A 135,589-nucleotide genomic window follows, 5' to 3' on the forward strand; every position below is an offset into this window, starting at 1 on the left:
AACCTAGGAATTGAACCTGCATCTTCTGTGTATCCTGCATTGGCGGGTGAGTTCTTTACCATTTGAGCCACCAGGAAAGTCCCTAAGAAGCCCAGAAGATTTTGTCTTCTTGATCCTGTATGTATTTATATAGAGGGGACTTAACTAAAGGCAAGACCTCTTGATGAATTTCTTCTTTTGTTTAATTGTTTTATTTATTTACTTTTGGCCTAGATATATACAAAAATGAAAGACCCCTCCCACTGACCCCCACAAGGTAATATTACTTTTATTTGCATTTATTTATATTTCAATTTGCATCAGATTTCTGCTTTTTCAGTTAGAATTCTAGTTTTTTTGAGGAAATGTTTCTTTTGGCATTTGTCAAGCCTTTCCAAGTCTGAGCTGCTTACTTGGTAATTCTAAAGCATCTTCACATCCTTCTGTTACCCAGGTAGCTATTCATTAGAGACCTAGGGCCAGATGAATTCTTGAGCTAATTCATCATGTCATGTGTTGGCCTTTTAGCATGCTCCTATTTTTTAAAATAATATTTACTACCCTTGCAAATTCAAAATAGCTTTTAGTGCTTCAATACTGAAAACTCAACAAGTGTGTAGGTAATAGATCGTATGGAAAATGTGGCAAAACAATATGATGAACCCATTTAAGTCAATTCTAACTGGGAAAAGCCTCCAGCATAGTGCTCACGTGACAGTGGTCCAGTTGCACCATCTTGTTTTGTGGGTAGGCATGTGTTATTTATAGATAGATACAGATTAAACGGCTCAATCGTAAAGGATCTGCCTGCCAATGCAGGAGACATAAGGGATGCAGCTTCCATCCCTGGGTCGGGAAGATCTCCTGGAGGAGGAAATGGCAACTCATTTCAGATTCTTGCCTGGGAAATCCCATGGACGAACCTGGCAGGCTGCAGTCCATGGGGTCACAGAGTCGGGCATGACGACTGAGCAACTGAACTCTCAGATATAGACTAAAATCTATTAGATTTTACTTCTAAAACTTAATCCTATAGTCTTTGCCTCTATTTTCTGTGAAAATGAGAAAGTTGATTATGTCTTTGATGTTTCAAGTGAGTTATTAAGCTGCTCTTTGCTATTTTAAACCGGGAAGCTCCACTCTTTCTAGACTTCCCCTTTCAGTTATAGCCTAGGGCACACTCTGTACAATTCTATCTTCCTCTGGGGTTTCCTCTTCCTTTGACCAAGTTGCCTGAAATTTTGCCCCAAGACCTATCGTGCATGTAGACAGGGCTGCATATTTTTGGTATCTGAGGAGGAAGATGAGTTCTGCTTCCTAAGAAGCTCTTTACCTAAGAAGGAGGTGTCCCATTTCTATCCTAGAGGTCTGGGTCTGCAGAAGGTTTTGAATATGATTTTTCAATGGGGAAAAGAAGATGAGGTGAGGGGGATAGGGAGGTGATGGTGAGGAAAGGCACAGACAGTTGTGAAGGAGCAGGCAGGAGAGTTTGAACAGGCAGAGAGTTTAGAACCTGGAACAACAACTTGACTTTTAGGGCAGGTGATGCTGGTAGAGGTGGGGTTAGAGAGTAGGGGTGGCTGATTAGGAGAAAGTGGGGCAGGTGCTAACAAGCTCAAAAGTGGAGGCAGTGGCTTAGTTGGTCAATGACGTACCTTGGGTTGAACAGAAATTGCAGCAGCTGTTGCCAGGAGGTATTAACATGTTTTAAAGAATGAGAAAAAGTAGCTGTAGTGGAAAAGGAGGGCTGACTGAGATATAGAAGATCCCTTAGGGAAAAAAGACTTGAAGGAAAAGGACCAGTTCACTCTGCAAGAAGACCTGAAGAGGCCTGGGCTTGGATGGTGTCTTTCCAAGTTCGTGGAGCTTGTGTCCTGGGCCTGACCCACTAATCGCTGCTCCCAACCACAGAGGCACCCTGTCATGTAATGGTAACTGTATTCTGGAAAGGACCTGCATCTGAGGCAGAAACTCCTGGCCCCTCTAATCAGATGTTGAATCAGAATAAGTGGATTGGGGAGGGCACCTGGCCAACACAACTCTGCACTTGAATCCCAAATTCCCTTTCCAATCAAACCAGAATTAGGAGTGGCTTCTTGTTGCCAGTGATCCTTTAATTGGTGTCCACTTACCCCAGCACAGCTGTGGCCACATCTCCATCCCTGGAGTGCCAGAGTGGCCAGCTCGTCCCAGAGCAGCAGGGCTAGTCTCCACCCTCAGAATTAGGGACTCAGCTGCCTTGAACATGGGCCTGTGGAGCTCTTGGAAGGAGGTCAGATAAAAAGTCCAGAGCACCACAGATTGGCTGGCAGGAAGGGCAGCTTGATTGCAGCAGAAGCCAGAAGTTTCCCAGAAGAAGGCAGGGTCAGCAGAAATCTAGGGCTTTTGTTGAGCTCAGGGCTGAGAACTTTAAAATGCGTGGAATCAAGGGAATGAAAAATAAGAAACTGGAGGTGGTGGGGGTGGGTTCAGATAGACATATGTTTGATTAACTTACAGTGATACTAATGTTTTGCACTGAGATGGGTTGCACGTCTAGGGAGCTTTGAAAATGCCTGGGAAGTTTGCTACAGGTCTGGGAAGCTAATGATACTTCATAAGGTAGGTGTCCCTTGGACTGCAAGGAGATCAAAGCAGTCAATCCTAAAGGAAATCAACTCTGAATATTCACTGGAAGGACTCATACTGAAGCTCCAATACTTTGGCCACCTGATGCGAAGAACCAACTCATTGGAAGAGACCCTGAAGCTGGGAAAGATTGATGGCAGAAGGGGACAACAGAGAATGAGATGGTTGGATGGCATCACTGACTCAATGGACTTGAGGTTGAGCAAACTGAGGGAGATAGTAAAGGACAGGGAAGCCTGGCTGCAGTCCTTGGGGCCGCAAAGAGTCAGACACCACTTAGTGCCCGAACAACTACAAGGATAATAATTAACAGTAGCCCAAGATTTTCCTACCACAGGCACCCAGTTTACTTGGGGGCCCCAGAAAGTTCAAAACAATTGGGAGAGTGGATCCTGGCACCAGTACCAGCTCCTACCACACTTCATCAGTGCTTGTATTTAATAGCAAACACTGACTGCCTTGTATCATGGTTATTTCCAAACACAGAGCCACAGCATGTGCTCTTCTGTGCAATCCTCTGTCAGAGGATTGATGGCGATTCTATTTTAATTTTCTGTCTTTCTTTCAGGCTTGAGAAATTCTCAAGGATAGAGACTATAACACTCTCAATACCTGCCATAATGCCTGGCGTGTTGTAGTCAGCTGTGACTTAATAAATCCTTATTGGATCAACAGCTATGACCTTCAGGATCATAAAGGATCATGACCTCACTCCTTTTAACAAAGGAGAGAGATAAAGTTCAGAAATGGTGAGCCACCTGCCCAAGGACACACAACACTCAGTGGAAAGGCCGAACTATAACCCGAGTCTTTGGACATTTGGCCTAGTTCTTGTTAAACACCAATTTATATATCCTCTTTCTCCTGCTAGACTATAAATCCAGGAAAGAGAGTGTGCCTTTTCCATCTCTCCATCCTTGAATGCCTTGACCTTCCTTACTCAGCTGTGCCCTGATCATCATTAAATTGGCAGATAGCAAGAAGCTGAGAAGAGCAGATTGTACACTGGATGGCAGGAGCAGAATTCAGAAAGACTCAGGTAAGAAGGAAAGGGAATGTGAGATTAGGAAGGCGAGATTTAACAACAACAACAACAAAAGTGGAAGTTGACACTTAGGATAAAAAAAGACTTTACAAGTAGGTAAAGTAGGAGTGGACTTAGATGAACAGAGGTTTGTGTTGAAAATTTACAGGCTTTGAAATAATTTGGAATAATTTGACTGCCAAAAAAGTTGTTGCTAATTGTGTGATGCCTAGACCCAGAAAGGTGCTAATTCAGTTGTGGGCTGCTCTGGTTTGACCTCTGTGGGGATGTGTGTGTGTAACATTTTCAAAAGGAAATGGATAAACTGGAGAGTCACTGGGGTAACTAGTGGCACCATATTCCATTGTCGGAAGAGAAATGGCCTGAAAGGTAAGTCCAGGTTCCTCACTGGACTAGGCAAGGCCTTTACAATGAGGGTTGCTGCCTAAATCACTTCTCTATTTTTTCAGTTTTTTAAAATGTGTATTTATTTTTTTGCCACACCACAAGGCATACAGAACTTCCCTGCCCAGGGATTGAACCCATGACCCCTGCACTGGAATCATAAATTTGTAACCACTGTAACCCCTGGACCACCAGGGATGTCCCCACCTCTCTATTTGCCCAAATCCTTTACACTTAAGTGATGTGAATACTGAGCTGTTTCATACCTCCTTATCTGAGTGCATACTAGTCTCTCCATCTAGAATATTCTACCCTACCCTCCACCCACAACAGTCTATTTGTGAACACCTATTGCCATTTCCAAAATCTTTCTTCAGCTTTACTTTATTCTTTGCAAACTATCCTAACCAAATCCCCAGGCAGAGCCAACTACTCTTTCTTCTATACTTTATGCTTTTCTATACATAGCTTTATAATTGCACATTTCACCTTGCAGTGTATTTTCCTTCTATTCCTCTCACCCTGTTAGACCATAAGATTCTTGAAGGCACAGATCCTGTGACCCTTGACTCTAGCACATGTGCTCCAGCCTGATACATGGGTACACACTTAGTCACTTCAGTTGTGCCTGACTCTTTGCGACCCCATGGACTGTAGCCTGCCAGGCTCCTCTATCCATAGGGTTCTCCAGGCGAGAATACTGGAGTGGGTTGTCATGTGCTTCTCCAGGGGATCTTTCCAACCAAGGGATTGAACCCGAGTCTCTTGGGTCTCCTGCATTGGCAGACAGGTTCTTTACCACTAGTGCCATCTGGGAAGCCCCATTGGTACTCTAAACTTAAACAAATGAACCAAAACTCCAAGCAGACTTTCAAATATGTGAAGGACTGTCCTGGAGACAACTGAAGAGACTTTAATATGCCCACCTCCAGGAAACCAGAAACACGTATATGTGGGTGTGTGTGGGCAAATTTGGCAAGTTCAGGCTCATTAGAAGAAAAGTCTTCAGTATTGGCTAAAACTCTTAGACTTCACTAATAGAAGCCTAACTTGAATCAGCTTGAGCAAAGTGAGAGAATTTTTGGATACAGTTTCCAGGAAATGGGTGAACTGCCAACCTGCAGGAAGGCACAGATAAAGCTGGGTTCTCAGGAACACTTGCAACAAGGCACCTGGAAGCCAGCAGGACTCTGTGCCCCTTGCCTTTGCTTCTCTCTGTGTCAGCTTCCTTCTTCCTCACTGCAGACTGGCTTCTCCACACAGCAAGAAACATCGCTACTAAAAGCTGGGACCTTGCAGCTTACAGCTAACCACGGAGGTCCAGGTTTTCTTTCCCAATTCCAGTTGAAAACATTTTGGTAAAGAACCTTGGTTGGCACAGCTTGGGTCTGATGCTTACTTCTGTGGTCAAGGAGATACGTGCATGCTCAGTCTCTACGCCCACTGTATTTCAGTCCTAAGTCATGTCTGATTCTTTGAGACCCCATGGATTGCAGCACGCTTGACTTCCCTGTCCACTCCTAGAGTTTGCTCAAATTCACATCCACTGAGTCAGTGATGCCATCCAACCATCTCATCCTCTGTCACCCCCTTCTCCTCTTGCCCTCAATCTTTCCCAGCATCAGGGCCCCTGGGTACCATGAATAGACTGGCTTGAGTCTGAGGGAGGTTTCAGGGAGTTGGGGAGGGAGCGTGTAGGATCAAAACAGTTGCCACTGGAAGCACACAGTGAAAGAGCCATTTCCAAAAGGAGTAAGGATGTGAGTGCAGCTTATAGAACAGAGGGTTCTACTCCTTTGTTCAATTTTCTAGGCTATAACCATCCAGCTCAGATACTTCCTGGATGCTTTCAATGGGGTAGGAGAAGGATGGGTAAACAGGGCTTCCTGATGGTTCAAATGGTAAGGAATTTGCCTGCAATGCAGGAGACCCAGGTCTGATCCCTGGGGTGGGAAGAGCCCTTGAGGGAGGGGTATTCTCCATGTCAGTATTCTTGCCTGGAGAATCCCTTGGACCCAGGAGCCTGGTGGGCTACAGTTGAGTAGACCATGGGGTCACAGAGTCAGACACGACTGAGTGACTTAACAAACACACACAGACTGTGATCATTTCCACTTTTACAACCAGAATTAGACAGTACTTAGGATTTTGATCTAAGAAGGTGTCGAGTGATTATATTGTTTTTCTGGGCATTAGGACTCAGCCCACTTCCCCCTGGGGTGCTGGGAAATGGAGGCTGAACAGGGTAGAGAAGGAGGTTCAGTAATTCTAGAGATGTTTACTGAACCCCTAATCCACCCTAGATAATGGAGAGGTACGTTCTGAGGAGCTCTGGCCTCCTCGGAACTGAGGTTACTTACGTAGGTACGTGGGTGTGGGTCTACGTGTTGGGCCAACAGCCACTGGCAAGGCCAGGGTCAGTTAGGGCTGCCGCCAGGAAGAGGGATGGGTCTGGGCTCCCGCTGGATTCAGTCCAGGTTCCGAGCCTCCCTCCCCTCCCCGTCACTGTCTCTTCCGGCCCCCACCCCGGCCATCTTTGGTCTTTCAGGGCTTTGCCCCTACACCCGATGCAGCTCCTCTGGTGTTTCCGCACCTTCCACTAGGCAAAGGCCGCAGAGCCCGACCTTCCACATCTGCAAAACGGGGGGCGAGTGGGGAAGGAAGGCTGGCGGGAAGCCTGGGTCCCAGAGACCCGGTGAGGAAGGTGAGGGGCATACGCTCCATCTGGTTCTAGAACCGCACCCCGCCCCCTTTCCGCTCTTGCTCCCCGAGGCCTCTCTGACCCCTGACCCCGACGCCCGGGGTGGCTGCGGACGCCAAGAGGGCGCTCCACACACGTCGGGCGGTTGGCTGAGGGAAGGAGCCGACGCCCCCGAGTGGGCCCCTCAGGCGGGGCCTGGCGGGGCCCCTCGCGGCCCGGCGCCCTCCCGCGCCTCGGAGGCCGCGGTGGCCGGCCCGGGCCGGGGGAGGGACAGCAGCAGGTGATGACGGCCGGGCCCGGGTCTATAAATAGGGGCGCGCGTCAGCCGCGGGCGAGAGAGGCGGCCGGCGGCGCGGGCCTGACGGGCAGGGGCCGGGAGCGCGGGCAGGGGCCGGAGACGGGCAGGGCCGGCAGCAGCATGGGGTCGCGGAGGGCCCCCGGCCGCGGCTGGGGCTCGGGCGGACGGTCTGAGGCGGGGGGCGACGGCGAGGACGACGGGCCCGTGTGGATCCCCAGCCCCGCCAGCCGCAGCTACCTGCTCAGCGTGCGGCCCGAGACCAGGTGAGTCGCGCCCTGGGGGCCGGGCCGGCGGCCCGTCGTGCTGGCGGGCGAGCGGAGGCCGCCAGCGAGGCCTCAGGAGGGGCCCCGCCCGGCCTGTGGAGATCATGGTGCCGCCGGGCCGGCCCTGAGGGCCCTTCAGGGTCCCCCTGGCCTCTGCCGGCTCCGTGGGCCTCAGGCCTCAGGCCATGCGAGGCCCTGGGGACGAGGAAGGCCTACTTTGGGGTGATTTCCCAGGGTCCCGAGTGGCTCCTTATCTCCCCACCTCACTCCCGCCCCTCCTTACCCTCGCCCCACGCTCAGCTACTCCCTGGCCTCGGATTCCACAGCCGAGATAAGGAAAGCCAGACGGGCTGACATTCCTGCTGGCTTGGGGGGAGGGGGTGGCGGGGGATGCCAGAGGCACTGCCCTGAGGGGATCTGCTTAGTTCAGGAGTCACTGGGAAGAAATAAACGGTGCAAAGAAGGTGCTTCCTCTGTGCCCTGGTCTTTCCTGGGATCTTGGTGGGGGCTGGTGTGGTGAAGGGGTGGCCTGAAATGCTGGTCAGTCTGCCTGAGGATTCAGAGCTCCATGTCTGAGGCTGCCAGTTGCCCTGCCCAGTTTGGGGGGATGGGTGCCATCCCCAGGATGCCAAGGGAAGGAGCCCGAATGATCCTCTTCCAAGAGCTGAAGAGGTATGGTTGCTTTGTTTTAGGAGCTAGGCTACCCACAGGTGGAAAGACTCGCAAGACAATAGACTGGCATTTTGGCCCTCGGGGGCTTCCCTGGTGGCTCAGACCGGAAAGCATCTGCCTGCAATGCTGGAGACAGGGGTCCTATCCCTGGGTTGGGAAGATCTTCTGGAGTAGGAAATGGCAACCTACTGCAAGATTCTTGCCTGGAAAATCCTGGAAAGAGGAGCCTGGCGGGCTACATAGGGTCGCAAAGAGTCGGACTTTACTGAGCTAGTCTCTTGGCCCTCAAAGGCACACAGACACACAGAGATATGTGCATTACCATGAAGATGGACACTTCCTGTCTCCTCTGGGCAGCTTAGTTTCCCTCCAACTGTGGAGTCTATTCCAGAGGGAATTGTGATGGATGGCTAGTGGGTGAGTGGTTGTGTCGCTGCCCCAGAACTTGGCTAATCATAGGTTATATACGGAAAACAGCCCCTCCTCTGAGAAGCTGCCTGGGGACCTCTTGTCCTCCATTCTTAAAATGGCACAAAACAGACATCAAGGACATTCAGGAAAAGTCCCAGGCACTTCCTCGTGGATTGGCTGAGTTCTGTTGACCTTGGAGTTGGAAAAGTTCAAATGAAACCAGAACCGGTTTCTGCATAAAACTCGTCAAATGGTGTCACATGTCTGGGGCAGGGCGGAGGGCTGATGTTAGTGACTGAGTCAGACTCGCCAAGGCCCCTGGCTGCCAAGAAAGCATGCCCCTTCCTCCAACCACTGGATCTATGGAAAAACTGGAATGAAATGTGTGTATTTATCCAGTCCGTGGTGAAGCTGACTGCCCTGTGGGAGCCTCAACAATTGTCTCACACTTGTAACTGAGATTGTGTCTGGGCTTTGCCTCCTCCTCCTGTGTCTGGCCTTTGTCTGTACCAGTGGTACAGCAGAAGAGGGATGCAGGGCCCTTCTCGGAGACAACATTGGGGTGGCTTGCAAACCAGACATAACTGGGAGGTCAGGGGAATGGGGCTGTTAGGAAAAAGGGTGAGCAGTTAAATGGTAGATACAATTACACATCTGATGAGCAGTGTGTCAGCCTGAGAACTGCAGGTGGGTTAGAAGTGTCTGGTTTAGGTCCCTTTGGGCCTAAGTGAGAATGGTCTTAAATGGAGATTCTTTTCATCAAGTCCTTGGAGAGGCAGGGCTGGGACATTGGGAGAGAGGGTTTTCTAGCCCAAGACTGTGGCCTGTGGGCTTGCCCCTTCCAGGTAGCCACAGACCAGCAAGGTCCTGAGGCACCAGGAAGGCCAGGTTTCTCTCACCTCTGGAAAAGCCTCTGGCCAAGGAGGGGAGACTATGACAGTGAATGGGGCTGTTGGGGACTTGAGGTGGGGCAGGGGCCAGTTCATAGTTCTCTGTCAAGACCTGACTCTTGTGTTAGAGCAGGTAACCATACAGCCTTCTGTCTCTCAGAGCAATCTGAATGCTTGTGGGGGTGGGAAGAGGGGCCAAGAGATGAAGAAAGAGGGTCCCTTGAGGGCTTTGTCAGCTAACTCTGGCTCCTGAGCCCTGACTCTGCCAGAATTCTGACTGAGAGGCAAATTCTAGCCCACTCACTCCTGACTTCAACCTTTCCTGGGTCTACTTCCATACATATCTATCATGGAGCTTGTGAGTCATCATTCTGTGAGCCTTGGGAGGGTGGGCTGCCCTTGTGAGCTGATGGACAGCTGCACTGGGAGCCAGGTACCGGAAGCTATGGCCCAAGTCTAGAACTTGTCTTCCCGTGCATTCCTTTCCTTTCTCCAACCCTGGGGGGATTTCCAGTCCATAGTTAGCTCAGGAGTGAGAGGTCCAACATGCACGTAACCCCCCCAAACTGTTGCCCCAGCTTCCTATAGATCCAGCCTCACTTTTATGGGAAGATGGAGCCTGGATGAGCTAGAAAAGGTTAAGGAACCACAGTCAGGTGTTTGCAGTTATAACTGGATTTTGAGGGACATTGAGACATTCCAGAAATCTGCCTCATTTCTTGGACACCCTGGCCCAAGTGGGCCCAGGGGAGCAGTAGAGCCGGTGATATTTGCTGTAGTTTTGTGGTATCTCTTCTGTTCAGCTTGGGTAAAGGAGATTATCTAGGGCTTTTAGGAAAACTGAGGCATCAAGCCAGGACTTTCTGAAGGCCTTTTGTGTCCAAAATATATGAAAGCCAGGAGGAATGGGAGGGCCCAGCTTCCAGGAACAGTCCTGGTTCCTGCCACTGACCCCGTGCACTCTCCCTCCCCCACCTCCCAGGCCTACTTTTCTCCTTTATGAAGAGACTTTTCCTTTATGGGCCCCGAATTTCTATTCTATAAAATGAAAGTATCGCTAAGAACGTTTTTAGGCCTATTTATCCCATCACTGAGCTTCCCTAGTGGCTCAGTGGTAGAGAATCCACCTGCCAGTGCAAGAGATGCAGGTTCCATCCCTGGATTGGGAAGTTCCCCTGGAGTAGGAAATGGCAACCCATTCCAGTATTGTTGCCTGGGAAATCCTGTGGATAGAAGTACCTGGTAGGCTACAGTCCATGAGGTTGCAAAAGTCGGACGTGACTGAGCGACTAAACAACAACATGCCAACATTTGATGCCTCTGATTCAGACCCTCTCACAGTCAGTAATTGGGGAGTTCCTGGGTAAGAGCCCTGAGTCAACCTCTGGCCCAGCCAGCAGGTCGCAGGCACCTTTTGAAGACAAGGTGCCTTCACTGCCTGGGACTCCTCCTGACATGGCTGATTAACTAAGGGTGAGGCCCGGAGAAAGCAGGATGAGGCCGGGGAACTGTAGCCCTGGAGAGAGCCAGGGAGGGGTCACTGTCACAGCTCAGTCCCTTGCCTACTTGCGAGTGGAAGCTATTATTTCCTGTGAATTAGAGAGCTGATTCTCCCCGTCCCCTTCCCAGGGAAGAAATCCAGACCCAGCAAAGGAGAAATCTCTCCATTCTAAGGAGAAAGGCAAAGGAAGTCCATCATAAGGAAAGGATGGAGTTGGCCAGTGCCTTGAAACCATGGGAGGTCTGCCCTCATGGCCTCCAGAGGATTTTTAAAGCTCTGAATAAAGGCAGCTGCATTCTGGAGCAGCAGCTTCTCTGGGGGTAGGGCTCTTTGGGTCTGAAGGATGTGCTTCCCTAGTGGTATCCATAAATCCAGGCACACAGAAGTGGAAGCCATGTTTGGGGGCAGAATGTGAATTTGGTTTTTTTTTGTTGGTTTGTTATACAGATACAGGCTGTCAGTGGTTAGGGATGCAGACTGACAGTTCTGTTGAGCAGATGGGCTGTTGATAATGAAGGGAGAACTGTTCTCACTGTGGGGCCAGCTGAAGGGAGTGAGTGTAGTTGGGAGGGGTGGGGGCCTGAGATCTCCCAGAGAACTGTGTCCCTAGACCCCTCTGGAGATACTTATGTTGGAAGGAATGGAGGCAGAGGTGAAAGTTGACTCATACCCACTGGATCTCCACTGAGGGGCAGCTCTGTGTGATCCTCACCCTGCAGTGGCCTACCCAGCCTCACAGCTGGTTTCGGCTCTCAGCTGTCCTGGGGCAGGAGGGGTGATCAGCGTCATGGGCCTTGTGCTGGTCTGACCCAACTGGGTGCCTCCTGGCTCCTGCTGAATTAACTGCTTTGTTTTCCTTCTCTTCTTGACTCTCCCAGCTGGTTTGCCTTGCGTGGCCTCTTTAACTGTACTTTAACATATTAATGGGTGTTCTCCAAGCCACCTGTCTCCTTCCCAGCCTCTGAGGGGATTTCCAGGAACTGGGGGCTCTTCTCCCCCAAAAGGCCAAGGGTTGAAGCAGGAGTTGCCCGGCTCCCCCACCCCCCCAAGCTGGTGTGCTGCAGAGGCGGGGAGATGTCCCAGGCAGCTATGAGTGACTCAAGGACCCAGGACACACCTTTCTTCAAGCTCAGCCCCGAGGGGCCTCCCTCCTGCCTAACCATTTCCCTGGACCCTGCTACACTTAACAAGTTCTTGGTTTCAGATACATGGGTGTCCGGTGGTGAGGCTGCTTGCTAACTGGAGCCGGCCAAGTAAGACAGCTGGTCCCTTTTAATAGAAAGGCCCTTGGGCCCCAGATGGTGGCCGATTAATACTTTGCCTACTGTTGTTGATTTCACCTCCTCCTGTCTTTGCTTTTTTGGCCTAATGATTCCATTTGCTGTTTTTGCTTAGCTTATCAAGCAACCGGTTGTCTCACCCCAGCTCTGGAAGGTAAACGCACTATTGCATTACATTTCTCTGACTGCATTTTTTTTTTTCTTGGGTCTGGGCACTGAGGGGGCTCTGGGTGACTGCTTGTGCACTAATAACCAAGCTGCATGGGGTGAGAGGAGTGGAGAGGGTGGTTGGGGAGGGTGTGAGCGGGCACTCAGTGAGCATGGATCTCACGAAGGCCAGAGTTGATGCTTGCATGGACCATTTGAAGGGGGTGCTGGGACCCAGAGATAGGCAGGGGTTCCCAAGATGCCTGCAACTCTATCTCTGTGCCCCTGGGATAGGCACCATGGGACCAGAGCCGAGAGCCTCCAGTCACGTGACCTGTTTCCCCCTCAGCCTAGGTTTTCATGGTTTTTGTAACCACATATCTAGGTTTGATAGCTTATTGTCTGTCTTCTAACCGTGGCTGCTTCCTTAAAAAAAATTTTTTTTCCCTCAGTCCCTTAAGTTCTCCTTCTGTTATCTCCTCTGAATTTCCCTCTCTTTTGATTTCTCTCCACCCTGCAGACTGTGAACTCTGTGAGGTCAGGGCTATCATGTGAGTGTCTTTCTGTGTTAACTTGTTCTCTGAATCCTCTTCAGAGACAGAGCAGGGCCCCAGCAGGCCCGCAGTCAGAGTTTGCCTGTTGAACGACTATCCTCTTGCCTCCTTAACTGGAGACAGCTCTCCACCCCTGGCTGAACTGACAATTGTGATCAAAACGGGAACGTTTCCTGGCTACTTTTCACCACTTGGGCCTCCTCCCAGACTCTGGTAGATCTAGGGAAGAGTTGACCATAGTTTCTTCACACAGAGAAAGATTTTTGCATAGCTAACTGGTTTCTGAATAGCTAATAACGTCTAGAGGGATGGTCAGTAGCTACTATGTGCGTTTCCTGTGATGGAGTGGATACTGAAGGGGCAGAAGACCAGGGTATCCAGCTCACTCAAAGCGGAGTGTGTTAAGTGCTAAAAGAGAGTTTAGAAGTTTATTTAAAGCAAGGTAAATACCAAGCCTTTGGGCAGGATTAGGTTCCTTTGAAGATGTTGAAAACCAGTGATGATTCTGGAGTTCTGTAGAGACACATGATTAGGCTGTGATATCCTTATGAATTCACGGAGTTGGAACGGCTTGGAGGTGTCAGGGTAGGACTAGACCACTTCCAGGTGGGTGGACTTCCTGGCTTCCCAGGAGACTGGAAGCAGGAGACTTGGAATTCATCTCACGTCTGAGTGGTTTGGAAAATAGGAGCAGAAAGCTGGTGACAGTTTATTAGAATATGATAGTATATGCAGTGACTCTGTCCCCACCAAATGCACCCTGGATCCACTTTCCTAGAGGGTGTTATCCTAGCTATACTTTTCAGCAGTTACTTAGGATTTTCCATTATAAGAATGTTATAATACAGTTAGGACCTAGTCTGGAAATTTGAAAAGATAAGCATTCTTTCTTATAAAACAAAAATAATGAGATAACTACCTTGTTAAATATCTAGCATGAGCACTTGTCTCTGCAAATTTTCCTGAAGCCTGATTTCCCTGTTTTCCTCACTTACCCAGTTGCTTATTTTCTTAGACTTGTCCAAGCAGCTTTATCCCTAAGAGCCTAGGCTGAGTATGAGAGACAGGTTCATATTCATGAGTAGGTTAGGATTCAAATTAGGTAGGGAGGACATAATTAGGGATGTTTCGAATTAGTTGCAAAATCATAGAAGTCCAATGACTTTTGGCAGGGCAGTTTCCTCTAGAAACTGCTGGTTGGGAGTTGGTATTCCCCGAAGTCAGGAATTGCTGGCAGTATGAGAGCAGTGAGAAATGTTTTCAGATGTTCTAACTCCCAAGTGTCAGAGCGTTGACTGTCTAGATCCTGAAGGACCCTCTATTTTTGAGTGGATTAAAAGAGAAATGAAAGGACAGTAGTTTCTTCCAACAGTAAGCTACAAGAAGACAGTTCTTACAACTGGCTAGTAAGTTACTTAGGTTCCAGGTGGGAGCGTGGCAGGGAGTGTTCTGGCAGCCTTCACCTCAGTCCCTAGTTGGGATCCTCTTTCTGGGTGGTCTTTCTGGGGGAGGACTCCTGTCAGCTCCCCAGAGGCCCAGGCATCTGCGATCCTGTGCAGAGACGGCTGGACCCCTCTCAGTCCAGAAGTCTTACTTGATTCCAGGCCTTCTTCCTGGGATGCAAGCTTTCTCCTCAAACTCAAGTCCAGAATGACATCCACAGGATGGTCAGCTGAATGGGGATGTCCTCCTAACAAAGTAGGGCTGTAGCTCCTGTCTGCTTGTGTTCCCACAGACTCTTACCTGCCCCTGTGGAGAGGTCACAGGCAGACACACACTGCCCATGGGCAACTGCCCCTTCTTCCAAGGCACAGAGCAAAGCAGCACTGATCTGTCTGCCCCCCAACAGTTCTTCCTGGGTGTGTGGGTTGGGGGCGGGAAGAGGAGGGCTGGGCACGGCTTGTGCACCGCACAACCTGGCTATGTGGTTACTCGTCACGCCTAGGGATGCATTGTGTCTCTGCTGGCCCATGAAGGGTTTGGCATGGTGGTTTGCTGCGTGTGGGCAGGTAGGAGAGGACTGTCAATGCTGAGCAGTGCTGGTGAGTCTGTGATCAACTCAGTGAGCCCACAAATGCCTCTGAGTTCTGGGAGATGGACTTTCACAAGGGAACCAAAAGCCCTGACTCTTGCACGGGTGGATCTGTTTGTGATTGGCAGTCTTGCTGGTAGGTCCTGGAGCTGCCAGTATTCACTTGAACATGTGGTACCCACCGGGGAGCAAGGGAGCCATGGCTGGCTTTCCACTGGAGGTCCATAGCCCTGTGTAGGGTCAGGATTCATTTGATTCTTTCTTTTCTGATACTCCTAGGAACTAGAGGCTACCACTGGGTCTAGACCCCTGGCGTTGGCCAGCTTGTTCTTGGTCTGCTATGGGTCTATCCTCACAAAGGCAGGGGCTTTTCTTCTGACCCCTGAGCTCTTGGGACCTGTTATCCTTGGGGTCAGCCGGCTTTCCCTCCATGGCATTAATGGAGGCTCTGCTGTGCTGGGCCCTCCATCTCTGAAGCTGGGCCTGTCCATGTGTGTGTCTCTACCATGCACGAGCTCACCTGAACATGAAAGGTGGAGTGTGAAGCAAGGCCCCCCAATAAGGATGGAATGGGAATGCCAGGGATAGTGGTCTGGCATGCACAGGAGCCTGGTCCCTGGTCAGAAGGGACCCATTTTAACAGGTCTGGGTCAGGATTCCATTCAGCCCCTGATCACTTCCCTGCCCCCATCCTGGCCATGAGACCTAGCTTTCTTGAAGAAAGACTTTCCCAGGTGCTGGAGCCATGGCTACAGGATGCTGGATGGACATGGTAAGATATAAGCCACCTTGGACCACTCCAGGCCATGGCATCGTGCAGTGGAGATAGGAGAAACGCTGCTCTGAATGGTTCTTTGCCTTTCCTAGGAGCACCTTCTGCTCCATCATTGCTCAGCTAACAGAGGAGACCCAGCCGCTATTTGAGACCACACTCAAGTCCCGGGCTGTGTCTGAGGACAGCGACGTCAGATTCACCTGCATCGTCACAGGTAATGAGGCTGTCTGTATGATCCGTGCCAGAGCTGCTGCACAGGTCAGGGTCCAAGGGGTCTATGGGCACAGGCATGGAGAGGGGTTGGCTGTGCAAGTTGACATTGGTCTTCTTAGCTATCTCTCCAGTTTAACTTCTCCATGTGGGCAGGGGTCCCTTTCTCCTCCCACTCTGAAGCCACACATACACCCTGCTGTTCTTCAAAACCTGTCTTCCATATAGATTCCTCACACTCAGACATGCATATGCGACTGATGAATCTTATTCCAAGGAAAGAAGCTCTCTAGCTGAAAGAGGTTTTCAAGGCCATCTTCTCAAATATTCCCATTTTACAGCTGAGTAGTTTGAGACTTTGGAGTCTCAAGCCTGATAGACAGTAATATATAGTGATTCTGAATGCAGACCCTGACTGGAGTCAGGCTGCCTGGCTTAGGATGCTGGCTTGTCCCCTTTCCAGTTATGTGATATTGAGTACTTCATCTGCAAAGTGGAGATTGTAATGGTATGAATGCAAAGCATTTGGAATACTACCTGGCGTATAGTAAGTACCATATAAGTGTTAGCAATTAGCTGTCATTATGTGCATTTCACCAAATTCCATGGTGGAATTTGAAGCAACAGGTTGGCAGAATAGGAAGAGAGAGATACTCCTTGGAAGGGGAGAGTAAAGGGGTGAGGCCTGGGAAGCTGGCTCTGGGCACTGCCCCTCCCCCACACGTCCCAGCACTGGCTCCCATGGCACTGACGCCACCAGGGCTGTAGGACTCACCTGGGGGCCCTACCTCTTCCAGCCCCGCAGCCATCAGGTCAAGGTTCTCTCCGAGAGCACCTCCCCCCTTTCTTTCCAGTAAATTAAGAACACTGATGCCCTTGATGACATGCCAGCAGTGACAAGCCCTGATTCTAGGGAGCATGTCTGCCCCAGCCAGCTGAACAGCTTCTCTAGGATTGGGTTCCCTGGGCAGTTTTCACCTTGCCCAGAACCTTCTGAGCTCCCAGCTGAGAACACTTCCCAGGGATACAGAGGTACGCTACAGAGGTACGCTTGCATCCCTCACCTTTGTATAGCACAGCACATTTTGCAAAATTTATCTGGTTCCATTGTTGTTGAATTCTTACAAAACCCGGTGAAGTCAGTGCTATTATTAGTCAGATTTTACAGAGAAGGATACTAGAATAGGTTAGGTGACTTGCCAAAGCCCACGAAGTTGGCAAAGAGGAGATGCTGCTGTTGCCCTCTGCAGCATCTGATGCGGCTTGCTTATGCCTGCATCTGCTGCTTTACTCTGGCAGTAGCCATTTTCTAGGAAAACTCAACTCTTTCACGATGCCATGCTGTTGCACCTGTTATTTTCTCCATATAGAACATCCTTAATCTTTTTTAATGAAACCTAATTTTTATTTCATCAAATTAATATATTACAAATTGTTTAAGATTTCTAATTGAACTAAAAATGTAGTTATCAAAATACAGCCATTTACCCCTCTCCTCAGTTTGCCTTCCCAGAAGCAACTGTGTTCAGCCGTTAGCACTTTCTTACGGTGTGTACACATTTCTGTAATGCTGGTATAGTATGTGAATACTGCTAACTTTTGAGTCTTCAAGTTTAGTTGCTACCCAGTCTTCCTGTTATAGTAGAGAGGAAATTAGCTCTTTTTGCAGTTATTTTCTCTGCTTCATCTCACTTATCTTCTAAAATCAGTTATATCATAATTTTGTTTAATCAATATTTACTGTTTATTATGCCTCTGAAATATTAGTCATAACTGAACATTGTAGTATACTATGATTATATTTCTTTCTTCTTTTTTTATAAGGTTAGTCCTTTCTTTAATTTTTCTTTTAATTAGCTATTTGGTATCTATGACTAATTTTTCTTATACTTTCTAAAAGCCTTTTAAAGCAGCTTTCCACAAGATTGATACCATCAGTCCTCTGTCAGCTTCTTTCCTTAGAGACATCCCTATTCTATTTGAACTGGTGGCGTTTTAGGCCTAATACACACCTGTTATATTGGGTGTATATGTCATGTCTTATATGTCATATCTCACGTCTTCCTTGTTCTTGGTTTACTCTATGGCTTTATTGAGCTACATCTAGTGGCTTCTTCAGGTCCCAAAGATGGTACAACAGTGGGAGGCATTATGATGACAAGCTCTCAGTCTCTCTTCTTTGGGTCATCCTTGTTCCAGTGTGACTTGGTTGCTCTGTGTGTCTGGTACACAGATGTCATCGTAGGATCTCCCTTCATCATCATCCGGCAGGTTCCCTTTACCTCTCCTGTAATGGACTTCCTGCTTATCTGTATTCTACATTTCTTTCTTGACTTACATTCTTATTTTGGTAGCTTCCTAGGAAGAGTATATGGTAAATAAATGTTAGACAATTTATGTCTGAAAATGTCTTTATTTTATTTATTTGCTTTACTCTTGATGGAAAGTTTGGCTAGGTATAGAACTCTAAGTTGAAAATAATTTTCCTTCAGAATTTTGAAAACTTTGCTGCAGGTTGCCGTCTTGCTTCCAGTGTTACTGTTTAGAGCAGGAGGGCAGTTTGATTCCTGATTCCATATAGGAGGCTGGTTTTCCTCTCTGGAATCTTTTAAGAGTGTTTTGATATTTCATAATGGTGTATCTTGATACAAGTGTCTTCATCCAGGGGCATGCTTGGATGCTTTTAGTATGGAAACTTGACAGCCTTTAGTTCTGAGAAATTTGAGATTATTTTGATCTTGATTTCTTCCTCCTGCTTTCTCTGTCCTTCCTTTCTGGAACACCTGTGCATATCTCCTCCCTGGACTCATTTTCTTACCTTTTCTTCCCTTTCACCTATTTGTCTTTTTGTTCTTCCTGAGAGATTTCCTCAGTATTATCTTTCAGCTCTTTTGTTGGGTTTTTAATTTCTAAGAGTTTTTTAAAAATTGTTTTCTAAAGCATTCTGTTCTCATGAATGTAATATTTTCTCTAAACTCTCTGAGACTAGTAATAGTAGTTTTGTAAAAGTTTCCTGTGTAGTTATGTTTCTTCCAGTTTGCTTTTTTTCTATTTAATTGTTCTGGTTCTTCATCTCCTATTTATAGGGTTTCCTCAGATATCTAGGAATCTTTGGTTATAGGATAATGATTACGAATAGGAGACGAAAAAGCTGATTGGAAGTTCTGAGCAAGTAGTAGGAGCCTGAAACCTTGGGTCTTCACTCTAGGATGACCTGGCCACCACTAGTGTTGGGAACTGACCAAATGAGTTTCTTTAGTTACTTTCTCTTGTACTAGCTAGATTTCATACTGAGTTACTCGTCTTGTGTCTTGCTGAGTTTTCTGGAAGCTCTGCAGATTAGAGGGTTGGGTGGGCTTCCAGGATAGAGTATTTATTTCATAGATATATCTTTCCATAGAAAATTCATGCCCTCAACAGTGCTGACTTACTCTCAGGGCAAAGTTTTACTTTCCCAGATACTAAACCTCATCTTTGGACATGTTGGGGAAGGAACAGTTGGTTACCCAGTGGTATGGAGTGGGTGAGGAGATCCAGAGACCTAATTGTTTTCCATACCCTTTTTAACTTCTCCTTCTTTCCCTTTATACCCAGTCCCAGAGGTATCTGGTGGCCAGTTCCTGTGCCCTTTGAGGATTTTCTGGTGTTCAAAGGATAGTTCTCAGTTTCTCATCTTAGGGTTAAGCTGCCTTGAGTCTGTTAAGTCAGTTTCTGAAACTTGTCCATCTGCTTTCCAGCTTTCAAAATATTGTTGTTCCTGTTGTTTTCATTTCTATTATCCCATTTATTTTGGTGGATATATATGTATATATGCTTTCCTGGTGGCTCAAATGGTAAAGAGTCTGCCTTCAATGCAGGAGACATGGGTTCAAGTCCCTGGGTTGGGAAGATCCCCTGGAGAAGGGAATGACAACCCACCCAGGATTTTTGCCTGGAGAATTCCATGGACAGAGGAACCTGTCAGGGCTACAATCCATGGGGTTGCAAAGAGTCAGACATGACTGAGCAACTAACACACATACACACATATATTTTTAATAAAAAACTCATTAGTGTGATTTAGTGGGTTTGGATGAGAGAATGAAAGTAGATGGTATGCTGATGCTGCTTTTAACCTGGAAGCCTGGCAAATTTCTTCTCATCTTTCAAGGCCCAGCTCAACCAACTTATCCTCTAGGAGGTCATCTCCAGCATTTCCACAGAGAGCTCTTGCTGTGCCTTTCACAGTGCAGCTTCTTGGTTCTTACTTCTCTCTCCCCATAAGACCATGAGACAGAGCATACCCCTAACACCTCATGCAGCAGGCACGAAGAAGGTGCTCAGTACATGTTTGCAAGTATGACCACAGTGACCCTGACTCTGCTGACAACACCTTCCACATTGCCTGTTCACTGCAGCTGCGGCTTCAGTGCCTTGACAACAGCAGCTGCTTCAGGAGCCTCCCTCCTCTCCTTCTTCCATTCTGTCGTTTGTAGCCATGGACTCTGAGAGCAACGTGCTGAAGCTGACCCAAGTCTGACTTACAGAGTCTTAGCATATTTTACTGAATACCCCCAGTGTCATCATAGAAGTAAGCTTTTCCATGCCTCAAGCCCAACTCAAAGGAACAAGCTTTTCTCCCTTCAGTTGCCATAATCTTATCTCATGATGACCCACCAGGGTGGTGGGCTTCTGCTCAGGAGCACCTTCCATGATGGGATCTACAGCTCTACCAGGTAAGGCTGTGAGGTTCCCAGGCACTCACTGTCTCTACCATCCATACCTTAGTCCACTGTTATACCTAGTTCCTCCTTCCCACTCCTCACCCCAACCTGTGTCAGAGATCTTAGGTTACCTGAATTTCATGTAGCAGATTAGCGGCGAAGACTCTGTGATTACCATAGTGCACTATAGATAAGCCTTTCCCAATTATATTAACAGGGAGAAAAGGTAGACTGTAAGAGGGGCCAGGGAAAGGGAAAAGGTTATACAGAAAGATCAGAGAACAGAGAAGACAGAGCTAGAAAGTGGGTCTCCCCTCCACTCCCCTCCACCCCGCCCCACCCCCAACTGGAGTGGAGGATGGTGGGTGGCCGTAAACCTGACTGGCCTTCGCATGAGACTGGCGTGGTAATCCTGGCTTGTTCCTTGGAGATAGAGTGACCACATTTGACTCTTCCTCCCACCCTGCTGGTAGCATTCCCTAGATGAGTTTGTGATGAGTCAGGCTAAGCAGGGCCCTGCCAGGAGGAGGTGATGCTTTTGTGGTGGGTGAAACACTGGTTCAGTTGAGGAAGAATAGTCTGTGGCAGAGCCCCTGCTGGCTGACTCTGCAGAAAGTCCTTTGGGACTTTAAGAAGTGGCGTACGACCCTGGAGTTCTTCTCTGTCGGAGTGGGCATATGGGGGACAGTGGGCCTTGGCAGAGCCTCCTGGCTCCTGTCTCCCCCAGGGACCCCCTGGCCAGGGCTACTGTCCTTCTCGAGGTGCCCACCTCTGTCTAGCTTGGTGATCCCCTTCCCCTACTCTCCTTACCTCTGTTGTCAATTCTCTGTTAGCTTGTGCATGTGTGCGGCCAGGGAGTTAGACTTTAGACTTAGAACCAAGTTCCTGAAGATACTCTTTTTAGAGAAATAAATCTAAGATGATGACTGCTGGGGGCAGAAACTTACATATTATCTCCAGAATTCCTAGTGAGAAGAACAGAGGAATAAGGGAAAGGAAGCCAGGAACTTGTCATGTGCCAGCCATGTGACCCTGAGTAAGTTACTTGATTTCTGTGAATCTCATGTTCCTTTTGTGTAAGAGATTCAGAGACCCACCTTGCCTATTTTGTAGAAGAGGGGGGTCTGGATTTTGGGATTTGGATTTTGGTTCTTCCACGTACCAGCTGGACACCTTTGGACAGAAGCCTTTGTTTCCTCTCCTTTAAGTCGAGGATGTATAACAGCACCTTTATCATAGGACTCATGAGAGGAGCAGATGAGGTAATACAGGAAAAATGTCCAGCTCAGTATCTGGCTTATAGTAAGTCTTCAATAAATGTTCACAATTGTCTTCACAGGGTTATTATGAGGACCAAATAAAATTCTATCTTTGAAAGCTCTTTGAAAACTCTAAATATATACATTCATCAGTATTATTCTCCTGAATCTGAGCTTTTCCAAACTGGGAGTGGTTAGGATGAAGCTGTAAGTCTCCAAACTAGATTTCTTCTAGACTGAGGCATGCTGGCTGTGGAGCAGAGGTGTCAGGGTAGGAAGGGGAAGAGGGAAGGCCACAGGCGTCAGTATCACTGTGGGGTTTCCTGGCTAGGGCTGTGTGTGTGTGTGTGTGTGTGTGTATGCCAGCCTGTGGGCATGCACATGGGCACGTGTGTGTGCAGCTGGGAGTAATGGACCTCCCTTTTGTGTGTTTCAAAATACAGTTCATATTACCCAGGGGACAAAGGAATGTTTTCTGCTCAACTAAAGTTGTTTCCAGAACCCACTGTTGCCAGAGAGCCCAAGCTTTCAGGTTGGCCCCCACCTAGTGAAGAGACACCAAAAGGTAGCGTGGGGGCTGGAGTCCCCCAGCATTGTGGCTGTTGGGTCCACTCAACATCCCCTTCTTGCCCTGTCCCTGCCCTCTTGCTGCAGCCTGACTGGACTCAGATGCCCTGGAGGCTGAGGCCCAACTAGGCAGATCATGGGGCAAGGAGGCTCTGAGCTGGGCTCTTGGAGGGATGAGCTCACTGCTCGAGATGGTGAGGACACGCACGGTGATGTAACCAGGGACTTTAGCTCACAGTGGAAACATGGGGCTCGCTTTACAGTCAGGGCTGCCCAGAGTCTGTTCTGGCTGACGCGGCCACAGCCTCGCCTCCTTTGCTCCCTGTTCTTGTCACGGTTCCCCAGTGTGCCCTCTGCTTTCCACTCCACACTCTGGTGTCATGGTTCTTCGTCAGCATGCCCTCCCCACCCACCTCTTGTTTGTTCGCTCACTCGTCCCCTTACTCACTCATCCAGCAGATTTTTATGAAGTTGCTACTATGTGCCAGGTGCTGTCTTAGGTGGCAGAGATACAGAAGTGAAGGAGAGATGATGACGCACATGGGGCATAAGTAGAGGAGGGGAGACAGAGAAGGGAACAGTTGGTTCCAGTATCGGCATTTGTGCTGTGGAAGGAAAGTGGACACTGAACCCACATTTTCTGAAATTCCACCCTCCTCACAGCCATTTCAAATGCCTCTCATGCCATAAAGCCTTCCCCGAATCCTCAGCCAGAGGTGCCTGTTCCCTTCTCTGTATCCTGAGCCCGTAGCACATTGCTTCATTCATTCACCTATAAATACTTAATGAGTGTTGACCCCATACCAGGCACTATTCTAGGAACTGAGGACAGCGAATAACACAGACAAGTCATGGAGCTGTTCTTTCCCCAGGGAGTTGGAGTAGATGGATGGAAACTCATCAGAGTATAATCGGTCAGGTAGCAATGCATTGTTCAGTTGCTCAGTCGTGTCTGACTCTGTGTGACCCTATGGACTGCAGCATGCCAGGCTTCCCTGTTCTTCACTATCTCCCAGAGTTTTCTCAGACTCTTAAGAGTCTTCTCCAGCACCACAATTCAAAAGCATCAGTTCTTTGGCGCTCAGCCTTCTTTATAGTTCAGCTCTCACACCATACATGACTACTGGAAAAACCATAGCATTGACTATACGGACCTTTGTTGGCAAAGTGATGTCTCCGCTTTTTAATCTGCTGTTTATGTTTGTCATAGCTTTTCTTCCAAGGAGCAAGCATCTTCAGTTTTGTGGCTGCAGTCACCATCTGCAGTGATTTTGGAGCCCAAGAAAATAAAATCTGTCACTGTTTCCACCTTTCCTCCATCTATTTGCCATGAAGTGATGGGACCGGATGCCATGATCTTAGTTTTTTGAATGTTGAGTTTTAAGCCAACTTTTTCACTCTCCTCTTTCTCCCTCATCAAGAGGATCTTTAGTTCCTCTTTGCTTTCTGTCATTAGAGTGGTGTCATCTGCATATCTGAAGTTGTTCATATTTCTCCCTGCAGTTCCGGCTTGTGATTCATTCTGCCCAGCATTTCACATGACACACTCTGCATGTAAGTTAAATAAGCAGGGTGGCCATATATAGCCTTGACATCCTTCTTTTCCAACTTTGAACCAGTCCATTGTTCCATGTCCGGTTCTAACTGTTGCTTCATGTCCTGCATACAGATTTCTCAGGAGACAAATAAGGTGGTCTGGTATTCCCATCTCTCTAAGAATTTCCCACTGTTGTGATCTACACCTCAGGCTTTAGTGTAGTCAGTGAAGCAGACATAGGGTTTTTTTTTTAATTCCCTTGCTTTTTCTATGATTCAGTGGATGTTGGCAATCTGATCTCTGGTTCCTCTGCCTTTTCTAAATCCAGCTTGAACATCTGGAAGTTTTTGGTTCATGTGCTGTTGAAGTCTACTTTGAAATATTTTGAGCATTACCTTGCTAGCATGTGAAATGAGTGCAATTGTGCGGTAGTTTGAACGTTCTTTGGCATTGCCTTTCTTTGGGATTGAAATGAAAACTGACCTTTTCCAATCCTGTGGCCACTATTCTATGAAGAATATAAAGAAAAAGAAACAGTAAGAGAGATAAGAATCACCAGGGAGAGAAACTTGTTATTGCATACAGGTGGTAGGGAAGGTCTCTCCATGGAGATAATGTGCGGACAGAGGCCAGAGGAATCAAGATGTGATGCTCATGTGATGCTTGAGGCCAGCCAGCAGGGGCATATGACTGGGGTACTGCAAGCAAGGTAGAGAGTGGGAGGAGGCGAGGCCAGTGGGCTGATATGGCCTAGATGATGAGGGCTTTCATGAGATGGGAGCTAGTGGAGTGTTTTGAGCAGAGAAGTGCTATCACCTGACCTTATTTACTTCCTCTGGCTGCTGTGCTGAGAATGGGCTGAAGAAAGGGCAGGGTGGAACTAGTGAGATAAGCAAGGAGGTTGTTGAGAAATTGAGGTGTGAGATGATGCTCATGGAGCAGGTTGGTGGCAGGGAGTGGCAGGAATTAATCAGATTCTGAATGTATTCTGGAGGGAGGGCCTGTGGAATCATCTGATGGAGTGGATGTGAGGAAAATAAAAGAATAAAGTATTACCTCCAGGTTTTTGGTTTGTGCCAAATTAGAAGGATAAAGTTGCCATTTACTGAGGTAAGTGGGACTTGGCTTGGTGAGGGGAATAAGGAGCTTGGCTTGGGACTAGTTAAGTCTGATACCCATGAGACCTCCAAGTGGAGATGTCAGGTTTGCAGTCAGAAATAAGAACCAGGAGTTCAGGGGAGGTCTGGGCTAGAGATACAAATTTGGGAGTTAGGAAGATATAGCTATTTAAAGGCTGCAGGACAGGATTAGATCCCCTAGGTTATATATAGAGAGAATGGAAGATGGTTCTGAGGCCTGAGCCCGGGCCCGTCTAACACTTACAGGTCTAGGCGGTGGGAGAGGGCAGATGGAAGAGATTAGAAACAGTGGCCAGTAGAGTAGTGCAGGCACTCAGAAGGGGGGGCATCCAGGAGCAAGCAAAGAGAAGGCTTCAGGAAGGGAAGGTCAGTGCTGAGAGATTTGGTGGTATGTGAGTCACGGGTGACCTTGATAGGAGCAATTCCTGTGCAGCGGTAGGTAAAAAAGCCTGATCGGAGGAGACAGGGTAAAGACAGCCAGTACAGAAAGCTCTTTCAAATAGTTTCTCTGTAAAGGAGAAAAGAGAGAAATGGGGGCAGGAGCCGGGGGAGGATGTGAGGTCAAAGAAAAGAAGGAAGGCAGTACAGAGGCTTGTATGCTGATGGGAACGATCTAAGAGAGGAAAAACCTGAAAATGCAGGAAAGGAGAAACAAGCTGGAGAGATGTCCTTGATGAGGCAGGAAGAGATGGGATCCAGTGAGGGTGTCTTAGATAGGCACTTCAGTTTATCGAGACAGGAGGGAAGGCAGAGCATATGGGTGCCCAGTTGCAGGTGCATCCCTGCCTTGTGTGGAGACCTGTCTTTTCTATTGTACAGTAGGTTCCCTGAGAGCAGAGAGCTGTCTAGCTTCTGTATCTTCATAACCCTTGCTTGGCAGTCAGCACACACCTAATATATGCATATATTTAAGGGACAAAGACCCTGATGCTGGAAAAGATTAAGGGCATGAGGAGAAGGGGGTGACAGAGGATGAGATGGTTGGATGCCATTACTGACTCAATGGACATGGGTTTGAGCAAGCTCTGGGAGATAATGAAGGACAGGAAAGCCTGGTGTGCTGCAATCCATGGGGTTGCAAAGAGTTGGACATAACTTAGTGACTGAATAGCAGCAATGTTAGGAGTCTCTAATTTCTAATAACCATTGCAAATTGATTGAAGTCAGCTTAAGAAATAGAAATCCTTGGTAAGGCTTAGGTGGACTTCTTATGGAATTCACAAGAGTGTGGCTGTGGCCAGGCAAGGAATGGAACCAGTATTTAGAAGGATATCAGGTCTACCCTCTCTGTCTCCTTTTTTTCATTCTAACCTGAACATCAACTTCATTTCCATCTCACTGTAGCTTTGTCTGCTTCTCAGGTCATGTGGCAGAATATGGTTGCACCCCTTCTTCCAAGTTATTTCCAGACCCAAGGATAGAGTGTCTCTTTGTTTCAGTTCCCAAATACTAGGTCAAAGAATTGAGTCAGATTAAGTGGTTATGTGTCCATTACTGGACCAATCAGCTAGGTGGCCAGGGAGGCAGGGACACATGGCCCTCACAGCTAGAAGCTCTCTTTGTGAGTAGGGCTGAAAGTTGAGAGAGGACGGGCTGGAAAAACACCTCAATCAGTTTCACAGCAGTGAATGGGTGAGAAGGTAGGTGTGGATGGGTGGATAGATGGATGACAGATGGATGGGTGGATGGATGGATGGATGTTTTAGCTGTGTCATCAAATAATACTAATAGCTCAGGAACCTGGAATGAAAGAAGGGTGCTTGGCATTGGTGCTGATGTTGGGTGTTGGGGAGAGACCTCTGAGAGTAGACCTGTTATTACAGATGAGGATGTACAACAGGCCACTGGAGAGTGGAAGCTTATTACTACCAGCTAAAGCTTTCTGGAAACTCCTTGCTTCCCTTCTAATCAGCAGCCAGGAAATTTCTCCTCTGTTTGCCTTCCAGTTGCTGAAGGGGAATGGTTTTTGGCCTTGATAGGGTCTAGCTTCTAAATATAAGCTGAGCCATAGGGTAGCCCTCTTCCTCCTGCCAACCCGGGGCAGGTGGACCAGTCCAGTCTCTTCAGGTGGTCTGGGGAAGCCATGGGATCCTCTTCTCTCTGCCCACTATTTTGGAACTGGTTTCCCTGCAACCCAATCTGCTGCTTCCTTCTTAGGGTACCCAGAGCCAGAGGTGACCTGGTACAAGGATGACACAGAGCTGGACCGCTACTGTGGCTTGCCCAAATATGAGATCATGCATCAGGGCAACCGCCACACCCTGCAGCTCTACAGGTGAGGAGGCGGGGCCTGTTCTGCTCTGTCGGCCCTCCTGCAGGTCCTGTGACCCAGGTCCGGGGTGGGGGCAGGGTTCTGCTGCAGAGTTGAACCACCCAGTGAAGCGTGTCTGGCTGCCAGTGTCTGGGATCTCCTAAGGCCAGGATGGGAGTATTTCTGACAGCCGGAGAGCTGAGCACAGCCAGAGGAGGTCCTGACCCATAGAGACATTTTCCATGAGGTCAGCTGCCAAAAAAAGCTCCCAAGTCATCCTTACCCCACACGGGCTGTGTGGGTCACCTGCTCATGCAGGGAGCCTCCTGGGCCCCAGGTCTAATCCCTCCTAGAACAGCGTGGCCTCGGGCAGCTCCTACCCTCTTGCTAGCCTCAGTGTCCTCAGCCATGGTGAGGAGTGGGGGCGGCACTTGAGGCAGGGCTGGCAGGGGCGGGACTCTGGCTGTGGGGATGAGGGGCTTTCACCTGCCACCTCATGCTCCTGCCTCTAGGTGTCGAGAGGAAGATGCCGCCATCTATCAAGCCTCTGCCCGGAACGCCAAGGGCATTGTGTCCTGCTCAGGGGTCTTGGAGGTGGGCACCATGACTGAATACAAGATCCACCAGCGCTGGTTTGCCAAGCTGAAGCGCAAGGCTGCAGCAAAGATGCGGGAAATCGAGCAGAGCTGGAAGCATGGGAAGGACGCTGTGGGCGAGGCTGATGCCCTGCGCAAACTCAGCCCTGACCGCTTCCAGCGAAAGCGGCGGCTGAGCGGGGCCGAGGTGCCCGTCCCCTCGGCCCCTGCCCGGGAAGTCGAGGACGGACCCCTCGTGGCTTGGCAGGAGGGAGAGACCGAGCCTGGTCAGCACCCAGGTTTGGGCCTGATCAACAGTCTTGCTTCTGGAGAGGTGACCACCAATGGGGAGGCTGCCCCTGAGAACGAGGAGGATGGAGAGCGTGGCCTGTTGACCTACATATGTGAGGCCATGGAGCTGGGGCCTCAGAGAGTTCCCAGAAAGGAGTCTGGGGCCAAGAAAAAGAAGAAAGACATGGAACCTAAGCAAGGAGTGCGGAAACCAGAGGTGGAGAAGGCAGCTCCAAGCCATCGTGCTTCGGAAAAGCGTTTCCCCAGTTTAGACAAACCTGACTCCCGTGGGACACAGGGGCCCCTGGACATGGAGCAGGTTCAGACACAGCCCAGAGGCAGAGCTGCCCGGGGGCCTGGATCCCCTGGAGCAGATGGCACCAGGAAGCCAGCCTCTGGTGCAGGCACTCCAGACCAGGCCCAGAAGACCCAGGCCCCAGCCCCTGTCCCAGGCCCAGAGCCGGAAGTGTATTTCTCCTTGAAGGACATGTACCTAGAGAGCACCCGAGTGGACCAGCCCCAGGTGGAAGCAGAGGCCCAGACCCCTCGGGGCAGGACACCTGGAGAGAGGCCCTCACGTCGGGAATCCAGCGAAGCCGGAGGTGAGATGGGGCCTACTGCTCCTGGCCAGCCTGTGCCCTCAGCCCCCCAGCCAACCAGGCCCTTCAACAGGAAGAGGTTTGCCCCTCCGAAGCTCAAAGGAGAGCCCACCGCCAGCAGCAAGCCTGATTCCTCCCCGAGTCAAGATTTGGAACCCGGGGCTCAGAGCTTGGGGCAGACTCCATCCCAGGCCTCTGTCCAAGTGCCCACACCCCCTGCGCGTCGGAGACACAGCACCCGGGACAGCCCCCTGCAGGGACGAGCAGGCCCCAGCGCTCCAGGCAAGGTACGTGTGGGTGTTGGGACCTGGAGGCCGCTTGGGGCGCTGACCTCATGGAAACTGTTGCTGTAACAGCTTGGCAGCCAGTGAGCAGTGGGATATTTATAGAAGGGGGTGGGGTGGGGTGCTAGCCAGGAACAGAGACCACAGGCCTGGCCCCCACCCCAGGCAGTCCCCAGCTGCCAGGCATGTGGGCAGCACAGCCTGACTGTGACCATCTCCTCCGATAGCAGGGATGTTCACTGCCAGGTGATGATGTCCCAGAGCGAGGTGGAGGAGGAGGATGTTCTTTGGGGAGGAAAAGAAGGGGGAGAACAAGGAGCGGTCTGTGGTAGACAGTGGGTCTCTACCTGGATGCTTATTAGAAGACTTAAAACATATCCAACGTCCAGAAAATTCTGGCTTAATTTGGGTTTTTATCTGAGATTTTGGAGTCAGGTGTTACCTGTGTGCAAATCTGACTATCCTCAATGTTGCGTGATCTTCAGCAAGTCACAAAACTGTAATAAAAATAATGCCTACTTCATGGGGCCATTGTGAGAATCAGAGTGCTTGGCACAGGGCTTGGTGCATATTAAGAACAAGACAAATGGCAATAGGTTTAAGACGTTCCTGTGGTGGGAGGTAGAGGCAAACTCCTGTTTTACTGAGAACAGGAGTGCTGGTGTTTTCCTGGGGATCTGGTAGCCAACTGAGGAAGGAGGTCTTGTGTGGAGATGGGGAAGGGACATGCACTCTAAGAGGCTGGTGGGTGGCAGCATAAGGAGTTTGATGAGGGGAGGAGCAAGACTGAGGGGGTCAACAGAAAGGAAACTCCTGTTTGGTCAGTGTTTCATGTTTCAGAGGGCAGAGGGCAGGCACTGTTTCCCAGGAGTTTGTAGAGAGAAAGGAGTGTTTTATAGAAGGGCAGAAAGAAGACAGTATTTCTTATGAGTGGCAGAAAGCAAAAGTGTTTCAAGACTGGAGGTGAGGGACTTTCTCCCTCACCTAGTGGCTAAGACTTCCACTGCAAGGGTGCAGGTTCAGTCCCCAGTCAGGTCGGTTAGGGAACTAAGATCTCACATGCTGTGTGGCCAAAAAAAGACGAAAGAGAATTTCCTAAACTGAATAAAAATGAAAACATATCAACTTGAAAAAAAAGAATGGAGGTGGGTTGGGTGAAACAGATGGGATACACTTACACTAAGAAATTTTTGGTTGGTTGTCTGAAATTCAGATGTAACTGGGTGTCCTATATTTCTCTTTGCTAAATCTGGCAACCCTAAGTAGAGACAGCATTTTGGGGGAGCTAAGATGAAATTGTTTCTTGTGTCACAGGAATGCATAGGTCTGGGGAAACGGAGAGCAGCTCAAAGCAGCATTTCACAGGGGTCGAGGCAGAAGATGGAAGGGTAAAGGGACAGATGTGAGGTACATGCTGCTGCAGGACCTCCGAGGGTGTAGTGGGGAAGGTAAGAACTGGGGCGAGCTGCCTCTCCCATTGAAAGGACTTTCAAAGAGGTAGGAAGGAGTGCCAGTTTCTAGGGTGATGAGGGGAGATCGTTTTATTTCAGTGGGTGCTGAGATTAGTCTGTGGCGACAGCAGTTCAGAGGTCTTTGGAGTGGGATGAACCTCAAACCAGACTCTGGAATCTGTTCATGACTCTCAGCGCTTCATGCCTAGTCTCATGAGGTCTCAGCAGCTGGAGTGGTGAGCTCCTGGTGGCCAGATGGGGCCCCTCCATGTGCCTGACAGCCCAGCGGCTGGACTGCAGGGCATGCTGTAGGGATGGCCCTCGCAGGCCCCTAGGGAGCACCTTTGGGAAGAGACCAGGCTGGTGGCCAAGTCTGTGAGTGAGTCTGGCTTCTCCACCCACAGCGGTGGAGAGTACCACAGCCTGACGGCTGCATCCTCCTGGCAAGGCCTTCTCCGAGCTGGGATGAATGGGCTAGGGCAGCGCAGGGCAGGAGAGGCTGTCTGCAGAGGTTCTGCTGTGGCTGCAAAGAGCTTTTGTGGCTTTTATTTTATTTTAATACTTAAAAAAAATTGTGGAATGTATCATCATACATGTAAAAAATGGATATAATGGCCATATGTATTCTGAAGATGTTGCTTTTTAGTAGCTGAATGTGATTGGTTTCTCATATTCTCATTCTACCAAATCATTTTAGTTTTTGATAATGAAAGGAAAACATGGCCATAGTAAAAAATGTGGGGGAAATTCTAAAAACTAAAAGGAAAAAGTAAAAACTCATCTATAAGTCTGCCATCCAGATATCTTGCTGTATCTACCAATCTTTTTGCATATGTATTTTATTATTTTAAAATTTACTTTACATTATTTTGATTAGTTTTATATTCTGCTTCTTTTACTTCTTATTTTATGAGCATTTTCTAATGGTTCCTTAAAGTTATCTGAAAAAGTTCACTTTTTGTGGTTATGTAAGATGCCACAATATACATATTTTAACCATTTCTTCAATAGTGTTTATGATTTTCTTCCTTATCCCAAGGTTATTTAAGCATGTATCTATATTTTTATAATTCTTATTGTTTGAATTCCTTTATTTGACTTTTAAATCAGTCTGGAATTGATTTAGGTATATAGCATAATATCAGTTTCTAGCTCAATAATAAGTAATTTCCCCTCATATCTACCTTAAATAGTCAACCTTTTCCTATTAGTATGTGATTCTTTCTTTATAAACTACCCTTACACCCATTAAAGTCTACTTTAGTTCCCATATATACATCTATCATAATCCATTAATCTATTTGTTGATTCTTAGAACAGAATGATCTCATTTAATTATTGTAGCTTTAATTTCTGACAGAGCAACCCTCTTATACTTCTTTTAAACATTTTTGAAGTTATTCTCTCTTATTTATTCCTCTAGGAAAACTTAGAATCATTGTTTGAATTTTTCCAAACTCCCAGGTATCATTGTTTTTTTTACCTTGTATCTTTATATTCACCACTAAAAAAAAACCCACACATTTTCAAAAAAATGATGAATTTTTAACAAGATCAAAAATATATTAAATCATTTTATGGAAGACTAGTCAGATTTTAATTTTGAATGGTCTTTTAGTAAAATTTGCTAGGCATATATTTTTAAAGAGCTTGATTGAGGTATGATTTTATACCAATAACAGTCATCTAGTTAAAGTGTACAGGTCAGTGTACACAATTCAGAGCTGTGCAGTCACTCACATAATCCAGTTTTAGAACATTCCATCACCCTAAAAAGATTCTTGTTCTTTTTTGCAGTTAATCGTTGTTCCCACCTGAGGTCCAGGCAACCACTAATCTGCTTTCTGTCTCTCTACCATTGGTATTCTGATTGAGATTGCATTAAATATAAAAATTAATTTGGAAAAATCAATATCTTAATATTTAGCTTTCTCATCTGGGAGCATGGTATTTCTTTCTGTCATTCAAGCCTTCTTTTTTACTTTTTTTTTTTCTTTTTTAAAACAAAATTTTTTTTGGTGACCCCCTCACAGCTTATGGGATATTAGTTCCCCTTTTAAAAGTGCCGTAACCTGAGATCTTTTCTGAGCCTGGCTCAGAACTCTGGAGCTGAGGTATAGGAGTGTGAGGATATAGTCAATACCGTCCTCTGAGGGGACGGTATTGACATGAGGAGGCTCTGCTGAGCCTCGAGACCTCGCAGTACCTTACACCCCGCACATCCTGAGGATGATCGTCGCAGTACGTGGAAACTCCACTCGCACCATCAGGGCGCTTTGGTTTTCAGAGCCTACATGAATATAAGTATTTTCTGAGAACTGTTGAAGGAAGGAGGGATTGGGGAGAGACATGATTGTTGCTTAAGAAATTATCTAATAACTCGAGGGGATTAGATTTGCTCCAAACTGTAAGCTCAAAGAGGTTGTGATGAGTGTTACTGCTGTAGGTTTCCAGGGACAAAGCGTGGGGCGGTATGTAGTCACGAGGGAAGGTATCTGGAAAGGGGCCAGACTGGTTGGCAGCATGTATAGGATTCATCACTAGAAATACCATAGTAGAAAAATACCAATACAATTTTTAAAATATAAAACAATGCCCATAATATCCTCAGATAAAAATAAAGTAATGGTGAAAGAGAGGAAGGAACCCATTCTGGGAAGGACACATAGCCTGAAACACAGGGAAGGTGGTAGGCTGAGCAAGGAACTCACACCTGCTTATCCTAATCTTAATGCCTTGGTGCATTTAAAGCCTCTCAACACTTTTTCTACCCACTCCAGTGTTCTTGCCTGGAGAATCCCAGGGACGGGGGAGCCTGGTGGGCTGCCGTCTCTGGGGTCGCACAGAGTCGGACACGACTGACGTGACTTAGCAGCAGCAACACTTTTTCTCTTCTGTGTCTTGTGTTCTGCTTTAGTTTGTTTAGCATTAACTGTAACATCCTTCAGGCTTGGGTGTGAGACAGAAAGGGGAGAGAACTAGCACTTACTGAATATTAGCTTCCAGTAATGCTGGGTTAGATAATCTAGACCACCTCTCCTACTGAGGGCAACTAGTAAAATAGAGCAGAATATAAAAATGTCTGCTTGAAGACACTGGAGAGCTGACAAAGTGAAGAATCGCTTTGCAGGATCTGGGAGAAGATGGAAATCCATAATGGTGAGCCCCAGCACTTGGCGTAGCTTTTGTCCTGGGGTTGTTTGTCACTCCAGAAGAGGTGAATGAGACCCTCAGCAGTGTTGCAGACATCCTCAAGGGACTTGAAAGACCACAGTTGGAGCCCACGGTCTCAAGAGTGGTAGCCCTGATGAACCCTCTGGACTTTGGGTGGGGAACCCTGAAGGTTTGTACCATAGGATTAAGGGAACCAGAAGCAAATTACCCTCGCAGGGATTGAGGCTTAACTCTGAGTTACCTGGGTGACCAAGAAATACCTCGGTCCCTGAAGTTAGGTTAAGGTGATTCAAGATACCTTGCCCCCCAGTGCCTGGGTGTGCATGCAGCACCTGGGGGAAACAAACAGAAATCACCTGGAGGATGATAGCATCATCTTTAGCCTCAAACTATTTCTAAAAAATGTTTCAAATGTAATATTCGGCACCTAAATGATACACAGGCACACAAAGAGAAAAACAAACACACAAACATGAAAATGGGGACTTCCCTGGCCAGTCCAATGGTTAGGACTTGGCGGTTTCACTGCCATGGCCCCAGGGGACTAACTAATCCCTGGTCAGGAAACTAAGATCCTGCAAGTTCAGTGGCATAGCCGAAACAAAACTCAGATGCAGAGCTTACTGGATCACCAGAACCGAGGGGCAGATAGATGTTCTGATGGGAACAGCCTTAAGGTGACACAGAAGGAAGCTGGACAGGGCTGGCCAGAGGCCCTGAAGTTGCCTCCTATGACACTTGCAGGTGTGAGGGGGCAGGAACTCAGCCTGGCTCAGCATTCTCTGGGGTGTGAGCCTCTCATAGTAGGATGCTTATTTACTGGGAAGTTAAAGGCCTGCTACCTAGTTTATGTTACCAATTGCCTGTGGTGCCACTGAAATGACAGAAATCTGAAACGACCTGGATATGAATCATATACTTTTGCTTTTTTCCTGATAGTGTGCCAACAAGATACAGTTATCATTTTCCTGAAGAAAATGACTTGATTTTCCCCTGATTCTTGTTAGGGAGGGCTGGGATGGAAACTTCCACATTCCGTTTGCCTGGGAGCAGCCAGACCTGGGTTCCCTCCTAGCTCAGGATCCAACACGGACAGGTCTGGAGAAAAGACTCTTCTCATAGAATCACTGAGAGCCAGGCCTGGGGAGGACCCAGCAGTCACCAGGTCCAGTGGCCTTTCATGGAACTCTGTTTTTGAATGAACTGCTCTGAAGGGGCCTGGAGTCACCTGCCTGGACTCTTAATGTATAAAAGTACTTTGTTTTTTGGTTTAAGTAAGGTTAAGCAATGTGCCCTGGACCGCATGACAAGGGATAGCAGTACTGAGTCCAGAACTCAGGCTGCCTGACTCGCAGTTGGGGAGTTCCTGTTCTGCTTCATAATGTCACTGCCTCTCACCTGCCTCCCAGCGGAGGAAAAAGAGCAGCATGAAGAGGCCAGAACCTCTGTGAAACACAGAATGACAGCAAGGAAGGTACAAGGAGATCCTCCTGCATCACATTCGGAGAGGAGGTGGTTCCCTCACACTGTCCCCAGCACACCAGGTGCCACATTCTGAAAACTTCCTGGAGCATTTGCCTATCTAACAGGACTGCGAAGGATAAAACCCACCATTCAGTTTATCCATCTGACCTTATAATTCTTCTCTTCCTGGAAGACTTCCTTTTTTAGCCACTCTTTCCTGGCTTGATATTACTCATCTTTAGGTCTCTGTTTTCATCTCATTTCCTGATTCCCCAATTTAAATGATATTTCCCTGTTATAATTCCTAATTAACCCTTTATTTTCCTTCCTATGCAATTAGCAATTACATAAAAACTTTTCAAATTATTTCTTCAATATCCATCTCTCCCATCAACAGTAAGTACCATGAGGCCAGGACTGTGTCCATCATTGCAAGGTCAAGCACAGAGGCTGGCAAACTACAGTTTGTGGGCCAAATCTGGTTTGCCGCCTGTTTTTGTATGAACCAAGAGCTGAGAATACTTTTTACACTTTTAAATAGTTGGGGAAAATATCAAAAGAAGTATATTTTGTGATGTGAAAATTATATGAACTTCAAATTTCAACGTTTATATATAAAGCTTTATTAGAACGCGCACACACACACAAAGAGCAAACAAGCAAACAAAAAAACAACATAAAAAAGAACCAGCAAAAACAGCCACATACCAACTTTTGGAATGATCAGACATGAACTAAAAAACTAAAAACTGTACATCCTATATTCTAAAAGATAAAAACTTAAGACTAAAAATTTCAGCAGAGAACTAGAAATTATAAAAAGTAGCAAAGACTTTAAAATGATGCAAACTAGAATTCCAGAACTAGAAAATACAATAACTAATGTTAAGTTAGCTATTGTGGTTATGGTAGTTCCAGTTCTGGACGAGACGGAGTGAACACCATCCACCCTGTATCCACCCTGTATCCCCTACTGAATGCAACTAAAAGCTTGGGCAAAACACCTGGTGCAGCTGTTTGATGACTTTGATAAACAAATAGTAGCGGACAGACTGAGGAATAAGACCAGGATTCAATAAGACCAGGAATAAGATCAGTACTATTGATTTGGCAATGTTGTTGTTTAGTCGCCAAGCCCTGTCCAACTTTCTGCGACTCCATGGACTGCAGCACACCACACTTCTCTGTCCTTCACTAGCTCTTGGAGTTTGCTCAAATTCATGTCCATTGAGTCAGTGATACTATCTAATCATCTCATCCTCTGCCACCCTCTTCTCCTTTTGTCTTCACTCTTTCCCAGCATCAGGGTTTTTTTTTCCCAATGAGTCAACTCTTTAGATCAGATGGCCAAAGTGTTGGAGCTTCAGCTTCAGCATCAATCCTTCCAATGAATATTCAGTGTTGACTTCCTTTAGGATTGACTGGTTTGATCCCCTTTCTGTCCAAGGGACTCTCAAGAGTCTTCTTCAACACCACAGTTGAAAGCATCAGTTCTTTCAGGTGCTCAGCCTTCTTTACGGTCCAGCTCTCGCACCCATATGTGACTGCTGGAAAAACCATAGCTTTGACTGTGTAGACATTTGTTGGCAAAGTGATTTCTCTGCTTTTTAATACTCTTTCTGGGTTTATCATAGCTTTTCTCCTAGGAGCAAGCATTTTTAAATTTCATGGCTATAGTCATTGTCCACAGTAATTTTGGAGCCCAAGAAGATAAAATCAGACAAATCTCCTACTATTCCCTGGCCTGGCCTATGCAGTCAGAAACTCAGAAGTAAGCACCAGTATAGAGAGAGATTCAGGAAAAGCCCTTCAAGACAGGTCTGAGAAATAGAAGAGGGAAGAGAATGGAGGAGAATCTTTCTCTCTGTTTGGAGGAGCTGTGGTCCCAAGAAGGTGGGATCAATTTCTGGTTTGTTTTTTTTTTCTCTTCTGGATTTCTTCCTCGGTCCAGGACAAGGCCTCATGTGTGAAAGTATATGACAGAGAAGGCTAAGTGAAGCCTAACTATCTGGACAGAGGAATGGAAAAGGTAATCCTAAGGACTCAGGAAGTAAAGGGTAGATCATGGAGAGGAAGTTTGGGGAAAGTTTGACTTTATAAGCTGTTTGTAAATTCCTGGGCTTATTTCCAAGCTATTCATGCATGGATCTGGTTCTGAACATTGTATCAAGAAGAACTAAGAGGGACTTTCCTCAAAGTTCAGTGGTTAAGACTTTGCACTTCCAATGGAGGGAACGTGGGTTCAATCCCTGTTCAGGGAACTAAGATCCCACTTGCCTCTGGGAGCAACCAAAAAAACCCACCAAGAGACCATCATCCAAGTCCCAGACTGGCCACTGGGTGGCACACACACAGATCTGAATAACACTGCAAAGACTTTGAAAATGGAACTGACATTGAAACTACAATCACAGAAGGTTGAATGGAACTTGGAGCCTGACCACAACCAAGTAGATTGTCTGCTGAGACAAAAGTATTAACATCCTTTATAGGATTTATTCAAGAAACCAGAATCTCATAATATTCAAAATGCCCAGGATATAATGAATATTACTTGGCATATGAGAAAGTAAGGAAAATCTCAACTTGCATGGGAAAAGGTAGTTAAAGAATGACAATGTCAAGATGGCAGATATGTTGGAATTATCTGACTTTAAAGCAATAACAAAAAGTAAGGGTGTGCACTCTGGAAATAAGTTGAAAAATAGAAAGTCTTGGCAAAGAAATACAAGATGTGAAGAACTAAATATTAATTTTAGAACTGAAAAAATAAAATAATTGAAATAAAATGACTTGCTGGTTAGGCACAACAGAAAAATGAGGATGATAGATAGTCCTGTACTTTGAAATAGTCAGTGTACTTTGAAAAAAGTCAAAATTATTCAATTTGAGTAAGAGAGAGAAAAAGACATGACTAGAACCTCAGGCATCTATGGTACAATAGCAAAATGTCTAAAATTCATGTCCTTGGATACCCCGAAAGAGAGAAGAGTGTGGTGCAGAAAAAATACATGAAGAAATAATGGCTGAAAACTTCCCAAATTTGGCAAAGAAATAAAAACAAAACCCCACGAACTTACAGATCAAGAAGTTCAGCAAACCTCAAATAAGAAACACCCATATAATTCCATGCCAAGGAACAGCATAATCAAATTGCTGAGAACTAAGGACAAAAAAACAATAAAATCTTGAATGTAGGAAAAAAAAATGATGCACTGTTTATAGGGGAACAGTAACTCAAGTGACTGCAATTTCTCATCAGAAACAGTAGAGGTTAAAAAGGAAGTGAAAAAATATTTTTTAACTGCTGAAATAAAAGACTTTTAAATTGATAATTCTATATTCAGCAAACATATCTGTAAGCATTGAAGGTGAAATAAAGACATTCCAAGATAAAAGGAAACTAAGGGGCTACATCACTAGCAGACCTGTTTTTAAAGAATTGCTAAAGTAAAATTTTCAGACAAAAGGAACATGATACTGGAAGGAAACTTTTAAATATCTGGGTAAATGTAATTATTTTTCTCCTCTTGAATTCTCTAAAATATGTTTGAAGGCAAAAAAATAACATTGATAGTTTTCAATGTATGTGAATGTAATATTAACATATAAAGAGGGAGAGGGTAAAGGGACCTATGTGGTGGTAAGATTGCTTCATTTCACTTGCCATGATAAAATGTTAACTTTGAGGAGACTGTGGGAAGTTAAGTGTATGTATTGTAAGCCCTAGAGCAATAATTAAAATACTATACAAAGAAATATAGTAAATATCACAACATGTAAATTTAAGTGGAATACTAAGAATTGTCAAATAATCTACAAGAAACCTGGACAGCGGAAACAGGAAGAAATAACTGAAGTAACAAATAATAAAATAATTGATGTTTAAGTCCAAACATCTAAATAATTATATTAAACTTAAGTGATCTAAATACATGAAGTAAGACATAAATTTTGAGACTGGATCAAAAACACATTCCCAACTCTAAAAATTGACTTCAAGTCCAATGGTAAAAATAACAGGGCTTCCCTGGTGGCTCAGTGGTAAAGAATCTGTCATGCCAGTGCAGGGGATGGGTTCAATCCCCAGTCCAGGAAGATCCCACGTGCTGTGGAGCAACTAAGTCTGTGCACCACAACTATTGTGCCTCTGCTCTAGAGCCCGGAAGCCACAACTACTGAGCCCACGTGCTGCAATGACTAGAGCCTGAGCTCCGCAACAAGAGAAGCCACCACGATGGGAAGCCTGCACATTGCAACTAGAGAGTAGCCCTAGGGCAGCAACATAGACCCAACATAGCCAAAAATGAATTAATAAGAAATTTTAAAGTAGAGTAATAGAAAATATATATAATGCAAACACTAATCAATGGAAATTTGGACTGGCTATGGCTCAGATGGTAAAGAATCTGCCTAAAATGTGGGAGACCCAGCCTGGATCCCTGGGTTGGGAAAATCCTCTGAAAAAGGGCGTGGCTACCCAAGGAGATCAGCCCTGGGATTTCTTTGGAGGGAATGATGCTGCAGCTGAAACTCCAGTACTTCGGCCACCTCATGTGAAGAGTCGACTCATTGGAAAAGACTCTGATGCTGGGAGGGATTGGGGGCAGGAGGAGAAGGGGACGACAGAGGATGAGATGGCTGGATGGCATCACTGACTCAATGGACGTGAGTCTGAGTGAACTCCAGGAGTTGGTGATGGACAGGGAGGCCTGGCGTGCTGCTATTCACGCGGTCGCAAAGAGTCGGACACGACTGAGCGACTAAACTGAACTGACCCACTTCAGTATTCTTGCCTGGAGAATTCCACGAACAGAGGAGCCTGGTGGAGTACAGTCCATGCAATGGCAAAGAGACACGACTGAGCAGCTAGCTAACACTTTGACTTTCACATATTAAAATCAGACAAAGCATGTATGTGCCTGTTTGCCTGGAATTCTCCAGGCAAGAATACTAGAGTGGTTGCCATGCCCTCCTCTAGGGGGTCTTCCCAACCCGGGATTGAACCTGCATCTTTTGCCTCTCCTGCATTGGCAGGCAGCTGCTTCTTTACCACTGTACCACTGGGAAGCCCCCAAACAAAGCCAACTTCAGAGCAAAGAAAATTACCAGGAAAAAGTAATGAATTGCATAATGATAAAAGAGTCAATTCAAGAAGATGAAAATGAGTTTGCCCCTAACAACAGAGCTTCAAAATACATGAAGTAAAGCTCGCAGAACTAAAGGGAGAAACAGACAAATCGACAGTTATAGTTGGAGACTATATTTTTAAACTCCTGTCAATAATCAACTGAACTAGCAAACAGTAAGAATAGAAAAGAACCAGAGGACTTCCCTGGTGGTACAGTGGTTAAGAATCTACCTGCCAGTGCAGGGGACACAGGTTCAATCCCTGGTCCGGGAAGATTTCACATGCCACGGAGCAACTAAGCCCATCTACCACAACTACTGAAGCCCATGTGCCTAGAGCCTGTACTTCACAAGAGAAGACACCACAGTGAGAAGCCCATGCACCTCAATGAAAAGTAGCCCACTCTCCTAAACTAGAGAAAACCCAGGAGCAACAATGAAGACCCAGCACAACATAAATAATTTTTTTTTTAAAGACTAGAGTTGAATAGCCTTATCAACCAACTGGATCTAATAGCCATATAGAATACTCTGTGTAACAACAGCAGAATACTTACTAGTTTCAGGTACATATAAGACCTTCACTATAATAGATCATATGATGGGTCATAAACGTTAACAAATGTAAAATGATTGAAATGATACAAAGCATGTTCTCTGACAAAAATGAAATAAAAGTAGAAATCAGTGATGGAAAGATAATAGGAAAGTCTCCAAACACTTTAAAATTAAACATCACTTTTATGGGTCAAATAGGAAGGACTTTAAATCAATTGGGAAATATTTTGAACTGAATAAAAGTGAAAATACAACATCTCAGAATTTTGCTGCTGCTAATTAGTGTACTGATGAACATTTATAGCATTAAATATTTATTTTAGAAACACCAAAGGTCTGAGGTCAAAACTCTGAGCTCTTATATTGAGTAACTAGAAAAGAAAGAACAAAATTAACCCACAGCAATCAAAAGAAAGGAAATAGTAATGAAAAGAGAAAAAACAGTGAAATTGAAAACTAAAACTATGGAAAAATAAACCAGAATCTTATTTGAGAAGATCGACAATATTGATAAACCTCTAACAAGTCCCACAAGGAAGAAAAAAAAAAGAGACAAGTTACCTGTATTCAGAATGAAAGAGGAGCTTGATTGTGGTAATTATTTCACAGTATATAGGTTAAGTCTTCCCCCTAAAATCTTTAGGGCTGCATGGTTTCCTGGGAAATTATATCAAAGATTTAAAGATGACGAACCCTCTATATGAGCCCTGGGTCTGGGTTTCATCAAGAAATAGATTCCAGGTCCTTGGCACTGCCCAGCTCCATCCCTGTTAAGCCCTTGGCTTTGAATCCTGCTTCCCAAAACCAGCGCTCCAGCACCACGCCCTCTCAGAGGGTGACAAGCCATAGTATTTGTCATTCAGTGGTTCATTTCTGTGAACCTCCTATGTGCCTTGGCCTATGAACATTGCAAAGGTAAATCAAACTGGTTCCTTAATCCCTGAGAATATACAGGGAAGACGGAAAGACAAGATAGCAAATTAAAACTACTAATGTTCTTCATAATGAAAAAGCTCCCATAGAACCAGCTAGTTTCACCCCAGCTCACACAAGTTTTATTTTTAAGAAGTACATGACATTCCTCCTCAGATCTCTACCCAGTTCCAGAGGCAGACACACACACCCCATAGTGTTTAGAGACATAAACCTTTATAGTTATTGTGCACCTAGTCTAACCCTGGACCTGAGCTGGGCCCTCTTCAGAAGGGAAGAGTTCAAAGATTAGCAGATGAAACATGTGCATGAAACAAATAACTGCCACAGAGAATGAGGGTATAATGATAGAATTAGGTACATTTGCCATGGATACATAAGACAGGAAGCCACTTAAATTTTGGGGGATGGAGGAGGGAGCTCAAGGGCTTCCTTGGTAGCTCAGCTGGTAAAGAATCCACCTACAATGCAGGAGACCCTGGTTTGATTCCTGGGTCAGGAGGGTCCCTGGAGAAGGGATAGGTGACCCTCTCCAGTATTCTTGGGCTTCCCCGGTAGCTCAGATGGTAAAGAATCTGCCTGCACTGCCAGAGACCTGGGTTCAATCCCTGGGTTGGAAGACCCCCTGGAGGAGGGCATGGCAACCCACTCCAGTATTCTTGCCTGGGGAATCCCCATGGACAGAGGAGCCTGGCAGGCTACAGTCCATGGGTTCACAAGGAGTCAGACCAAACCGAGCGACTAAGCACAGCACAAGGGAACTCAGAAGTCTTCAGAGAAGAGAAGAAACTTGAGGGAAGTCTTCAGGGAAAAGGAGTCCTACAGGTGAGCAATGAGAAGACTGAGAATGTCCAGCAGAGAAGAAACAAAGTGATTATAAAATAGCACAGTAGTCAGTATGGTGTCAGTGCTATAGGATGGAGGAACCCAAGAGATGAGCTTGGAGAGACAGACCTGGCTCTCCTGCTGAAAGGCCTCACTGATCGCACAAGGGCCTGTTTACTTATTCATTTTCATTCTTCATTAGCTTTTGTGGAATATGTGTCATAGGCACATGGTATAAAATTCGTGAAGTATGAGAAGTTTTTAGAGAATATTAAACCTTCACCCTTTCTCTACTGCCCCCACCCCATTCCTCTTCCTGAAGTCAGTTGCTGTAACTGGTATGTTGGGCATCCTTCTAGATCTGTTTTCTGTGCATTTACAAGTATATGTGTCTGTATTTCCCGCAGACAGGTGGTGTATGTTATTTTCTGTCCCAATACCTTGCTTTTTTATTTGGATATTTATTTTACTTATTTGGGATGTGGATGTACCAGAATTTATTGAGTTAATCCCATATGGAAGTAAGTTAGATCATTTCTTGCTGTTTTTGTAGTTGTTCAGTCACTAAGTCATGTCTGACTCTTTTCGACCCCATGGACTGCAGCACGTCAGGCTTCCCTGTCCTTTACCATCTCCTGGAGCTTGCTGAAGCTCGTGTCCATTGAATGAGTGATGCCATCCAACCGTCTCATCCTCTCTTGTTGCTTTCTCCTCTTCCCTCAGCCTTTCCCAGCATCATATCTAGTCTTTTGCTATTGTAAACTATACTGCAATAAATATCCCTGTATGTATGTCCATTTGGACATGGAAGTATTCTGTAAACTCCTAGGAATGGGATTTTGGGGTCAAAGAGTGTAAGTATTTTCAGTTTAAGTAGGTAAAGCCAGATTGCTATCCGTGGAGGCTGTGCTGATGCCTGTTTCCTCACACCCTGGCGTGCAGAGAGTATTCTTCAACTTCTTGCTGTATTAGGTTGGGGCTTTTAGGCTTTAACCTGTAAGTGATGATAAGTCACTGAGAGGCTTTTAAGCAGGGGAGTGTCACAATCAGATTTATATTTTGGAAAGATCAGTTGGGCTGCAAATTTGCAGGGGCAAAGACTAGAGTCAGAGACACCAATTAGGAGGCTTAGGCAAGACAGAATTGTTGGCAGCTTAGATTAGGCTCTTGGCTGTGGAGACAGAAGGGAATGGATATTGAGATAGTGAAGCTGTAGGTTCTATAGGACTGATCAGTTCAGGGGTGAGGGGGAGTGAAGATAGCTTTAATCAGCAGTTCCATTCATGGGACTTCCCTGGTGGTCCAGTGGTTAAGACACTGCTTCCACTGCAGCGGGTGCAGGTTCAGTCCCTAGTCCAGAAACTAGGATCTCCCATGCCGCAAGGCAAGGCCAAAAAGATAAAAAGGTTCTGTTCACATGAGCCATGTAAATTTAAAGTTCTCATGCCCATATTAATATTTCCTAATCCTAGAGTATGAGAAGTAAAAAGATACTAGCATTCATCAGTTGGACTTAATATTTGATGGCTCCTAATAGTCTCTAAACTTTTTTTTTTTTTTTTGTATTCATACTGTTCATTCAGCATCCCATGTGGAAGTGAAAGTGTTAGTCAATCACTTGAAAGTGTCCAACTCTTTGCGACTTCATGGATTGCAGCCTGCCAGGCTCCCCTGTCCATGGGATTTCCCAGGCAAGAATACTGGAGTGGGTTGCCATTCCCTTCTCTAGGGGATCTTTCCAACCCAAGAATCGAACCCAGGTCTTCTGCATTGCAGACAGATTCTTTATTGTCTGAGCCACCAGGGACAGCATTCCACATTCAGTAAAGTAGCTTTAAATTCTAGACTTGATTATAGCTTATGCATAAAGTCTTTCATTATGTACTCTTTGCTCTTTTTAAAAATTGGAATATAACTGCTTTACAGTGTTGTGTTAATTTCTGCTGTACAACGTCATGAGTCAGCTATAGTTATACATGTGTCCCCTCCCTCTTGAGCCTCCTTCCCAGCCTCCCCCCATCCCACCCTCTAGGTCGTCACAGAGCACCAGACTGAGCTCCCTGCACTATATAGCAGGCTCCGTCTAGCTATGGTTTTGTGTGTGGTTCTTCTGATACTTAGAAATATTTGTATGTGATAATGTATAATTTAAATTCTATATTAATATGTCTATAATTTTATGTTTAATGAATGTCTTTTACTTTCTTATGAGTGGTATTTCCACTTCCTCCCTATCTTTTTTCCCTTTCATTTTCTCTCTCCTATTAGCCCAAAGTTGTATTTCTAAATGGCTATCTTTCTTTATATATATAAATATCCTATATTTCTATTACCTGGGTTTTCAGCTTTGAATCATGCCTCTGATTCCTAGCCTGTATAAGTGATACAGTTAAGGCCCTCACGCCACTCATCATCTTGCTCCTTCCCCTTCTATGCTAGTTGTATCATTTCTGCATTGTCAGGGCATAAGCATTGACATTCTGATCTGCCACTCTAAACTTTTTTGTTTTAGTCTTGATTAACCAGAGGGTTAACTGCATATTCACTGTTCACCATCAGTTGTTTTCCTGTGGTTTCCCAATCATTTTTTGGTTGACCAAAGTTTGTTCTCCAGTAATTTCCTCCAGGGCCCTGGGAACACTCATCCTTAAGCCCTTTCATATTCAAAAACAATTTTCTTAGCAATTTTCAGGAGGTTTCTTCAGGAGTGTGTTTTTTGTTGATGTTTTTTGAGATCTGCCTCTGGTAGGCTGTTCTACTTTTCTTTCCCTGACTCCATTGGACATCTCCCTTATATGTCTTCTGCTGGATTTCCACCCAGTCTTCCGCAGTCCTACAGTCTTACAGCCTCCCAGAGTTTCATCTGTCTGCTTTTGGCAGTCCTTACCTCCCCATGCTTTTTTGAGACTATAGGTTTTATCAGCCTCCAGTTCCACTAACAATGGAATTTGCTTTATTTTTTCTTGTTTTGAGCATATCCAAGAGGGAAGAGGCAAATTACTGTTCAGGCCACTGTGTTTAGATAGAAGGTCCTTTAATTATATTTAAATGTGTGACATTATAAATAAAAGCAAAGAACTTGCCATTTGAAGTTAGACACTCCTGGCTTATAAACTCTCCTATTTACTGTCTGATAATGGACAAACCACATTTCTTCTCTGACCATCAGTGTTCTTATCTCTAAAGTAGAGGTAATTCTTATAACTATTTCATATTGTTGTGAGGAGTGAGGTAATGCCTATATAGTAAATGAGGGCCTAGCCTACTGTTTTGCATATAGAGGGTGTTCAGAAGGGTGACATTGTAACATTTCATGGATTTCCTGGCATACATGTCATTCACAGCGACTTTAACCTTCTATGACTGCTGCTGCTGCTGCAGCTAAGTTACTTCAGTCGTGTCCGACTCTGTGTGACCCCACAGACGGCAGTCCACCAGGCTCCCCCATCCCTGGGATTCTCCAGACAAGAACACTGGAGTGGGTTGCCATTTCCTTCTCCAGTGCATGAAAGTGAAAAGTGAAAGGGAAGTCGCTCAGTCCTGTCCGACTCTTCGCGACTCCATGGACTGCAGCCTACCAGGCTCCTCCGTCCATGGAATTTTCCAGGCAAGAGTACTGGAGTGGGATGCCATTGCCTTCTCCGACTAGCATTATGTAATTACTGCTCACTCAGCATTAATGGTGATGTTGCCCCCGATGCTGTCAAGGAGACCCTTCAGTACTCTCCCACCTCACCCATCATTCTATCCAGAGCAGTAGTGCCATAGGAGAGGGAAAGGTTGATTGCTCAGAAGCCCTGAGAGAAGACACCCCTTCAAATGGTAGGGGTGAGGGGAGGGGTAGTACCTGAAAAGAGTCCATCAGGAAAGGCAAGATTTCTTCAGGGAGAGGTGGGAAGGCCCAGAGCTAGACCTGGATTCTGGATATTACTTTATCTGGACTCTGGGTTCAGGGGTTTGGTGGGTGGGCATGGGACTTTGTCACCCCTAACAGGCCTGAGAAACCAGGTGACTGGATTCCCATCACGGCAGTTTAAGGCCCGAGGAGACTGGGACATCAGATTGGAAAGAGAGCTTAAGGCACCTGTAGTTAAGTTCTTGCTTTTGTCCATGTGTTCCCAGGTCCAGGAGTCCCAGGCAACCATAGCTCCTGCATCGGCCAGCAGCAGCTCTGATCCAGTCTCTGATGGTCACAGCGCCTCTAGAAGTCAGGGCATCATTGAGCCTATGGATGCAGAAACCCAGGAGGACAGGAGAATGTCTGTTGACCAGAAAACAGGAGGTGATAAGAATACAGAGGTGCATAGGAAGATGCAAGTGGACGGGAGGACGCAGGGAAACCAAACAGAAGCCTCCCAATGGACTCAGACAGATAGGATAGCACAAGTGGATGTTGTGATGCAAGGAAGTGAGAAGTCAGAGTCGGACAGGAGTTCCCAGGAGGATGCGATGGCACAAGGAAGGGTGGGGACACAGGCAGCAGAGAGGACCCAGGAAGACGGCCGGGTGCAGCAAGACAAGGGGACACAGTCAGAGGGGAGCATGCCCTCAGCCACGAAAGGTCACTCACAGAAGGCGTCCACGAGCAGTCTCAGCCCACACTCCAGGGCCCCCAAACGCCCACCTTTGGAGGATCCTAGGTCTCCTCAGGTTATTGAAGGCTTTGGACAGAGCCAGGAAGAGTTCTCTGTCCCAGACAAACCGGGTTGTATGCTCACATCTGACAAGACACCAGAACCAGCCTCTGGGAACCAGGAGGAAGCTCTGCTGGGTCCCCTAGCGGGGGGCCTTGCTCCCAGGGCACAACTGCCTCCTGAGGTCCATTCGGAGCAGGTGGGAGGAGAGCGCTCTGGAGGGCTGGACTGGTTCGCTCCAGGGAGGGACAAACCAAGGGAGGGCCTGTTCCAGGGTCCGAGGGAGGAAGAGCTGGGAAGAGTGCCACCTGCAGCTCTGGGTGGCCGTCCTCCAGGGGGCTTAGGCCCCGAGGGGCGCTCCCTGCCCTCTCCCCCTGATGCTGGCCTGACTCGTCATTCCCAGGAGGGGCTGCCCAGCACCCCAACTTCTCAGCCCTGGAGTGCAGCTGCCTTCCCTCCCTCTGAGGACAAGACCTTGCTGAGCTCTGCTCCCTCACTGCACCTGGGGCCAGGGACACCCAGCCAGAGTCACCCTCCAGAAACCGTGGCGGCAAACAGCGAGGGGGCCTGCGCCAAGGTGCCAGATGCGGATGGGAGGACTTCAGGTCCCCGAACATGTGACCCTGGCCTCATAGACTCCCTGAAGAACTACTTGCTTCTGCTGCTAAAGCTGTCCAGCTCAGAAACAAGTGGAGGGGGCCCAGAGTCTCAGGGGGAAGCTGCCGCTGGGGGTCCGGCGCCCCTGTCCACGCTGGCCCCCACCATAGAAGTGGCCGGCCTGAGTCCGCGAACATCACGGCGCATCCTGGAGCGCGTGGAGAACAACCACTTGGTGCAGAGCGCGCAGACCCTCCTGCTGAGCCCCAGCACCTCCCGCCGCCTCACCGGCCTCCTGGACCGCGAGGTGGAGGCTGGCCGGCAGGCCCTGGCTGCTGCCCGGCGCCCAGGCCCCAGCCCCCTCTCGGTCCCTGCCATCGTGGTCGGTGAGGCGGAGGGCCCTGGGCTGGCCTCAGGAGGATCCAGTGAGGGTGAGGGAGAGTTTCCCCTTGAGGGGCCTGGCCTCCTGGAGGCCTCCCGGGAAAGCAGCGTGGGCGGGCTGCTTAGGGAGGAGGGTGGTGGGCAGGTAGCCCCTGGGCAGGGCCTGCTGTCAACTGAGAGCAGAGCCCAGCAGCCCTCCCCAGAGGAGGAGGCCCTGGGGGAGGCGCTCCCCGCGGCGACGCCCGAGGAGCTGGCTCTGGGGGCCCGGAGGAAGAGATTTCTCCCAAAGGTAAAAGCTGCGGGAGACGGAGAGGGTGCCAAGCCCGAAGAAAGGGAGAGCCCCTCAGTCTCCCCCAGGGGCCCCAGGAAGGCCCTTGGACCTGGGTCCCCAGGGACTCCTGGGCGGGAGAGACGCTCCCCGACTCAAGGCAGAAAGGCAGGCATGCTGGAGGTGCCGCGGGCAGAGGAGGAGTCGGCAGCAGGAGACCCAGCCCCCAGCCCGAAAGCTGGCAGTCTAGATGCTGAGCTGGCCCTGGAGGAAGGCAATCAGGATGCTCTGGCCAAGTCCAGGAAGGCCAAAGACCTGCTGAAAGGTGAGTACTGGGTATGGCCTCCCAGGAGAGGACACTGCTGGGTCACCTGCCTGCTGGAGACCTGGTGCACTTCTGTAAAGGTATTCCCATGTAATAATCCCACAGACTGTAGAATCAGAAAGGCTTAGTTTTTGTCCTGGCTCTGTGGCTTGGAGCTGATAATAGGACCAGCTTCATAACATTATGAGGTTAAATGGCATAGAATAAATCAAGGGCTCATCCTGGGGCCCAGCTTCAATAGCATCCTAGCTCTAGCATCATCATCATTGTCGTCACTACCATCATCCCCTTTGCAGACTCGTCCCATGAATACAGAGTGGTGCAGACAGGACTCAAATGCAGGGTCCTAGGGTTAGGAGCCCAGGCTACAGGCTGAACGTCCTCTCTTGACTGCTCTTTTTGGCCTCAGCTGTGAGGCTCTGCCTGGCCTGGAGTGGGGCTGCACAGCTGGGTTCTTTCTAGCAAAACTGTGTGATCTGAAGTCAGGGCAAAGGCCTCAGAGACACAGATGTGGCGGGAGTGGGTGAAGTGATGGGTGTGTGTGGTGGTGGGGAGAGGACTTACTCCTTTCCACTGTGCCCTTGATCCCAGCCCCACAGGTGATTCGGAAGATTCGGGTAGAGCAGTTTCCTGATGCCTCGGGCAGCCTGAAGCTCTGGTGCCAGTTCTTCAACATTCTCAGTGACTCGGTCCTGACATGGGCCAAGGATCAGCGCCCAGTGGGCGAGGTGGGCAGGAGGTAAGCCAGCTGGGTGCCACCCCCACCTGGCCTCCTAAGACATGGCAGCAGTGATCATGTGGACGCATCGTCCCAACTTTGGATCCACCCTCTCAGTTAATCCTCATAGTAACCCTGTAAGAGACACTCTAGTACTCCCACCATAAAGAGGAGAACATTGAGGCTCAGAGATATTAAGTCATTTGCCCAGAGTCCCACAGCCAGTTAGAGTCAGGATCGCAAACCTGGCCTGCGTGATGCAAGCCTGGCTCTGCCCAGAGCTCCTGGAGCCTGTGCTCACAGCAGCCTGTGACAGTGGGGTCTGAGGACCCTCAGGACACAGTCTGGCCTGGGCTGTGCCATGGTGATGGCCTCAGGGGGAGGGTCTCCTCTCTGCAGTGCTGGGGATGAGGGGCCCGCGGCCCTGGCCATCGTGCAGGCGTCCCCCGTGGACTGTGGCGTGTATCGATGCACCATCCACAACGAGCACGGCTCAGCCTCCACCGACTTCTGCCTCAGCCCCGAGGGTGAGTGTGATCCTGCCCCCTCCGCCCGGTCTCTGCTCCAAGGAGGACAGGGATAGTCATCTTTGCAGAGGTAGAGCTCTCTGTGGGCATGCCTGCCTGAGGACAGCGGCTTCCTCTGCTTTTTCTCCACACAGTGCTGTCAGGATTCATCTCCAGAGAAGAAGGTCAAGGTATGGTGCCCCTCAGGGGGAGGAATGGATGGGCCTGTGTCCCTGGGCCTGCCTCTGCAGGGGTTCTTTAAAGACTTGGTGGTGGTGGTTTAGTCACTCAGTCATTCCGACTCTTGGGACCCCATGGACTGTAGCCTCCCAGGCTCCCCTGTTCATGGGATTCTCAAGGCAGGAATACTGGAGTGGGTTACCATTTCTTTCTCCAGGGAATCTTCCCAACCCAGGAATCGAACCCGGGTCTTCTGCACTGCAGGCAGATTCTTTACCAACTGAGCTACAAGAGAAACTTGGAATCTGTTAAATGCCACATTCATCTCCACATGCAGCTACCCTTTCCTCCTAGTTTAGCATGTGGCTTGTGGGGGAGGTGGAGGGGGACAGCTGTTTCAGAAGTTGAGGGGGGAGGAAGGGCTAGAGGGCCATCCCACAAGGAGTTCACTCAGCCTATGCCCTCTCCCCTCGTCAGAGCCCTTGATCGAGAGCAGGACTGGCTACCAGCGTACTTCTCCCTGCCGGCTTCCTCCCTGGAGTTTCTCATAGGAGTCTGTGAATTGCTGCATGAGACCCACATGAGGAGCCTGCTAAAAATGCAGTTACCTGAGCCCTGCTGCAGACACTCTTAATCACAGTCTCTGGGGAAGGACCTAACATGATTGCATGTCAGTAGACACCCTGGTGATTGTCATACACCCTGAAGTTTGACAAACAGTTTGAAGGCACAAATATTAGAGGAAGAGTTTGTGTTGCTTCTGCAAAAGACACATTAAGGATTTAGGACTGCGAAGGCAGCTGGTGATGGAAAGATTTCTAGAGCTTCATGAATTCCTTCATTCTTTCACTCCTTTACTCATTCATTCAATTAGTACCTTCTGTTCAGTTATCAAATCAAAGTTGATATCAAATATAACCTTATGCCTAAAAACAACACTTTATTCTCATAAAATCAGATTTTCCTATCTTGTAAGTGTTGGTTTATTTGAATTAGGAACCACTCAGTGCTTTTGGCTAACATATCTTCTTTTTTTTTTTTCTATTTAATATTTATTTATTTATTTGGCTGCACCAGGTCTTAGTTGTGGCTTGTGGGATCTAGTTCCCTGACCAGGGACCGAACCTGGGCCCCCTGCACTGGGAGCATGGAGTCTTAGCCACTGGACTGCCAGGAAAGTCCCTGACATATCTCTTAAATCTGTCAAGTGTATAATAGTTCTTCATCCCTCACTTGTTTTCCCTCCTTACCATTTACTTCTTGAAGTCACTTGATGTGTAGACTTTCTTCCATTTCTGATTTTGTTGATTGTGTCACCATTTAATATGTTGCTTCATCATGGGCTTCCTCTAAACTGGTGATTAGCTTGAGGTGCTCCAATTCAGGTGCAAATTTGGGGGAACATTTCACAGGTGAGCTGTGTGTTTTCCTTCTGCCTCCAATCTTCAGGCTCATGATATCTGTTTGTTTTAGTAATACTAAGAATGATCGCTGTGAATAAACTCAGTGATCTATCCCCTTTAAAGTAAAAAAAAAAAAAACAGGAATTCTCTGGCAATCCAGTAGTTAGGACTTGACTCTTTCACTGCCAGGCCTGAGTTCAATCACTGTTAGGGGAACTAAGATTCCCACTTACCGCAAGGCACAGTTTAAAAAAAAATTAATTAAAACTGTATCTCTGATATAACACCTGTCGTTTTCGAGGAGTTTTAGCAGTCACTGATTATTATGTCAATCCTTTATTTCCTTAAGGTTTATAACGTGGAGTATTTTAATTCTTTCATTTCTTCTTTATTCACTAGCTAAGATTTTTCAGGAAAGAGGAAATGTTTATTTGGTAATCCTGATACATATAGGTCCAACAAAAAAATGAATGGAAATTACTTTCTTTTCCCACTTGCTAAGCTTTCACAATAATGAATTAGTGCTGTAACATCTTCCACAGGTCACCAATAAGGGTTTTTTGTTTTTTTCCAGGAGGAAGGTTTTTTTTTTCTTTTTTATAATTTTGAAAGTATGGATTTTAACACATTTGAATGTTCAATACTTTGCACTTATTCTTTTGGTTGGTAAATTTCTCTCTCTCTCTCTTTTTTTGGCCAATGAAAGCCCTTCAGGTTGGCTGTTGTGTTCTTGTGAGAAGCAACCAGTTGTTTTTTTATACTTCACTTACTTTCTGATCCATAGATGTTTCTGGTCAATCCAAGACACTTCCTGCCATTTGTTCAGGGAGTTCTGGTTCCTTTTAGTGGAACATAGGCTTCCCTCATAGCTCAGTTGGTAAAGAATCTGCCTGCAATACAGGAGACCCTGGTTTGATTCCTAGGTTGGGAAGATTCCCTTGAGAAGGGAAAGGCTACCCACTTCAGTACTCTGGCCTGGAGAATTCCATGGACTGTATAGTCCAAGGGGCTGCAGAGTCTGACACAGCTGAGCGACTTTCACTTTTACTTAAGTGGAAAATGGTATTTAGTGATCACAATTTGAGCGCTAGGAGTACTCACTGCTATTGGATTGATCTCAAACTTTTTTTTCAGTCAAACATGTTGTTTGAGATGGAATCACTTAGTCACTTGATCAAAACACCAAATTCTAAAACAAACTAATCCTGATAGTCTGGATTGATTGCTGCTTCCTCAGAAAACCCCTGCCTTTCACAGACACAGGCTAAGCCCTCACTTTCTCACACACAAGCACTGTTGAATGACCGAGGGTTGCATAACTACAGGGTCTGCCCTCAGGAGCTCACAGTCCAGTACAGACCCCACACTGCACCCCCAAAGAGCAGTAATGGACAGAGTGAGTGTACCAGTTCCAGGCTTTTCCTGCCCTGTGGACTATGCATCAGTCAGAGGGAGCTTCTATAATGTGTATTTATGTATTTGTTTGACCTCTCCCTGCAGCATGTGGGATCTTAGTTCCCTGACCAGGGATTGAACCCACGCCCCCTCCATTGGAAGTGTAATCTTAACCCCTGGACAGCCAGGTATGTCCTGAGGGGGAGTTTCTAGTTTTTTCACATTTTTCCTGTTGCTTCCAGTGGGAGAAGAGATTGAGATGACCCCCATGGTGTTTGCTAAGGGTCTGGCTGACTCTGGCTGCTGGGGAGACAAGCTCTTTGGGCGCCTGGTGAGCGAGGAACTTCGAGGGGGTGGACACGGTTGCAGCCTGAGGAAGGCCTCCCAGGCCAAGGTCATCTACGGGCTGGAACCCATCTTCGAGTCAGGCCGCACGTGCATCATCAAGGTGTCCAGCCTGCTTGTGTTTGGGCCCAGCAGCGAGACTTCTCTCCTGGGCAGAAACTATGATGTCACCATCCAGGTACTGTCCCATGCCCCTGCCCCTGCTTCCACCCTCTCATTCCCCCCTTCCCAGCCTGGTCCTGTTGGGAAGCCCCATATGGAGGCGGATTCCATCTCAGTCTCCGCTTTACCTTGATGAGAGCCTGAGATGTAGTCCAGGCTACATCTTTAGGACCATAGTCTTCAAAATGTATTTTTCAGCAGAAACCTTTTTCACTTCCCTCAACTGTATCTTGCACAGAGAAGCCTTATTTGTGAGGGGACAGGGGGTGACTGTGGGTGGGGCAGGTGCCCCACTTTCTGCAGCATGGCCTCTGGGGTACAGCCACCTATCACTAGGGCTCCAGCAAACACAGTTTGGAAACCACTTTGAAAACATGTCCAAAGCCTCTTGTTTTACAATGAGAAAAACGAGGTGCAGATGAGGGAGGCGGGTAGGAGTGAACCCCACCCTCCCCAGGGCTGGGATCCTCCCTGCAGCCTCTAGCAGACAGCCTCCCACTTAGAGCAAGGCGTGACCGAGAGCAGGGGCACTTCCGTGCTGACCAGAGTTGGTTCTCTTCAATCTACAGGGGTGCAAGATCCAGAACATGAGCCGGGAGTACTGCAAAATCTTTGCAGCTGAAGCCCGGGCTGCTCCTGGCTTTGGAGAGGTGCCTGAGTAAGTGCATAGGGAGGGGGCCATGCAGTCTGACTTGAGCTTCTGCACAGAGCCATGATTCACAGCCTCCTGAGTAATGGTCATGTGCAAATGGGCCCCCAGCTAGCCCATGCTCAGCTTAATGGTTCCACAGAATCTAGAAACAAAGACCTCAAGATTCACGGCCCACTTTAGAAAAGCTTCTGCTCTGGTCTCCAGTCTCCTCTCACCCACCCAAATTCCCTACCCCTTCTCCCAGTTTTTGCTGATTGTGGGGTTTAGGCGTGGCAGGTTCTGGGCCTCTCTGAAGGTGACAGGGAGGCTAAACCATCCAGGGTCTAGTGGGCGTGGACACAGTCTGGCTGAATCCTCTCAGAGGTATTCCTTTCTGTTTGTCACTTAGGGGTCTCAGCCCCTCACTCAGGCACAGAGGCCTCCTGGGGCCAGAGCAGGGTTCAGCTCTCATCCCAGTGACCTCAGAGGATGGACAGGACCCTGAAGCCAGTGGGGAACTCCTGTCCTTGCTGCCATTCAGGCTCAGAGCTGAGTTCCCTTTTTGGAGGGGTGTTCCTTTTGTCTCTGAGAGTGTGGAATTGAGGTGAAGGAAGGCGCTCTCAGGGCACAGTCAGTCCCGCTCACTGCGGGGTGGCACTGTGTTTAGGATCATCCCACTGTATCTGATCTACCGGCCTGCCAACAACATCCCCTATGCCACCCTGGAGGAGGACCTGGGCCAGCCCCTAGAGTCCTACTGCTCCCGGGACTGGGGCTGTGCTGCAGCTCCTGCAGCGCCTAGCAGCTCTGAGGCCGTGTGGAAATGCCAGACCTTCCAGCACTGGCTCTATCTGTGGACGAACGGCAGCTTCCTTGTCACAGACTTGGCAGGTATGAAGGTGTGAGGTGGGTGTGTGCATGTGCAGGAGAGCATGCGGAGGGCAGGGCACTGGTGTGCAGCGCACTTCCGCATGTGTTCTCCTCTGCTTTCACAGTAACCTTTTAAAGTGCACCGGACAGAAACCACTTTGTGTGCAACCCTAGTACATACCAGACCCTCATGGAGCCTACTCTGTTACTGCAATTGTGTTTTAAGGAGTATACTCCAGGCTCTACTTAAAAAATATATTATTTCAAAGACTATTTCATGGGATCTAATTCAAGCTGCATGACCACGTTTTCAAAATCACCCTCTTTCCCTGCAGCTCTGCTCTGAACTTTCTTGCTCTCCAACTTCCTAAACTCTCTTCTACCCTTGCACACAGAGCTTTATTGTCTCCTCCTTCTCTGTTTCCCCCTTAGTCTTTGGTAAGTGTGAAAGTGAAAGTCGCTCAGTCACGTCTTACTCCTTGCAACCCTATGGACTGTATAGCCCATGGAATTCTCTAGGCCAGAATACTGGTATGGGTAGTCTTTCCCTTCTCCAGGGGATCTTCCCAACCCAGGGATCAAACCCAGGTCTCCCGCATTCAGGCGGGATTCTTTACCAACTGAGCAGTCTTTAATAGTTTATTATTAATATTATGTAAGCAAACTTAGTCTCTCATACTTCTCTTTAGTCTATTTCTATTTTTCCCATTATTCAGATTCTTCCCAGAAAAGGGAGGCCAGCAAGCGTGAATTCTCCTTCTTTCTTTGACTTCTCCTCTCCAGGCTTACACTATTTAACCAGACCTGGCAGGAGAAAGGAAAAGAAACAGTTCTGTCTACACACATTGGAGGATGCTGGGAATGTCATGCATTATTGCATTTTATCCCTGATGTAAATAAGTGAGAAAACCAGGGCCAGAGATAGAAAACTGACTCTAAGTGTGCTTAGCATTGGGGGCAAGCTGTACAATAAATATTTATATATAACTTTAGATGTTGAAGGGCGAAATAGTAACACATTAAACTGTTATTCACTCCATTTGTTAACTCATAAATTTTTCCTTCCCTTCTTCTTTCCTTCCTTTTTTCCATCTAACATTACTAAGTATTGAGAAGATAAAAATGTGAATTAGGAATAGCCATTGTCCTCAAGTATTTATGATAAATATACCAATTTCTACAATGGGATAATAATATAGTAGAAGGACTTGGAAATCAAAGAAAGTCAAGCCTTAAAAAAAAGAAAAGAAAAGAAAAAATTCAAGCCCAGGCCTCTTATTTTCTAGCTGGGTCTCTGTTTTACAGAGAAGAAAAGAAGCTCAGACAGATTACGTCTTTCATCCCTCTGAGCTTCCATTTCCTTTCCCTCTCTAGGAATAATAGTATCCTCCCTGCCTCTCTCTCAGACTTATTATGAAGATTCCATGAGACTGTATTTGGGAATGCCCTCTGCAAACCAGAGTTCTGTGCAAGTGAGGGATCATGAGTATTACCATGCAAAATGGAATGTGGAAAATGCTGAAAGAGAAAAGACAAAGAAATGAATATTTATTGCATAACTGCTGTGCTTCAGACACTAAGTTAGGGTCTGACACCTACCATGATCTCTTAATTCCCCTACAAGATGAGCAGCATGATCACTGGGTTTACTATCGAGGATTAGAGATAGGAAGTGACTAGCCAAGCACACACGGTTCCAAAGCGACAGAGCCAAAATGGAAGGCCAGATTTACCTGGTTTCAAGCCCACATCTGTGCTGCTCTGTCATCTACTGGACTCAGGCCTGTTAGTGAGCTTGGTTCCTGGAGGAAGGCAGCTGGACAGAGTGCAAACAGGGAAGGGCGGTCACAGGCCTGACGCACAATGTTAAGGTGCTGGGTAGCCTGGCCAGGGTGGGATGTGTTTCCTCCATCACTGTTTGCCCAACTCTGTCCTTCAAGGCTCTCTTAACCTTGGAGCCCGTCTGGCTGCTTGGAGTGCTTGCTTGCTGCCTTGATGAGTATGTGGAAGCTGGTCTTACCCATGCTACACTTCTGCCAGTCCAGCCCTGGTATACCTTTCCATTTCTACCTCTCTCTCTCTGTCCAGATGGGCTAATCTGTTAAGGAGGAGGAGAAAGTTTTAGCTCAAAGCCAGAGACTTGCCCAGTTTAGGATGACCTAATCTCACCCAGTAGAGATAGAATAGCTTAGCTGGAAGACTTGTGGGTCCAGGAATGATACTTTAATTCACAGTGGTCATTGTACACAGACCGTGCCCAGTTAGTAAACGAATGAATGACTGACTCTGCTGAAGTTACTTAATTTCCTCACCGTGAAAATGGAACTATTATTACTACTCATAATACAAATATACCCATACTGCCCCCGAGACAGGCCTGGTGATGCCCAGTGAGAGGGAACCCAAAGATGTACCTAGAGCTTGGCTTATTCCCATCTAAAATGATACGCATCTTGGAGACCTGGGGGCCCTAGAACTGCCCCAGGCTACTACCAGCTCCCTGTACTCTCTGTCTTTCTCTTTTCAGGGGTTAACTGGAAAATGACCGATGTGCAGATTGCTACCAAAATGCGAGGGTGAGTGCTTCTTTGCTACAGAATGCCCTCTGAGAGGCTGCTTGGGGTGTAAAATGTCAAAGTTCTTCTGGTTCTCCATCCCTAAGGTGCTGAACCTTGTGACTCAATAGCCCCAGTTGTGCCCAAGGCCATGTCCCAATGTCTCAGGGACCTCTGCTTCTCACTTGCTGCGGCCCTGACCCCAGATCTTGACCAGCAGCTCTTGCCACCCACAAAGGACCACCTGGCGTTCTGGGGTTGCAGTGAACCTGCTCCTCTGCTTTCTCACAGAGAAACCTTATGGAGGTTCATCGGGGGGCAGATAAACAGGGCCTGTGAGTGGAGTGGGGACCTGAAGTCTGCACTAATTTATGTTGATAAAGTAGAGCCTCCTCACACCAAGCAATATCTCACGTGATGAGTTCTGTGGGCCAGGGCCAAATGAGGCCTCAGATTAGTGAGGTTTTGGGTGCTGCCAGTTGAGGTGGACTCCCCAGCACCCTGAGGTAAGGTAAGAGGTACCTTGGGCATGACACCATGCCATGGCCACCCCACGGTCTGCCCTGAGGACTGTCTCTCTGGGTGGGACCCCACTCAGCTCTTGTGTCCTGCCACAGGTACCAAGGCCTCAAGGAGAGCTGTTTCCCCGCCCTGCTGGACCAGTTCGCCTCCTCCCACCAGTGCAACACCTTCTGTGAGATGCTGGGGCTAAAACCCCTCAAGGGCCCAGAGGCCACCCACCCCCAAGCCAAGGCCAAAGGCTCCAAGAGTCCATCTGCCGGCAGGAAGGGCCCCCAGCTGAGTCCTCAGCCCCAGAAGAAAGGCCCCCCGAGTCCCCAGGGCACCCGGAAGAGTGCTTCGGGCTCCAAAGCCACCCCTCAGGCCTCAGAGGTGGTTGCCACCCAGTTATTGGGACAGCCTCCCATCCAAGAGGGGGGCTCCAAGGCCCAGGGCAAGCGGTAGCCCCCACAGGAGGCTGGGGGCCTCCATCCAGCAGCAGACCAACAAGGAAGCAGCTCAAACCGCCAGAGATGTTCCCAGTACAGAACCGACTGGAGCAGGTGTGCCCCAGGAGGCTCCACCCAGGGCCTTTCCAAGCAGCCGCTCCTCACTCAGCTCCTCAGACACTGGGCGTGTGGCACCCAGTCCCGTGGCCTCTCCTGGTGCCATTTGTCAACAGGGCTCCCAGGCCCCACCTCCAAGTGCCTGGCAGCCTGGCCGTCCTTGAAGTTTACACTGGCCACTGCTGGGGCTGCCCTGAGTCCTCTGCATGATCTGCAGCCAGTGTCCTGCCCAGACCCTGCCGCTAACGTCAGGCTCTGGGGCATGTGGGACAGCGTCTCCCTTCTCCCTTTACTTGGCTCTGATCTCTCCCTGCCCTCAGGGCTCCAGACTTCCTCTGCTCTGTCTGGCCTGGTGACTCTCAGGGTCTTTTCCTTCAGCCATTTTGCCTCATTTATCCCAGCTTATCTTGCCACTAACCTGTCCCTGAGCCCGAATGGGGCTCAGGGCCCTTCCAGGGCCTGTCCCCTCCTTGTGCAGTGGTCTTTGGTGATGCGTGTTCATGCTCAGCTTTTCCCTGTTGCTCAGGCACTCACTCCCCTGCCTCCCCTGCTCCCTTGCTCCCTATCCCCCATCCCTGGCTTTGAGCCCGATTGCAGCCTGTGCCTGCCTTTCGCTGACTGTCCCCCTACCCTAGGGCTTCCTAGCTGACCCCCACCCTACCCACCACACCTCGGGAAGGAGCACACCCTCTGGCCTCTCAGCCGCCACCCCCAGTACACCTGTCCCCTCCTCCCAGGCCCTGTGCCGTGAGGTGAGGGTTGCATCAGCAGCTGTGGCCAGAGGGAAGGCGTCAACTTTGTGATGCCTTGTGCTCCTTACTGAAAGGAGAGGGGGTCACAGTGAATTCCACACTGCCCTCTTGACCAGGGACAGAGGGCTGGACTCTTCTCCAGAGGGAGTACACGTGGGAGTTCTGGGAAGAATGCAGCCCATCCCCGCGTAGGGTAGACAAGCGTCTCTGTCTGGGGATTAGGACTCTGCCTCCAACATTCAGCTCTCAATCCTGGGCCTCCAGCTCTGGGCCTCAGTACGGGCTCCTGAGGAGTTGTTGTCCTCAGCCCAGCACCCTGGGTCTTTCCTGAGAGCCCTTCTTGAGGCCTGGGATGGGGGAGTCTAGAGCTAGCCCAGTCCCCTTGGAATGCAATAAAGGCAGCCACTGTGCATCCAGCTCACCTCCTCTAGTGTGGTTGTAGGTGTACGGGGTCAGGGTCCCCCCCTCCCCAGGCAGGGTTTTCTGAGGACATCCTCCAGTCCCTGGACCCACTGGAAAGATAGATCCATGGTTTGGCTCCTGGATTGACAGTCTCAGCCTTCCATGGCCACAGCCAGACAGTCTGTGCTGCTTGTACCACTGGGAAGATGACTTGGGTCCCTGAGCATGACGGTGCTTAGGCCTGTGGAACTGCTCCTTCATTTGGAAGAGGAACGCAAAGAAAGGAACCCAGGAAAGGAGTAGAGCTGGGGAGACGCCCACCAGCAAAACCAGCTGAAGGGATGACCAGTGCCGTCGTCCTCTCAGTTACTCACGGACTGTCTCCAGCTTTCCCAGCTGCAGAGGTTTCTCAGCCCCAGCCCCACCCAACTGCCCAGGCCTTTCTTCGCCCCATATTTCCCCCCTCCACTAGATGTTTCTGACTTCTCTACCTCCTCTTGTGCTCAGGTGACTCCACACTTTTTCCTCTTGCCCCAATGTGCCCCTCACTCTCCCAGCCTGCATATCCAGACTGCTTTGGTGAACTGAGAGCTGAATGTTGTTGATTTGTTTGTTCACCCACCCATTCATTCAGACATACTGAGCAGACTTCCTTTATGCCAGACTCTGAGCTGACCACCGGTAGGAGGCAGAGGTGGTCTCAAAAGAGACACTGGCCATTATGTTTCTCAGGTTTTGAGTAACAGAAATGGACTTGGACCAGTCTAAAGGAGGAGCAGGGACTCATGGGAAGGGTGTGGGGTAGTTCACAGGACCTAGAAAGGCAGGAGCCATCGTGGCTCTGGAGCTTGCCTCCCAGGAGCTGCTGCCATTGGCTCCAGTGGGTCTCTTTCCACTCAAGATTCAAATTCCTGTCCCAGAGCTCAGGGCACTGTGGAGTAGGGGAGAGGCAGTTTTCCAAAGAATGGGGATTCTCGCAAGAAGAGTGGTGGAGGTTAAGACAGGCTTGGCAGGCAATCACTGGAGAAACACTGACACAAAAACACACCCTTCTTCCCATATGATACATTATGACTCTCACATGTGACCAAAAGCAAATTACTTTCTGCTTGGGGAGACCACTCAAGGTCAAAGCCAGTGACCAAGTCCAGGGGTAGTGACCAGGGCTGCCATTCTCTGAAGTCCAATGTCACAAATTATACTCTTCCCTCTTATCATACTCTCATCTTGAAATTCTGCAACCTGTGGAAGGAATATGACCCAGCAAGAAGGGAGGTGTGAGTAAAGGCTACAGCACTCTTCCATAACTGGTCATGAGAACTAGTATTTATGACGGATTTTTTTGGATCTTCAGTCCCAAAGTCCAGTTCCTTAGTGGTCCTGCCTGTGGCAAACATTAGCCAGTGGATATGGAAAACCAGGAAGCACTTTAGAAAACGCCCCACGTCCATCTGTACCCTGCCCCCTTTTAAATAGCCGAGATCTTATTTTCCCTCAATAGGTTAATCACCCTAGCTACTCCTACACATAGTCTTTATGTATACTCCTATTCCAGATACACTCCTGTCCTAGCTATGTGTTGCTTAGAGGTACAAAAAACCTGAGCCAGCCAGATGCCTAGGACTTTAATTCACTTGAATCATTACTATGAATTTTTGAAGATGTTTCCTTAGGGACTAAAACCTCTACACCAGTCGCATCCTAAACCTCAGGTATGAGAAGAGCTTTGAGATGTAATAACGCCCCTCTTCACGCTTCAACCTGTAGGAGAAATAGCACCATGAACAGGTTGCAGATTTGGAGCTTATGCTCCATCTTGCAGGCCTTACCCAGTTTTGCAAGGTATTGTTTTCAGCCGGTGCCACATCTGAGTTCTCAGCAAACTATTTCACTGTATTTTCAAGCTAACCGCTTCTAGACTTCTGGGATCCTAACAAGATGAGCAGATGCCACAGGTGTCAACCTGTCACTTTGCTATGAAGTGCCTTCTCTGATTGAAGATTTAGAACACTTGATAATCCTGTGGATTTTGATGGGCGAGGTGTCACAGGTCAGGAGAGCAAACCAAATCCAGAAGAGCCCATAATGGTCAAGATGGGTTCCCACCTCATTAAAGCCATAGTGTAGCTGTAGACTGAAATGAATTCAGCCATGGGTCAGGAGGAGGCATCGTGGGAGAGAGGGAGGGAGCCACCTCCCCACACGCTTGCCTGTGCCTTGAGAACCCTATCCTGGCGTGTCTGCTTAGTGATGGAGGCCACACCTGTCTGTGGCTGGGTGGGTCTGACAGCCCCTTTTCTTGAAGGCCAGCATGGCCACCTAGTATGCTGTAGCCAAGCCCTAGACTGCCCCAGAGCCCAGTGACAAGTCAGAGGGCTGTGTCTCAACAGGCTAATAGTTACTTGTTGGCCAGAGTATCTCTTGGTTCCACACTCTGGGTTCTCCTGCCACATTTTCCAAATCAAGACTTTCCAAAAGCTACACACAGCACTCTGCTCTGCCGAGGCTGCCATGTAGCTCCCCAGTATGGCACAGATAAATCTCTCAAGCACCCTGGGTCTGCCACAGGCAGCCTGGTGGCAGAATCGTGTGTAACGGCTTGTCCTGCTCAAGAGCCTTCACTTGCTCTGGGCCCAGCCCAAAGCTGGCAGTCTTTTGGGTCAGTCAGTAAGTGGGATGGAGCAAGAAGATGCTCCCACCTGACATTTTTGCCTGAAATTGGGCCTTAGTGGTAAGGAATTCACAATGCAGGAATTTCTTCTACATTAACAAACTATTCTGACCTCAACGGATCACTTGATCCCCAGGAACTTTATCAGGGGAAAAGTTTGCAGTTCTGCATGCTTTATCTCCCACCTCTGACTCATTACATATGTCTTAACAAAGCATCTAGGGAAACTGCTGATCTCCAGGTCCTATCAACATGATGGAACATTGAAGTGCTGAGGTCAAGGTCCCCATGAGGCAGGTTGTGGCACGGAGCTGTGCAGCTAAGATATTACATATCTTTAAGCAGGACAGCAATGGAGTCCTGCGGCCCTGCCACCTGAAGATGGATTGCTTCTGATGTTCTTTGCTCATCAAAATGGAGGGGAAAAAAAGATTTCGCTAGATCAAAGGGTTCATACCAAATGCCAAGAGGTGGGTGAATTTCCTTTAGCAAGAAGACCATTTCTGGGAGAGCACCTGCCATCGGAGTCACCACATTTTAAGGTTTACAATGAGCCAAAGCCCTCCTGGTGGTTTGCGCTGGCCAAGCTGGGCTGTGGTGGGAGTCATGACTTCGCCCGCCAATCTGGTAGCAACACTGATACCTATAGTTCCTGCACGAACATGGTATCACTTTTACCGTTTCGGTAGGGAGGGGGTAACTGATGGCTTGTGCTCATCCTATCCTACTGTAGTCATTCTCATCCCACTCATCAGGGCCATTGTGCGGGTTATACCTGTTTCAGAGTATATCCATTTCAACTGTACGCTCAGAATAACTAACCTTCACTGGCTTTGAATTTCCACCCAGTCTACTAAGGCACAAAATTTAGTCTATTAAATATCTCCTTGGATGGACAGACCACATGCTTTTCTGTTGTCCCCAGACATTGGACTTAGCTTGAAGTCAGTGTCCTATAGAATCCCCTCCCCGGGTCTGAATATTTTCTTTTCCTTTCCATTCCCAAATAATTGAACATAGATCCCTTTGGGGGAAGGCTGCAAGGAAGGTTCATAATATGCAAAATAAGGCTTTTCTTCAAAGATATTTGACTTCCTCTCCATTGAAAGTCTGGAAATTAAGTGGAGATTTTGACTCTACCTTGGCAGTTTGAGACAGGCCTCTTTGCCCGACCAGAAATCTTTAGTTATGGTCATGACTGGGTGGTATCTTAGGCACTGTCTGGTCTTTTTCATTCCTGGGACCCCATGATCGATAACCATAGCTAGGGGTCTGGTTTCTATGCCCATGTCCATCATGCTGACTCCTCTACTGTGTTCCTTCTATTTATCTATCTCTGCTGCTGAGATCAGGGAGTTCATTTTCACAAGGCCTCTTCCAACCAGCATTCCAGGCCCAGAGAGGAATGCCAGCAGAGCCTCCCTCGCCAATTTCTCACGACAGAGTGAGACCATCTTGTGGGTCCTGTCAGAGAACAGTGAGAGCGTAGTTGGGCTGGATGCTTGCCAGGGACCCAATAAAGCCCTCTTGTTTCCTGAAATCTGTGAGTTGCTGCCTTTCTTGGCTTTTTGGTCTTCTGTTACAATTTAGCATGTGTCAACATATCCACTCCACATGGTAAGAACTGTGGCTGTTTGAGCTTCTCCAGAATCTCTGGTGAGTGAGAACACATCAGTAAACAAAACCTGAATCAACAAACTGTGTTGTACTATCTTGGTCAAACAGCCTTAAAGTTTCCATAAATTTCCTCTCTGTTTTTAGACAAGGTATATTAGCTAGCTCATAGGGCTTTGCTGGTGACTCAGTGGTAAAGAACCTGCCTGCAATGCAGGAGACGGTTCAGTCCCTGGATCGGGAAGATTGCCTGGAGGAGGGCATGGCAATCCATTCCAGTATTCTTGCCAGGAGAATCCCATGGACAGAGGAGCCTAGTGGGCTACAGTCGCAAAGAGTATGGCACAACTGAAGCAACTAAGGATGCACATTAGCTAGCTCATAGTTTCTTCTGAGAGTAACTCTTCTATTTCCTGATCTGATTCTGTCTCTCGTCCCTTGGATTATTGCTGGGGTCCAGCCCCGGTGGATCCAGGGTGATTCGAAGCGTGGACGGTGTAAGCAAGAAGAAACATTTATTTATTAATATAAGATTAGATTATGAAGAAATAGTGTAGTAGGAAAATTAAGTGGAGAAAGGAGGCTGAATAACTTGGCTTAGGGGAAGACCAATAAAATCTCAGGACAAGAGATTTGCACCATCTACGTTGGGCCACTGGCGCCCACTTGAATATCAAAGGGTGCCCCACCTTAGGCTCCCTTTCGCGCGGGTCTTAGAAGCCAGGACAAGTAAGTAGACTTGGTGAGTCACCCCGCTCCAGATGCGAATTCAGCCTGAAATTAGAGTAAAGAGGAGACACGGGGAAACCAGTCCAGTGACTGGTCCGGCCTCTATTGTCTAGGAAGGCCTTTTATATCTTTTTGATTGTACATAGAGATCAATCAGTTCAGTTCAGTTCAGTCGCTCAGTCGTGTCCGACTCTTTGAAACCCCATGAATCGCAGCATGCCAGGCCTCCCTGTCCATCACCAGCTCCCAGAGTTCACTCAGACTCACGTCCATCGAGTCCGTGATGCCATCCGGCCATCTCATCCTCCGTCGTCCCTTTCTCCTCCTGCCCCCAATCCCTCCCAGCATCAAAGTCTTTTCCAATGAGTCAACTCTTTGCATGAGGTGGCCAAAGTACTGGAGCTTCAGCTTTAGCATCATTCCTTCCAAAGAAATCCCAGGGCTGATCTTCAGAATGGACTTGTTGGATCTCCTTGCAGTCCAAGGGACTCTCAAGAGTCTTCTCCAACACCACAGTTCAAAAGCATCAATTCTTCAGCACTCAGCCTTCTTCACAGTCCAACTCTCACATCCATACATGACCACAGGAAAAACCATAGCCTTGACTAGACGGACCTTAGTCAGCAAAGTAATGTCTCTGCTTTTGAATATACTATCTAGGTTGGTCATAACTTTTCTTCCAAGGAGTAAGCGTCTTTTAATTTCATGGCTGCAGTCACCATCTGCAGTGATTTTGGAGCCCCCCAAAAAATAAAATCTGACACTGTTTCTACTGTTTCCCATCTATTTCCCATGAAGTGATGGGACCGGATGCCATGATCTTTGTTTTCTAAATGTTGAGCTTTAAGCCATGTTTTTCACTCTCCTCTTTCACTTTCATCAAGAGGCTTTTTAGTTCCTCTTCACTTTCTGCCATAAGGGTGTTGTCATCTGCATATCTGAGATTATTGATATTTCTCCTGGCAATCTTGATTCCAGCTTATGTTTCTTCCAGTCCAGCATTTCTCATGATGTACTCTGCATATAAGTTAAATAAGCAGGGTGACAACATATAGCCTTGACGTACTCCTTTTCCTATTTGGAACCAGTCTGTTGTTCCATGTCCAGTTCTAACTGTTGCTTCCTGACCTGCATACAGATTTCTCAAGAGGCAGGTCAGGTGGTCTGGTATTCCCATCTCTTGAAGAATTTTCCACAGTTTCTTGTGATCCACACAGTCAAAGGCTTTGGCATAGTCAATAAAGCAGAAATAGATGTCTTTCTGGAACTCTCTTGCTTTTTCCATGATCCAGCGGATGTTGGCAATTTGATCTCTGGTTCCTCTGCCTTTTCTAAAACCAGCTTGAACGTCAGGGAGTTCACGGTTCACGTATTGCTGAAGTCTGGCTTGGAGAATTTTGAGCATTACTTTACTAGCATGTGAGATGAGTGCAATTGTGCGGTAGTTTGAGCATTGTTTTGCATTGCCTTTTTTTGGGATTGGAATGGAAACTGACCTTTTCCAGTCCTGTGGCCATTGCTGAGTTTTCCAAATTTGCTGGCATATTGAATGCAGCACTTTGACAGCATCATCTTTCAGGATTTGAAACAGCTCAACTGGAATTCCATCACCTCCACTAGCTTTGTTCGTAGTGATGGGTAATACAAAATTATGCAGCGTTAGCAGCCCAGACTCTTATCAAAACCAGGCTTTTCTCTCTGCATACCTAGTTGTATGCAGAAATCTTAGGTAATTTACATCATCTTCCCGCCAAAAGGGCCAATTAATATTTTACAGCCTTTTTTCTGATAAGGGTTTGTCAACCAGAAGACTTATTTGTGTTGATCTTCCCAAAGTCTGGTGCCACTCTCAGAAAGCACTAAATAAAGTTACATTCTTACATAGCAAAGATACAGAAATTTATAACAAGTAAAAGGAGTACAGTGATTTATAACAAAAGAAAAGTAATTAACTTATAAGTCTAGTGTTGCTAACATCAAAACTACTATGTATCTTTTTCTACATCCCGATTACATTGATTAACATCTTCCCAGGTGCCTAAAAGATAAAGACTATGAAGGCCTGGCAGCAGTCATTGAGTCAACAGTGAAAACCCTCTACCAATATAATTTTTAACTCTTTAGAAAAGGCTCTGTATCTTTAAGATGCTTTTAAGCTTTGTGCCTCTTGTGGTTGTGGGGCTGTAAGCAGTTCACAAGCTGTAAGAGATCCGGGGGAACCTGTTAGGCAAGCTAGAGAGCTATCAGAGGGGTTTAACTGAAACATCGCTTTCAAATGCAGAATACTAAAGCCCTGATTTGACTTTTTCCAGAGAATATTGGAAGAGTGGAAAAGCAGGCAGACTCTGGTCTTGGGGGTGGATGCTCAGAAAATTCCAGGGGGTACCCCTGAAGCCTGATCATGTCCTTGCGTTTTGTCAGGCTTCCTTCCGCATGACCTTGTCACGGGTGGGATTCCTCATGCTGGCCCCTGGCAGATTATGTTGAAAGTGGGTTCTGGTTACTGGCAGATCAACAGTGTTGCATGGGGCAGAGTCTGGGTCCCAATTTTGTACCTTGATGTTGTCAGTACCCGTGAACTATTCACACTCAGGGAGGCTATCTCATTCTTTAAATTTAATTTTGGCTAAGCTAAGTCGTCATTGCTTTGTGTGATCTTTCTCTAGTTGCAGTGAGCAGGGACTACTCTTCGTTACAGTGCACAGACTTCTCATTGCAGTGGTTTTTCTTGTTGCAGAACACGGGCTCTAGGGGCTCAGTAATTGTGGCTTCTGGGCTCTAGAGCACAGGTTCAGTAGTTGTGGCACACTGGCTTAGTTGTCCCACAGCATGTGGGATCTTCTTGGACCAGGGATCAAACCAGTTTCCTTTGCATTGCAAGGCAGATTCTTAATCAGGAGATAATGAGGGAACCCCAAAGTGAAAGGTTCTTAAAGGCAGGAAGTAGGTGGGACAATAAAGTCAGAGGAGAAAAAGGATTATTTCAGGCAAGGTCACCTTCCCTTGGGAGGAAAGGGGATTATGTCATGCAGGTGACCTCACTGTGCTGACCAGGTAATTCCAGATTGATTGGTTAAAGATTGAGTTCCTGGGAGTGGCTGACTCTATAATAGAGTCTTGGTTTGCTGTCCTAGGGATAATTGACTCCATTTTGGGTCTGATTTTTTTTTTTTAAAGAGACATCCCCTACTGAGGGCTTCCCATGTGGCTCAGTGGTAAAGAATCCACCTGCCAATGCAGGAGACCTGGGTTTAATCCCTGGGTTGGGAAGATCCCCTGGAGAAGGCAATGGCAACCCACTCCAGTATTCTTGCCTGGGAAATCCCATGGACAGAGGAGCCTGGTGGGCTACAGTCCATGGGGTCTCAAAGAGTTGGACACGACTTAGTGACTAAACAACAATAACTCCTACTGACACTAGAGGTCCTAGAACCCCTGGGGAACTGTCCTCTGACCTCAGAACTAGTGTGGTTCAGAGACGGCTCTTTCCTATTATTTCCAAAGGGCAGCTCAAGGTAGCTGCTACCACCTACTCAGCCTCGGGGATATACCCCACATGAAGATGAAAGACAGTTACCCTGGGACCTGCAGCGCATGCCTACATGGTAGAGTAACAACAGGACGTGATTATGCAGATACCTGGGCTGTGGTAAGGTCCAGTCGGCTGCTCTGGCTGCTGGCTTTTTAATTATTTGAATGGTACACCCAGACCCCGTACGGGACACACCCCTTTGGTTTCAACCAGCTGACGTTTCTAACCAAATTAAACACCTTTATTTTACTAAACCGCTTTGGTTCCACCAAACCCCCTTGAGAATTCTCACTACAGCCAAGTGGTAGACAAACCCAGGGTCCTCTCTGACACCCCCTGATCACCTATGGGGAAACAACTCTGCTTGGTCATGGATTGAGCTAATCCACAGTAGCCTGGGGTGAGGGATGCCAATAAAACCAGCCAGTAGTGGGTGCCACTGGCACCCTGCACAGATCCCCTTGCTGTGGGAATCACCTCCTGCTACCATTCCATGAGTCAAATGGAAGCCACCCAACCTGGGATGTGACACCCCCTCCCAAACCCTTTCCCAGTTCTTAGCCCCTGACTGATGAGTCTGGTCCTGCCTCAAAGTGGACTAACCTAGGGATGTCCCAGAGTTTCACGGCAAGATCAGACTCTAGCCAAGACCACACCCTCCTTTCTTACCCCTGTCTTATTTTGCATCCTGTACTCTGCCCCCACCCCCTTCACCTCGCCCCCCAACCCCCGCCATACACAGACACCCAAGCAAGTCACTAGAACAAGAATCCCCGTCTCAGGCTAAGGAATCTGCTTAAGACGCATCAGGTGTCCTGCGGTGTAGACTCTGTCACTGGCAGAGAAATTATCATAAAGGCTTTTGTTTTCTAACAGAAAAAAAAAAGTATATTCCTGGAGCAGTTGGTGTCAAGTGATTCAGGTTATGTGGCTGAGCGCCCAGGAAGCCAGCCCCTGCAGAATGTGTGCTGGGTCTCTCTAATACTTCAGGGAGTTGTTTAGAGACACAGTATCCCTGACTTTGGGCCTCCCTGGTGGCTCAGTGGTAAAGAATCTGCTTGCCAAGCAGGAGACCCGGGTTCAATCCCTGGGTCGGGAAGATCCCCTGGAAAAGGAAATGGCAACTCACTCCAGTATTCTTGCCTGGGAAATTCTGTGGACAGAGGCACCTGGTGGGCAACAGTTCATGGCACTGTAAAGAGCTGGACACAACTGAGCAACTGAACAGCAAGCAACAGTCCCTGACTTCATGGAGTCTGATCAGAGAATACAACTCACAGTCATTTGGTCAAAGTGTGAGCCCAGAGTCCATCCTGCCTATCGAGTTGCAGGTGAGGTAGAAACACATGGTGGACGCCTCAAACAACAGGTCAGATCTCCCTGATAACAGACGCGTGGCAGAGTGGCTTGTGGTTCTGCCCCAGGCTGCTCAACTTCTTAATAGTCACTCCATTTATGGTGCTGGCTCCTCCATCATGCTCTCCATGAAGGACAGATGGGAGGGAATGGTGACCAGTACCTACCTCATGGGGTTTTCTTGAGGGTTAACTGAGATAGTGAAGTGAAAGCTCTTAGCACCATCTGGCACAGGCCAACCTCAGCTGGTGTCATCTCCTGGAATTTCGGGATCCATCTCAGGGCCCACTCACATGCTGCTGTTCTTCTCCAAGCCGGGAGATCCTAGTATTTCTTCCTTCCTTCAGGGTGGGGTGGCTAACAACATCCCTACCCTACCCCTCAAAACCGTCTTTCCAATTCCCATCCTGTGTCCTGTGGGAAATAGTCAGCACTGCCTCCTGACCCACAACTGGTCAGTGCTTAGCTCCTGGGATGGGTCAGGTTCTCCACAAACCCCTTTAGTCACAGACCTGAAGGGCATTGGACAAAATCTTTGGGAGAATGACTCTTGCTTTTAAGGCACAGTGCAATGGAAAGGGTTTCAAACTGAGTCATGATATAGACTTGGCAAGTCCACCCAGGAAGAACAGTCAGTGCTAGTCGGAGGAAAGTCAGTGGAGGCTGTGCCTTGTGGTCTATGGCACAATTGATATTATTGCTGGAACTCCACCCGGGTGGAAGGAAGCAAGATACGGGACCTGGAGAGTTTCAGTGTCTGGATGTGACATTCAGAGATGCCCATTTTTGTTCTTCTTAATAACTGTAGTTAACTGAGATGCCCCATCTGTTAGCATCTTCCTCGTGACTCTGCTGGCCTACAGTAGATTCATTTTATGAGATCTTCCCAGGAGGCCTACAGTCCTCTTCATGAAAACTTTCGTACAAATAGCTGGCTTTGCTGTAAAGCCCCGTGGGTGCCACATCAGGGTACTCCCCTGAAAGAGGGAGAAGATGGAACAATCACGGGACGATCTTTGCCTGTACGATTCACCAGCTTATCAGCTGTCACTGTGTCACGCTCTGGACCAACAAGGCTATGGAGGTCCAAATTAATGCCCCCCGCTCCCTCCATGGCTGGCAGAAAATGATGTGCCTCCCAAAAGAGGATGTAAGCTCTGGTATAAAACCAAAGCCAGGGGTAGCATCCCCAGGTCCAACAGGATAACCTGAATTAACACCCACCTTGGGGGAACACTTTAACCAAGTTCAAATTGAAAAGGGAAACATCTCAACCTCGGATATGAAAAGCTAATATGAGATGGAAAGGCAAGAGGGATAGAAGATAAAACAACAGCAACAGGGTCTTCCCTGGTGGTTCAGTGGGTAAGAATCCACCTGCTAATGCAGGGGACACAGGTTCAGTCCCAGGTCCAGGAAGATCCCACATGCCATGGGGCAAATAAGCCCATGTGCCACAGCTACTGAGCCTGGGCTCCACAAGAGAAACCACCGCAACGAGAGGCTGACACACTGCGACAAAGAGTAGCCCCCACTCTCCACAACTAGAGAAAAGCCCACGTGGCAATAAAGACCCAGTGCAGGCAAAAATAAATACATAATTTTAAAAAGTCACTATATATATGTGTGTGCGTGTGTGTATATAAAACAACAGCAACAAGGGAAATATGCAGCACAAAGTAGCACTCAGTTAAACACTGAGTTGGCCAAGAAATTCATGCAGACCTTTTCTATAAGATCTCACGGAAAGATCAAGCAAGGCTTTACTGGCCCTCTTCTGTTGCTGAGAGAGATGGACCCCAGACCCATTCTTTCACCTTGTAGTGGTTAATGGCCGTTTCTGCCCATCTGTTCCCAATGACTTGAAGGGGTCAAGGGGTGGACTGTGTCAGGAGATGCTGGGATAGTCATGGCAAGTAAGTTGGGGGCAAGGAACTTTGGCCTTTCAGGTGTTTGGAGTATTTCCTTACCCTGTGAACACCCAGACTTGCTGTAGATGTGCTGAAAGGGCACTCTGTCCTCAGTCTAGGGAGGGTCCCCTTCTAGGAAAAGTGAATAAGAGTTACAAGTAGAGGGTATCAATGTCTAAGATAGTTCTTCAGTTTTGGTGTTTTGCTCTGTGTCATCAGAATGCATACATACTTTCTAATTGAGAATATTCCTACTAGGACTATAGGAACCCCAGCTTTCAATGCCCCAAATGAGAAAAGAAACATCACATTCAATGTCCCTTTTGCTAACTTCCCAGAGAGAGAGAGAGAGAGAGAGAGAGAGACGCAGGTTTAGGAAAGGTATGACGTGGTTCTGCTTATGAACTTAGCTAAGGAAAAGCCTCTGGTTTTTAGCCACCATTTGGACACATGAATCGATGCGATGAAAGAGACTTCATCGGCGAAGACCCAAGAAGTGTGGGCAAAACTGGGAGAAGAACATAAGGGGGTTGTTGTACCCCTTCCGAAGACGTCTGCATACAGCTCTGAATGTCTCACCCGTTATAAAAATATCCTCTGCGTTATGTCAGAGCCTGGAGAGGAGAAGGGATTCTCTACCAGTTTGACCAAAAAAACCTTCTGAAATAGGAGTGGCCCCAGAGAACTGAAGCTAGAAACAGGGAAGGGCTTGCCTCTGACGAAGGGGACAGGGATGGGAGAGATAGAGCAGCCTCATCATTATAAATCTTTCCAAGTGCTTCTGTTTTGTTTTGGTTGGAATAAAGAGCCTCTTGATGAAAGTGAAAGAGGAGAGTGAAAAAGTTGGCCTAAAACTCAACATTCAGAAAACTAAGATCATGGCATCTGGTCCCCCCACTTCATGGAAAATAGATGGGGAAATAATGGAAACAATGAGAGACTTTATTTTGGGGGGCTCCAAAATCACTGCAGATGGTGACTGCAGCCATAAAATTAAAAGACGCTTGCTCCTTGGAAGAAAAGCTATGACCAACCTAGACAGCACATTAAAAAGCAGAGACATTATTACTTTACCAAAAAAGGCCCATCTAGTCAAAGCTATGGTTTTTCCAGTAGTCATGTATGGATGTGAGAGTTGGACTATAAAGAAAGCTGAGCACCAAAGAACTGATGTTTTTGAACTGTGATGTTGGAGAAGACTCTTGAGAGTCCCTTGGACTGCAAGAAGATCAAACCAGTCAATGCTAAGGAAATCAGTCCTGAATATTCATTGGAAGGACTGAAGCTGAAGCTCCATTACTTTGGCCACCTGGTGTGAAGAACTGACTCATTGGAAAAGACCCTGATGCTGGGAAAGATTGAAGGTGGGAGGAGAAGGGGACAACAGAGGATGAGATGGTTGGATGGCATCACCGACTCAATGGGCATGAGTCTGAGTAAGCTCTGGGAGTTGGTGATGGACAGGGAGGCCTGGTGTGCTGCACTCCACGGGGTGGCAAAGAGTCAGACACGACTGAGCGACTAACTGAACTGAACTGATACACACACACACACACACGTGTGTGTGCGTGTGTGCTCAGTCACTTCAGTTGTCCAATTCTTTGTGACCCCCTGGACTGTAGCCCACCAGGCTCCTCTGTCCATGGGATTTTCCAAGCAAGAATAATGGAGTGGGCTGCCATGCCCTCCTCCAGGGGATCTTCCTGTCCCAGGGATCAAACTGCATCTCTTTTGCCTCCTGCATTGGCAGGTGGGTTCTTTACTGCTAGAAATATATATTCCTTGCCTCCCCCTGCCCTGGACGCAGCACCCCAGCCCTGCTCAGTCGCTGGCCTCACTCTGCCTCCCCAGTGAGATCATCTCCTCAGGAAGCAGGCCACAGAAGGTCAAGTGACACGTGGAGGTCACACAGCTGGATGGGTGCAGCCAGGACCCAAAGGTCCTCCAGCTCTTGTTCTTTCCCTGGGGACTCATTTTGACCCACCCAGCCTCCCAGCTGCCCCAGCTGGGGCTCTCAGCCAAGTTCTACGTGGAAAGAGAACTGGGCTTCAGGGGAGCCAGGATCACTGTGGGCTGCCCCTCCTTCAGGGTGGGAGCAGGGGAGCAGTACAGGGTCTCCTGACCTGGAGGAGGAGAGCAGTGTGTCCAGACAGCTCTGAGATGGGACCTGCGGCAGTGACGACACCTACCAGCTCAATGGTGCCAGCCTGTCTGCCAGACAGCTCACCTGCATCAACTCATTTAATCCCTGTCAATATTTTTTTTATGAGAAAGGCATTCTTACCCACTCCCACTGTTTTACAAATGAGGGAACAAGCTAACTTGTAGAGCCAGGACTGAATCTAGCTCTTTGGGCTCTAAGCTCCCGGTTCGTTAAATATAGGAGCCAGTTGCCAGTTCCTTCTTCAGGGGATCTTCCCAACCCAGTGATTGAACCAGGGTCTCCTGCTTTGCAGGAGGTCCAAGGAAGCCCCATTTCAAGAGGCACAGCCTATTAAGTCCTTGTTGGAGAAGTCAGGCCACACAGAGATGTCAAGGTTCTAGGGCAAAGTGTAGGCAATGTTTCGAAACAGTTTGGGTTACTCCTAGATGTGTCGTGTCTCCTGGCTTCTCTCTGGGCACCGAGAGAAACCAAGCAAGGAAGGGAGGGGAGGAGACGGAGGAGGACGTGGGGAGGGGAGAGACGAGGCGAGGGACAGAGAGGTTAGAAGGGGCAGAGGCAGAGAAGCAGGTACAGTCCAGTTTGCCCTTTGCTGGGGCTTGATGAGCCCCCGCCTCCCCACAGAGCAGCTGCAAGCCCATCCCTGTGGAGGCTGCCCAGGGTGCCACGTCTTCTCCTTGGATAAACCAGAAGTATGCCACAAGCATTTAGTTTATGATCAAGGCAGTACATGAGCCCCCAACAGAGTGAGCAGGGCGCAGTATGGATCTCTACCCAAAAGACCAAACTGCAAAAAAAAAAAAAAAAAAGCTGGTAGAGTATGAGCCTCTTTTGTAAAACGAGTAACATAAAAGAGTATCCACTTCCAAAAAAAATCTGGAGAAAAATTCCATAATGAGCTTAGATTAAAGGCTCAGATTAGAGGGACTTTTAACTTTCTGCATTCTGTGTGTTTCTATAATGTTTAAATGTTCAATGATGCATGTGTAACTTTGGTAATCAAAGTGGCCAAAAAAAGGTTGTTAAGAGAAGAGGTACCCCTACCCTTTATCCATCATGGTCCCCAGATTTCCAAAACAACCAGCCTGTGCTGGTAATTCCCTCTCTGTGTTACCAGGAAGTGTTTATGCATCACAAAGGATTCTGTCACGTGTGTGTGTGATTAATTATTAAAGAGGTGTTGTCAGTCCTGTCAGATAAGTTTAATATTTAGTTACAGGATTGAAACATTAAAGGGTTTGTCCATCGACTCTGCATGCTGTTGCTTAGGTATCAGTTAAAAAGCAGTGAAACAAAGAGGCAAGCTACGTGATTTTGTTTTCAAGACCTCTTAGACCTGAAACACTTTCACTGTTTGTGGTACTACACTGCTTTCCTTATCTTCAAGCTCAGGAAAATAGGTTGCTGTTATAATTACTGATGCAGTGAGAAAAGGGAGACTGGGAAAAATACAGAATGAAAGATAAAATACATGATCCAGAAAACTGAGAACCCCTGATGACAGGTGGAAAAGGAGGCCCCAGGAGGGGACATGGGAGAGTGACAGTAATAAAGGTGGGCTTCCTGGGAGAGGTGGGCCTGTTTGGGAGAAGTGGAGTGGAGAGGAGGGCATCATAGACGAGGAAGGCAGATTTACTCATTAGGCAGGAGCTCTAAGGGCCAGGTCCAGATGGGGCCCACTTGCCCCATTTCCTCTTTTCCCTGAGAGAGGGTCAAGTCCCTGCCCTGGCTGTGGCCCAGGGTTCTAGAGTTGGTGCTGGACACAGCCAGGTGGGAGGCCCAGCCTCCTTCAACTCTGGACTCTGCCCAGGGATTTCCAGTGAAATGAGAGGACCGGCCAAAGCCCAAGCAGGTTGGATCCAGCCCATCTCCGTGGAAACACGCACTTCCGTCTGTCCCCCAGAGAGACTTGTTGACCACAAATATGTGAGTAGGGAGCAGAGCTTGCCCCCCTCTGTGCAGCTGTGTGTCTGTGTTTGCATGTGTGCGTGGGTGGCTGGGCTTTCCCAGGCTCTGCCTGTGTGTGTACTTCCCTACATGGCCCTGGGGCTCCTGTGTGCACCTGTGTGTGGCCCTGTGTGCTTGCCCTCGGGTATGTGAGATTAGTCAGGCTGGCATTTGGACAGGGTTGGGTACTACCCAAAAGGGAGAAAAAGAGAGGGGGCAGAAGTGGAGAGAGAGAGGGTGTTAGTTAGGGCTCTCATTTATAGATGAGTTTAGGCCACAAACTGAGCTTCAGCACCCCCTAAAAAAAAAAAGAAAGAAGAAAAAAAGGATTATATTGGCTCTTGTAATTGAAAAGTCCAGGGGGGAGTACTGATTTCAGATACAGTTGTATTCAGGGACTTGAATGATGTCTTTAGGATATTTCTGTCTTTCAGAGATGGGAGCACATAATACAATGAAAATATCACATAATAGCAATGAAAATATCACTCGATAGCAATGGTTTTAACCTGTTGTAGGGAGTCGGACACGACTGAGCGACTTCACTTTCACTTTTCACTTTCACGATTAGAGAAGGAAATGGCAACCCACTCCAGTGTTCTTGCCTGGAGAATCCCAAGGACGGGGGAGCCTGGTGGGCTGCCGTTTGTGGGGTCGCATAGAGTCAGACACGACTGAAGCGACTTAGCAGCAGCAGCAGGGAGTGATGAAAGCTAGGGCCAGTCTTCAGAAAAATGCCTCTATATCAGACACATACACATGCTATACAGAATTCCTCCCTTTCCTTCTCTGTGAAGTGGGTGGAACTTGCCCAGTTTCTGCCTGACTTCCCAGACTGACAAGGAGTTGCCCCTCACAGGTTCAGGAGAGCAGGAAGGGGCCCTTCCTCTGTCCCTGGGGACCCTGACACAATGAGGGCTGAGCTCTGGGATGGGACAGGCTGTGCCAGGTCTTGCCTGGCCTGCCCTTTCAGCTCTGGGCCCTGACTTTGTCTTTCAGCTGCAAGATCTGGCACATGGAGGACGACACACCAAGAGGAAGAGAGTCCATCTCTCTTGCCTCAGTGGCCAACGGTTTGGACAACAGGGGTGCTGAGCTGTTGGAAAGTCTGGTCTGTCCCCTCCCCCATCCTGGTTTGCCCCCCACCCCCACTTGGTGGGAGGGTCCTTTGTTCACCATCTTCCTCCCACCCCTATCTCCTCCTCACCTCTCTGCTTGAACACTTGGGAACTGCCCCTCCCCACCCCGCCCCGCAGGGTTTTGACCTCCCCTCCCCACCCCCTGCACAGAGCAGTCTCCATCATCACTCAGGAAACATCCCTGCACACCCACCAAGAGCCAGTACTGCCTGTCCTCGTTTGAAAGGTCAGGGAATGGCTCCACCAGGAAGTGACATTTGAGCTGTGATCTAAAACATAAGGAGAAGCCTCACGAAGAGGGCATGGGGGAATCTCTGGGGAAGCCCCAGCCTCTGAGGAGCCAGCAATCTTGTTCTGGCTCTGGAATGGCCGGGTTGAGGTCCACCACCTAGTACTTTGGAGCCTAGCCTGACACCCTCTTCCTTCCCAACCTCCTGTTGAAAGTGTAAGTGTTAACCACTCACTCTTGTCTGACTCTGCGGTCCCATAGACTGTAGCCAGCCAGATTCTTCTGTCTATAGAATTCGCCAGGCAAGATAGTGGAGTGGGTAGCCATTCCCTTCTCCAGGGGATCTTCCCGACCCAGGGATCAAACCCTGGTCTCTTGCATTGCAGGGAAAATTCTTTATCATCTGAGCCTACCTTCTGTTACCAAGTCCAGGCTTCCTCTGCTTGCTGCACACAGTCCAATGAATCCGAGAGACAAAGGATTGAGGCATGGGAAAGACTTTACTCAGGGAGCTGAGAAAATGGTGGGCTAGCTCCTCAAAATAACCATCTTATGGGGTCTGGATGCCAGGTTCTTTTATAGGTCAGAGATGCGAGGAGGTGAGGAAGCCAAGAAAAAAAGCCATTAATCTCGCAAACATTTCCTAGAATGGCAAGCCTCAGGCTGGGGATGGGTTAATTTCTTCCTTCCTGCCATCCACAGGTAAACAGGGTCCTGAACAAAGGCACTTTAGTTTAGCAGTTAAGCAGAGGGGCAAGGTCCCCTGAGGCGGGCCACTGTATATGATTATAATTTAAAAAGCAATGAAAAGCAAGTCAAAGAAACAGTTCCATCGTAGGGTCAGAATTGGCTGCTTCTCTGCAACACTGACCTCCCCCCTACCCCGCGCCCCCCCCCCCGCACCCCCCCACGCCCCCTATGCTCCAACACAGACCACGAGCTCCCTGAGGGCAGAATCAGTCTAGCACAGAGCACGGGACACAGTAGGTACTCGGGGCACACGCTTTGGAATTAAGCTCCCTCTGGTTGTTCCCTGTGCCTAGCCCCTGCCCCAGTGTACTCCTGAGGTGCCCGTGGGCACACTGGTGGCAGCCTGGGTCTTTCCACACTCCAGGCTCTCCTCCATAGTTCTCCCTTGAGGCGGGAGGCACACTCTGCTCCTTCTCTGGTGGCTTTAGGAGGAAGGCCGAGACCCTGGCAGCAACTCAAGCCCTTCGGAAGTTGGGAACAGCTGGAGCAAGGCTGGCCCGGAGCCCTCCTCGGGATGGTAGGTGGTCTCCGGGAGGGACATGGGCTGGCTGGCTTGGGGAGGAGGCCCCTCTGGGGAGCAGAGGTGGGGAATCTGGCCCCCTGATGGGGAGGGGGCTCCCTGAACCTTTGTTGAGGGAAGGAATGAACGTGTTTTAGAAACAAGTGAGTTCTGCTGGCCTCTGCCTCAGAGGTGAGCCAGGCCAGAGTTTCCCAACCTGCTTTGAAGCAAGTTCCCATTGGGAACCTCAGTTTATACTGGGGGGCTGCTCTGGTTGAAGCTGGAATGGGGCCCTGTACCAACCTGGCCCCCTGTCAACTCCCCACCTGCTTTCTACCCCATCCGGCTCTGGGGCACCTCAGGGAATCCTGATGCTTAGTTTGAAACCCCCTGGACTGGCCCAGGCCCCTTGTTTCATATGGGGAGGCTGAAGCCCAGGGAAGGAGAGAAACAGGCCCAGGTCACACGGGCAGCAAATGGAGCCTAGGGCTCGGCCAGCTGACACCGAGGCCTACTGCAAGGTCCTCACTGGCCAGATCCTGAGCTGATGAGAACATGATGCCAAAAACACGGCCTCTGTTTGCTGGTGCCAAATCGAATCTCAGAGACAGAGTTTTGAGGGAAGCAGAAATGAGTAGCTTGGTTGCTTTGCCAGCCAAAGGGGTACATAGCCAGCTCGTGCCCTCAAAACTGTGTGTCCCCACCCAGGTGGATTTGGTGAGGAGTTTTATAGCAATGGTTCTGTTGGAGCCACGCGTTCCAGGAAACAAACTCTCTCAGAAGGACAATGCAGATAGTGGGATGCAGTTTATTACACTGGCGGGCCCAAGGCAGAGTCTCCTCTTAGCCAAGGACCCCGACCAGCATTTGTGAAAATCTTTTATACCCCATGTGTACGTGTCTGAACCCACCACTCCAAATTCCTTGAGACTTACATAAACCAAGGAAAAGACAATCCCAATAACCCCATCATTCACGTGCTATGTGCTCATGCGCTCAAACAGTCAAACAATTAGCCGATAATCAATAAACCCGAGGTTACACTCCAACAGATACAGAAAAATTTATGGCCTGTCTGGAGGAATGGGTGATTAGTGTATGTTTTCTCTCAGGCGATGAGTAACCTAGATACGATCTTCAAGGTTCCCCTGCCTGGAGGGGGTCTTATCCTTCTGTTGTTGTTTTCATAGGCACTAAACACAGAGTTCAGAGTCCAGGGGAAAGGTGGCTGAGCATGATCAGCATGAACAGGCCTAAGATGGAGTCAGGCCTATGAATTCCTTCTTCAGCTCGAGGGTGGGGTGCTGACAAGACTAGGGTGTGTGCGGGGCCTGCACGCCTCTAGTCAAGTCTCAAGTGACGTCTTGATGAACTTCTCTGGTGTCTTTAATCTAGCCTCCGGTGGTCTTTTCTGGAATGAAGAATGCTGACATTTTCCATTGGTTGGGTTTTACTTAGGTAAAAAGCTCAAAAATATCTTTATGTGTGTTCCTAGAGGCCGAACCAGGACCTAACCCAAGGCTGCATTATTGTTTCTTGGCTGCTCTGCCCTTGTCTCTGCCTCCACTCCCTTCCCTGATTAGCAACTGCTTTAATCTGCCCTTTGGGACTCAAGGAAGATCATGGATGCTGGAAGGTTTCTGAGCCCAGGAGCCCCATAGCATCCTGCAGTTTTCAAGCATGGAACGGGCCACAGTCTGTCTGTCTGTCTGCCTTAGGGTGAGACTGAAGAAAAATGCCTCACTTAGGAGGTGGGGAGATAGTGAAGGACAGGGAAGCCTGGTGTGCTACAGTCTGCGGGGTTGCAAAGAGGCGAACATGACTGAGCAACTGAGTAGCAATAAGAGGTGAGAGGTGGGGACAGAGAGAGGAGACTTTCCTTTAAAAAGTGGTGACTGAATGAGTGTGAGTGAGCATCTTCTATATGCTCAGGCTGGGGGACCCCAGAGGCTATTCAGGTCCCCAGGGACCTATTCAGTCTTTCCTCTGGGGACAGTCAAGTGACCAAGTGGCCAGACAAGAACTGGCATTTGCTCCAGGTGCAGAAGGCAGTGGGGGTGCCAAATGGCTGCCGTTGGGCTGTTGATACCTTCCTCTTTCTGGGAGGAGCTGTTACTCAGAGGATAAGTTTCCACAGGTATAATAAGTGCAGAGCTGGGTATCTCCGAATGTGGCTCCTTGCTCCTCAGACAGGTGGAAATGGGACAGGGCATGCGAGGCAGCCATGGTGGTTGGTGCATTGCTATACATGGGTGAGGTTCTTCCTTATTGTCTCAGTTCACTCTTTCCCAAGCCCTGGAGCCTGGAGCATCACTGTGGTAGTTAGTGGTGCTGCTCCAGGCCGAGGAGCAGCTGGTACGGACAGACAGAGGCCGGAAGCAGTGAAGGGCTGAATCATGTCCAACTCTTTGCGACCCCGTGGGCTGCAGCATGCCAGGCTTCCCTGTCCTTCACCATCTCCCAGAGTTTGCTCAAACTCATGTCCATTGAGTCGGTGATGCTGACCAACCTTCTCATCCTCTGTTGTCCCCTTCTCCTCCTGCCTTCAATCTTTCCCAGCATCAGGGTCTTTTCCAATTATTCACTCTTCAAATCAGGTGGCCAAAGTAACGGAGTTTCAGCTTCAGCATTAGTCCTTCCAATGAATATTTGGGATTGATTTCCTTTAGGATTGACTGGTTTGATCTCCTTGCAGTCCAAGTGACTCTCAAGAGTCTTTTCCAGCACCACAATTCGAAAGCATCAATTCTGCAGCGCTCAACCTTCACTATGGTCCAACTCTCACAACCATACGTGACTACTGGAAAAAACCATAGTATTGGCTATATGGACCTTTGTCAGCAAAATGATGTTTCTGCTTTCGAATACAGTATCTAAGTCTGTCATAGCTTTTCTTCCAAGGAGCAACCGTCTTTCAGGTTCATGGCTGCAGTCAAGTCATTCTAAGTTCCCTCTGGGCTGGGGTTGACCTTTGGCCCTGTGGGATGTCAAGGCCAGTGTTGCCATTTTACTGGGGATGAAGCTGAGTGGCTTCTGCCTGGAAGTGTTGAGGATCCCCACAGGTGTGGGGGTCTGGTGGGGGAGCCTCTCTTAGACCCTGCTGGTCTTCTCCACAGGAGAAGGAGGCTGCAACCAGCCCCGAGAGTGAGACACTTCTGCAGGGAGCACTCACAGCTGTTCCGGTGGATCTGCATAGGCCTGCTCTGCACTGGTGAGCTCTGGGCCCAGCCCCTTCCAGGGAGATAGTCACTCCTGCCTAGCCCCCTGCCCCCACCACCCAGGTTTCAGCCACCTCCAACCCAGCTATCCATGTCTCAGGGCAGGGTCATTCACTTACCCAACAACTTGACAAAGGTTTTGAGCACCAACTCAGGGCCAGCTCTTGTTCCAGAAGCTGGGATATATGAATTAAGCCAGACGAGATCTTATTCTCAGTGTAACTCTCTGATCAGTTAGGGAGAGGGGAACATATATTTCCACATAATTCAGAGGGCCATCTGGGAGCACTAGGGAAGGATTGTCGGGGTGGTTGGGGGGTCTTCCAGGAGGAGATAACATTCTGGTCTCACAGAAAGTGAAAGTCGCTCAGTCGTGCCTGACTCTTTGCAACCCCATGGACCATACAGTCCATGGAATTCTCCAGGCCAGAATACTGGAGTAGGTAGCCTTTCCCTTCTCCAGGGGACAACCCAGGGATTGAACCTAGGTCTCCCGCATTGCAGGCGGATTCTTTACCAGCTGAGCCACAAGGGAAGCCGGGGGTGAATAGCAATTAGCCAGGTAAAAGGGGAAGGAAGAGGAGTGAGGAGGTAGAGAGACACATGAGCAAAGGTGGAAACCTGCAGCATGTGGGCAGGCAGCTGATAAAGAGTCGAGTGGCTGGAAGATAAAGTTCTAGACCAGGAGTGCTAGAAGAGGAGGCTGGAGGGATGAGAAGGGGCCAAGTATTGGGAAAGGGGGTTGGAGAGACTTGGATTTTACTCGCAAGGCCAGAGAGAGCCATCGAAGGATTTAAACAGGGAAGTGGCAAGCTTGGATTCACATTGTGGAAACCCAGAGGAGGCACGCAGGAAAGACGGGAAAAGGGACAATTGAGAGCCACTATACACGTGGGAGAAGACGCAGGGGTGGAGGATGGAGGGGGTGGATCTGAGAAATCCTCAGGAAGCCACACCAGTCAGAACTGGGAGCTGATCTCCGTGCGGGACAAAGGGGGCCCTGGAATCCAGGTGTTTTGCTTGGGCCATGGGGTGAGTGCCCAGAGCCAGGGACCACAGGTGGAGGAGGGAATCTCCGCTGGGAGGGCGATGACGAGTTCTTTTGGACAATGAGTGGAAGGAACTGCTGCCAGGCCATCCAGAAGAGGCTTCCCAGCGGTGCTTGGAGAATGAATTGAGAGTTGGCTCATGGATGGAAATGTGGAGACTGGTCACACAGAAAGAGGTAGAGAAGACTAGGGGCCCGGAGACAGCCTGAGAAGGTGTGCAGGTGGGGGCAGCAAGCACAGGGCCAGGAGCCAAGGGTTGCCAGAGGGAGGGAAAGATGGCCAGCATCTCTGCAGTGAGACCAGCAGGACAAGGCTGGAGCAGTGCCTGTGGACTTCAGGGACAAGGAGATCATGGCGACTTAGGGCAGAGGTGCGGGAGCTGGATTGGAGAACAGGAGGAGAGGCAGTGTAGACAGTACGTCTACACAGCTCTTCTGAGAAATTTTTTAATGAGAACTGGGTGGGAATATGCATTTATTTATTCATTCACTTTTGGCTGTGATGGGTTTTCATTGCTGCTCATAGGCTTTTTCTCGCTGCGGTGAGTGGGGGCTACTCTTCTTTGCTGTACAGGAGCTTCTCATTGTGGTGGCTTCTCTTCTTGTGAAGCACAGGCTTGAGGTATGTGGGCTTCAGTAGTTGTGGCCCAGGGGCTCATTAGTTGTGGCTCAACAGCCCTAGAGCAGAAGTTCTGTAGTTTCCGTGCACAGGATTAGCTGCTCCGCAGCATGTGAGATATTCCCAGATCATTGGCAGGCTGATTCTTATCCACTGCGCCACCAGGGAAATCCTGGACAGGGATATTAATAGAAGGGTGTGGCGGTTTCAAGGAAGAGCGTGTGTTTGACCTGCTTTCTGAACTGAGGCAGGGAGTTTGGGGAAAGAAGGGCAGAAGCGAGGTGGCAGAGGTGACCAGCGGAGCAAGGTTCCCTGGGCACAGGGAAGCAGGGTTCCGGGGCCCAGGCAAGGGCACGTCTTCACGGCTGCAGGCTTGCCTTGGCGTGGAAGGTGGGAAATAAAAGGGGAGGTGGTGTGGTTGCCCAGACCTTCGTGGGGGCTACACAGGGGAGAGGACGGAGCCATGACAGCAAGGGCCCCAGTCTTTGTGATTAAGTCAAAGTGGGGTCCCCTGCTGAGCTGGGGCTGGCTCGTGGCCCCGGCAGCTTCCTCCTGTGGATGTCGGAGGCGGGGAAGGCTTCCTGTGGCAGAAGCTGAGCAGGGCCTTCTGGTTCCCCTTGTGTCCACCTTCACTCAGACCCAGGTTTGTTTCTCTCGAGGAAATGGCCGGATTCCATCTAGCAGGTTGTGAAACGGCCCTCCCCGTTCTACTTCCCCTCCTGTCTTGGCTGCCAGGAGCTCCCTTCCTTTCTCCGTGTTCGGGTGATTTTGATTTCCTCCAGCTCTCTGCTGCCTTTACTGTATCGTGTCTTCTATGATAAGGCTCATCACGGACTTTCTGAAGCAGGCACGGCACAAGCTCATGTTCTCAGCACTTGCTTTGATTTCGAGCAGTGGCCTCCTCGCCTTAGGCGGGCTTTCTCCACAGATGCCAAGATAACATTGGCGGCAGACTGACATGGAGGGCCTCAGTGTCCCGGGTCTCAGAAGAGTGTGCCTCTTGCCCATATTTCTGTATGTCTATGATGGGCGTACCTCAGGTCATGTGCTCCTCCTGGGTCCTCCTCCTGTGAAGAAGGTCAGGCTCTGCTGGACCACATGGGCTAAGAGTGTGTAGGGATGCCCAAAAGGAACAAAGTCCCGTCACCAGAGATCACAGGGATCCTAGAAGGATGAGATACTTCTTAAGACGCTTTTCTGCCCTGTCCTGCCTGGAGGACCTGTCTACACAGCCCCATCTCCCACATGCTGTGCCAGCCCCTGCTGGCCGCAGACAGACCTGGATGGGTATCCCAGCCGATTTCCTCCCTGTGCGAATCAGTTTGCTTCTCATCTCTGGACAGGGATCACACAGTACCGACCCGGGGCTTGGTTGTGAGGAGTAATCCTGGCAGTGGTATAGAGCGCCGAGCTTGGCGCCTCTCTCCTGCCAGCTCCCCCTCCGCTGACCTCCCACAGCCCTGCGCCTGCATCCCTCCCCTGCCCTGCAGAGCTTCACCTGTGTGCTTCTAGCTGACACCCGTACAGGTGTCCCCATCTTTCTGTGTGAGAGAAAGGTAACTTCATTTTCCATAACTCAAGTTATTTTCTATTTCAATTTCCTTGTTCCAAGTGAGGGGAGAAACTGAATTATCTGTCAGCTTGAAATATCCTTTATCCTTTTCCGCAGGAGACCCCATTGGGTACTTGGGTGTGTGCTGAGTTGCTCAGTCGTGTCCAACTCTTTGCAACTCCATGGACTGCAGCCTGCTAGGCTCCCCCGTCCCTGGGATTCTCCAGGCAAGAGTACTGGAGTGCGTTGCCTTGCCCTTTGACCCAGGGATCAAAGCCACATCTCCTACAGCTCCTGCATTGCAAGCAGATTACTTGCTGCTGAGCCACCAGGGAAGCCCTGCTGCGCTTCTACTGCACAGCGACAGGGATCACCCACACACACACCTGTGCCCTCCCCTGTGAGTGTCCCTCCCGTTCTGGTCGCCGGCGCATTGAGCAGTGTTCCCTGTGCTGCACAGCGTGTCCCCCCTGGTTGTCTGTTTCAATCACATTATCAATACTACATTTGTGTCAACCCCAGTCTCCCAATCCCATCCCGCCTCTTTCCCCTCAAGGGCCCTGGCTCTTGGAATCCATAAGCCAGGGGGAGATATTTCTCCTCTGCTCTCCACTATCATATTCCTTTCTTGAAGTAGAGCACAGATGGGCCTAGCTGCTCAAATGGAGAGAAGGGCAAAGAGGGAAAAGGAAATTCCAGGAAGAAAAATGAACATTGATTAATATTTAGAATGGGATCCTGGCACACAGAAGTCAGTGCCTTTCTGGAGTAGCTGACTTACCCGTCTCTGTCCTCCGAACCTACCAAGGCTCTAGAATATGGCAGGCATTCCACTGATGCTCAGCAGTTCATGCTGTCTCGTGTGTGTGTGTGTGTGTGTGTGTGTGTGTGTCTGTGTGTGTCTGTGTGTGTCTGTGTGTCTGTGCGGGCGTGCATGTGTGCGTGCTGTCACCCACTTGTCTCCAACTCGTTGTGACCCTAGCCCACCAGGACCCTCTGTCCATGTGATTATCCCAGCAAGAATACTGGAGTGGGTTGCCATTTCCTGCTCCAGGGGATCTTCCTGACCCAGGGATCGAACCCAGGTCTCCTGCGTCTCGTGCACTGGCAGGTGCATTCTTTACCACAGAGCCACCTGGGAAGCCTCATGCTACCTTACCGCCTCCTTCAACACCTCCCTCACATTGGGTCAGCACTTCAGAGTCTGCAAAGCCCTTTCACACACGTTCTAAGCCGAGACGATTGTGCTCCTTACCAGAGAAGAACTAAGGCTCTGAGATCTCTGGCTGGGGTAGGTGGAGCTGAAGCTAGGGCAGCAGGGTCCCAGAGAGGCCAGTGTCGTTATCCACAATCCCTTCTCTGTTTCATCCTCCACCTACTCCCAGCATACACTGCCTTCCTGCTGGCCGCCTGCATCCTGAATTTCCAGAGGGCCCTGGCACTGTTCGTCCTCACCTGTGTGGTCCTCGTCTTCCTGGCCCACAGCCTGCTCAAGAGGCTGCTGGGGCCAACGCTGCTGAGGTGTGTCAAACCTCTAGGGCATCCCTGCCTGAAACTCTGGTTTAAGAGGTAAGTGAGTCCCCAGCAGGTATGGGGATGGGCGGGCACATGGGTGGAGGGCCTCTGAGTCAGCTCCTGTGTCATGGCCAGGGCTGGGTGAGGAGGACTTCGGTCTTTGTCCCAACTGAGGCTCCTGGGTTGTGGGGAGCCCACACACTTGCTTGCCTCTTGGGAGCCCTGGGGCAGGTCTTGCTGGGGAGTTGCAGAGGCAGCTTTGTGGTGTCTTTGTGGTATTTTGCCACTTCCCATCTGATTCTCTGCTCCAGTTACAGTACGTGGCTCTCACACCTGAGGACAGGAATCAACATTTTCCTAAATTCAGAGAACCCAGCCCATTCAAGCTGGGAGGGCCCATATCAGTGCTATGATCAGAGCACCCAGAGCCTTAGTGAGATGTCCAGCTGCTGGGGACCACCCCTGGAGTCTGATTCAGCAATCTGAATTGGGGTCCAGAAGTCAATATATTTTTTTCAACTTTTTAGGTTATATTGGAGTATAGTTGATTAACAATGTTGTGATAGTTTCGAGTGTACAGCAAAGTGATTCAGTTTTACGTAAGCGAAAGTGAAAGTGAAATGGTAGTCACTCGGTGGTGTCTGACTCTTGGCAACTCCATGGACTGTAGCCCTCCAGGCAAGAATACTGGAGAGGGTTGCCATTTCTTTCTCCAGGGGATCTTCCCAACCTAGGGATCGAACCCAGGTCTCCTGTATTGCAGGCAAATTCTTTACCATTTCAACATGTGTCTATTCTTTTTCAAATTCTTGTCCTATTAGTTAATATTTTTAGTTAGCCACAAGGGGATTCTGATGTAGCCGGCCACTTTCCTGAGCAACAGTTTGAGATCCTTTTGTTCTTTGTTTTGTTTTAAATATTTATTTATTTATTTATTTAGGCTGTGCCGGATCTTAGTTACGACATGTGGGATCTAGTTCCTCGATCGGGAATTGAACCTGAGCCCCCTGCATTGGGAGAAAGGAGCTTTAGTCACTGGACCACCAGGAGAAGTCCTTGGGTTACTGAAAGGTGTGGGGTCTGGCTGCTCGCTGCCCCAAAGCCAGTAAACAGGCCAGGTTGGTGGAAAGGAAAGTTTGCTTTATTTCAGATGCCAGCAACTTGAGGGCAGGACGAGGTGTTCAGGGACATCTGTCCAAAGGCTGACTTCCCCCCATGAGCAGCAGCGGGTGAGAGCTTTTATAGGCCAAGGGAGGGGGCTACATGCTGAAACAGCACAGTCATCTTGGACAGCCATCTTCAGATTAGTCATTGGTGGTCTGACCAGCATCATCTTGATTGTTTTAGGTATAGTTAATCTTCAGGTCCAGGGTCAGTTTCCTTCCATTTCTTTGAGGCCGGTTCTCGGAACTGTGGCAGCTTATGCCATTGGTATAGTCTGGTCATCATGTGGTTAACTTCTTCCACCTGGTTGGGGGTTAGTTTCAGTATCTGTAAGATTTCACAGTTCACGGATGGCTCAGAATATTATCTATGGCCCTTGAGAAGGAACTAAAGGTCCTTGGCTCTGCTTAATGACTACAGTATTGTTATTTGGTCTCCTCTGACTGTCTTCCTTTGTTTCTGCATTTCTCATTTCTCTGATTATTCTTTGCACAGACAAAAGGCAGGCAAAGGCCCTGGGGGTCGGGGATCAAGGACCATAGGGTCCCACTCTGTCTCACCAGGATCCCCTGGTTTTTAAACTGGGTTCCTTAGAGCTCTGGAAACTCGGAGGTGCCAGAGGGCAGATGGGGGAGATTGGAGAGAGGAACATCAGACACCCCTCCTCCCAATTTCCATTTCCATCAGACAACTCTGTTTTATAAACAGGCTTGCAAAAAACATTTTAGCTGGGGAAAAAAAAATGTTTCTATGGCTTAAAAGAGGTACTCTTTTTGTGGATGAAGAAACTGATGCCCAAAGAATACCCAGTGACTAAGCCAGGCAGGTGCAAGGCACAGGGTGTTTCCCAAAGTAATATCTACATACCACAGCAAAATGCTTTAAGTCAGCCTATAAACAAATTTTTTATTTTCTTTATAAATAGATTTGTTTTTACATTTGCCTTCTGTTTATTAAATAGATTTATAAGAGGATTTATTTTTATAGCCATCTTCTGTTTATGACAAATCACTGATACTGGGTTTTCACTTGAAATATTGTTATCAAGTTTCCTTTAAAAAAAATACATGCAGATAAAGGAGTTCCCTGGTGGTTAGGAGATGATGCTTTTCTTGTAATGGCAACGGGCTCAATCTCTGGTCAGGGAACTAAGATCCTACAAGCCATACAGCATAGCCCCAAAATAAAAGCAATCACAAGATACCATTTCCCATCTATTAGGATGGCTATAATGAAATAAGACAGATTATAGCAAGTGATGGCAAAGATGTGGAAAATTTTGAAACCCTCATATACTCCTGATAGAAATATAATATGATATGATGCAACTGCAATAGAAAACAGTTAGTCAGTTCCTCAAAATATTATCCATAGTGTTGCCATACCCAGCAATTCTACTTCTAGGTTATATCTGAGAGAAATTAAAACATATAACTGGACTTCCCTGGTGGTACAGTGGATAAGAAATTCTAAATTTGATGAAAATTATAAACCCAAGCATCAAGAAACTCTACAAACCAACAGCACAAGAAACATGAAGAAAATCACACCAAAGCACATCATAATCAAATCGCTTAAAAACATCAGTAAAGAGAAAAATCTTAAAAACAGCTAGAGAAAAAAAAACACATATGTTCTGAGGAACAAGATATGGATGATGCCAGATTTCTTCCCCAAAACAATACAAATGAGAAAACAGTGAAACTAAAAAACAGAAATGAAAACAAAGTGTGTCAATCTGGAATTCTTCACCAGTGAAATATCCTTTAAGAAAGGAGAAGTAGGACTTTTGCAGATATACAAAAGCTGAAAGAATCAGACATTAAAACCAGAGATGCTCTACAAGAAATGTTAAAGGACAGTCTTCAAACCGAAGGAAAATGATGCCAGATGAAAAGTTAGATCTAGATGAGGGAATCAAGAGTGTTGGAAGGGTAACTATGTAGGTGGATAAAATGACTTATTTTTCTTATTATTTAAATATCTCTAAAATCAACTTATAAAGCAAGAATAGAACAATGTATGGTTCAGTTCAGTTCAGTTTGTAAACATAATAAGAAAGTAAACAACTGTAGCACAAAGGCTAGGAAAAGAAATGAAATTAGACTGCTGTAAGATTTTTATACTGCATTTAAAGTGATATAATATCACTTCAAAGTAGATTGTGATAAACGAAAGATATATACTATAAATGCTAAAGCTATCACTAAAATAACACAACAAAGAATTATAGCTAACAAGTAAAACAAGAGATAAAGAATAATTTTTAAACAGTTAATCTGAAAGAAGGTAGAGTGATAGGAAAAGAGGAACAAAGAACAAAGATGGGACAAATAGCAAGTAAATAGCAAGAGGGTAGCTCTAAGCCTTTCCCATACCAATACTCGCATTACAGGTGCAGACCAATAACTCTCATGAGCAAAGATGTAAAACTTATTTAAAAAATTTTAGAAAACCAAATACAATAATACACAAAGGTATAATATGTCATTAACAAGAAGGATTTCTCTCAGGAGTCCAAAGTTGGGTTTACGTTAAAAAAATCAATGTCATCGTATTAACAGACTATAAGAAGAAAAACAATATGATGATGCCTATAGATAAGAGAAAGCATTTGACAAAATTCAATATCCATTTCTGAAAAACAATTCTGAGCCAACTAGGAATATGAGGGAACTTCCTCAATCTGATAAAGACCACCTACAAAAAATCTGTGGTTAATCTCATACTTAATTGTGAAAGATTGAGTGCTTATCCAGTGAAATCAAGAACAATATAGGAATGTTCACTCTCACCATCTTTTTTTTTTTTTAATTTGGCTGTGCTGGGTCTTAGTTTCGGCACACGAAATCTCTAGCATGTGAGATTTAGTTCTCCAACCAGGGATTGAACCCTGGGCCCCTGCAGTGGGAGCATGAAGTCTTAGCCACTGGACCACCAGGGAAACCCCTGTTCTCACTAATTTTTTTCAACATTGCACTGGACTTTCTAGCTTGTATAATTGGGTAAGAAAAAGAAATAAAAGGCATAGAGATTAGAAAGGAAGGAAAGCAGTTTTTTTTCACAGACAAGATTGTCTACATAGAAAATCCTATGTGTTTGTGTGCTAAGTCACTTCAGTCGTGTCTCACTCTTTGTGAGCCCATGGACTGTAGCCCACCAGGCTCCTCTGTCCATGAGATTCTCCAGGCAAGAATCCTGGAGTGGGTTGCCATGCCCTCCTCCAGGGGATCTTTGTGACCTAGGGATTGAACCCTCAATTCTTTTCCGGTATTGGCAGGCAGGTTCTTTACTACTAGCACCACCTGGGAAGCTTGAAAATTCTATGTTATCTACAAAAAGCTAGTATAACTATTAAGTGAGTTTAGCAAGATTGAAGGGTACAAGCTTAACATGCAAAATGCAATAGTACTTCCATATACTAACAACAAACAATCATAAATTAAAATCATAAATGTCATTTAGAATAGCATAAAACATATGAAATACTTAAGGATAAATCTGACAAAAGACCTCCAAACCTGTACATGGAAAACTAGGAAACATTGCTGAGAGAAATACATAATAAAAAGACTTAAATAAACAGAGCAACACATCAAGTTCATGGATTGAGTGAATCAATATTATTAATACATCAATTCTCCTCAAGTTAATCTATAGATTCTAATAGTATCTCAATCAAAATTCTAGCAGACTTTTGGGGTAGAAATAATAAGATGATTCCAAAATTCATATGCAAATGCAAAGAGCCTAGAATAGCCTAGACAATTTTGAAAAAGATGAACAAAGCTGATGCATTTCACTAACTGTCCTTAAAACTTATTATAAAGGTACAGTAATTAAGACAATGTGTTGTTGCCATCAAGACAAATAGATCAATGAACAGAACAGAGTACAAAAATAGACCTATTATATAAAACCAGTTGATTTTTTGACAAGAGTGCTAAGGCAATTCAGTGAAGAAATAATAATCAGCTTGACAAATTCTGCCAGAACAATGGGATATCCATATGTAGAAGAAAGAAGAGAAGGACAAGGAAGAGGAGGAAGAGAGAGAAACAAACTCGATTCATTAAAAAATTGACTGAAAATAGATGATAAACCTAAATGTAAAGCCTGAAACTATATAACTACTGTAAGAAAACATAGCGGAAAAATCTTTGTGCCCTTCAGACTTAGAGAACTTAAGATTGCCAGGGGGAAGAGATAATTAGGGAGTTAGGGATGGACATGTACACATTGCTATATTTAAAATGGATAACCACCAATACAATATTGTAAAGTAATTAGCCTCCAATTAAAAGAAATAAATTTATATTAAAAAATAAAATGGATAACCAACAAAGAACTACTCTACAGCACAGAGAATTCTGCTCAATGTTATGTGTCAGCCTGGGTGGGAGGAGAGTTTGGGGGAGAATGGATGCATGTATGTATATATATATATATTGCTGAGTCACTCTGCTATGCACCTGAAACTATCATAACATTGTTAACCAGCTATATTCCTATATAAAATAAAAAGTTTTAAAAAAAATGTTTAAAAATAAGAAAAATGCAATTAAAACCTACAGCTGTAAGAATAAAAGAAAAAACCTTCCCTCCCAAAAAATAAACCTCCAAACATGCATTTAAGTTTTTATAACACCAGTTAACCTCAAGGATAACAGTAAGTAAAGAGGCATACAGGTGTCTCAGAGACAAGGCAGAAATTAGGCCAATGGAACTGGCATAATAGGAGTTTGGAAAACACACCAGAAATAAACAGTGAGCTCTGGGGTTAGCTTGCCTGAGTTCAGGTCCTGGGTCCTTCTCTTACCAGCTGGTGACTATGCATAGAACTAGTTAAGAGAACAGAATTGCTGCTAGAGTGCCTGGGTTGAATCTCGGCTTTGCTGCTTTCTAGACAGGTGGTCACAGGCAAATTAATTTTTACATCTCTAGGATGAGGACACAGAGAAGGCAATGGCACCCCACTCTAGTACTCTTGCCTGGAAAATCCCATGGACGGAGGAGCCTGGTAGGCTGCAGTCTGTGGGGTCACAAAGAGTCGGATACAACTGAGCGACTTGATTTTCATATTCACTTTCATGCATTGGAGAAGGAAATGGCAACCCACTCCAGTGTTCTTGCCTGGAGAATCCCAGGGACGGGAGAGCCTGGTAGGCTGCAGTCTATGGGGTCTCACAGAGTCAGACACGACTGAAGCGACTTAGCGGCAGCAGCAGCAGGATGAGGACAATTCCTATAGGTCTCTCAGCACTCAGCATGGTTCCTGGCACATAGTAGGAGCGCAGTGAACGTCACCTGTGATTAGTAGTACCCAGGGAGTTGAAGGCTGGGTCAGGGTTAGACCCTGAACCTGGGCTCTTAAATTGTTAGGCTGCCTGCTGGACATTCAGGGCTTCCCTGGTGAATCAGATGGTGAAGAATCCACCTGTGATGTGGGAGACCCAGGTTCTTTCACTGGGTCGGGAAGATTCCCGGAGAAGGGAGTAGGTACCCAGTCCAATATTCTTGCCTGGAGAATCCCATGGACAGAGGAGCCTGGTGAGCTATAGTTCATAGGATTGCAAAGAACTGGACAGGACTGAGCTACTAATACAGGAAGACAGACATACTGCTGGACAAGCAGATCCCAGCCCCAGGGAGGGAGACATGGCTGTAAAAGTCACTTTCGGTCATTGGTCTCAGGTACTCAGCCCGGTATCCCTGATTGACACCACCACTTCTGAGCTTTAGGGGAGCAGAGCCCATGGCCCATGGCGCCGAGTTCCAGCCCACACAGACCCCACCTCACCCTGCAAGGCCAGAGGCTGGCTGAGCTGAGCATCACTGCAGCTATGAGGATTCTTGCTGTGTGCTTGACCCCATGCTAAGCGGAGTACCCACATCCTCTGATTTAGTTCTCTCAGCAATCTTGAGAACTAGGGGTGGGAGGGGTGTTTGACTTCATTTACCTGATGAGGAAACTAGACTCAGAGAGGCTAGGTGGTCTGTCAGAGGTCACACAGCACTCTCCCCCTTCTCCTGCACCAGCCCTGAGTACCCTTTACTGGGGCCCTGGGTGCTATTGTGTTGGGGTGGGGAGATGCTGACAGTAATGACTCTCTGCCCCTCCCTTCAGGGGTCTAGCCCTTGCTGCTTTGCTGGGCCTGGTTTTGTGGCTGGCTCTGGACACCTCTCAGCGGCCTGAGCAGCTGGTGTCCTTTGGCGGAATCTGCGTGTTCATTGGCCTGCTCTTTGCCCTCTCGAAGCATCACCGCGCAGTGAGTGTTTAGTTGTCAGGCCAAGAGGGGGCTGCAGCCCCTTCTCTCTCCAGCATCAGGTCCCTTCCCTGTTTCACAGAGTGGTTAACACCTCCCCCCAGAGAGCCACACCTGGGCAAAGGGATCACTGCTAAGAAGTCATTCAATGCCGAGAGGTTATCCAGCCGTTAGGTGTCCAGCTCCCTTCTGCTGGGGAGGAGGAAGTGCTTGGAGGGAGTGGGGTCAGAATAGCTGAGAGCCCTGACTATGTGGGAGAGATGGTCCGGACAGACAAAGGTTATGCTGAAGCTAGGCCCTGAGGCCAGGGTTCTGCCCACCCAGCTGATCCCCCGGGACCAAGTGCCAGGGCTCCCGGCTGGTCCTTGGTTAGATCTGGCCCTGCTCCTTCCCACTGCCCAGGCCCATTGCTGCCTTGTGGCCTGTTCTGCACTCCAGGGGGGATATAACCATCGGCAACAGGCCCATAGCTCCGGCCGGGTCCAGGCTTCATCCTACAGGCTGGCCGAAGCTCCCAGAGCCCCTCAGCAGTGCCCACCTGCTCCCTGTGGACCTCCTCAGGTGCTGAGCTGACCTAGACCTTTCTCTCGGGTGGCAGGTGTCCTGGCGGGCTGTGTTCTGGGGTCTTGGACTGCAATTTGTACTCGGACTCGTCGTCATCAGAACAGAACCGGGGTTCATTGCATTTCAGTGGCTGGGCGACCAGATCCAGGTGTGTACATGGGGTGTAGCTGCCCGGGCGTCTTGGGTTGCCGGGGATGGAGGAGAAGCCTCTGCATTGGAGGGAGGTGGCCTGGACTGTGACCAGGTGGTGGGTGTGTGGGGGCCCCCAGACCCCTGGGCAGTGGGAGGCTGGGCAGCACAGCTGCTGTTTCCCTCAGGCCTGGTCCCACCTGCCCAAACAAGCAGTCCTTTCAGAGGGTGGCCTGATGTGGAAGAGAATCTCAAAACAGGAAGGTTCCTAGGATACCCAGGCCCAGGGCTTATTGCCCTCGGTCCTCATCAGAAAAGGAACTTACAATAGTTAAAAATGCTTTAAAAATTGAAAGTGATTTGGTTTATATAAGTGTTGTTGTTCAGTCACTCAGTCATGTTTGACTCTGCAACCCATGGACTGCAGAACGCCTGACTTCCTTGTCCTTCACTACCTCCCAGAGTTTGCTCAAACTCATATCTATTGAGTCCGTGATGCCTTCCAACCATCTCATCCTCTGTCGCCCTCTTCTCTTCCTTCCCTCAATCTTTCCCAGTATCAGGGTCTTTTCCAACAAGTCAGCTCTTTGCATCAGGTGGCCAAAGTATTGGTGTGTATGTGTGTTTAAAAATAATATTCGGCTTGTTGAAGTTACACTTTTAAAATTTCATTTATTGTGATGAAATCACATAACACAAAATTTATCATTTTAACCTTGTTTTTTGCATTTTAACCATTTTTGAGTATCATTAAGTTCCTTCACATCATGGGGCAGTCATGATTTACTTCTTAAAATATCAGTTATGGAGGACGCAAGGTTGATCCTATACTCATCCCTCTCTCACTATCTTGAATTTCCATGCACTCTCTACAGGGAGGGCTTCGGGTGGGACAGGGAGAACCCACATGTCCAGGCTCTGCCCATGTCCTCCCGCTGGCCACACCAAGGATACCTGCATGGGTGTCGTGATGGAAAAAGACACTTGCTGCTCTGGGCGTGCATGCTCAGTTACTCCAGCTCTTTGCAACCCAGTGGACTGTAGCAGGCTCCTCTGTCCATGGGGTTCTCCAGTCAAGAATACTGGAATGGGTTTCCATGCCCTCCTCCAGGGAATCTTCCCTACCTTGGATAGAACTCACATCTCTCTGTCTCCTGCATTGGCAGGTGGGTTCTTACCACTAGCGCCACCTGGGAAGATTGCTGCTTTGGGCACAGCCCTCATTTTATAAATGGGAGCATTGAGGCCCTGGCAACAGAAGTGACTTGGCCTGCAGTCACAGTCCATGTTTTGGTCCTAACTACAGGGCTCTTAAAGAAGTATGGCCAGATTGTAACACCAAGGCCAGGAGCCTGGGGTGGGACAGGCTGGGGCTGGGCCCTCAGTGGGGAGGCACAGGGGCACCACCTTTGACTGCCTTCTCCAGGCAGTTCACTGTTTGCTTCCTCCTCTGTCTCTTCTTCAGTGTTCTTGTCCCAACAACTCTCATCTCAGAGTACTTCTTTACAATTTGGTGTCTCTTCTGGAAGATGTACTCAGAAGGAGCAAGTGTGGCTTTAATGACACACATGGTCCCCCTGCTGTAAGGCCACAGCCTGGGGGCTCATCCTGCAGCCTCCAGGTCCTTCTCTTCTCTTCTGGGCTGCCGGGAAGGCATGAGCAACATGCGAGGCTTCTCCAGGTCACCCCAACCTGGTTCCCTTGCTGCTGCTTCTTCCTTCCGCCCTTCTTGGCCTCACTCCCGGGTTTGGTTTTGTTTGTTTTCTCCTTTCAGATATTCCTGAGCTACACTGAGTCCGGCTCCAGCTTCGTGTTTGGGGAGGCTCTGGTCAAGGATGTCTTTGCCTTTCAGGTCAGCTTGACTCTTGGCTCACAAAGCATTTAGCAGCCTCTGCTAGGTGCCTCTAGCTAGTGGGGCATCCAAGCCCAGTCCAGTGGAGGGGGAGGGCTCCTGCTGGTGGAGCCCAGCTACTGAAAGCTAATGAGGCTTAAACCTTGGGGTTCTGGGGGAGGGGCCTGGCAATGTGCTCACCTGGGGGTATGTTTTCAGTATATTTTGGCAAACTTGCAAAAGTAAGATATATCTGTATTATTTTCCTAAAAAATGAATCCCCCAATAGTAGAATTGCTGGGAGGTTGAGGATGAGAAAAGTAGGTGGAGACATGTAGATGGCATCTGCTGTGACCTTAGCCCCTGACATGCTACAGGGACATATGATCCTCTCGCGGGCTCCTCCTTCAAGGCCCCTCCCAAGCCACCTCTGCCAGGAAGCCTGCCCTGATTAGTTGCAAGCTCTAAGTCCTTCCTCTGGATTCTCCTAGACCTACAGTCCCTCCCTCCCTCCTTTCAGCAAATGTGTATTATGTGCCTTCCGCAGTGCAAAATATGTTTTTAAAAAATTTTTACTGGAGTATAGTTGCTTTACAGTATTATGTTAGTTTCCACTGCATAGCACAGTGAATCAGCTATATGTATACATATATCCCCTCTTTTGTGTATTTCCTTCCCATTTAGGTCACAACAGAGCGCTAAGTAGAGTTCCCTGTGCTCTACAGTATGTTCTCATTAGTTATCTAGTTCATCCGTAGTAGTGTATACGTGGCAATCCCAACCTCTCCAACCTTCCCACCCCTCCTTTGCCTCCTTGGTATCCATACATCTGTTTGTTCTCTACGTTTCCATCTCTCTTTCTACCTTGCAAATAGTTCCTTCTGTACCATTTTTGTAGATTCCACATATATGCATTAATATGTGACATTTGCTTTTCTCTTTCTGACTTACAACAGTGCAAAATATTATAGAGGAAATTGAGATAAAGACTCAAAGACTATTGTGTAATTGTAGAGCCCCAACCCTATTTTTTTTTTTTTTTTTTGGTCACGCTGGGTCTTTTTTGCTGTGTGAGGGCTTCAGTAGCTGCAGCATGTGGGTTCAGTAGTTGTGGCTCCCGGGCTCTAGAGCGCAGGCTCATTGACTTAGTTGCTCCATGGTGTGTGGAATCTTCCCAAACCAGGGATGGAACCCATGTTCCCTGCATTGGCAGGTGGGTTCTTATCCCCTGGACCACCAGGATGTTCCCAGCCCTAATTTAAAACAGGGAAGCCTGTGCTGAGCATTCGATGGTGGGACTGCGTCACTGTTTCCACGTGGAACTGTGGTTATATTTCTTCTTTGTCCAGTTGACTGCCCAGGCACCTACGTGTCTCTAGTAGGATCTCAAGTGTAGCTTCTCCACCTGCCTCACATCCAAATTGTCTCAGGACCCTGAGGCTGCTTCAGGCTTGAGTTTCACTTCCAAATGCCAGGTGGAGAGAGAGAGAGCGAGCCCTGGGCCTCGCTTCCCCACTAGCTGGCCCCAGTTTCTGCCCCGTTCCCATAGCAACACAGATGGGAATTGGTGCCACCCACTCCAGCATGTCCTGGACCACTGTCACCGTGGGGCTACCATGCAGGATCAGTTTCAGAGATTTTTGCTTTTCACCATCACTCAGCCGTTGTTCCCAGAGCCTCCCCATCCTGCTGAGGGTGTTGGGTCTCAGAAGCTTCCAGCCCAAGTCATGGACTTGGCATTGCCTTCTGAGCTGGTGTCAAGCCAGTTTGTGAGTCCAGATACCTCCAGCCTGCCCCCATCCCTGACTCAAGGTGTGGTCCTCTGGGAGCTTCAGTGTCTGTTGGCCCCAGCAGCTCTCTGGGAAACGTCCACTCCATCCAAGGGTTCTAGTAACATCAGCCTTGGGAGGAAAGCGAAAGGAACCAGGTTCCCATGCTCTCAGGACAAATTTGTCCATCATGTTTTTCTGAGATCACTTCTGTGCAGGGAGATGATCAGAGGGGCAGCCTCTGTCAGCCCCTCCAAAAGTCCCCTAACACCATCGTCCTAGGGCTGAGGCTGGGAGGGACAGCTCCCTTCACATCTGCATCTCCAAGTAGGGGCCGCTCAAGGTTTCTGGGAGGAGCAGTGAAGTCCTGCTCCAGGGTGATTTGTCACGTCCACTGGACAGAGAATGGCAGTTGGTGGCTTCTCACACTTTACAAGGCAAACATACAACACTGTGCAATTCGACCTCCCCCCGCAGTCAAGTTCAAGTGTAACTGGCACCAAGGAAAGTGCCTGGGCAGTCCATTTAGGGAGAGAGTTTTAAAAACAAGGACAGTGAGAATGCCTCCTGAAGGAGGTGGTATTTGAATTGGAGCCTCAGGGCGAGAAAAAAATTGGACAGATAGAGATAAGCGGGAGGAAGGAATGCCTGGGCAATGGCGTGGAGGTGAGAAGGTGCTGGGCTGTGTAATGTGACAGGACATAATTCAGTTCAGTGGGTGTGTAAGCTGTTTGAAGGAAAAGATGGATTAGGGGATAAACTGCAAGTGTGGTGAGGCCATATCTTTTTAAATTCTTATTAGTCTATTGGTTGTGCTGGGTCTTCACTGCTACAAGCAGGCTTTCTCTGCCGGAGAGTGGGAGCTTCTCTCTTGCTGCGGTGCACAAGCTTCTCATTGAGGTGGCTTCTCTTGTTGCAGAGCATGGGCTCTAGGCACATGGGCTTCAGCACTTGCAGCATCTGGGCCCAGTAGTTGCGGCACACAGGCTCGGTAGTTGCGATGCACAGGGTTAGTTGCTCTGCGTGTAGAACCTTCCCCGGCTAGGGATCGAACCTGTGTCCCATGCATTGGCAGGCAGATTCTCATCCATTTTGCCACCAGGGAAGTCCTTTAAGAGTCTTAAATGCCAGGCTGAGGCACCTGGATTTTGTCCCCCAGGAGGTGAGGAGTTATTGAAGATTTTTGAGCAGGGAAAGACTTGACTGGAGCTTTGGGATGGTTGTGATTTCAATAGTAGGGAGGAAGGGTTGTAGCTGGGATGCTTGGAATAGGGGACCAGCGAGGAGGCTGCCTCACAACCAAGTGATGACTCAGGGACCACCAGACTAACACCGTCCAGAAGAGAGGCCACCATGGGGAACAAAGGCGGGGGAGGGGGAGGATACGGCTGAGGGACCTGCTGTATGAAGCTCGTCACTTAAGCTCCACATGCTGCAGCTGTGTTTGCTCTTGCATGCTTAGTCACTCAGTCATATCCAACTCTTTGTAACCCCATGGACTGTAGCCCAACAGGCTCTTCTGTCCAAGGGATTTTTCAGGCAAGGATACTGGAGTGGGTTGCCATTTCCTTCTCCAGGGGATCTTCCTGACCCGGATCAAACCCATGTCTCTTGCATCTCCTGCACTGGCACTCGGATTCTTTACCATTAGCACCACCTGTGCTTTACATTTAGCTACTTGAGGACAAAGCCTGCTTCTTATCCTTGTTGTTCTGTCGCTAAGTCTTGTCTGACTCTTTGCAATCCCATGGAGTGCAGCACACTAGGCTTCCCTGTCCTTCACTATCTCCTGGAGTTTGCTCAGACTCAAGTCCATTGAGTTTGGGGATGCCATCCAACCATCTCATCCTCTGTTGCCCCCTTCTCCTGCCCTCCATCTTTCCCAGCATCAGGGTTTTCACCAATGAGTCAGTTCTTTGCCTTCAGCTGGACAAAGTATCGGAGCTTCAGCTTCAGCATCAGTCCTTCCAATGAATACTCAGGGTTGATTTCCTTTAAGATTGATTGGTTTGATCTCCTTGCTGTTCAAGAGACTCTCAAGAGTCTTTCTCTAGCACCACAATTCAAAAGCATCAGTTCTTTGACTCTCAGCCTGGTTCTTATGCTAGTGTCAGTTAACTGACCTCAAGCCCTGAAGAAACCCTGCCCAGTGCCTGGGACACTGCTTTTTGCTGAATGATGAGATGAATAAATGATGATTCTTCGGTGCACGTGGGAAGTCTCTCTGCCTGCTAGGAATGACTGGCTCTGTGAGCTCTTGGCAGAGAGTTGGGCTCCCACACAGTCAGTCTTCCTCTGGCTGAGCCACCATTCCCATGATTATGTGTTCCTGAGCAGCATGTCCTTTGGCCCAAGACCAGGGCTGAGCTCTTCTTTCCTCAAACCTCCCCAGCAGAGGCCAGAGCTTCCCAAATCCCTAGAGCCAATAACTACACACAGGCTTTGTAGCAAGCTCCAGGGCCCCTAGAAATTCAAGATGTACCACTCTGACCTGAGATTCTGGTGGAACAGAGCAGAAAAGCTTAGGAAAAGGATGTCATAAGAACAGCTACGAGTTATGGAGTGAGGACTACGTGTCAGGCACTCACTTCAAAACAGCTGGAGAAGATTCTTGAGAATCCCTTGGATTGCAAGGAGACCAAACCAGTCAACCCTAAAGGAAATCAACCCTGAGTATTCTTTGGAAGTAATACTTTGGCCACCTGATGTGAAGAGCCGACTCATTGAAAAAGATCCTGATGCTGGGAAAGACTGAGGGCAGGAGGAGAAGGGGGAAAAGTGGATGAGATGGTTGGATGGCATCATCAACTCAATGGACATGAGTCTGAGAAAACTCCAAGAGATAGTGATGGACAGGGAAGCCCAGCATGCTGCTGTCCATGGGGTCAAAAAGAGTTGGACCTAATTTAGTGACTGAACAGCAACAGTGGGGAAAATAATATCATTATCCCTTTTTTACAGATGATGATACTGAGGTTCACAGGGGGTTTTGCTTGTGCAAGTTCATAAAGCTAGTGAGTATTCGAATCAAGATTGGAACAGGTGTAATGCTCTGGCTTATTAGCTCCTGCGCCTTGATATCAGGGCCCTTTCCTTGGTAGACAGTGGAAATGAAGGGGCCCCAGACCTTGGGTCTTTGTTTTTCCCTTGGTTTAGAAGAAAACAGCATTTCTCAGGCCTATTTTGTTGCAAGTGACAGAAACTCACTTGAAATTTTCTTTAAATGGAGGAGAAAGGGAAGACTGCTTCTTGGCTCACTAACTGGAGCAAGATAGAGCTGGTGCCAGCTGAAACCAGGGCCCTGGAGTGGCCAGGCTTACAGCCCTCAGCTTCCAATCTCTGCTCATCCAGGAGTGTCAGCTTCACTCTTTCATACCAGATCTCCTCCTGGCTCCCAGCAACACCAGATACTCATGCTTACAACATGTCACCCAGAACTAGGCCAGTTCTTCTCTGCCTGCTCTAGTTAAAAAATTCCAGGGTAGGTTTCAGATTGATTTGCCTTGGATCATGTGACTGTTCTTGGCCCAATCACTAAGGCTAGGGCATGGGAAACTGGAATTGGAAGGGCAGGAATCTCCTGTTTCCACCCAAAGCTGGGGAGTCATGTGCTCTGATTGACTGAAAACCACCCTCCAAAACTCATCATTTGAAGGATTATTGCCTAGGACAAGCAGGGACTATTAATTCCCTCCTTATAGAAACAAGGCAGATAGCTTCCTGTAGGACCTGCAGCAGTTCATTTACAGGGTGCCCTTACATTCCAAGTGAGTGTCTCTTCTCTAGCACAGAAGGGTGCAGATGGCAGATACCATACCTGCCTGGGAGGAACAGCAAAGACATGGACCCTTTGATCTATAGTCCCTCCCCCTGTAAGGCGGGGCCACATTTGGGAGTTTAGGCTGTACTTCCTGAGTGGGATGCTCAGCTCCTGACTGTATCAGTTGTAAATAACAGAGATACAACTCAAATTGACTGATTAAATGAAGCAAAAACAAACAACAAAAAAGTAAGATATCATTCTGATAATTGAGAAGTCCAGAGACTTCATGTCCTGTTGGATCTAAGTATCCAACATCACCTGGGATTTGCCTTGCTTATATCCTGGTTCTGTGTTCTTCTTTTCTTTTTTTTTTAATAGAAAATGTCTCTCTCTCTTTAAATTATTCATTTATTTTTGACTGCACTGGGTCTTTGTTGCTGTGCATGGGCTTTGTCTAGTTGCAGAGAGCAGGGACTACTCTTTGTTGAGGTTCACTGAATTAGAGAGGCACAGGCTATAGGCTCTCAGGCTTCATAGTTGCAACTCCTGCTCTAGAGCACAGGCTCAATAGTTGTGGGGCTTCCCTCATAGCTCAGTGGGTAAAGAGTCTGCCTGCAGTGCAGGAGAGCTGGGCTCAATTCCTGGGTCGGGAAGATCCCCTGGAGAAGGAAATGGCAACCCACTCCAGTATTCTTGCCTAGAGAATTCCATGGACCGTGGAGCCTTGCAGGCTACAGTCCATGGGGTTGCAAGAAGTCAGACACAACAGAGCGACTAAGCACAGCACAGCACAGGCTTAGTTGCTCTTGGGCATGTGGGATCTTCCCATACTAGAAATCGAACCCATGTCCCCTGATTTGCAGGTGAGTTCTTAACCACTGGACTGCCAGAGAAGTCCCCAGGTTCTATGTTCTTAGCACTGGCTTTAGTTTTAGTCTTGGAGAAGCACTCTTGAGATTGTGGCTAAAAGATACCAGGCTTATATCCAACCAGCTTAGCAACCTTAGCAGAGAGAGAGAGAGCCTGTTTTCCACTAGCCCAGCAGGAAATCTAAGAGTGGGCTCTTTTTAGTCTGGCTTGTGGGTGTATGCCATCCTTGAACTGTAGCCAGGGAAGATACCTCAGTCTGATGCGCCAAACTTGGAGACTCAGGGCTGAGAGTGGAGTTAGAGTGGTTTCCCAAAGGAAAGTAAAACTTTGTTACCAAAGGAAGTGAGGGAGGAGACCTTGGGCTGTCCCAGCAGCAGCTGTCCTCCAGAGCACCAGTCCTAGTTCTCTCCCATTTCAGCACTGAAAGTGTCATCTTTCCAGCCTGCTGCTGCGTCCACGCCCTCCCCAGGGTTTTCCGTTCAGTTCAGTCACTCAGTCGTGTCCAACTCTTTGCGACCCCATGTATCTCAGCACGCCAGGCCTCTCTGTCTATCACCAACTCCTGGAGTTTACCCAAACTCATGTCCATCGAGTCAGTGATGCCATCCAGCCATCTCATCCTCTGTCGTCCCCTTCTCCTCCTGCCCCCAATCCCTCCCAGCATCAGGGTCTTTTCCAGTGAGTCGACTGTTCGCATGAGGTGGCCAAAGTACTGGAGTTTCAGCTTCAGCATCAGCCCTTCCAATGAACACCCAGGACTGATCTCCTTTAGGATGAACTGGTTGGACCTCCTTGCAGTCCAAGGGGCTCTCAAGAGTCTTCTCCAACACCACAGTTCAAAAGCACCAATTCTTTGATGCTCAGCTTTCTTCACAGTCCAACTCTCACATCCATACATGACCATTGGAAAAACCATAGCCTTGACTATACGGACCTTTGTTGGCAAAGTAATGTCTCTGCTTTTGAATATGCTATCTAGGTTGATCATAACTTTTCTTCCAAGGAGTAAGCGTCTTTTAATTTCATGGCTGCAGTCACCATCTGCAGTGATTTTGGAGCCCCCCACCCCAAAAAGTTTGACACTGTTTCCACTGTTTCCCCATCTATTTGCCATGAAGTGATGGGACCAGATGCCATGATCTTCATTTTCTGAATGTTGAGCTTTAAGCCAACTTTTTCACTCTTCTCTTTCACTTTCATCAAGAGGCTTTTTAGTTCCTCTTCACTTTCTGCCATAAGGGTGTTGTCATCTGCGTATCTGAGGTTATTGATATTTCTCCCGGCAATCTTGATTCCAGCTTGTGTTTCTTCCAGTCCAGCGTTTCTCATGATGTGCTCTGCATATAAGTTAAATAAGCAGGGTGACAATATACAGCCTTGACATACTCCTTTTCCTATTTGGAACCAGTCTGTTGTTCCATGTCCAGTTCTAACTGTTGCTTCCTGACCTGCATACAGATTTCTCAAGAGGCAGGTCAGGTGGTCTGGTATTCCCATCTCTTGAAGAATTTTCCACAGTTCTTGTGATCCACAGTCAAAGGCTTTGGCATAGTCAATAAAGCAGAAATAGATGTCTTTCTGGAACTCTCTTGCTTTTTCCATGATCCAGCGGATGTTGGAAATTTGATCTCTGGTTCCTCTGCCTTTTCTAAAACCAGCTTGAACATCTGGAAGTCTATGGTTCATGTATTGCTGAAGTCTGGCTTGGAGAATTTTGAACATTACTTTACTAGCATGTGAGATGAGTGCAATCAATTGTGCGGTAGTTTGAGCATTCTTTGGTATTGCCTTTCTTTGGGATTGGAATGAAAACTGACCTTTTCCAGTCCTGTGGCCACTGCTGAGTATTCCAAATTTGCTGGCGTATTGAGTGCAGCACTTTGACAGCATCATCTTTCAGGATTTGAAATAGCTCAACTGGAATTCCATCACCTCCACTAGCTTTGTTCGTAGTGATGCTTCCTAAGGCCCACTTGACTTCACATTCCAGGATGTCTGGCTCTAGGTGAGTAATCACACCATCGTGATTATCTGGGTCATGAAGATCTTTTGTGTGTGTGTGTGTGTGTGTGTGTGTGATCTTTTTTGTACAGTTCTTCTGTGTATTCTTGCCACCTCTTCTGCTTGTCTTTCCTCCCTTTCTGGGGCTTCCCTGGTAGCTCACATGGTAAAGAATTCACCTGCAATGCAGGAAACTTGGGTTTGATCCCTGGGTTGGGAAGATCCCTTGGAGAAGGGAATGGCAACCCACTCCAGTATTCTTGCCTGGAGAATCCCCTGGACAGAGAAGCCTAACAGGTTATAGTTCATGGGATTGCAAAGAGCCGGACAGGACTGAGTGACTAACACTTTGACTGTTACTTTCTTCCCTTTCCAGAATAATTTACACATACCTGCTACTTGCATCTCTCCCTGAATTACACTTTAGAACCAGGGGTTCAGAGACCATTGGGCTAAGAGGGAGTGCTGTGGACTTCAGGCCTCCCCTTTATATCACAGATGGTCAGACCACACTACAGAGAGGCGCAGTGACCTGGGCACAACTACCTAGTGGGTTAAGAGGGAGGCAGGGCTAGAACTGGGTTGTTGGATTTCTAATTAAGTGCTCTTTTCTTCCTCACACTAAGTAAAAGTCAGTGACATCAGGTCTCCCTTTTAAATACAAAAAGCATCCTTAACAACAATAGTGATAAAGTTAAAACCTATTCACAGTTGCTAAAGACTTTGAGATTGGATGTTCAGTCGAGAGAGAAAAAACAAAGAGGTGGATTTATCATTAACAAGGCTCAGCACTTTCTAGTCAAACACTAACTGTTCCCTGGCCCCTAGGATGCCCTGTCCTTCGCCCAAACTCCTGGCCAGTGTATTAGCCAGCGGTCTCCTTAGTGAAGGCAGGCCAGAATGAGGGACGAATTCAGACAGATGCTTCATGGCCACAGGACTGCCTTTCTCAACCAGATTTCCTAATCACAGAATCTCACTCACACCCTGTACTCCTGCATCCCTCTCTCTCTCTCTCTCTCTCTCTCTCTCTCTCACACACACACACACACACACACACACACACACACACTTGCTGAGTGTGGGGCTTGTCCTCCAGCTGGGAGGTGGCTTTGTTAGTGCTGAGTTGAGTGGAAGACTCAAGAGCTTTCTTTCCATCCTTCCCATGAATCACGTGGCCCTAGTCTAGGGCTATTGGCCCGTGTCAGCCTGGGGAAGTCTCCAAGCTAACTCAGATTTTCAGACTCCAAGCTGCTTCCTGCTGGGCCAGGGTTCAGCGTGTCAGTTCTCCAGGAAGCCGGGTCTGCCCGGAACTCCTTCAACCCTCCATCTCCCCTGGCCCAGTTGACGTGGCAGCCACCTCCTGGCAGTAGCATCTTGATTAGTCATTCCTGCTTGGCTCCATCTCCCTTCTAGTAACTTTCCACACACATGATTACCTCTCCCCGCCAGACTCCCGCACCCTTCCTGGCCGGTCAGGAGCGCTCGCTCACTCCTTCCTTTCCTGTCGCTCCAGCCTCTGGAACATGCACACACTCACTAAGCTCAGCGGTGCTGCTGAAATGTTCTCCCCGAGGAACGCCTGGGGAGAAAGAAAACATTTTCATCTTCCCAGGGTTTTGGGGCATCTGCCTGATGCAGCCTCTGCAGTCCCCAGTAGTCATCAATGCCAAATCTGACCCAAAAAGTCAAGTAAGATAAGACCTGGGCTACCCTGGTGGCTCAAACAGTAAAGAATCTGCCTACAAGGCAAGAGTTCTGGGTTTGATCCCTGGAGAAGGAGATGGCAGCCCACTCCAGAATTCTTGCCTGGAGAATCCTGTGGAGAGAGGAGCCTCACGGGCTATAGTCCATAGGGTCCCAAAGAGTCGGACACGACTAAGACACACACACACCCACACATGAACTGAAAAGTGCCGATGGACTGAGTCATTAAGGGTCCACTGGTAACCACAGTGAGCACGGTTCCCAGAGGAGGGAATGGAAAGGAAGCGTGGTGGCCGTGGTGTCTGCATGAGCAGGAAATCAGGAGGCCTGCCCTGGTTTTCTGGCCTTGGAGCAGCTCCCTTGTGCCTTTCTGAAATGCTGGTGGTGAGGTGGACATACCAGCATTCTCCCCTGAGGGAGCTTTGGGCTTTTGTGGTTTTTCATGGTCTGGGGCTGGTGACTGGGCTCTGTCCCTAGGCTTAGGCTTTGGGGGCTGGGTGTGGAGAGGCTGTGCGGACAGCCTTGGGAAGTCGTCAGAAACCTTGGCTCAGCTCCCTTCAGGGAGAGAAAGCAGCAGGGCCAGGTCCGCAGTGGGGTTAGTCCTGCCTTCAGAGCCTGTTTCCAGGGAAGGAGGTGGTGTCTGCTCAGAGGGTCTGGTCTAGACTCTAGAGCAGTGGTTCTTAGAGTGTGATGTCCAGACCAGCAGCATCTGGAAAGGCCAGACTCTTGGGGCCACCCCAGACCAACTGACTCTGAAACTCTGGGGGTGGGGTTCAAAAATCTGCATTTCTCACAAATTCTCAGGTGATGCTGCTGGTCCAGGGACCACACCTTGGGAACCACTGGCTTGGAGGTGCTGTAACTTCCTTCTCCCTTGAGTAAGGGTGAGCGCTGGTACTAGTGGGCCCACAAAGCAGTGGTTAGGACTGACTCGAGGCCACTACAAACTTGGGCTCTCCCTTGGAGAGAATGCCTCTCCTTAAGACACAGAAATGAGCCTCCAGGACTGGCCCCGGGGAATAGCTCCTTAGGATCATGGAAGGTCCCTGGCAATCTGTTTAGTGGCCAGGAGGTACCTGTCTCTCTGCAGCTATGTAACCTTGGATAGGTAACCAATACCTCACAGCCTCACTGTCTCCACTGTGAAGTGAATTTATGTCAAACTTAGTTGCTTTGGGGCTTCCCTGGTGGCTCAGATGGTTCAGAATCTGCCTGTTATACAGGAGACGCAGGTTTGATCCCTGGGTTGGGAAGAGAAGGGAATGGCAACCCACTCCAGTATTCTTGGCTGGAGAATCCCATGGACAGAGGAGCCTGACAGGCTATGGTTCATGGGATCACAAAGACTCAGACACAACTCAGAGACTAAGCTTTCACTTCTCAGTTGCTTTGAGGACCCTCGAGTCATCACACCTTGGGGACCTGGCTCATGGCAGGACTGCACAGTTCACGAGCAGCGGGGCTTAAAGGCACTTCCCTCCTCCACACAGGAGCACTGCCCAGCTGCCTGCTCTGTCTCAGCCATCTCACATCCTACAGGCCCGGGTCTGTTTCCTGGACTGGGAGGTCGTATTGGACTCAGGGACCTTATTAATCAACTAACCAGCTTGCTTCTGGCTGCACTGGGCGTTTGTTGCTGCATGCTGGCTTTCTCTAGCTGCGGGAAGCAGGGGCTGCTGCTGTCCAGCTGCAGGGCTCAGGCTTCTCACTGCAGTGGCTTCTCTTGTTGGGGAGCACGTGTTCTAGCGCACGGGCTCCGCAGATGTGACTCACGGGCTTGGTCGCCCTGTGGCATGGGGGATCTTAGTTCTCTGGCCAGGGATTGAACCTGTATTCCACTGCATTGGAAGGCAGATTCTTAACCACTGGACCACCAGGGAAGTCCCCAGGGACCTTATTTAGTATTGAATGTCCCACCTTAGAAATCACCTCTCTCCTTCACACATCATCCCTCCCCAGCCAGTCACAGCTGCCTTTCCACCAAAGATCCCCATCTCAGAGATAGAAAATGTCTCTAGGTCAATGCCTGGAGAAACCCCAGTTCTGCAGTCAGGTCCCACTGCCCCCAGGGGCCTTTTCTTCCTGGCCTGGGCCATCCATGCAAATCCTCCAGGCTGCCTAGTGGTCCCTTGCATGATGGATTGGAGAGGTGGTCCTAGATAGTACGTGATCCTCCCTGTGTTTCCCTCCAGGCGGGAGGAGAATGCCATCTCCGCCCTTGGTGTTAGGGGCGTGTCCAGCAGCAGGGCAGTCACGGGGCAGGAAGAGGGTTTCACCACCCAGTGCCTGCGTCTCCTGTCAGGTGACATCTCCCAGGCAGTGAGCTGGTGACACAGATGTGAGGGGAGCGGGTCCAGATAAAACCCGTGGCATTCATTTGGGAAGGGGGAGGGAAAACTGCCTTGGCCAGGCTTGTTTCTCTTCTCCAGGAGAGCTGCTTGGGCAGAGTCTCTGCTCTCCGGGACCGCGCTGTAGTCCCAGTTCATTTTGAAGTGGAGCTTGAACTTGATTGCTTAATATTCTCCCTTCTGAAAAATGAAAATGATTCTTCCTCCACTCCTCACCCCTCTCTACAGCCCTCTGTGGAAAAAAAAAAAAAAAGTTATTTATTTATTTGGCCGTGCCGGGTGTTGATTGCGACGCATGGAGTCTTCTCTTCTCATTGCAGCATGCAGCATGCATGATCTTCAGCGGTGGCGTGTGAACCCTTGGTTGCAGCATGTGGGATCTAGTTCCCTGACCAGGGATTCACCCCACACCTCCTGCGCTGGGGGCGCAGAGGCTTAGCCACTGGACTGCCAGGGAAGTCTGCTCAGCCCCTCTTCCTTCCCTCATGGCTAAGCTTCTCAAAAGAGTTGCTTATCCCGTGGTCTCTACCTCCTCATGTCCTTCTCCCTCCTGGGCTCCCTGATACCCAGCTTCTATGCCCATCCCCCTGACACTGCTCTCACCTAAGTCACCAGGGGCCCCGGAATCGCCAGGTGCCAAGCATCCCTCGCAGTCCTTACCTTTTCCAGAGTTCTCAGATGCATGCGTCTGGCACTGTTGATAGACTGTCTCCTCTAGGAAAGCTGCCCTCAGTTTCCATCGCACCCTGTCTTGGAAGTCCTCGGATCTCTCTATTTCTTCTCCGTCTCCACCACGCACCCCTCTTTCTCCCCTCACCCTCCAGGGATGCTGACCCCAGGGCCCTGTCCTCCGTCACTACTCTTGTCACCCAGGGAAGTTTCCTCAGTGAACTCCATCTGCCCCGTGGCCTCAACATGCACTCAGCCAAGGCCTGGCCCGGACCCTCCTCTGAGCTCCTGGCCCTTGCACCCCTCCTTCCACCTGCATATTCCCCAGGGATCTTGAACCCAGTGAGTGCAAATGGACCTCCCCCAAAGCCCTCCTCTGCCTGTGCTGCCCTCCCTTGAGAAGTGTCTGCCTCTTATAAGAAATTATAGAAGGTGAGAAACTGGAAATGGAGAAAGAAGAAAACAAAACGTCCACAGTCCTAGCACACGGGAGCAACTACTTTGACAATTTGGGTGTGTGCCTCCCAGCCTTCTTTCTATGCTTTTATTTTTTTTTAACTATTTTAAAATATTTGTTTATTATTTTTGGCTGCGCTGGCTCTTAGTTGCGGCAAGTGGGATCTTTCGTCTTGATACCCCCACTCATCATTGCAGTACTAGGGCTTCTCTCTAGCTGTAGCTTGGGTTCCAGAGTGAATGGGCTCAGTAATTGCAACTTGCTAGCTTAGTTGCCCCGAAGTAGGTGGGATCTCAGTTCCTCAGCCAGGGATAAAAACCCCCATCCTCTGCATTGGAAGGTGGATTCTTAAACCACTGGACCACCAGTACTTTTAATTTTCCACTTTCCCCACTTTACATTTTAGCTTACCACATTATCGGCTTTCTGTGGTGGCTCAGACGGTAAAGAATTTGCGTGCAATGCAGGAGACCCAGGTTCGATCCCTGGGTCGGGAAGATCCCTTGGAGAAGGAAATGGCAACCCACTCCAGTATTCTTGCCTGGAGAATTCCATGGACAGATGAGCCTGGTGGGCTACTAGTTCTGTATAACTTATTATTTTAAAGCTGTTTGGAACAGATAGCACATTCCAACTGTACAAATGGGGATTTGGTAAAAGTAAGTCTCCCTCCCAGGCGTCCCCAGTGACCCAGTAGTAAAGGATCCACCTGTCAATGCAAGAGAACCAGGAGATTTGATCCCTGGGTCAGGAAGATCCCCTGGAGGAGGTAATGGCAACTCACTCCAGTATCCTTGACTGGGAAATCCCATGGACAGAGGAGCCCAGCTGGCTACAGTCCATGGGGTCACAAAGAGTCAGACACAACTGAATTGACTGAGCATGCACGCAAGTATCCCTCCCACCCTGATCCCCAAGCCACCCAGTTTCATCCCCAAGGCAGCTGCCATTCCTGATCATTTGCATATTCCTCTAATGGTATCTGTGCTTACAAGGGCACCCGCCATGCCACCCCCACTGTCTTACTCGTAAAGTAGCACTCCATGCTTCCCGTTCTACACCTTCCCTTTTTTCCTTTCACAACCTATCTTGAAAATCATCCCACGCTGCTCAGAACGGGCTTCCTCACTCAGTTCCTTACTGGAGTGCATGGCCCCACCGTAGGTCATCACACTTGTCTTCACTGAAGGATGTTTGCCTTGTTGCCAGTCCTTGCTATTGTGAGTCAGTCTGCGGTGAGGAAGCACTGGGGTGGGGAACACACGGCTCTGGGGAGGAGGGAATGGATGTGAGGAAGCTTTGAAGGAAGAACTGTAGAGGCTTGGAGTCAGTGAAGAGCAGTGGCGAGCCTGGGAATAGGAAATGGGGTGACAGGAGGAAATGCGGGTGTCTGGTCCACAATAAGAGTCGTTTGGAGCTCGCCGGCACCAAGCAGAAGTAGAACACTGGAGCGACGAGGGCCTCTGATTGAAGCCCGAAACATAGGAAGAGGTTCAGGCCAGCGTCACGGGCCAGGGATTGAGCCCGGGGTGGAGGACAGACCCTGCGCAAAGTGCTGGGCCCTGAGCCGGCTCCTTAAATCCTTACAACAACCTGCGAGGTGGTCACTTCCTCCCTATCATTTTACAGATGAAGAAGCAGGTGATAAAAAGTGGGGGACTCAGAACTTCCCTGGTGGTCCAGTGGCTAAGACTCCCCACTCCCAATGCAGGGGGCCTAGGTTCCATCCCTGCTCAGGGCACTAGATCCCACATGCCGCGACTGAAGACCCTGCATGCCACAACTAAGAGTCAGCACAGTCAAATAAATAAATCTATATATATCTTAAAAAGTGGTGAACTGAAGTCCTCCCGCTCTACCACAGGGACAGCTGCGTAGATGGCTAATGTCCAGAGAGGAGCAGAGAGGACAGCTGCCTCCAGAGTGGTCCCACATGGAATTCCACGCACTGGACTCAGAGCTGCTCCTCTGACCCTGACGGTTCTCTGAGCGGCAGGCCCTTGGAGGAAGCAGGCTGACTGGGGTCCTGTGTGATATCCTGCCGCCTGTCTGCTTTAACCCGGGGATCTGCGCTCTTTCCTGGCAGGTTTTGCCCATCATTGTTTTCTTCAGCTGCGCCATGTCCGTTCTCTACTACGTGGGCCTCATGCAGTGGGTGATCATGAAGGTGAGCTCCCAAGGTCCTGGTCCAGGCCCACACTCTCCCAGAATGCCTTGCTTTCCCAAGCCCAGACTCTCCCCAGACCCCCTGCCCTGAGACTGGACCTCCCAGCATCCCCTGCTCCTAGGGTCAACACCCTCTCAGAGTCTACTACTAACCAAACGTCTTATCAGCCAGTCTCTTGTCATGCTACTAAGGAGACTTGGCGCCACAATCCAGTGGGGTCTTTGGAGGGGGTAGTTTCTAGAATTGAGGCTGCATTAGAAGCGTTAGGGGAGCCTGGCAGGCTTGTAAGGAGTTAGACACGACTGGAATGACTTAGCACGCCCGCATGCACGGGAAAAAATGATTTATACCAAAAAGATCTTGAGAGCAGTGGGCCACATGGGCCAGACTCAGCTGATATAAATGTCAAATCCTGTGCTTATGTTCATAAAATCTGCCGCACGAAGCCAGGATGCAGGAGACAGCATTGGATGACATTGGACCTGGCAAGAGATGCTGAGGGTTTTAGCTGATTGAGCTCAGAATAAACCAGTACACTAGGCAGCTGCCAGAAATGGAGCCTGTGATTATGTTATGAGTGTAGAGCAGGCATGAGGGTAGCATGTGTGCTAAGTTGCTTGAATCGTGTCCAATTCTTGGCGACCCTTTGGATCATAGCCCACCAGGCTCCTCTATTTTTGGGATTCTCCAAGCAAGAATACTGGAGTGGGTTGCTGTGCCCTCCTCCAGAAAATCTTCCTGACCCAGGGATCGAACCTTCGTTTCTTACATCTCCTACATTGGCAGGTGGTTCTTTACCACTAGCCCACCTGGGAAGACCATGAGGGTGGCGGTTACCCCCAAATCTGGAGAATGTCTTCAACCAAGGGGCTCTGACAAACTGTCAGTGTGAGAGAGAGCCTGAGATCACACCTTCCATAGAATGGCTGAAGGAAGTGGGGATGAAGGGTCAGAAAGAGAAGGCCAGGGTGAAGGAGGTTAGGGGTAGGATTCTAAACACTTACAGAAGAAAGACTCAGGAAAAGTCAGCCTTAGAGGTACTTGCAGTAGAGAGAAATTCCAGAAATTTCATGTTGATTGAAGAAAGGACCTTTTTTTTTTTTTTTTGCCATACCACACAGCATGCAGGATCTCAGTTCCCCAATGAGGGATTGAACCCAGGCCCTCAGCAGTGAGAACAGAGTCCTAACCACTGGACTCTATGGCCCTATATTTGACCAGGGAATTCCCAAGAAAGAACTTTTTAATACAGTGTTTCCCAAAGCCTTTCTACAAAAACTCTAGTTTCACAGCAGATTAGTAAATGCTGCTAGGTAAAGGGATCCCGTAGTCAAATAATTTTTTTTTTTTTTTAAATTTTGGCCACACTGCATGGCATGTGGGGTCTTAGTTCCCTGACCAGGAATCAAACCCACATCCCCTGCAGTGGAAGTGCAGAGCTTTAACCACTGGACCACTAGGGAAGTCCCTTGGCCAAATAATTTTGTGAAGCTAATCTAGACTCTGGACTAAACAAATTTAAACAAGTTTCATCCAGGACTTCTCAGAGCCTTTGCTAAGCTAACAAGTGTTGACCATCTCCAAGGGTATGTGTGTGTACAGCAATTCTCAAATAGATTTGACCAGTGTGTGCGTTTAGTCACTCAGTTGTGTCCGACTCTTTGTGACCCCATGGACTGTAGCCCTCCAGGATCCTCCGTCCATGGGATTCTCCAGGCGAGAATACTGGAGTGGACTGCCATTCCCTTCTCCAGGGCATCTTCCTGACCCAGGGATGGAACCTGGGTCCCCTGCATTGCGGGTAGATTCTTTACTGTACGAACCACCAGGGAAGCCCTATATTTGACCAGGGAATCATTTTTTCACGGATGGGAAGCCCTCATCAATGGAGGTATGGGAGGAGAGGATGAATGGATCTTTGAGGAAATGTAGATGAGGAGGTCCTAACAGGGTTGGAAGGAAGGCTTTTATGGTACTTCCACCCCAACTGTCTCTGCCTCTGGGGCTTGCTGATGCCAAACCAAAAAAAGCACCCTGCTTCCTTCCAGATCTCCTGGCTGATGCAGATCACCATGGGCACCACGGCCACAGAGACCCTGAGTGTGGCTGGGAACATCTTTGTGAGCCAGGTGGGTATTGTAGCCTCCTGTCCCCAAGGAGGGCAAGGGCCCTACATCCCCAGAGCCCTGCTTGCATCATCAGAAGAGCCGATCAGACCTCCTGCCAGGGTCACCGGGGTCCTGGAGACGCTCCTTTGGGGAATACACTTTGTGCCTGGGTCCAGCCAAAGAGGAGGATGTCTGCCTGGCACCTCCCACCACCTTCTATCCTAGGTGAAGGCTGTCTTCAGCGTAGAGGCTCACGAATCCTATGGATGGAGCCCAAAGTTCTCCTTTTATACATGCGGAAACTGGGGTCCAGGAGTAAGGATGCCTTGCCAAGATCCCACAATATCAGCCAGGACTTAGAATCCACGTCTTCTTCTTCCTGGTTGGGGTTCCTTCCACATCATCAGTTTGTCTTGTTTCCCCCCTGTCTCTTTCTGAAAGAATATTTTCCAATATAACTTTGACTCTGAAGGGACTGTCAGTCCTGAGTCCCTTTCAGAAGGCCTGGTCTTCCTAGGGGTGTGACATGGTGACCATTGTAGAGTCCTGGCCCACCTGCCCAACATGTAAGTCACCAAAAAGACATACGTGCTGAAGTATGGCAACTATGGGCAGTTTAGGAAACTTCGGAGAATGTCTACAATTTTTTTTTTTTTGCTTTGATCCAAGTGTATTGATTTCAAGGGTTTTTTTGTGTGTGTGTGTTTTTTTTCTTTAAAAGGCAAGTGTGCTCTCAGATAAATTGTCCAAGGTCCCTTAGATGTTCAAAATGAGGCAAAGAGGAAAAGATACTTCAGTATCAGCATTTATTTTATATGAGATGTTGCAAATGTAATCTCTTTGTTCAGAAATACAAATCTTAGATTGTGAAGAGTTTCGAAGGTGAATTAACTTGGGTGGGAGTAGGGAGCCTTCAGGAATTAGCAGCATCATTTCAAGCTCAGTGTTGGTGGGCCTGGGCCTTCTCCTCTGTCTGCTCATGTCCCTAGAGGATTCCTGCCCCACGCCCCCCCGCAACCCATGGCTTAAATACTTCTCCCTAAGTATACATCCCACTGCTCCCTTCACCCTCCACTTGGATATCCTTAGATAATTCACTAGAGCTTAGTTGCTAAGCTGACTCTTTGCAACACCATGGACTGTAGCCCACCAGGCTCCTCTGTCCACGGGATTCTCCAGGCAAGAATACTGGAGTGGGTTGCCATTTCCTTCTCCAAGGGATCTTCCCGACCCAGGGATTGAACCAGGTCTCCTGCATTACAGGTGGATTCTTTACTGATGAGCCACCTGGGAAGCCCAAATAATTCACTAGGCTAAGGCTAAACAGGCGGAACCCTTGAGTTCCTCCGTCAACACATGTGTGTGTGAGAGAGGGAGTGTGAGAGAGAGTTACTCAGTCATGTCCGACTCTTTGTGACCCAATGCACATGGGATTCTCCAGGCAAGAATACTGGAGTGGGTCGCCATTCCCTTTGTCTTCCAATCTTTCCCTTCACAGTAAATGGCGGCATCTTCCATGAGGTCTTTCAAACAAAAATCTAGGCGCCATCCTTCCTGCCTCTGCTTCCCTTGCTCCCAGCTGCTCCCAGCTTCTCCCAGTCCATCAGCAAGTCCTGCCAGCTCTGCCCCACACCACATCCCAGACCTGCCCCGCTGCCCGTCTCCTCCTCTGCTGCGAGCCACCCTTGTCTCTCACCTGGACACGCAGTCACCTCCTCTCTGCTCTTCCTGCCATGACCGCTGCCCCTACCGTCCATCCTTCACACACACATTGGAGTGGCCCTTTAAAAACACAAGTCAGGACTTCCCTGGTGGCCCAGTGGTTAGGACTGCACTTCCAGTGCAGGGGGTGCAGGTTTGACCCCTGGTCAGGGAACTAAGATTCCGCATGCCTTGGGGTGTAGCAAAAAGAAAAAAAAGCAACTCACAAGTCAGATCATGCCGCTCCTTACTGAGGTCCACTGCTTACCCCGGCTTGTCCACCTGCCCTCCTCCCCTCGTCTCTCGCCCTCTCCCACAGCCGTCTGGAACACAGTGTGTGCTGGAATTATTTATTGAGGGAGTAAATGAATGGCTCAGGGCTTCCCCATGTGCTCTGCAGTAAACACGCCATTCGGTGCTCCAGTTCCTTTCTTTCCGGCAACCCCCTTGTCTTTATTGGAAGTTCAGGCTTGGAGTTACACCTGCTTCTGGTCCTTTGCATGAACAGAGGCAATTCTTTGAACTTCTCTGATCTTCTGCTCCCCTGGAACATGAGGATGACCACTTCCTTCCCAGAAGGTTGGAAGTGATGAGTGTCAGGTGCTTAGCTGAGTGCCTGTACGTGGGAGGCACTGGACACAGGGGAGCATTATCAGGTCAGAAGGAAGGACTGGGGGTCCTTTGACAAAGCCTGGCTTTTGCCAAGGTTCTGAGAACTTTGGCCAAGTACAGATGCTGGTTCTCACCCCTCCCTGCTGTCTCTTCCCCTGGGGTCCCCCAGTCCTCACTGTGACCCACTGACTCCCAGGGGCTGAGGACATCTCTACTGCCCCCCATCCTGGCCTGGCCAGCTCTGCTTGTCTGACGTCTTTCCCTTTTGCAGACTGAGGCTCCTCTACTCATCCGACCCTACTTGGCAGACATGACACTCTCTGAAATCCACGTTGTCATGACCGGAGGCTACGCCACCATTGCCGGCAGCCTGCTGGGCGCTTATATCTCCTTTGGGGTACGTACAGCCCCCTTCTGCTTGCTGAAAACCAAGAACCTGAAACCTACCTTTGTGGGAGCCCCACACAGCTCCTGCTCAGAGCATTCTGGGGTCTTCTCTCATGAGCTGCATCCTGAACCAGGGTTGCTGTGATGGTGGGGGTAGAGGCTTCACCTGAGTAAGGTGGGCCAGGTGGGCTGGGCCATTTGGGCTCCTCACACGGCCAAAGCATCCCAGTGTTCTGTTTACTGAGCACCAACTGCATACTAGGCAAAGTGCAAGGTGTTTAGTATCCCGATTTTACAGATGAGGAAATTGAGACTCAGAGAGTAAGTGAAATGTCCAAAGCCAGGATTTGAGGCCAGATCTGACTCCAAAACACAGACACACTGTCCTCCACCGGGGCCATCCCTGGAGATTTGTCCTACTTTTCTTCCACCCCTGCCTCCTCTCCACCACAATCTCTTGGCACATGTCCTTCCTCTACTCCTAAATTATTACTTGTGCAGCTTTCTGAGCACAATGCATTTCTAGGTCAAATTCCAATGGTATGAATCTGGCCTTTAAACCCATCCCAACACTACTGCATGGCAACCTGAGGTGAATCTTGTGTGTCCCAGCAAAGTGCCTGGTAATAATGTGTCATGTGTGTGCGCGCGTGCTAAGTCGCTTCAGTTGTGTCTGGCTCTTTGTGATTGTAGCCCGCCAGGCTCCTCTGTCCATGGGATTTCCCAGGCAAGAATACTGGAGTGCGTTGCCATTTCCTTCTCAAGGACTTGTATTTGGATAAAACACTATACTTGTCTTTGCTTTTACATGCAAGTCTTTAAAAATCTCATTTTTTTCCCTCAACTATCAAAGAAATTCTTGCTTCTTAAAGAAGTGCATAAAATAAAAAAACCAAACTTCCTTACTGCCACTTCCCACGGATAATCCCCTTTACTGGATTAGAACAGCAGTGCTCAGTGTTGTCCGTGGGCTAACAGCACCAGATTCACTTGGGAACTTGTCAGAAACACAAGTTCTTAGGTCCCTCCCCAGACCTGCTGAATCAAAAGCACTGTGAATCGGGCCCAGTATCCTGTGTTGGAACAAGCCTTCCAGGTGATTCTGATACTTTCTCAGTTTGAGAACCACTGACTTAAAATATGTCATTCCAGCTTGTGCTGTTTACTTGCTCAGTCATGTCTGACTCTGGAACCCCATGGACTGTAGCCCACCAGGCTCCTCTGTCCATGGGATTCTCCAGGCAAGAATACTGGAGTGGGTTGCCATTTCATTCTCCAGGAGCTCTTCCTGACCCAGGGATCAAACCCACATCTCCTGCATTGGCAGGCAAATTCTTTACAGCTGAGCCACCGAGGAAGTCCTTCATTCCAGATATTTCTGTGTAAATAGTCATTTAAGAATATATACCTGAATACATATATGCTTTCTTTCATAAAAAAAAAAAAAAACTAAAGATGAGGTAATTCTATTCACACTTTCTTGCAACTTGCCTTTTTCATAAAATTCTGAGCATGACATGAAATCCAGAAGTGTAAAGGAAAAAGTTGACAGAGCTAACTAACAAAAATGAGAAACCTCTGAATGGTGAAAGTCACAATTTTTTAAAACGTTAATGATTGATCAGGAAAAAAGTTCATAAATTATAAACAGATATTCAAGCTTACTGAGAGTTGAAGAAATTAAATCAGTAATAACTTACATTTCTTCTAAAGATATGCAAAATTTTACATGCCTCTAAACAGCAAGGCTGTGGGGAATTCATGTATTATTTAAAAAATATGTATGTATGTATTTATTTATTGGGCTGCGTTGAGTCTTGGTTGCAGCACTCCGGATGTTCACTGCATCTAGCAGATCTCTCATCACAGCTTACAGACTTTCCACTTGGGAAGCGTGGACTTAGTCGCTCCATGGCACGTGGGATCTCAGTTCCCCAACCAGGGTTGGAACCCAAATCCCCTGCATTGGAAGGTGGACTCTTAACCACTGGACCATCAAGGAAGTTCCTCAAATACTCTTTGAAAATGAACATGTTAGTCGCTCAGTCGGGTCCAGCTCTTTTTGGTCCCATGGACTGTAGCCCACCAGGTTCCTCTGTCCATGGAATTCTCCAGGCAAGAATACTGGAGCGGGTAGCCGTTCCCTTCCCCAAGGGATCTTCCTGACCCAGGGATCAAACCTGGGTCTCCTGCATTGTAGGAAGATTCTTTACCATCTGAGTCACCAGGGAAGCCCAAATCTTAGGCGTGATGAAATCCACAGCCAACTTAGTTTTCTTCCAGAACAACCTGTGGTGATTTCTTGTTTATCACAGCTGCTGCCATCATGCTGACCTCAGGGAGTGCCAGGCCCCCGTCTATACTCTGGTCCAAATGTGGCAGTACTCAGCCATCCCCTCAAATAAAACATTCCCTGGCAGAGTCCTGCAAATCTCCCCCTCAGCCACCAAGGCCTTCAGGTCCTCGCTGGGCTGCTAGGGGTGGATGTAGTGTAGAGAAGGACTGTTCCTGGGGTCCCAATTTGAGGCAGTGGACTCTACAGCGACCTCACATGGGGCTGTGGTGACCCACTGAGCTCTCAGATGTTTTCACTTTTGCTCGCGTTAAATGAACTCTCTGTGGTAAGGCTAACACATGAAGCTCATCATAGCTTCTACCAGCTGTTGCAGAGGCCACAAAGCTACAGTAATCCAAACAGTGTGGTACTGGTATATGGATACACATGTAAAAGTGAACGTTGCTCTGTCCAGCCGAACTCTTTGCGACCCCATGGACTGTATAATCCCTGAAATTCTCCAGGCCAGAATACTGGAGTGGGTAACCTTTCCCTCCCTTCTCCAGGGGATCTTCTCAGCCCAGGGATCAAACCTAAGTCTCCTGCATTGCGGGACTTCTTCACCCAGTGAGCCACAAGGGAAGCCCAAGAACACTGCAGTGGGTAGCCTATCCCTTCTCCAAGGGATCTACCTGACCCAGGAAACGAACCGGGGTCTCCTGTACTGCAGGCGGATTCTTTACCAGCTGAGCTATGAGGGAAGCCCATATGAGGGATAGATAGACATGTAGACCAATCAAAGAGAATTGAGAGTCCGCTCTGGGCCCCCAGGAATGCGGGTTGGAATCTCTTCAGTGTAGTCCGGAGCTCTCTGCCCGTGGACCGGAGGGAGCCGGCGGAGCTGCCGCCGCCTCAACCCCAGGCCTCCCGCGCCGAGGCTGCTCCCGCCCGCTGACAGGGGAAGGGTGGGCGCCCAGCTTCGGAGGCCCCTGCAGGCCCGGCGGCGGGCGAGGCTGAGGGCAGGGCTCCTCTACCCAGACCAGCAGCCCTCGGCACCGAGCGGCTCCTGCGGCTAGGAAAGGAAGGAGTGAGGGGTTGGAAGCAGCTAGGGCTGTGCCCTGGGGTCCCCAGGCTAGAATCACTCCCTTCTCAGCGTCTGGTAGGGAGACCGAGGTGTGGGCGGGGGGCGGGAGGCGGGGGACTGAGCAAGGAGGCTTCTAGAGCCTCTTCTCAAGGGAAGCCCATATACTCGTTCAGTTCAGTTCAGTTCAGTTCAGTTCAGTTGCTCAGTCTTGTCCGACTCTTTTGCGACCCCATGAATCACAGCACCCCAGGCTTCCCTGTCCGTCACCAACTCCTGGAGTTCGCTCAAACTCACCTCCGCGTCAGTGATGCCATCCAGCCATCTCATCCTCTGTCATCCTCTTCTCCTCCTGCCCCCAATCCCTCCCAGCATCAGAGTCTTTTCCAATGAGTCAACTCTTCGCATGAGGTGGCCAAAGTACTGGAATTTCAGCTTCAGCATCATTCCTTCCAAAGAACACCCAGGACTGATCTCCTTTAGAATGGACTGGTTGGATCTCCTTGCAGTCCAAGGGACTCTCAAGAATCTTCGCCAACACCACAGTTCAAAAGGATCAATTCTTCGGCACTCAGCTTTCTTCACAGTCCAACTCTCACATCCATACATGACCACTGGAAAAACCATAGCCTTGACTAGATGGACCTTTGTTGGCAAAGTAATGTCTCTGCTTTTCAATATGCTATTTAGGTTGGTCATAACTTTTCTTCCAAGGAGTAAGCGTCTTTTAATTTCATAGCTGCAATCACCATCGGCAGTGATTTTGGAGCCCCCAAAAATAAAGTCAGCCACTGTTGCCACTGTTTTCCCATCTATTTCCCATGAAGTGATGGGATGGGAGTGTAATTTGCTCTAACCTTTTTGGAGAACACTTATCTGTCAGTTTAAAAATACTCCTTCCTGTTGATCCAGTTAGCAATATTATGATACAGAAATATTTTCACAAGTGGTCAAAAGGTGCGAAATCCCAGCATCATTTGTAATAGCAAAAACCATCAATGTGTTACAGTATGGGGATGAGCTGGGTAAGTTCATCCATGCAGTGCACTGTTGCTCAGTCCCTAGGGTGAGGTTGAACCCCCATGTTGCTGATATGGAGAAGAGCAGTCTGCCTTGGGTTGGGCAAGAAGTAACAGAACTGGACATGGAAAGGGGGCAGGTTCAAAATCAGGAAAGGAGGCTGTATATTTTATATTGTCAACCATGTTGGAGAAGACTCTTGAGAGTCCCTTGGACTGCAAGAAGATCCAACCAGTGCATCCTAAAGGAGATCAGTCCTGGGTGTTCATTGGTAGGACTGATGTTGAAGCTGAAACTCCAATACTTTGGCCACCGGATGCGAAGAGCTGACTCATTTGAAAAGACTCTGATGCTGGGAAAGACTGAAGCCAGAAGAAGGGGACGACAGAGGATGAGATGTTTGGATGGCATCAGCGACTCGATGGACATGAGTTTGAACAAACTCTGGGAGATAGTGAAGGACAGGGAAGCCTGGTGTGCTGCAGTTCATGGGGTCGCAAAGAGTAGGACACGACTGAGTGTCTGAACAACAACAGCAGCAGCTTACCTTTCCCAGCACCCGGGCTCTCCTGATGCTGTGCCTGAGTGGGCCAGGGGTGACAGAACGACCTGAACTGTCCCCTTCTCTGGTCCCAGATTCCACTTGTCTTTCTCTCCGGTGTCCTTGGGGATGGGGAAACCCGCTCCTTGGTGCTCCCTTCCCTCAGAACACCTAGGCCACACTGGGAGGCTCAGCCCCACATACTCACAGAGCTGTCTGGGCAGGATGGCTGCTGCCACGTGATTTTCAAGAAGGCCCCTTGCACTCTGGGGCTTTGTCTTCTCCTGGCAAGTTCCATGTAGAATGTTAGCATCTGGTTTACAGCTTGTCTCACCTGGGCCTAGGAAAGGCCCATCAGAGCTGGTGCATGCCTGCTCCTCCCCTGAAACTCACCATCAATTGATTTTGGAAGGAATTTGATATTTCAGAAACGAAAACTAAAGACTTTCGTCCCAAAACTCTTCATGGTGGCTGTTGAGGGAGGGGCTTCCCTATTATCCTCAGGACTTAAAGACTTTCTAATTTTTTTTAAAATAATTTATTTTTGGCTGTGCAGGGTCTTTGTTGCTGGACACTGGCTTTCTCTAGTTGTGGCTAGTGGGGGGCGGGGGTCCTCTTCATCTCGGTGTGGGGGCTTCTCATTGCAGTGGCTTCTCTTGCTGTGGAGCACGGGATCTAAGGTGCATGGGCTTCAGTAATTGTGGTACATGGGCTCAGTTGCCGCATGGCATGTGGAATTTTCCTGAGCCAGGAATCAAACTGGTGTCCCCTGCATTGGTAGGCAGACTCTAAACCACTGAACCCCCAGGGCAGTTCGAAACTTAGAGCCTTTAAATGTCTTAACTTTGTCCTGGGTCCCACAGGCAGTTGAAAGAATGGTGTTCTTTCTACCACATGAGCATGAGCGTTGCTGCTATTACTTAAGACTAAAGTACTGGAAAAACTCTTATCCCTTTCCCACAATCGTCTTACAACTCAGCCTCTTTTCTTTCTCTTGGTTGAGCCAGAGTCCAGGCCTAGCCCCAGGCAGGCCGGCCTCCCTAATGAAGAGGCCCGGGGTCCCACTCCCCTTTAGCTCCACAGAAGATGCAGAGGCCGCCCAGATCAGGCACGTGGCTGCGGGTCTCTATCCACAGCCTCTGGTCTGGAAGCCCCAAACTAGTACCCTAGCTGGCCTGCTGAAAGGCCACATCCCCTTCCTCCTCCCCTCAGACCTCTGGATCTGCCTCCAGTCTGGCCACAGAGAAAATCTCTTCTGCCCCCACCTGGCTCTTGGCTGCCACTGCAGCAACCCGGGACGGGGCGGGAGTCGCTTCCTCCCACAGCCCTGCCATCCCACTCTCTCCTCTCTCTCCTATTACTCTCTCCTCCAGGCAGTTCCTCATGGAGTCTTTGGACTCTGCCCTTAGCGCCTGAATTCCAGAGAGATCTCAACTCTCTCTCTTCTTTTCTCTTTGATGCTCAACTTCTGGGTTCCCTCTTCCTGCACCTTCCTGTTGCTAAAAGCTGATATTTCTAGACCTGCACTGTCAGTCAGAGTCAGTAGCCACTAACTACTGTTGAACCTTGAACTGTAGCTGGTCTGAAATGAGGTCTGTGAGACTTGGTGTGAAAAAATCAATTAATATGTTTTATTGATAAGTTCTAGGGCTTCCCTAGTGGCTCAGAAGGTAAAGAATCTGCCTGCAATGCAGGAGACCTGGGTTTGATTCCTGGGTTGGGAAGATCCCCTGGAGAAGGGAATGGCAGCCCACTCCAGTATTCTTGCCTGGAGAATCCCATGGACAGAGGAGCCTGGTGGGCTATAGTCCATGGGGTCGCAAAGAGTTGGACACAACTGAAGGATTAATACTCCACTTTACTTCATTGATAAATTTTTTTTTCGTTTTTTGTTTTTATACTTTTCTTTTTTTACTTCATTGGTAAGTCTTCCATTGACTACATGGGTAAATGATATGTCAGATATATTGGGTTAAATTAAATACATCATCAAAATTAATTTCATCTATTTCTTTTTACCTTTAAAGAAAGATTTATTTTTATGTATTTGTTTTTGACTCCGCTGGATCTTTGTTGCTGAGCAAGGGCTTTCTCTAGTTGTGGCGAGCAGGGGCTTCTCTCTGTTGCAGTGTGGGGGCTTCTCTGGTTTCAGATCATGGACTCTAGAGCACAGGCTCAGTAGCTGTGGTGCTCTGGCTTAGTTGCCCTGAATCATGTGGGATCTTCCACGACTGGGGATTGAACCCTGGCATTGACAGTGGATTCTTAACCACTAGACCACTTGCTAGAAAACTTAAATCACAGGTGTGCTTTCCATTATATTTCTATCAAATGACACTGGTCTAGACTTGGTCTGAAGTCCCAAGGGACCTCAATGAATCCTTTCATTGTGACCTCTACACACATGTCCCTTTTTAGCGTGTTTGCCCAAAAAACTCTAAAGCAGCTGCGAGCTCTCTCTCTAGGCCCAGGAACTGGTCTCCTTACCTACTCCTCTGGCTGGGGACCACTGTGAGAGGAGACCCAGATGTGTACCTCAGGCTGTGAACACGTCATGGGTTGAGGGGTGGCCACGGATGTTCCTCGATCAATTGTACAAGAGTGAGAGCTCCTGGGATGGAGTCTGGGGCTTCTGAACGGGGCCGAGCAAGAGTCAGCCACATCCTGAGTCTCCCCATGTGTAAAATGGGCAGAATTCCTGCCCACCTCATGGCAGTCTAAGAATTAAATGCAATAATAGCCAGAAAACACCTGCACAGTGTTGAGGAACTGATTGTCCTTTCTCTGACCTGCTACAGTCAGAAGTCAGTCCTTCTGAAACTGGTCTCTTTTATGCTCTGAGCATGCTTGTCGATCAGTTGTGTCCGACTCTTTATGATCCCGTGGACTGTAGCCTGCCAGGTTCCTCTATCCATGAGATTTTCCTGGCAAGAATACTGGAATGGATTGCCATGCCCCCTCCAGGGGATCTTCCCGACCCAGGGATTGAACCTGCGTCTCTTGCTCCACCTCCCGCGTTGCAGACGGATTCTCTACTGCTGAGCCCCAGGGGAAGCCCTTATGCTCTGTAGTGTCTGGATTTACTTCCTTTCTCAGTAAAGATCTTTTTGAAAGTTCAGATGGAGGGTTCCTACCCTCTCTCCCTCTTCACATAGGAGAGCTTTGGGTAGAAAAGGGCGGGCCTTGGACAGGAGTGGGCTGCAGGATGCTGGGGCAGAAGGCATTCCTGAGCCAGGGTCTGGAAGCAGGGCAGGGGTATGTCATGACCCTGAGGAGTAGCTGGCAGGGAGGAGTGTGTGGGCTGGCCCAGTGCCCCAGAGAGCCCTGCTGGTGCAGGACTCAGCCCTTTCCAAGATGAGCAGGGAATGACGGCCTAGGGCATTTGAGGCAGTGGCCACAACCGACCCACTCACAGGGCAGCACCCAGGAGTGTGACACCTGCAGGGTGTGCTCCCTGCTGAGACTCGAACTGGCAAACCAGAGGCAGCCTCCAAGCTGGAGGACAGGGGAGGGTCCTGGCGGCTGGAGGTAAAAATCCCAAGATTCCCGTGGTGGCATTGTGCCCGCTAGAGCTGGGCAGCCCAGGAGGAGGACGCCAGCCAAGACCCAAAGGTCAGCCCATAAAGTCCAGAGAGGACGCCTGCCTGAGGCTGGCTATTCCCACGGGATCAGCACGGCTGGCACATCCAGTGCCCGTGATGGGTGTTTGGGGGGTGGGTGCTGGAGCCAGTACACTCCCTTACCACTGAGAGGAATCCAGGGGCTTTAGAAGCAGAAGAAGGATATTACAGGGGTTTCAGAGCCTCAGCAGGTCTCCCAGGGCTAGTTCCCTGTTAGCAGATGCTGGCACTTCCCTGGGCTGCTTCTCTTTAAGAACTACCCATTCATTTAACTCACTTATTCGGCTGAGCCGGCTCTTGGCTGCGGCACACGCGCTCCTGGGTCTTCACTGTGGCTCGCAGGGTCTTCAGTCCTATAGTTGTGGCATTCGAACCCTTAGGTGCAGCATGTGGGATCCAGTTCCCTGACCAGGGATCGAACCTGAGCCCCCCGCATTGGGAAGCCACTGGACCTTAGCCACTGGACCACCAGGAAAGTCCCGCATGGGCCTCTTTGGCCTTCTGCTTTTGTTAACCCAAGCATGTAGCTTAAACTTACCTCCTGTCTTTTTGTTCCTCTTTATTTAAAATTTAAGAACTGCAGTTGATTTATTATCAACTTTAAGGAGAAGTCTATTTTATTTTTCTGTCTATAAAAGCAAGATATATCATTGTGGACATTTAGGAAATATGCAAAAAAGCTGAAAAATAAGAAAATTGTTCTGGCCCTACTAGCCAGGGACAGATAATTGGTTGGCATTTTGGTGTATTTCTTTCCGATCTTCTTTTTATGCAGAGTTGTGGAGTTTGTTTTCACCCCCATCATTGTGGTTACGCTCTATATGCAAGTTAGTGGGCGTTTCTCCATGTTATTGTGAAGCCTTAGTAACCATTGTTTTTGATGGCAGCTTGACAATGCTTAGCTATTCCCCCATTGTTACATGTTTGCGTGCTCAGTGTTCAGTCCTGTCCTACTTTTCATGACCCCACGGACTGTAGCCCTCCAGGGTCCTTTGTCCATGAGATTTCTCAGGCAAGAATACTGGAGTGGGTTGTCATTTCCTGGGTTGAAGATCCAGGGGATCTTCCCAGCCCAGGGATTGAGCCTCCCGTGTCTCTTTCACTGGCAGGTGAATTCTTTACCACCGAGCCACCTGGGAATCCCTTATTATGTATTTGGGTTGGTTCTAACTTTCCCACTTGGCAAATAACACAGTGGTGAAAAAGTGTCCCATCTCTGTGAAGAGAAGAAGGAAGCAAAGGGTTTGAGACCACAGTAAGGATACACTTCAGGAAGGAAGACTCCCAGGGGCTCTGGTTGCTCCATCATCTTGCTGCAAAATGCTTCTGACAAGAACTGGGGCCAAAAGGGAGGCTATTGTAGGAGATTTCCTTAGAAACAGTTCTCTGACCACAGGAGTGGAGATAATGAGTTGTTTTGAAGTGGTGAGTTACCCGTCACAGTAAGTGACAGAAGGGGTCCTATAGAGGGAAGACGTCCCTTTACTCTGAGGTCACATTGGGTCACATCTTGGATAAATTCCAACTCTTGGGCTCTGTGAGCTTTGTCTGAAATCATCACAAGCCCCTCAGCCAGTGATGAAGCTGCCCTCAGATCAGTGGTCAAAAAGAGACAGCCTAGAAGAGAAGGAATAACCTTGAACTTGGAGCCAAAAGACACAATAGGTCTAATTCTTTCTCTTCCTGTATTATGGGAAAGCCATATTTAACCCTTTGGGGGCCTCCGTTTTCCTGTCTCTCAAGTGGGATAACAATACTCACCCTGCCTAACTTCCCGAAGTTCTAACTTCCCGAAGTCCCGCGTATAAGGCTCTGTGCATGCAGACTGTGACCCTCTACACATAGAATGTGTTAATATTATCAGTATCGATGGCAGCAGGACTGACGACAGTGAGTTGGGGTGGAGCCTGTGTTCCCCTGCTTCCCTGGGGCTGCACTTCCTGGGCTCCACTTTCCTCTGGCATCTCTCTTTAACCCTGTCTGTGCTCCCTCTTGCAGATCGACGCTGCCTCCCTAATTGCGGCCTCTGTGATGGCTGCTCCTTGTGCTTTAGCCCTCTCCAAGCTGGTCTACCCAGAGGTGGAGGAGTCCAAGTTCAGAAGCGAGGAAGGTGTGAAATTGACCTACGGGTGAGCACAGCAAGAGGGCCTGCGCAGAAGGAAGCTGGGGGGTGGGCAGGGCCAGGAGCAGAGTCAGGGCCGCAGCAGGTCCTATGTTCTCTGCCGCTCACTGTCTTTCACCAAGCCCAGCCCATCTCCCCTCTCAGCCACTGCCCTGCCTATGGCTTACCTTGAGAAAATGCAGGATCCAGGTCTCGAATCTTATTTTCTAGTCTCTGACCAGCGGGATGTGCTTGGTGTGTGTGTGTGTGTTGAGGAGGGCATGAAAACCACACCACCCCTCTCTACATGACCCCAGCATCAATCATTGACATAGTGAGCACTGTCCTTGACTTCACTCACCTCCTAATATCTCTTCATCATAGTCTTAGCAACTTTTGTGTAACATTTAATTCTAAAAAAATATTGAAAGACAACACTTTGGACAAATGTACTTGTGGATACAATGGGCGGCCCCAACCTCATAATTTCCTGAAGGTCTGGGGCAGCATTGCCCTAGAGGAATATAACATGAGTCATGTGTATAATTAACATTTCCTAGTGATCATCTTTAAAAAGTAAAACGGTGATTTTTCCATAAGATGATTTTAGTAAGATGTTTTGACTCATCCAAAATATTGTCATTTTAATGTGTATTTGATATAAAAATTATTACTATTTCAGGGACTTCCCTGGTGGTCCAGTGGTTAAGACTCCATGCTCCCAATGTAGGGGGTGTGGGTTTGATCCCTGGTCAGGGAACTAGGGGCTTCCCAGGTGGCTTAGTGGTAAGGAATCTGCCTGCCAATGCGCAGGTTCAATCCCTAGGTTGGGAAGATCCCCTGGAGAAGGAAATAGCAACCCACTCTAGTATTCTTGACTGGAGAATTCCCTGGACAGAGGAGCCTGATGGGCTATGGTGCATGGGTTCACAAAGAGTTGGACATGACTGAGTGACTGAGCATGCATGCATGGAGGGAACTAGGTCCCTCATGATGCAACTAAAGATCCCAAATGCTGCAACAAAGATCCTGTGTGTTGCAACTAAGACTCGGTATAGCCGAATATATTTAAAAAATGTTTTTTTAATTTTAGAGGTATTTCATATTTTCTGGTACTAAATCTCTGAAACCTGGTGTGTATATTTGTAACACATCTCTATTCAGATCTGCCTCCTTCCAAGTGCTTGTTAAGCTGCATGCAGCTCGTGGTTTGTCTTAGATGATGTCTGTACTAGGGGTCTGGGTCTTATCCTAGTGCTTGGACCAGCATCTTTCTGGTCTTAAGGGTAAACAAGGACCCCTGGCTCTGACATGCTCTGTCCAAGTTTGAGCCTGTAGGACAGGGAGCCCTGAACTTGTGGAGACAGGCCAATAATGACATTTCTTTGTCCCATTGACAGAGATGCTCAAAACCTCTTAGAAGCAGCTAGCAGTGGGGCTGCCTTGTCTGTGAAGGTTGTGACCAACATCGCCGCCAACCTGATTGCCTTTCTGGCTGTGCTGGATTTCATCAATGCTGCCCTCTCCTGGCTGGGAAACATGGTGGACATCCAGGGGCTCAGTTTCCAGGTACAGTCCCTCTCGACCTGTGGAGGGGCTGGTCTTGGCCAGTGGTGACTGTGGGTGGACACCCACAGAGCCCAGGTCAACCCCAGTCCCAGCAGCTCCTCTTGCCTTGCGCCTCAGCTCATCTGCTCCTACATCCTGCGGCCAGTGGCCTTCCTGATGGGCGTGGCCTGGGAGGACTGCTCAGTGGTGGCGGAGCTGCTGGGGATGAAGCTGTTTCTGAACGAGTTCGTGGCCTATCAGGGGCTCTCCGAGTACAAGCAGCGCCGCCTCGCGGGCACTGAGGAGTGGGTCGGCTCCAAAAAGCAGTGGATCTCCGTGAGTGTCCCCGTCTCCTTGGGGCAGGGCATAATGCAACTGTCCCCCTGCGGGCCTGGCTGAGACACACGGAGGTGATCCTCAACCTCCCACATCCCATTGCCCTGGGCAACAAGACAGCTTCAGGCTTCACTGCCATCTTTCTCAAGGTTTCTCTCTTGGCTTCCCTTGTGGCTCAGTTGGTAAAGAATCTACCTGCAGTGCAGAAGACCTGGGTTCTATCCCTGGGTTGGGAAGATCCCCTGGAGAAAGGAAAGGCTACCCACTCTAGTATTCTGGCCTGGAGAATTCCATGGACTGTATAGTCCATGAGGTTGCGAAGACTCAGACATGAGTGAGCGACTTTCACTTCACTTCACTTCTCTATCTCTCGAAGATACTTAAAGTCCAGCTGTAGACAGTCTACCATCCTGTGGCCTTGGACCAGCCGCTCCACCTTGCCTCTTATGTTGGAAAACCAGTGTCATACCCACCACCCCTACCCCAAAGGAATGGGTGTGAGACTCCAATGAGGAGCTAAGAGAGTAAAACAGAAAGACCTCACCACATTAATCTCCAATATATGGGATTCAGCTCAGGGGTTGGTTTGTTCAGTTAAGACTTAAAAAAAAAAAAAACCAAAAAATGAAGAGTTTCTAAAATGAAACTCTCTAAAAGAATAACAGCCAACGTAACATGATTAAGAATAAAAAAATTACCCATCATATCATCATCCCCAAATGACAGCTTTTATAATATATAATCAATTATATATAATCATATGATAATAAATGTAAACATAACAATATAATATCTAATTCCACTATTTGGCTCTTATACCCAATGCTGAAATGAGTAGTTTTGCACTGAAATTTTCCCTCTTCTCTGATGGTTTCCTTGGGAGGTTTTCCACATGTGGGATGACTGAATCGTATGGCATGAATCCTGTGTGGGTGCTGCCAGTAACTTTTGCAAAGGGTTATAGCAACTGAAACCACCCCAGCTGTGCCTGTGAACATTGATTTCGCCACACACTGAACAGGGCAGAGCAGCCTCTTAAAAAAAGAAGTCTTGCTCCTTTAATGGGCAAATGATAGCTCATTGTTTTAATGTGTGTTTCCTGGGTTACTAGGAACTTTTAACATAAAATTTTTTTCTTGTCTTTGAAATTATTTTTTTTAATGATAAAGAAATGTACTCTTTAGCTTTTTTTTTTTTTAAGAAGGTTTATATGGAATAAAAAACTCAGGTTTCCCCTCATTGCTAATTTTCAGCTCTAGTATCACTGTCTTCTCTAGACACAGTGGCGGTATGTACCTATGGGCTTCCCTGGTGATTCAGCGGTAAAGAATCCACCTGCAATGCAGGAGACACAGGTTCAGTCCCTGGATTGGCAAGATCCCCTGGAGGAGGAAATGGCAACCCACTCCAGTATTCTTGCCTGGGAAATCCCATGGACAGAGAAGCCTGGCAGGCTACAGTCCATGGGGGTCTCAGAGTCAGACACGACTAAAGCGACTGAGCACACGCCTACACATGTGCCTTCAGGATCTTTTTCAATGAGCTTCATTCCTTCAGCAAGTATTTGTTGAGACCTCTGAGGAGCCAGGCCCTCTGCCGGGTACCAGGGATAAAAAGGGGAATTAGACAGACATGGTCCCTGGTGACATGGAACTTGTATTTAGTGAAAGACACTAGAAAACAAAGGAATAAAAAATTTTAAACCACGATCCGCGGTAAGCTCTATGATGGAAACAATAGCAGGAGTCAGGGAGGGGTCTCTCCTTGACTAGACAGGACTGACTGGACAGGGGAGGCCTCTCTAGGGACTTCCCTGGTGGTTCAGTGATTAAGACTCTTCGCTTCCACGGAAGGGGCTCAGAGTCTATCCATGAACAGGGAACTAAAATTCCACGTGCCACACATTGCGGCCAAAAACAGGCCCCCCGAGATGGGTACCTAGACCAATACTTGGAGGGAGGAGCAGAGGCCGGAAGAGATGGGGACCAGCACTCCAGGCAAAGGAAAAGGTGCATGCAAGGCTCTGAGGCTGCCCAAAGCGCTGGTGAGAGAAGCGAGAGAAGTCTACTTAGAACAGGTGCTAACTGTAACAGAGTGAGCCGGGCCAGAGAGCAGCTGGAAGTTCCTGAAGATTTGACTTCTGACATTTCAGCATTACTTGGGCTGCTGTTGGGAGGGTGACTAGGTGAATAAGCAGAATGCAAGTACCTTGATATTTTTAAATCGATTTATAAAAACTCTGTATGTTATAAAGATCTTAACTCTTTTCCATTTTCTATTTAAATTTTTTTTTTTGGCCATGCCACACATCATGTAGGATCTTAGCCCCCCAATCAGGAATCAGACTTGGACTGCTTGCATTGGAAGTATGGAGTCTTAACCACTGGACCACCAGGGAAGTCCCACATTTTCTGTATATATTTTTCCTGGTCTTTTTTATTTTCCTTTCCCTTCATTCTGTATTCAGGAATTTTTTTAAGATACAAATTTATACCAAATCTTTGCATTTCTTATATTATTTCTAAATTTAGAGACATACCTCCATTCCAGAAACTTGGTAAGGGTGAAGTTCCTGAAACAGTATGATGAAGTAGTTAAAATGGTGCGCTCTGGGGAGTCAGACAAAACTGAGTTCAAATTGTGACACAGCTTCCTTTTTGCTGTGTGAACTTCAGTCACTTCTAGGAGCCTAGTTTGCTCCTCTCCAGGATGAGAGCAGTAAGGCTATTCTGTAACAATAATATTATTATCCTATATGTTCTAATATTTAATGTTTAAAATGTTAATATTTATCTGCTTTAATGATATAGAATTAAATTTTTTGTATGGTGTGAGGTATGGATCTAAGCCTATCTTTTTCACCACCCCCCCCAAAATTGTTCCATTTTGGCTCTTAGTACTTCTAGGAAATTACACAACTGTTCAGAGCAAAAGGGAAAGAGAGTTACGTTGCTTAAATACCTACTCTAGGGACTTCCCTGGTGATATAGCAGTTAAGACTCCATACTTCCAATGCAGGGGCACAGGTTCAATCCCCAGTTGGGGAACTAAGATCACACAAGCTGTGTGGCCTGGCCAAAAAGTTAAAAATTAAATAAAATCTGAAATTAATATAGAAAAAGAAATAAATACCTACTCTATGCCTAGTTCTTCCTATACATGATATGATCTCTATGACAGTCCTCCCAGTCAGATAGTGTTATTCCCACATTCCTGATGGAGAAGCTGAGATTTAGGTTCCACCCTGGGTCAGGAAGATCCCCTGGAGGAGGGCATGGCAACCCACTCAAGTATTCTTGCCTGGAAGATTCCACGAACAGAGGAGCTTGGGGGGGCCACAGTCCACGGGTCACAAAGAGTCAGACACGACTGAGGCGACTTAGCATGCCTGGGGTGGTTTGAGCACACCCCTGTGGGAAGCCCCTCACCTCTCATCTTCTGCCTTCTCAGGTCAGAGCAGAAATCCTCACAACGTTTGCCCTCTGTGGATTCGCCAACTTCAGCTCCATTGGGATCATGCTGGGAGGCCTGAGTGAGTCCTAGAGGGGCCTCCCTGGCCTCCTATAGAGGACGGGGGTTGAGGGGGGCTGGTCTCCAGTTCTGGCTCTCAGATACCTACAACCTCCTAGGGATCTGTACACCTCAATTCTCCTCTTAGTCTAAGGCAGAGTCTGAACAAGGAGGTCATGGAACTTCCTCCCAGGCCTGGAATTTCATGGCTTCTCTGCTGCTCAGCTGGCCCAGGAGGTCAGCACCTTGGCCTCGAAGGGCAAGCCTGGCTCAGGGCCCTAGGGAGGGTCGGAATGTACGGTATTGGCTGCCCGGCTGAAGCTTTGACCTGCCAGTTCCCATACCCACAGTGGACAGACACGCCCAGTGGGGCCTGGGGAGGAAGGCTCTATAGAACTACCAGCTTTTTACAAAAAAACTTTCCACCCTTCACAGTCCCCTGCCTGGTGGTGCAACCATCCCGTTTTATTGAAAAGGAAACAGTCGTGCAAAGGGGGAATGTGACCCGAGTCACTCAGCTATTAAGTGGCTGTTAACTGTCACTGTGTTAGTCATGTAGTTGTGTCCGACTCTTTGCAACCCCATGGACTGCAACCCATCAGGCTCCTCTGTCCATGGAGTTCTCCTGGCAAGAATACTGGAGTAGGTTGCCATTCCCGTCTCCAGGGGATCTTCCTGACCCAGGGATACAACCTGGGTCTCCTGCATTGCAGGCAGGAGATTCTTCACCATCTGAGCCACCAGGGAAGCCTAGTAAGTGGCTGAACCTGTATTCAATCCTGGGCCTGCCTGATTCCAAACTCAATGTTCTTTCGCTACACCTGCCGCTGATGGCATGTGAGGAGGTGTGGAATGCTACCTAGTCAGGCCAAGGAGAACTCTCAGACTCAACAAGCGTCAGAAGGACAGTGTCTGTTCCTCTGGCCCCCAGAAGAGGAAGGGGGGTGGTCAGCAGACACAGCCAGAGGCACAGAGAGGAGGGAGAGGGGCCTGCGGAGTCCTGGCCCTGAGCCCTCCTGTCTTCCTGCAGCCTCCATGGCTCCCCAGCGGAAGAGCGACTTCTCCCAGATCGTGCTCCGGGCACTCTGCACGGGGGCCTGTGTGTCTCTGGTGAATGCCTGTGTGGCCGGTGAGTGCAGGCCTCGTGGGCTCAGGACTCAGTCCAGGGCCAGACACCGGGGCCCCGGCCTCTCTGGCAGTCCTTGGGTGGCGTTGCGGGGGACAGAAAGGGGCTGGACCCTGCCCACTAGCTGCTTTCTCTGCACAGGGATCCTCTACATGCCCAGGGGCCCTGCGGTGGACTGTGTGTCCCTCCTGAACACCACCCTCAACAGCAGCAGCTTTGAGGTGTACCAGTGCTGCCACCAGGCCTTCCAGAGGTGAGTGCCGGGGCCGGGGGCCGGGGGCCGGGGGGTGGGGTGCTGACAGTGATGGGGCACAGAGGCCCGAGTACCTGGGGTGGGGGAGGCCTTTGGTACCAGAGCAAGGGGGTAGAAATGTTATGGCTGTGGTTGATGTAACCAAGGGAAGAAGAAGCGGGACTTGAGGACCAAACTTAGAAGAAGTTTGGACCAGAGGCATGGAGCAACTTCCCTGAAGTTGCTCAGCCTTTAGTGGTCAGCAGAGCCCAGGCCTGGAGTGCAGACTACAGCTTCTGCTTCTTTTCAGCCCCAGCCCGGAGTTCAGCCTAGAGGCCCTGGACAACTGCTGTCGGTTCTATAATCACACGATCTGTGCGTAGCAGGGACAGAACATCTCTGTGTCTTCTGGGCGTTATTCTCTCCCAAGAAGCAGAGCCGCCACCCTTCTCTCTCCAGACCCCACTATCCTGGGGGAAGCCACAGGGCTTAGACCACCTCAGACACAAATCAGGAAGGGTGGCCAGGGACTGGGCGGAATGATGGATGCCCCCACCCTTCACCCCGTTTCTGCTCTCGCATTTCCTCCCTCCTCAAATATGAATGCTCAGGGCTGCCTCTGCCTCCACTCTCTTCTCTGTCCCCCCTGCCCTGGGTCTCCCCTGTTTGTGCTCCCCTTCTGCTCCGGGGCCCTTGGCCCTGGCATTTCAGCCACCTCTTTCCCTTCCCTTCTCTCTGGGCTCGGGAATCGCACTGTGGCTTAACTCTGCCCCATGGCTTCTCCTGGAGATGCTTTCCTCCACTTTCGTAGCCTTCCTTACTGCCCTCCTACACAGACTGGTGGCCTGTGTAGCACTGTCCCCCAAGGTAGGCAGAGGTTTCCATGATCCACTAGGTTTGGGAAACACTGAGCTAAATAAAGTTAGGGTTTTTTTTTTGTGTGTGTGTGTTTTTCTCACTGTGGACTCATCAGAGCTTGATGTGGATATGATAGGAGACGTTTTCCAAATTTGGCTGTAAGAGTCATTTTGATGGGAGTATCTTTTAGTTGAGGATCCCATGGGCAACAGTCTGGGAAATACCGGTTGATGTTCAGACTGCTTTCCTCTACCTAACTGTGGCCTTTGTGGATGTTTACCTGGTGCTACATGTCAGTGTGTGGTTCTCAGTGCTCCATACTTTGTGGCTCAATCCTTACCACAACTCTGTGAGGCAGGTACTGTTGTCATCCCTAGCTGAGGGACCAGAGTTCAGAGAGGTTAAGTAACTTGCCTGGAGTGGCTCAGCAGGGAAGAGGAAGAGGCAGGACTTGATCCCCAGCCATCCAGTTCCACCAGCTGTCGTGTCTGGTCTCTCCGCTGGGCTGCTAAGAGCTCGGTCGTGTGACTCGCCCTGCGCCCTCTGCTTGCCTCTTCTCCCCAACCCCGTCCCTCTGCTCCAGCAGGTCAGACATCTGATGTGTCTTCTGTGCCTCTGAGCTTTTGTTTCTGGAGTTCCTG

At 48.5% G+C, this 135,589-nt stretch overlaps 2 protein-coding genes across 10 annotated transcripts; both read left to right on the forward strand.

Annotated features, from left to right (window-relative positions):
* The first annotated feature begins 7,070 nt into the window (after positions 1-7,070).
* On the forward strand, positions 7,071-63,909 carry ALPK3 (alpha kinase 3). Of its 4 annotated transcripts, XM_015101905.3 has the most exons (14): positions 7,071-7,298; positions 12,168-12,206; positions 15,653-15,774; positions 27,133-27,250; positions 27,739-28,978; positions 46,633-48,715; positions 49,307-49,454; positions 49,833-49,960; positions 50,095-50,130; positions 53,160-53,440; positions 53,994-54,082; positions 54,723-54,946; positions 57,453-57,501; positions 58,098-63,909. In XM_015101905.3, the coding sequence occupies exons 1-14, from the start codon at positions 7,156-7,158 to the stop codon at positions 58,441-58,443; spliced, it is 5,046 nt and encodes a 1,681-aa protein (XP_014957391.3). In that variant the 5' UTR covers positions 7,071-7,155; the 3' UTR covers positions 58,444-63,909. The 4 variants fall into 4 exon arrangements, 3 of the variants coding, with proteins under 3 accessions (XP_014957391.3, XP_027812890.2, XP_042091048.1); XM_027957089.2 differs by lacking the exon at positions 12,168-12,206; XM_042235114.1 differs by lacking the exon at positions 54,723-54,946 and having other exon boundaries at positions 58,098-58,172.
* Positions 63,910-75,521: 11,612 nt separating this feature from the next.
* SLC28A1 (solute carrier family 28 member 1) lies at positions 75,522-135,029 on the forward strand. 6 transcript variants are annotated; one of them, XM_027957091.3, is made up of 18 exons: positions 75,522-75,597; positions 76,618-76,729; positions 78,165-78,253; positions 81,352-81,446; positions 86,058-86,241; positions 93,479-93,620; positions 94,216-94,329; positions 96,085-96,162; positions 111,812-111,892; positions 113,941-114,021; positions 116,585-116,710; positions 127,236-127,366; positions 128,739-128,907; positions 129,025-129,222; positions 132,673-132,754; positions 133,763-133,861; positions 134,000-134,111; positions 134,401-135,029. In XM_027957091.3, the coding sequence occupies exons 2-18, from the start codon at positions 76,634-76,636 to the stop codon at positions 134,471-134,473; spliced, it is 1,950 nt and encodes a 649-aa protein (XP_027812892.1). In that variant the 5' UTR covers positions 75,522-75,597; positions 76,618-76,633; the 3' UTR covers positions 134,474-135,029. The 6 variants fall into 6 exon arrangements, 5 of the variants coding, with proteins under 5 accessions (XP_027812892.1, XP_042091049.1, XP_027812894.1 ...); XM_042235115.2 differs by lacking the exon at positions 111,812-111,892; XM_027957093.3 differs by lacking the exons at positions 132,673-132,754; positions 134,401-135,029.
* Positions 135,030-135,589: the final 560 nt, after the last annotated feature.

Source organism: Ovis aries, chromosome 18, assembly GCF_016772045.2.
Source record: "Ovis aries strain OAR_USU_Benz2616 breed Rambouillet chromosome 18, ARS-UI_Ramb_v3.0, whole genome shotgun sequence".
Classification (NCBI taxonomy): Eukaryota; Metazoa; Chordata; class Mammalia; order Artiodactyla; family Bovidae; genus Ovis; species Ovis aries.

What these genes read in the sequence shown, in the direction of transcription:
- ALPK3 (XM_015101905.3), top strand. Translation starts at nt 7,156, where the DNA reads ATGGGGTCGCGGAGGGCCCCCGGCCGCGGCTGGGGCTCGGGCGGACGG. An exon ending in AGCGTGCGGCCCGAGACCAG is followed by an intron (nt 7,299 to 12,167) that starts GTGAGTCGCGCC and finishes GTTTTTGCTTAG; the next exon opens with CTTATCAAGCAACCGGTTGT. An exon ending in TCTCACCCCAGCTCTGGAAG is followed by an intron (nt 12,207 to 15,652) that starts GTAAACGCACTA and finishes TGCCTTTCCTAG; the next exon opens with GAGCACCTTCTGCTCCATCA.
- SLC28A1 (XM_027957091.3), top strand. Translation starts at nt 76,634, where the DNA reads ATGGAGGACGACACACCAAGAGGAAGAGAGTCCATCTCTCTTGCCTCA. An exon ending in CCAAAAAGCAGTGGATCTCC is followed by an intron (nt 129,223 to 132,672) that starts GTGAGTGTCCCC and finishes CTGCCTTCTCAG; the next exon opens with GTCAGAGCAGAAATCCTCAC. An exon ending in GGTGAATGCCTGTGTGGCCG is followed by an intron (nt 133,862 to 133,999) that starts GTGAGTGCAGGC and finishes TTCTCTGCACAG; the next exon opens with GGATCCTCTACATGCCCAGG.